The sequence below is a fragment of the Carassius gibelio genome, chromosome A14 (assembly GCF_023724105.1).
Source record: "Carassius gibelio isolate Cgi1373 ecotype wild population from Czech Republic chromosome A14, carGib1.2-hapl.c, whole genome shotgun sequence".
Taxonomy (NCBI): Eukaryota; Metazoa; Chordata; class Actinopteri; order Cypriniformes; family Cyprinidae; genus Carassius; species Carassius gibelio.
Window position 1 is genome coordinate 4389873 of NC_068384.1, and position 144179 is coordinate 4534051.

Genomic DNA, 144179 nt, shown 5'->3' on the forward strand with positions numbered 1-144179 from the left:
ATTTTGTTCATGAAGCGTCATTTATTTGTTGTTTACCTTTAGCACCTTTGCCACCTTTTCCTTTTGGAGGCATTTTCTATCTCCTCGTGTCGGACGTGTTTCCACTGAAGCTTCTTCTAGCACAGAAGAGCTAACGTTAGCAACAGATCTCCACGCGGTTAGACTGAAAATTACACAGCAGGTTTTTTTTTTTTTTTTTTTTTTTTTTGCCTATAGTTTTACAGTATACGTTATTTTAGGCTGTGTTATGTGCTAAAGGATGCACGCAATGCAACTATTTAACCAATGCAAAGAAACTATCTTTGTCTTTGACTACACTTTGTTGAAACAACTTTGCATATATGACAAGAAAGGACGCTCTTAAGTACATTCATTGAAGAGGCATGAAGAATTTTAGTTTTCGCTCGAGTAACAATCGATTTGTTAATTATTTATTTATGGTGATGGACAATATATGGGTTAATGTAATTTAATTACAACAAATTAATTTAATTACAATTAATTAAAAATGTATAAATGTTTGCGCAAATGTGCCCAGCAATGATGCTCGTGAACAACACAACACCGCAGACCCATGACCACCTGCTTTTGTGGAAGGAGCGTCGATCTTATCACATTTAAAATCATTAAAATGTTCCTCAAGTTGTCGGTTTTACGCATTTTTGTTTTAAATTACGCATGACTCATTTGAATTAAGTAATTAATTCGTCTTTAAGCAGCTAATGCTCGGAACGAATCAGATTTCCGTTGGCTGAGAAGCAGCTGTTACCATAGTAACATAAAGACAACACAGCCGCCGCCTTCTGCTCGTGACACATCGAGTGGCAACGACGCATTATCTTAAAAAAGGCCTTATTTAAACTCGTTTTGGTCAATAAGGCATGATGACCTACAGGTAACAAATATTTTTTTAACATGTTTACTTTCCAAAAAGTTTGTTTCACCTGCATGACAAACAGTTTAGAAGTTGATTTATTGAAGGCTCATATAATAACTCTTTGTTTACATATATGGTGTTTCCTTTAGACAGACCATTTCTTATCCAGAAGATAAGTTGGCCATAATCATATCCAGCTCTTAATGGGACGAATGAAATATTTCTGCCAGCATCAAGGGAACATGTTTGGTGATTTGATAGTGTCATGGAGAAATATGATAAAGTCCTGACTCTTGGCAGAGGAGGAGCAGGTGTGGTGATGTTAATGAAACATGTCGAGACAAAGAAATTATGTGCAGTCAAGAGAATCCATGTGGACAGTTCCCGAAAAACAAAGAGCAAAGATGCTGTGTTGCAAGAGGCAGATATTCTCAAGAGCTTGAAGCATCCTCATATTATAACATGGATTGACACTTTCTTTGACACGGCTAATGAGCATATTTACATTGTTATGGATTATTGTGATGGTGGGACGCTGGATGACCACATTAAAGAGCAGAAGAGCGGGGAATACTTTGCAGAATGCAAAATTATGGACTGGTTTGTGCAAGTAGTCATGGCCGTCAGTTATATCCACTCTGAAAAGATCCTTCACAGAGATATCAAGCCTTCCAATGTGCTGTTGACCAAGAGAGGTGTGATAAAGCTCGGGGATTTTGGAATATCAAAGATTATGAACCACACGCTCGATATGGCCTCCACCTGTGTAGGAACCCCCAGTTATCTGAGTCCTGAACTCTGCCAGGACGTCCCGTACAGCACCAAATCTGACATGTGGGCTGTTGGCTGCCTGCTGTATGAGCTCTGTGCCCTCAAACCAGCATTTGAAGCTAAAAATCTCCTGAGTCTGTTTTACAAGATCATTAAAGGAGAGTATGTCAAGATCCCAGAGAGGTATTCAGAAGACATTCATACATTAACCGAGAAAATGCTGTCCTTGGTTCCCGAGAATAGACCGAGTGCGACCAGCATACTTAGCCTGACATATATGCAAGAACATCTGGGAAACTTCATCACGCATCAGGAGAAAGAACTTACAAAGGTGATTGCTGAATCCAGACCTCAAACAAAAGAAGATCTTAATCTAGAAATGGCATCGGTGGAAAGCAGAACAGATAGCGACAAGACGCTGCAAGCAGAGACATCATGCAGTGCTGAGGAGGAAGTGGCCCTCGAAGGAGCAGAGTCTGATTATTCAGAGGACTTTGACGAACATGATAGCTGTGCATCCTCAGAGGATGCTTCGAGGGCAGACGTGTCCTCCAGTCTTGCCAATGTGGTTGAAGAGGCATTTGAGGAATCTAATGGTAAGAGTGTGATGCAACCGTAATAACATTTTCCATTGTTTTATCAATATTATTATTATTATTAGTTGTAACTCCAGGGCAACGGGCGTAGGCTGATGGTGATCTAAGAGTGATTTCATATGTTTCCTGCCTTTTTCAGCGTCTTTGAGAAATCTCTACATGTGTTTTTCTTGACTTTTGACAGTTGTGTTTGAAGACGAAGACATCTCTGACTATCCAGATGACTTTGAAGAAGCTGATGATGACGATGACCTGGCTGAGGTGGTCAGCTTCGCCAGAGATGCCATGAACTGTGTTTCAGAGAATGACCTGTTTGATGTGGAACTGGAGCTCAAGGATGAAGACGGTTTCTCGGTCACAATGAAAATGTTAAAAGAGAGATACATGGGTAAACATGCAAATGTAACATTTTACTACTATTACTATTTTACTTTTTTCACTTGATATGTTGGTCCCATATGATGAATTTAACAATGTGCTTCAAATTTAGTGTTAAATTTACAAGGTTGCAATGGTCTGGTGATTTGGAGAATATGATTTGTGTCATTACTGTTTTAGAGCATTTTAAATATATATATACACACATACACACACACACACACACACACATACATAGCCTTTGTCTTGCATCATCTAGTACATCTGCAAACACCGTTTGCCAGCACATCTGGTTCTCCGAGTGTCTCAGTAAATGCTTCTCTGCTTTCTGGGTTTATAGAGGATGTTGGAGCCTCAGTTTATGAGGAAATCAGTGGGCACTTTCTAAATGGCCTCACGCCAGAAGACCTGCTGCCACAATTCCAGCACATGATCGGGACAGACCATCTGGAGACCTGCTACCTCATTTTCAACCTTGACCAAGAGACCACATGCTGAATCATGTCTGTTCAATTTAGAGAAAGTCATTCTCTAATGATGAGTCACTCTTTAATGATGAACCCCAGAAAAGTATGGAATTGTATGAAGCATACTGTGTATTTTAAATACAGAATTTTGTAATATATGTAATCATATATGAATTACAATTAATATTTTGAAATAGTGAGGACTTATATATATTTGACATCAAGAAAATGGGACGTTTGAAACTCCTTTGAAAGTGTTACCTTGTATAACCAGAAGGTGGCACTCTATAGTAAGAAAATGTGTGGTGTTAAAATACCAGTCCAGAAAATGAGCACATCAGTCTCCCATTTCCACACTTATAGTAACATCACAAGGACTGAAGTATAAAACGGCTGCCTTTTAAATGTACTATATTTTAAACATTAAAATTAATTATATCAGTGGCACCCAGTCGACTACTTTTTCAAGCGAATCAAACCATTTTTCTGCCTAAAGCTGAGAAATGATCTTTTAACACAGCCGTTAAACAATGCTTGTAAATGTGAAAGCCGTGAGGAACATCATGTGAACATTTCCTGCTGTGATTTCACTCCACTATTGCAATGTAAAACAGAAGACATTAGCTGAATTTGTAAATTGATGGGCCACAGCTGCAGTTGTTTTCCACTTAAGGCGTTTTCCCTTAAACTTGTCCAGATTATTCCAACAGAGAATTAGAGACAGATAAACTGCCATGTGTAACTGTATGAATGAGCCTGCATTATATATCATTTCAGAATGTTCACGATCTTCCTCTAGACGAAAGTGTGTTATCAAGCCAGCATTAACATGTGAAAGCTGCATCAAATTTTCTTTTTTGCCAGTATAAAATGACATAGATGTCCTCACATATAATGTGGTTTTGGCTGTAGATCCTTGTTCATCAAAAAACAAGGCCATGCTGATGTCAAAACGAGTGCGTTTTTATAGATTGGAGTGGAATGAACAGATGTAGAAGTAAGATCCAACTTACAAACTTAACCTTTTCACTTGTATCTTCAGGGCTTCGTACTATAGTTTGATGCATTACTGATTGATTGCTGTGTGAGAGCTCCACCCTTCAGCTCAAATGTGCTTTATTCTTGCTTTTTTTGTTTGCAAATTATTCAAAAATGAGGCTAGGGTCCTAATTAAGAGACTTTATTTGTGTTTGAGTCTGAGTTTTTGACATGCACCATTAGTAAAAATAAATACAAATTTAGAAAAATGATAAGCTGATCTTTATTCACTTGCTGTCTTGATGTTTTCCTTGGTGTGTCCTAATTATATTTTACTTCAATGATGAATTTAACAACTTGGTTGAATTAAAATGTAGTGTTTATTTTCAAATTAAATTTGTACATGTTGCTGCCAAGGTTGCAGTGGTCTAAATTAATATTTGGAGAGGATTTATAGACTATTGTTTTTATTGTTTTAAAGGGTTCAAAAAATTATTAGAATAAATTGTATATATAAATATTTAATGGGAATAGAAAATAGTATTTTTTTACTTTTTAAATTACAATAAAACAGATTTCTGTAATTTAAACAGTATTTTACTGTAATATGTACACTGTACAATTTGCGGCAATCTCTTTACATGGTATATATATATATATATATATATATATATATATATATATATATATATATATATATATATATATACATGTAAATGTCAGGTTTTAATATGCAATTGGCTTTGTTTGCCTCTTATTGCTGAAAAAAAAAGCAAATAATTTTTCTTCCTATAGGCAAGGATTTTTGTCTGGAGGACTGCCCCATTCTTTGGCAAACATTCAGAAAAGTCATCTTTAACAGTCATGATATTCCAAAGAGAAAGGAAGTGCTCCAGAGAGGATGAGAGGAAACTCAGGCAAACATGTTTCCCCTGACCTTTAATAGACAGCACATGTCTGGCCTACATCGGTGTGAGATTTCTCTGCTAGATAGAATAGATTAGCATACTGCTCCTCACAGATGAGTTCCATTGAAAGCTGGATGTATAAATTCCTCATTTTCTTATCAGTAAATATTTTAATTGGAAAACATTTGTTCCTCCAGTACTGTAAATCAAACCCACTTGACTAGATTCATTCAAGACCATAGGAAGGAAGTAAAGAAACATGCATGATAGATAGTGAAGCTAACAGCATCAAAGTTTTGTCCCTCTTCCAAGCAGCAGAATACTACAAACAATAATAACCTCCAGGATGACTGATTTTTGGCAGAGCACGAAAATATTGATGTGCCATTGTTTCCGGCGAAACAGCCTCACTGGAGACCAGTGAGTATTAGAGAAGTGAGGTGGAAGATGGTGACAGTAGCCTGCACTCTACCCTGCTCCGGATGCATCTCCAGAGACAGCACAGATCACAAACCCCATCTCCCTGTGAAAAACAGCCCTATTCTAACCCAAGACCACAGGGACTAAAAGCAGCACTGAAAATGACATCTAACTCATCAGCTACGACTGTGTATGAAAGCAAATTGCTTTATCCAGCGGGAGAGTAAAAGCCATATGTACAGGAAAGGTTGATGGCACTTTACCTGATCTCACCATCTTGAGCTGACGCTAGGATAAAAATAACTAGGACAACAGCTGTCTGAGCGGCTTATGTCAGGATTGTACAACATGAATCAAACCATGAAACTATGAAACTGCGCAGCAGAGATTCATACTACAGTTCAGCTGTTAAATATATGAGCTTATAGGTGTTACTACTTTGAATAACCATATGCTCCAGTTAAATGTTAGTCAGTTATTTAGAAAATATCAGCTCATTACAACAGAAGCCTGTTTAGTTTAGGCCTTAGATTTCAAGAAATGAAAAAGATATGCAGTTGTGTCAGTTATTTTAAGACTTGTTATGACGTTAAAATATGAATTTTTGTTCTCCACAATGTGATTTTAAATTTCAAACATCTGACTTTGTTTCATATAATTGCGACTTAACTCACACAAGGAATTTTTTATTTCCTTTGTGTGATTTTATCTTACAGTGTGGCCTTAAATTTTGCACTTGCAATGTTTATTCCCATAACTGTGACTTTATAACTCACAATGTGACTTTGCATGGCACAATATGACTTTATATTTTGGAACTCATTATGTGAGTTTATATCTTTCAATTATAATTTCGTCCGAAATCTTGCAGTTGCAATGCTTTTCCTCATAAGTGCTATTTTGTAAATCAGTTTAATTTTATATCTCTCAAATGTGATCTTATCTCACAATTTGACTTTAAAGTATTTCATTTCAAAGTTTAAACAATTAAATTAGAACGTTTCTCATACTTGAGTTTTTATAACTAATAATGTGCCTTTATTTATGACTTCATATCTCCACAATATAACTTTAAATCTTGCAATTGTGACATTGTTTCTTATAACATAGATTTTATAACTCACAAAGTGACTTGCAGTATGACTTTCTGTCTCCCAGTTGTGATTTTATACTCCACAATATCTTTTTAAATTTCAGAAATGGGACAATATAACTCAGTTATATAATGGGACATTATAACTCAGTATATGACTGAGTCATATCATTTTCTCTCAATGACATTGGGGTGAAATATTGCAAAGCAAATTCACAACTGTGACTTTGTTTCTTATCATTTGAATTTAAAACTAATTGATCTTATTTTATACTTCATCTAGGCTAACCTTAAGTTTTTTTTTGTGACTCTTTAAATAATGCACCTTGTTTCACATTATCAGAATGTAAAGTGGGAAGTTTACTAAGTACTGTAAAAAGTGACTAGAGAACAGTGCACACGCTTTCCCTCACCCTGCATGACACATCACTAACGATGAGACCTGGTCGAAAGCAATTACATGTTAGAAAGAGGTGTCACGGAACATAAATTCACTTTATTACCCGACATAAAGGAGACCTTGAGGTGTGAGTCTTTGTTCGATCTCCGCTCAGTCTTAGGGTTGCGGTGGGGCACTTTAAGAAGAGCTATTGTAGATGTCCTTGTAAACGATCAGTGTCAACAGAGGGCACTTTATGGAGTTTGTAGTGTGCTCCTGAGCGGATTATCCCATGATGAGAGGTGACGGGGTCTTTACGCCCTTCAGACGTTAGCCGAAACTGGCAGAATATAATTTCCAACTTTATAAACTGAATTTAGAGTGCAAAGCTCTGAGAGTGACACCTTTACCACATGATGGATTCTGTGGATATTATCACAGAAATGTGTTATTTCTGGTCTCACTGATATTATTTTGTCCTTGAGTGACAGTTATCTCGAAGATAAAAGTCTTTAAAGGACCCCTAGTTAAGATTACAGGATGCTAGAGTTGGGTCCGAGTCCACCTTTGTCGAGTACGAGTCAATACCAAGTCCACAAACATCGAGTCCAAGTCCGAGTCCGAGTCCAAAAGGGGCCGAGTTGGACTCAAGTCCGAGTTCTTAAAGGCCGAGTCCGAGTCGAGTCCGCCCGAGTCCAGAAAGTAATTAAATTAAAAAAGATTATAAATTGGTATTGTACATTTTTACATTCTATTAATATTTTAACCTTTCAACCCATTAAACCAATGGCAATATAAAAATGTAATAAAAAAATACCACTGTTACATCTAGTCATTGCCATTGAACATTTTTATTTTATGTCAACAGAACTAGTTTCCTATCAAAAAAGGTTTCAAAGGTTTTATTGTATTACAAGTGCATGAAAATACAAATGAACCTATTTTATTATTGTATCACACTATATTGTCCTCCAGTTAAAGCTGACATTTCAGTTATTTAATGCCTCTCCCCCACATTTGACAGAGGTAAAGTGCAGCCAATGAGGAGATCCTTAATGATGACATTATGAATTTCTTGTTGTCTCGGAGAACTTGCATCATAAAGTTGCATTGCTTGTTTGGTCAGTTCTGGTCTTGCAAATCCTGCAATGCTGAGCTGTGCAGCATCTGTTGATTGCTGCTGCTGTCTTTGGTAGTCGGTTGCATCGGTTTTCGGATCACCAGTACACTGAACCGAAAACCGTTTCTTTCGGAGGCGTCCGATTTGAGAACCGATGAACTGATGATACTGCGCATGCGTGTAATTTTTCAAGTATTTTGTTAAACATCGGAAAGTGTGAAAAAAAAAATATATATATATATATATATATATATTTTTTTTTTTTTAAGATAGGGGCTACATGTTTCTAATCTGTATATTGTAGATTATGTATGGACCAAAGGGGTTTTCAGGGAAGTTGGACAATGATTAAGACTCTAAAGACTCCATGTTTAATATGAATAAGGGATGATTTATGAAATATCTGTACTGTATTTATAGTTAATGATGACAGATCCACAAACTGAGTTTGTAGTAAACAGAACATGAACACGAGTAGAGCAGCTGATGATACTGAACTGCAGCACGTGCCGGTGTCCTGACATTTTATCCTACCCTGTCAGATTTTCCTACCCGGGTTTTGAGCGATTCTCGTTCTCGAGTCAAGAACCGGTTGTATCAGTTTTCAGATCATCAGTAAACTGAACCAAAAACCGTTTCTTTCGGACGCGTCCGATTCGAGAACCGAGGAGCTGATGATACTGCGCATTCGTGATTCAGCATGAAGCCGACTGACTCACAGCGCGTCTGAACCGAACTGATTCTTTTGGTGATTGATTCTGAACTGATTTTGTGCTAATGTAATGAGTGCGGGTAAACCGAGGGCTTGAATGAAGGGCAATCTGACGAAACGTAAGTTCATTTAATATCAAAAACATCGCAATGGATTATGTATCCGGTGAACTCTTTTTTTTTTTTCAACCGGTTTATTGAATCAAACCGTCCGAAAGAACCGGTTCGCGGAAAAGAATCGAACTTCCCATCACTAATCCACACTGATATCCAGTGAGTGGTGCGTGTGTTTCGTCTGCAAGCATGAGACTTCTGCCTGCCGGTGTGGTGCAGTAAAATGACAGAAGGGGAGACATTCATTAATTAATCATTTCAATTTTATGCTGGTTTTGTTACACATGACGTGGACTCGTCTGTACTCGGAATATTTTCCGAGTCCAAAATGTTCAAGTCCGTGTCAAGTCCGAGTACAAATTCACCCGAGTGCGTGACAAGTCCGAGTTCATTCAAAATTGGACTCGAGTCCGAGTCCAAGTTCGAGTACCCCAACTCTACAGGATGCAACGGACAGCAAGATCAATTTTTCCCATCAGATCCTTTAATCCAGTTTATTGGAGGTCCAGTAACACTAAGCACAATATTGTGATATTAAAGGGGATTGGTCCCATTCTGCTATTGCTGTTACTGGTCTGTAATCTTCCTGTGAAGGTATCTGACACGAGCTGGATCCATATCTTACAATAAATGGTGCAGACAATTTGGACCACTCAAAAGAGGAGTGTTTGATGTGCTGGAACAGTAATAGGCCTAAAGCGGTTTTGTGATCCCTCAGGCACCTCGTCAACATTAGGATCTCCTTGGTGTTTGTTTTTGATTCACTCATAATTCATAAGCTCGCTGACATTTGAAGCCAGTAGGTGGCGATTTTTATTTTATTTTTTTATTCACACTACACATTCATAGATATGGAACATACTTCTTTAAACATCTGCAAAGTTTGTTTTACAGCTAATTGATTTCAAATGCAAATATTGCCTTTATGAAATAATCAATCACTGAATCAATTAATTTAGAAACTAAACTAGATGCATCTGAAATTGCATACTTACTAAGTACTATAAGAATGTACTTAGACACCATTAAATGTTCTATATAGTATTAATTAAACAAAATTTGGATACACCATGTTGTTATTAACATGTGATCTCCAGTTTTCAGCTGAAGCTTAAGCCAAAGTGCTTGTTATATTTAATATTGGACAAAGGCAAGCAGATCTAAAGACAAATTTTGTCCTTCCAGTGGCTATTCTTCAAGTCCTAAACCATATTCTCCACAGGCCACTTTACATTTCATTTTACAGCGGTATGAAAACCCACTTTTTTTCTCAGTGGGTGGTGGAGGTCTTTGGAAGCGTTCTCACTGGGGGAATCCCGGACGAGTGGAGACAGCAGAGAAATTGAAGATAAGTCTTGTCTAAATGGAAGATCTGTACAAGGACCTTGATGAACAACTGTGCTTTCCTTTCTAAGATTTCTATCTAGGAATGTGCTGTGCATTCACCAACGACTGCAAAATGAGCAGAAACCGGCAATACATGAATACTTCTTTTCATATATGAACATTTGTAAGAATATGCTTCCAGCTAACTAAACTATGTTCTAAGGATGTTTTGCTAACGTTCCCACTAAGTTATGATAATGTTGTGTTTGAATCTCCTCAGATTGTTCAAAAATGTATTTATTTATTTGGTTTGTGAACATTTTGCAAATATTGAATTGCATAAAATTTGCTAATATTATGGGAAGATTACTTATGACTTTTTTAGAACCATCTGAAAGTGGTAATGTTTAAAAAACACATCAAACTGTATTTACACAACACTGTTTTCAACTAAAAAAAGGAAAACTTTTTATGCATTCTGGCCATTTACACAACCGTGGCATTTTGAGGGCCTGGAAACACAAACTCTTGAAAATTATACCATTATTATAATTGTCTAAACTACAAAACCGCAAAATTGTGAAAAACAGTGAAAACGTCTGCATGCACATTACGTGCTCAGTCTATAGATGTAGCGTGTATTGTTTCTTTACAAAGTGACATCGCCATCTACTGGCCTGGCATGCATAATACAGCATTTTTATTCACCTCTGTGGATCCATGTGAACAGCGATCATTTTGACACCATTGTCGTCTCTACATGGAACTTTAAAAAAATGCAAAGGACAAACTTTTCTGTTTAGTACATCACTGTTGTGTAAATGTACCCAAAGATGTTTCAGAAAATTGTCCCATGAATAGATATCACACAAGATTGAACCAAGACCCAATAACCAGATAAGACCACATAACTTTAAGCTAATACTAAAAAAATTGTTATGAGTTGAACATTATGAATAGCTTTACTAGAACGTTAGCCAAAGTTCTGAGAATGTCACATGTTAGCTGGGATTTATAGTACATAACATTACAGAAAAAAAGCTAAATAAAATTAATTACTTCCAGTTTAATTTGCCATTATCAAAAATAAAAGAGTAATGATGGCAAACATCTTCAGTGTGCCAGAGAGTGAATGCTCATAATCTTTTCAGCCCTTTTTTCATAATTATGCCCAAGGGGAAGGCAGATAGACACTTTTAACAAATTACCTGTCACCCATGCAAGCATCTTTATACTTTTTAATCTCAACATCCTTAATCTAAACTCCTTTAAAAGCCATTTCAGTTGAAGCAAAATATGCTTCAGATGCTCTCTCAGTATGACTGTCTGTGATTTACCCAGCCTGCAATAGTGTGATGCGATCTGTGGTGCAAATGATCTAATTAGTCAAATATCTTGACTACTCAGACCCAAGTCTGCATGTCTTGCTCCTTATGGTGGAAGCTTGTCAGTTGGAGAGTTGTTTGCTTCGGCTAATTGTGAATGCGTGAAGGGTTCTTGTCCTTTTCAGGAGAGCAGAGGCCGACAGCAGGAGGCTGGGAAATAAGCTGCCCTTGTTTGGTAAAAAGAACAACTCACCTCCAGGGCTCGAGGTCACGTCAGCCTCGTTTTCACCACTCTTTCTCCTTCAAATAGTCTTTTATCTTTCCATTGCCACAGGAAGGAGATGAATCACAGTGGATGAGGAGATTTCAAATGGGGTTAAGGAAGAATGATGGCTTGGTATGAACATCTAAAGGAGATGCAATATTGAGAGTGAAAATATGGTATGTAAATTATGGAACTGATTAATAGATATGAAACTGATCAAATCAAATTGCAATGAATTCGAGATTAGAAGCCGATTTAAGATCTATGTACAGATAATTTAATGAAGTACAGAGATAATCCAGAGATAAAAACCAGTGGCAAGAGTCCAAAAACCAAAAACAGATAAGTACATTTAAAATAGGAATTTGCACATTTATATAGAATACACATTAATGTAGTTTTTATTTATTTAATTTATGAATAAATAAAATTCATACATTAATGTGAATAAATATTATCAATTACAATTAGATTTTAATATATTTTATACATATAAACTTTTATATATATTTAAGAAACATTTCTTATTACAGTTGTGCTGCTTAATATATTATTTGTGATATTATATCTGTGATATTATTTAGGATTCTTCAAGAAATAGAAAGTAAAAAAAAAAAAAGATTTATTTAAAAATTTTCTGGTGATAAAAACTATAGTTAATGAAGTGTTTACTGACAGTTTTGGTTAATTTCTTCCTAAAAATATTACTCACCCCAAATTTTTAAATGTACGTATGATAATATATATTTTTAAATAATAAGAAAAACCATGTTCATTCTACATAGCAAACCTCTGTGGGTTTGAAACATAAGGTTCACACATGAACTTAAGGTGCATTGAGAAGAATAAAATGAGTTTAGACAAGTGTAACAGTCAATGTATCTAATGTGGATTATTCCCAGGTCACTAGCCATTTCTGATCTCAGCTCTATTTTTTATATTTCACACACATAACCGTACATTCAACATGGCATATTTTGCTTGCAGGGAGCCAAAGACTTCATGAGATATTTGCCTCAAGAATGGTTTTTTTCTTGCATCTATGAAACTTATAATAAATGCATTTATCATGTTTAATCATAAATGCATCAATTCTCATAGAGGATTCAAGACAGATATCAGTCTCTCAAAGCATCTGAGTCGTGATCTCCTTTATGAGGAGTGGTGTATCTTCACAACACAAATTTGATCCATTTCAGAGCAAAGTATATGAAAACTTGGCTTGAGTCAGATACACAGTACATCAGAGAGTTCTGAAGCACACAAACAGCTAAGCCAATTTAATATCTTTGTTTCTGAATTGATCTCTTTGCATGTGGTCGCCAACATTGTTTTCAATATTTTTCAAAAATCCAACTGAAAACGTAACAATACAGCAGGGGTCTTCAACGGGGGTCCACAGCAGTACTGCAGGGGGGCCTAGGAATGATTGTTTGAGCTCAGTTTTACAAAAATCTGTTTTAAACAAAAATACAACATTAAGTAAACTCTAACTAAAGTTAAGAAGATTTTTCTTGCACATTAAGACATCAAGTAAAATAAAACCTGTACAAGAATAAGGTTCGGCATCTGTAAGCTGGTGTTTATTTGGGCTCTGTGTTTTCATATGTCATGTGATTCCCACCTTCCTTTATGAAACAAAAATATATTGCAGTATATTGGAAAATATCATGTAATATATTAGGCATATATTCTTATATATATTTCTTTCTTTCCAATATACTGCAATATATTGAAAGCGGCAATCATTTGTATATTTTGCAATATATTATATAATATATGTATCATCAATATATTATTAAATGTATTAAAATATATAAAATATTAGAAAATAAAAAGGGAAAATAATATATTACAATATATCACAATATATTTTAGGAAATATATTGGTAAATATATTTTCCTTTCGTAAGGGTCAGTTGGGTTTCATTCTCATTGGTTCATTAATTTGATTATGGTCAGATGCTGCACATTTTCTCGTTAGTAGTTTGTATTTATAGTCTTTATTTTGCCTTGCATCTTTGTGTTCCCTTGTCATCTTTGATGCTGTGGTCCACTGTTATGAGTGTCATGTCCATACCATGCCTTATTTAAGTTTAAGTCATGTTTATTTTCAAGTAATTGTTTTGTTTGTACACTTTTTCAGTGGAACAGTTACAGCATCAATAAAGATTATTATAATGGCTTGGCAATGTGAGCATTGTAACACTATGTAAACATTACTATGGCATGATATGGATAAACACACACACACACACACAAATTGAGTCAATACCTTTTTGTGTTTCATCTGTTTTGTCTGGCTCAGGAAAAATGGCCCATCACTCAATGTAAGTTGCCATTCTAAGAGCTGTCAGTCAGAGAATCTGCAGAAATGGATGGATTGTAAAACATACATTTGTTTTACATACAAGCATGTACAATTACACTGGAAATGCTCACTGTGTTTGAGGATGGAGTGATGCAGTTTGACTCATGCAGCAAATGAGCATGACACGGAGCCCTAATAAGAAAGTCAAATTTAGACTTCACTGTAGTGCAACATTATGAAGCAGACTTGCCTCTTATCAAAAAATGTTCCATGATATTCATGCCCTCAAGGAGCTAGCTTTTCCTCCCAAATGCTGCATATGTCATCTTAAAGGAATAGTTAACCCCAAAAATGTTGCTGAAATTTACTCACACTTAGGCCATCCAATATGTAGATGAGTTCATTGGAACATATTTTGAGAAATAACATATTTACGGTGTACATTTTAGGACATCCTCAGACCTCAGTCATCAAATGAAAAGGCGTCATGCCTCAGACTAAAAGGCTTCAGTCATCGGACAAAACGGCATCGCGTCTCTGACTGAAAAGCTTCAGGTCTCAGGAAAAACGACGTCAGGTGTCAGGTCTCATACAATTAACGTTAACGTCAGACGAAACAGACTCAGAAAAAAAGTCATCAGACAAAACAGACTCGGACAAAGTGTCATCAGACGAAACGGACTCAGACAAAAAGTCATCAAACAAAAAGGACTCAGACAAAAAGTAATCAAACGAAAAGGACTCAGGTGGAGAATCGCGTTGCCCCGCCCCATGTGACGTCACACGCACGCCGTTCACAGGAAGTGGTAATGGTTGATTGATGGCAAAAGGAGGTAAGCAGCGTCTGATATTTTATATTTTAACAGTTTTATTCAAATGTTACACTAATTAAGTTATATAGGGAAGAGAACATGCTTTTCGAGAGTCTTGTGTGCACGTTTAAAAAGTTAGTTAGCCATATTGCAACTAGCCAGCTTTTATTTTGGCCTAGTAAAATTACCCTTACGAAAAAAACATGATTTTACTATATAAAAAAAAAACCACACACACTCACAAAATTAAATCATGGTATCCACAGATTAACCATGGTTTTGCTACTCACCATAGTTTAACCATGGTGTTTGTGGTAAAACTGTGGGTATACAAATGGTACATTAATCATTACACTAAAAAAACATGTTACTACACTTTTACTATAATAAAACCATGGTCACTTTACGTCTTGGTAAAGCAAATTCTTTCAAGTTATTAGATTGAAATCTTGGTCTAATTATAACATACCTGTATGAGTCTAACACCAGTTGTTGAATTAAATGATTTTGTAAATACAATGGTTCTGTCTTATAATTAAATATATATTTGTTTGTTTCAGTCAATCAAGTTATCGCTGACATTTTCTGGGTAAGCGTGGCTATGCTGAGCAGGACGATTACCTGGATTCACTACCCATTTAGATTTCCAGGCAACAAATAAGCTCCTCCATGCCAGAGAATTACTGTTCGTTCAATCAAAACCTGCATGTCATCCTGGACTGTACAGAAATCTGCTGTGAAAGCCCTACATCACTGAAACTCCACTCTGAAGTTATAAGTGCACTACCACATTCAAAGGTCTGGTTGGGGTAGCTCTGTGTGGTGCAGTGGAGATGTGGTTATGACAGACAAGGGGTTCACTATTGAATATATGCTCTCCAGTATTGGTGCTACACGGATCATTCCATCTTTCAAATGTGCCAAGCAGTTCAGCAAACAGGACTGTGAAAAAACACAGGACCACTGCACGCCTCAGACTTCTGGTGGAAAGAGTGATTCGAAGGGTCAAGGAAATACACATCTGGGATTCTGTTGTGCCACTCACCTTGTCAGGAAGAATTAATCAGATCTGGCATAATTGCTGTTTTATGGTTTATTATCAGGGACCAATGTTTCTTGAGCAGTGAATGTATATTATTACAATAGTAGTGTTACAGTGTTAACATTTGAGAGTAGTTTTTTATTTATTACATTTTTTTACCTTTTCAGTTAGTTGCAATGCATACCTACCACCATTAAATGTGTTTTTCCTTTTTTTATTGTAATGTCAAATTTTATATTTTGTATAATGAAATTATTTAAATAAAATGTCCCTGAAAATAATTTCACAGACACAATGAAATAGTTGACAATGAAAAGTATTTTTATAATAACTCATGAAAAAAATCTTCTTTGTTATATCACACAATGTATCAAATGTAAATATACGCAAGTAGTAAAAGAATATGCATATCATATACATTACAGAAGATTTCATACAAAAAGTATTCACCTTGGTATGTACATTTATCTAATAGCAAGTACAATATATTTATTGTTATAATTTGTGATGTATCTAATATGTTATCAAAGATCTACTACAAAATATGCTACATACTACTCAACTACATAAAGTATATATTTACTATGAATGTAAAAATAAATCTTAGGTTCATACTATAATATGAACAGAATCTGTCCATTCATACCACTGAAAGATACACATCCAGATAAACGTTATAACAGTACTTTCATTGATGTTATGAAGGCATCATCTCGCCAGATCATCTGTATTATGAAATCTGATTGTGTGTCAGTCACAAAGTCACACCAGTGTAGACCAGTCACTGCAGTCTGACCTTGTACCTGCCAGTAGTACTTATGGGTCTCTTTAAGTTTGGCTAGTCCTCTTTGAATTTTCATAAATGGAACCTGAGCAATGTTTTCAGCAGAGGTGCTTTTTACCTCCACTAGTCCAAACGAATGTTTCAGATGGATCATGCACTCGTCCGTCTGGCCAAATTTAAAATTACAGCCAAACTGAAAACCAAGCACAGGTAGTGGGGGGAAATTAAGATCAGGAACACCTGCAGCTATACGGGGACACTGGAATGAAAGTGGACTGCCAAGAGGTACAACTCTACTTTTGACATGCCCTCAAGTATTTGCGGCAGCAAAGGCTTGGGATTAATCTGACGTAGTTTTGCACCAGAAGCCAAGACATCAGCATCTGGAAGGGGACCTAAAGAAATGAACACAAATGATGAGTCATGAAGACATTAAGCTATAGCTGTGCGCACACACACACACACAGAGTTGTGAATTACCTGTGTAAGCCTTTTAATTGGGTAGACTTGGTTCCATTCTTCCCAACTGATTCTGGTTTCAGGACACAAAGTTCACTCGCTGCCTCTGGATGAACTCCCTTAATATAAAATGAATACAGTAATAGTTAAAGATTGTTTACTGATCTTGGGTGGTTTTCATTTATATATTTGTTACTTAATCTGCACTCTTGTTCATTATTAGTATATGATGTTTAAATGTTTACATATACTTTCTTTGAGTTAATAGTTTTCTTACCAATGCAGAAAAAAGAAAAATACAAGCCTGTGCTCTTGGACGATGCCATCTCTGTGGCTCACTTGATTTTATTCATCTTCTTAGATGTGTTTCACTGCAAGATAAAAGCATTAGATGCTGTAAACATTTTTTTTCCATTTGTATAAGGATATTGTATAACATCAGTGAAGAAGTACATTATCGATTAAACTTAACGGTAACACTTCCTATGAAGCCCGTATTTAAAACAAATTATAAGAGAATTCTTATGGCATTATGATGAATGCATAATGTATTAGAAAAAAAAACTTTGTAATATGTCATATCATCTCATGAGTAATCATAACAACAGTTTTAATGTGTTATAATGTTTACTTATTTGTGGTTATAGCATTTAAGATTATGATTTATAATACGCAATGAATATAATGCATCCACTTAACTTACAATAGAATCTTTCCCTTAGATATAATACAAGTCTCATATCTTGGCATTGTTGTTTTGTTACTTTACTCAAAGCAGGCAAATACCACTATACATAATTACAACAATAATAATGAAAATAAAAATATTATTTTTCCTTAAACAACCAACATATCAAATATCTGATTAGATGAATGTGTAATATGGCACTTTTGATTTTAACAATATTTATTGTAATATCAATAAGATAGTAAGATACTGTATATATTTTAAATAAATAATGTCACGATATAAGACTTATAAACCATTATAAAGTTAAATAAGTATAAGTTTTATACGTATAATTGTTATAATTATTTATGAGATGAAACAACAGTTTTTCTATATTTAATGCATTGTGGTTTTATTATAGTAAAAGTGTAGTAACATTGTTTTTTTAGTGTAATGATTAACGTACCATTTGTATAACCACAGTTTTACTACAAACACCATGGTTAAACTATGGTGAGTAGCAAAACCATGGTTAATCTGTGGATACCATGATTTAACTATATCGACCATGTGTTTTATTTATTTATTTATTTATTTATTTATTTGTGGTTTTTGATAGTAAAATCATGTTTTTTTTCGTAAGGGTAATTTTACTACTTGGCCAAAATAAAAGCTGGCTAGTTGCAATATGGCTAACTAACTTCTTAAACGTGCACACAAGACTCTCGAAAAGCATGTTCTCTTCCCTATATAACTTAATTAGTGTAACATTTGAATAAAATATAAAATATCAGACGCTGCTTACCTCCTTTTGCCATCAATCAACCATTACTACTTCCTGTGAACGGCGTGCGTGTGACGTCACATGGGGCGGGGCAACGCGATTCTCCACCTGAGTCCTTTTCGTTTGATGACTTTTTGTCTGAGTCCGTTTTGTCTGATGACACTTTGTCCGAGTCCGTTTTGTCTGATGACTTTTTTTCTGAGTCTGTTTCGTCTGATGTTAACGTTAATTGTATGACACCTGACGTCGTTTTTCCTGAGACCTGAAGCTTTTCAGTCAGAGACGCGATGCCGTTTTGTCCGATGACTGAAGCCTTTTAGTCTGAGGCATGACGGCCTTTTCATTTGATGACTGAGGTCTGAGGATGTCCTAAAATGTACACCGTACATATTCTTTGAAAACATAACTTGTTCATCAGAGGATCCTCTGCAGTGAATGGGTGCCATCAGGATGAGAGTCCAAACAGCAGCTATAAACAATAATCCACAAGTAATCCACATGACTCCAGTCCATCAGTCAATGTCTTATGGAGTGAAAAACTGAATGTTTGTAGAAAACAAATAACAAATTAAATGAGGCTTTTTAATTTTAACCATTGGTTCTCACCAAAATATTAGTAAATCCAAAATGCTTCATCCAGTGAAAAAGTCCATCCCCCGTGTCCCTCTCACATCAAAATCCACCAACATTATGGATAAAGGACTTGTATTTTAGCTGGAAACAACGAATGGAAGTTAAACCATTTTTAAATTATGGATTTATTTCTTACAAACCTGCAGTTTTACACGTCACAAGATGTTATTTAATGGACTTTAATGGACTGATGTGGATGTGATGTGGATTACTTGTGATGCTTTTAAGTTTGTTTGGACTCTCATTCTGATGGCACCCATTCACTGGAGAGGATCCATTGGTAAGCAAGTGATGAAAAGACCCTTCAATATTTTTGTAAATGCATCTATGAATCTATAAAATACTTGTCCTGGTCTAAATTTAATAATCTCCTCATGATACTTCTAGATGAAATTTCTAGCCGAATCCCACTGAGGTGTGGCATTTCATGTGCAGTACTTGAGAAGAAATGGCAAGCACACTGAAGGGCATCAAAATACCACAAAAAATCTTTTGTAAACTCTTACCCAGAATGACGTAAAACTCCTCTGAGACAATGGTCAAAGCAGACTCCGGAGAGAAAGATGGCGCAGCACACCGACAAAACAGACTGGTTCAGAGTCACTGAAGCCTGAGAAAGACAAAAACATCCTGCTCATCTGTGTCCTTGGAGGAGAAGACACGTGCTCTGGAGTCTCAGAGGAAGGACAGCAGCAGCCTCCAGCTGTGTGCAGGCATTAGCACAGCCACAAGTACCTACGCTTGATCAGTGACTCAATGTTACACAACTCTTCAATAGTATTCACGGATAATGTGGCTAGACAAGCACAGAGGACAAACACACCTGCTAGAACTCAACACTGCTGATTGCTACAGTTGTAAATGGTGTTTACAGTTCACTCAACAGGAGCACATTTACACATTTAGGAGAAGGCTTTAAACACTGTGAGCACACATCAATATTTTGTGCTCTTAATTAGCAAGCTCTGCTAATTGCCTTGAGAACTGATAAGGAAATGTGGGCGTTGCACACCAGAATGGTGCCAGGATGCTGGAGGCAGCTTTGTGATGTCAGCTGGGAAGGAAGAAAGAAAAGCTGGTTCAGAGAGTTGTAAAATTTTTTATAAGCTTAGTCATTTTCTTACTAATATATATATTTGGGGGAGTCGTGGCCTAGTGGTTAGAGAGTTTGACTCCTAACAATATGGTTGTGGGTTCAAATCTCGGGCCGGCAATACCACAATACCGGCATCATTACCCCCAACTGCTCCCCGGGCACCGCAGCATGAATGATGCCCACTACTCCGGGTGTGTGTTCACAGTGTGTGTGTGCATTTTGGATGGGTTAAATGCAGAGCACGAATTCTGAGTATGGGTATCTTATCAATGTCTGCTCTGAAAGGAGAGATTTTAGTTTTAAACTTTTTTTTTTTACATCCTGATCATATTATTCCTTAGCTTTTTTCCCCCTTCTTCTCGATATTATTAGCCTAACTAAGCTGTCGTTTACAGTTACTGAAACATTATAAATGTGTGTTTTTTTTTTTACAAACCACACTCTGACATCCATTATACAATTCTAACAATTATAGCTATATCACGTTGGCTCTAAAATACACTAAATCTGAGAAAATGACATCATCTGGTAAAAAAAAAAAGGTAGAAAAACAGAATGAAAGCCTATTAATGACAACACTGCAAACTTTTAATAGCAAAATGGTCCTAGGATTAAAAATTTATGTTTTAATGGCCTTCAATTGGGACATTGGGGACAAAGTTCCTGAGTGTAACTATTTTCTGTACCAAGTGTAAAACAGATTTATTAAAGGAAATAAGGGTGAAATATTACAATAATAATAATAAAAAAAACACACAGTGTTAACACAGGTAAAATAATCAGTTAAAGTCTATAAGGAAGCAATATGCAGCTACTCATGTGATATTGTTCAGATATATTATAGTGAGGAGACTTTAATTGGGAGTAAGGCATGGTGAGCCTGCTGCTAAAATATAAAATGGATCAAATATGTGCAACCTTCTTCAAGAAATTCTGTAGAACACTTTTGTGACTGCATGGGATGGAGGAACATAAAAAACATTACAAATTGAATTTGCAATTTCCCCATTCAGGATTGTCTAACCCAACCAAAGCTCTTACTCAAATGAAACAGGCACTAATCATCAGAGAACAACTGTAAACACTCATGTCTAAATGGCCTGGAAAATAGGGCATAGTAATAAGCTTCAAGCCTTTCAAGCTGCTTTCTCCAGAATCCTGTGACAGCTTTCAAAGTGGAAGTCTAGAAGCATACGAGTCAAGGTTGCTCATCTCGCTTATTATGAGCGCCTGAACTAATTAGGTAAACACTGTGCCCTGAATAAATCTGTAGTTAATCTTTCTTTATCCTCATGAAAGACTGATTCAATTAAATATCAAAGGGTTAGACAAAACTAGAGAGGACACAGGAAAATCATTCCCAGATGAAGGAAGAGGTATTTTTGAAGAGGTGTTTACGCAGAACATGCGCTACTAGATCAAAGATCTCAGGTGCTCGATTTCATTCATTAATCGACTGACATTCAAATGATCATCGCTCTTACCCAAGAGATCACATCTCAAAGGCTTAAGCTTTCTGCATCCATCTCTACGGCATATACTTCCTCCCACTGCTTTCAAGAATTGTTTTTGGATAATTCAGTTAAACAGTGATGTCTACATTAACATTATAATCATAATAACTGATATTATTACAGAAGGATGTAGCACTCTGATCATCTGGTGAATAATAGAGGCATGACAGAGAATTAAATTATCTTCAAGCCATTATCTGTATGCCTGTCAAACGGCTCTGGACTAACAATATAGCTAGACAGAAAAAAATGAAATAAAAATAAATAAAAGAAATTGCAGTTTTAGTCTTTTTTTGTTTGTTTTAGTTTTGCGCCGTTTTTCAGTCTAAAAATCCCTGATACTGTAATTACTTCTCCCATACCGCTTTTCCCAGTATGCAAAAAATCTAAATTGTCAGTAATTCTGTTTTATAAAAATTTTGGTGAATTTGCAGTGCCATCATGTCCACGTCTAAGTTTAAAGTCCCCTTGAAATCCAAATTAAAGTTTTTGGGTGTTAGTATCAATACATTAGTCTTAAGATTATCTATAAGGCTGTGTGCTCCTAAACAGTGACAAAGTTAGTATTTGGAAGATATAAGCATTACATGCTTGCAGTTCGGTACTTCCGTCAAAGCGGCTCAACTTTCATTTGATGTCACATCATACTTCACCTTCTCATCAAATCTTCTGCCCAATCAAATGCTCTCAAGAATCCGAAGCACCCGCCACCTGACTCCAGTTGCAGTCCACTCTTTGTGAATCTCCCCCGCATTTTTGAATGGGTTTTGTTTCACAGTCCTCTCCAGGGTGGGGTTATCACTATTGCTTGTACACGTTATTTCTACCACATCTTTTCCTTCTCTTCGCCTATGTATTAAAATGTATTATAGTTGTGTGAACAGCCAGCCTCTTTTGCAATGACCTTTTGTGTCTTGCCCTCCTTGTGCAAGGTGTCAATGGTCGTCTTTTGGACAACTGTCAAGTCAGCAGTCTTCCCCATGATTGTGTAGCCTACAGAACTAGACTGAGAGATCATTTAAAGGCTTTGCAGGTGTTTTGAGTTAATAAGCTGATTAGAGTGTGACAGCAGGTGTCTTCAATATTAAACCTTTTCACAATATTAACATTTTCTGAGATACTGAATTTGAGATTTTCCTTAGGTGTCAGTTATAAACATCAACATTAAAAGAAAAAAATATTTGAAATATATCAGTCTTTGTGTAATGAATGAATATAATATACAAGTTTCACTTTTTGAATGGAATTAGTGAAATAAATCAACTTTGTAATGATATTCTAATTATATGACCAGCATCTGTATATGAATATTTACATTTTGTACTATTTTATGAATTAAATTGTATTTTGCTTGAATTTCCTGCTAGGTGAAAATACTTTTCATGTAAGCTATAAACACAAACATTCTAATATTCATATATTCTATATTAAACACTAATATTCAAATATATATCAGGATCAGAAACAGAAACAGGTTTATTGCCAAGTATGCTTGCGCATACAAGGAATTTGTTTTAGTGACATAGACTTCCAGTACACAGAGACAACAACACACAGGCAAAAAAACAAACAAAAACAAAACTAAAAAAATTAGGCAAATAAATAAGTGTATAAACAATTGTGCTATAAATGATAATGGAATAGGATTGAATAAGACGCAGGGATGTACTAGGATTGAGGGGTTACAAATAAATATAAGGATATTGCACATTTGTTTTTGCATAAGCATTTTTTTTACACATCTTTCACCTTCCCACACACACACACACACACACACACACACACACACACACACACACATATATATATATATATATATATATATATATATATATATATATATATATATATATATATATACTACAATATAGAACTGTTATCTGTAAAATTCAGTTACTAAATATTCCAGCTGGCTCAGCCTGCATGCCTTATTATAAATTTTTCCTTTTTTGCTTAATCCTCAAGTTCTTTTCGGGGTCTAAGAAACCCCAAGGCCATTTTAATAACTCTAAAAAACCTACATAATAGTGAAGAATCAAGTTAATACTAAAAGACTTTTCTTAAGCTTATGAGAAATTAATATATACATTTTAACTTGAAATCATGTTTGAAATGTTCACCATGCAAAATGTTACGTTACTTGATGTCTGATGTCTCAGAGTCTCCAAAAATACAGTAAAACATAAATATGTTTAGGTTTTTTTTCTACAATTTGGTCAAAAAAGTATACTCTAAACAATGTTGTATTAATACCATTTCCAAAAGTGCATGCCTAGTTCATAATATGAGAGATGGTTTGATACAACAGATTTTTGTTTTTCAGTTATACTCTTCAATTTCAATTAGCTTATTAGGGTTTAGCTTATTTTGCTACTCGTCCTTGTGATGGAGATCTCGCAGTTATTGGACAGAAGACCTCAGAATTATTTTGAATGTGTAGAATCCCAGGGGGATTAGAATTTAGAACACGACTGTTACAATCTCTTTTTGTTTCAGGTGAAAGTATTTTGGGTATGAATAACAAGACAGGAAGTATTGTTTCTTCTCAGCTGGATCTAACAGATCGATACAAACAGAATGTTGCAGAGTCACATATAAGTACAGCCGAGGCTGCCTAAACTGAATGGGCACAGAGGGTCTCACACTGAGAGAGGCCAGAGAAAGCAATCACTCACCCTTAGCTGATATCAACTGTAATCCAATTCCAGTATCAATCAGTCAAGAGATCTATGACCACACACTTGAGCAGGTGACCAGTTCCTAGCGCATAGGTCCTGTACCTCCAGAGGTGTGCTGAGATCTTGCAGAAACGCTGGGCCATCACTCTCTGTCAGACACTAACATAAAGCCCTGAGGCTCAGGGGTACATGGACGGCTGTGTGATTGATGGCTCCTTGTGAGATTAATCTTGATTGAGTCCAGGAAAGTAATGATCTACTGCCTGTTAGATCCCCACTGTGCAGATTTTAGCGTGCCGCTACATCAGTCAGTTGGCTGGGTGCCATGCCTCCAGCCCAGTGTGCTATTTCTAAAAGACAGGTGGTACTCCTCTGATGCTCCTCCTTACCTCCAAATAACAAACATTTTCTTGTGCATGCTGATTGGAAAAATATAACATTAATATATTCTGAGAAAGTGTGATCAATAATATATAAATTGAAAAAAATAGGTCATCTGGCAACTGTATTAAAAAAGGCTGTCCATTTTTAATATTCACTGCAGTAAAGCTGCAAATAGCTTTGTCTTGATTTCATGTGAACAGTGATGCATGCTAATGCTAATGACTATTTAATAGGGTGACCAGTTGTCCCTGTTTTCCAGAGATGGTCCCCATTTTCAGTGGTCTGTCTCCAGCTGGAGACGTTCTTGCAAATGTCTTCACTTTTTACTGTGTATTCAAAACATCCTGCCATATGCTATCGCTAAAAAGAACATTATATCTTCACATACAGTTTGTAATTTCAATCTCAGAAGTTTTTTTTATTTTTTTGTGGGGTTAGCTACAAATGACCAGCATGCATCCAGTGTTATTATTAATTAATAGATGACGGATGGATGGATAAATAAATGACTTTATTCAAGTATATACTCAGCAATAGATTTTCAAACATTTCAAACTAGAATTACATTATTTTCTGGATTTTAATTTGGCTATTAATCTTGCCATCAATATTAACACTGATGTTGCTCATTCTGCTGTTTTATCTTTCATTGTATTGACAATAATAAATGATGACAGAAGTTTCATTCTTAGGTGAACTGCTCCTTTAAGCACATTTTTTGCATATCTGATTTAATTCTTTCCTTAAACTTCTCTCATATTGTGTAGCAGCTGGTAATATGGATGGTGTGGGAGCTGTTGAAGGTGCTACAGTTATCAGTGGAGCAGATGGGACTAAAGTGGGCTGTTTTGGGGATGTTATGAAGATGTCAGAGAGTCATCAGGTAGATGCAGCTGCCGCAGGACAGGTGTTCATGAGCCATCAGCCAGAGCCTGATGGGTTTTACTGATCATTACATTCAGCCTGTAAAGTCCACCACACCTCTGAATAATGCTACAAGCATAACACCTTTATGTAATGAATAATCAGTGTTGGGCAGTAACGCGTTATTAGTAATATATGAATGTATGTATGTTTCTCAAAATTGATTCTGATTAATTTAGATTGCTTTCATTTATTTATTTCAAAATGTTTTGTGTTATGTTGTCCATTGTGGATAGTTTTCATACTTAAGCAGTGAAAGGAAAGGCTCAACACAACAGCTTTTATGATGCAGAAGCCACTTTTTTTTTATTCTGAATATATTATTCAGGTGTTTTGTTATTTATTTCAGAAATCCTTGTGATATACAAAATTCAGTTTGTGCTGGTCTGACTTAATCAAAATAGTGTTTAAAAATTACTTTCTGTTTTACTTTGTGTTTGTATAGACCATAACGAATAAAAGCACATTAATGGGAACATTAAAGAAATAACTAAAAAGTTACTTTTAAGGGTAATGCATATTTCTTAGTTACTAGCACAACACTGGTGTTGTCATAACATTCACCTTGGAGATTGACATTTTTTCTTTTTTGAGACCCCAGGAGCCCAAATTCATACCCAGAACAATAAAACCCACAGAAGAGGTGGGAAGGAGGAATCTTTATATTACCAAACTGCAGGGAGAGGAAGAGTAGATATAAGTCATGATCTGCAAGATTAACCACAATCTGATCCTGATGTGATCCGACCACCTCAGAGAAAACCAGTGTTGAGCTGCTGCAAGAGCTTTTGAAGCACAGCAGCTGTGGTCAAAGAGTTCTCGTGTCGTGTGTTCGGAGCGGGATCGCGAATCATTTGTGTCAGTTCGGGAGTTCGGAGCGGGATCACGAATCATTTGAGTCAGTTTGGGGATCGCGAATCATTTGAATCAGTTCGGGAGTTCGGAGCGGGTTCGCGAATCATTTGAGTCAGTTCGGGAGTTCGGAGCGGGATCGCGAATCATTTGAGTCAGTTTGGGGATCGCGAATCATTTTAACCAGTTCGGGAGTTCGGAGCAGGTTGGCGAATCATTTGAATCAATTCGGAGCGGGTTCGCGAATCATTTCAATCAGTTTGGGAGTTCGTTAGCTGGTTCGAGAATCATTTGAGTCAGTTTGGAAGTTTGGACCAGGTTGGTGAATCATTTAAGTCAGTTCGGGAGTTCGTAGCGGTTCGCGAATCATTTGAATCAGTTCTGGAGTTCAAAGTGGGTTCGCGAATTATTTGAGTCAGTTCGGAGTTCGGAGCGTGAATCATTTGAGTCAGTTCGGGAGTTCGGAGCTGAATCATGGGATGTATGTATGTATCTATGTATGTTTCTCGAAATTGATTCTGAATAATTCAGATTGCTTTCATTTATTTATTTCAAAATGTTTTGTGTTATGTTGTCCATTGTTGATAGTTTTCATACTTAAGCTGTGAAAGGAACATTTTAAGGGCTCAACACAACAGCTTTATGATGCAGGAGCCACTTTAGTTTTTGATTCTGAATATCAGGTGTTTTGTTATTTATTTTGGAAATCCTTGTGATACACAATATTCAGTTTGTGCTGGTCTGACTTAATCAAAATAGGGTTTAAAAATTACTTTCTGTTTACTTTCTGTTTGTATAGACCATAACGCATTAAAAGTGCATTAATGGGAACATTAAAGAAAGTTCTTTAAAAAAGTAACTAAAAAGTTACTTTTAACAGCAATGCATTACTTTTTGGTGTAAGTAATCATAAAAGTAATTGAGTTACTTTTTGAATTAAGTAACTAGTAACTGTAACTAGTTACTATTTCTTAGTAACTAGCACAACACTGTGAATAATGCTGCCCGATTTCAACAGAGACTTTAGAGAGTGCAGGGCCAGGTGAGCTGGATTGTGCAACATGCTAACACTATACTGGAGTGCTTTTCTTTATCTGAGGTATTTAAATATCATTTCAGGGTCACAGAAAGATCTTTTGATGTAATTTTAAGTGTGATATTAATTTATCATGACAAAGTGCCACTGTGACATATAAGAGCGATGCTTAAACACTTTCAGGCAGAACTAGTTAATCAGCTGTTTTACATCATATTAAGAGACAAGGTGACAAATGTATATAACACGTTTTTCTGGGTCCTCTAATTACTTGTGTAATTAAGATGGCAATTAGAGGGTGTTTAACTGCAGACTAGGTGATGAAGCTAAGTGGGAATTAATGTTATATTTAGCTACTGGCCAATCTGGTACAAGACTCATTGAAGGGCTTGATTGACAAGTATCGCAGAGATTTAGATGTAAGAGCAACCTCAGATTTACAACTCTCATGAAATTATTATCTGGTTCAAAGTGCTCTCTACATTTTCCATTAGTCCATGTCTGCTTCTACATCTCTCTATACAGACATAGAGAACAGCATCACTGTAGAATACATTATGTATGGAGTCTGAGTCTGACAGAACGTCTGATTAGCGGTGTGTGAAGCAAAGTTTTCAAAGTTTTTGATGCAAACGACCCCCAGCTATAACATTTTGCTTCTGCCTGCTTGTTGGAATAGCTATTATTAAACTTCATCTTTCTTCCTGCATTCACCCCTGACAAATAACGTGTTAATTTTGATAACCAAAAAATAATTAGCAAACTTTAAAATGCCCCCCATCTCCTCCAAATATACTTTTAATATTGTTATAAAAAATACACTGGGGTTGCATTCTTACAGCAGTTTGGAAACCATACATTAGGAAAAAATTGGGAATTTGACGTTCACATCAGGTAGGATCTACTGGAAATGAATACTTTTACTCACTTACATTTCAAAGGCAAATGTTCATTACATTTTCAAGATGATGTGCAAGGTGTTGTAAAAACTTTTGTAATCAACGACATCCACTTCGTGGATTCAGTGATATTCATTGCATTTGGACACAACAATGATCATTTGCCCTTTTGATGAGACATCTCATCAGTCAACACAAGAAAGCAATGCATTTTATTCATAGCCATCTCTGAAGATCATTTTATCAACACTTTACACACCTCTGCATACTCTATGCTGCAAGGGTTAGCCAGGTTTTGCATCTCTCAGAAAACATAATTTTACTTCCAGACTAAACAAGACATCTTTGACTATTCAAAGAAAAGGAATAAAGCCTACACACACAAAAAAAGTAATGCCTCAATGAACACTGCAAGATTAACCTGAGATCTATCCCTCGATCAATGTGAAGCTAAGCCTGCGCTGCTTACAGTCAGCTTAACAAATCACATATTCATCACCACGATCTGGCACATGCCACAAGCTTTCATTCCCACATCTGAATCTTTTCATTGATGCATTCACTGTCGAAGATACTGAATATTTCAATCTGGAGTCTTTTTAAGCAATTTAAGGTCTTGTGTTGTGGAGAAGAGCAGGCAGTGGGATGAGCTCTTCAAGTTGGGTCTGATTTCCACGCTCACACATGGAGTCTGTGATAAGAGTCATTACCGCAGAGAGCTGTAATCACTGCCTCCACTGTGTGGGACTGAACTGAGAGCAGTGATGAGATACTGAGGCACAGTCACATGACCTCAAGCAGCAGCTTTAGTTAAAAGGTAAATTTCACTTCTCTGAAACCCTTAGAGTAACTGTCATATTCACCAGAACAAGCCATTATAAAAGTACTCTCTTCTGAATATAAAATCATTCATAAACATATAGCCTTATGTTGTCCTGCTTTATTGCCCACATCATATGACCTTGTATTGGCCCAAAAAAGTATTTGTTAACTAAAGTCTCTCTTACTGCATGGATTACATTGCATTCAATTACAAAGTACCGGAATCAAAAAGCATAAACAAATGATGCTAGAAATGTTCTCACAGCAAACTTCAATAATTTGACATTTACTGTAAAGCTTGGCATCGAGCTTTGTTTCAAGATGAACTTCAGGCAGTGTCAATACATTTTGGACGTCCCTTCACAGTGGTGAAACTGAACTTTTTGAAGAGGCTCTCACAAGTGGATACATTCGCAAACAGTGTTTTTTGCATCGTAGCGTTGACTGTGAAAATAGAGATATTTCAAAATGATGATTGCCTGTTATGTGCTGTTCACTTCGACAGCATTGTTAAAGATTTACCTTGTATGTGTATAGTCGTCATATAACATTTCTGCAAAGATGACACAATATTTACTCACAACTGCAAAAGACGATGACACGCACCTTTTAGACCATAAATGGTACGTTGATTTTGAATGCAACCAGGACACACCAGGAATGATATTTTGCTAGTTTCAGAGGAATAGCATGAGGAGTTTATCAAGTCTGGTCACTCGTTATCACCTCATTGAGTATTTATGACATTTTATGCATGCGCAGTAAAATGTGTCAGTGTGGACAAGGAACTTGGAAAACGTTAATGAGGACGGAGAGTGTTTTGAAATGAAAATGCTTTTTCAAATGTTTCTGGAATAATGCTTGTTCACATTCCAAATGTATCTGAAATAATATAGTAGCCTCAGATTTATGAAGTTAGTTCTCCTTAAATTCACACTTAAATTAAGTAAAATACGGGGAACAATATATGATGTCACATATTTAAGCTTTTGATTTGAATAAATGTAACAATTAAAAAATAAAAAATAAAAAGTACTCAAAGTCTAGCTTTAGTGCGACTACACTTCATTTGACGAAGAGAACGTATCAAAATACTTTTTGAATCTGTCCCAGTACTCACACTTAATGTCTTTTTACTTTACCACTTGTCTACATACATGATGTATTCCTTGTATTTGTCTCAAGTATTCAAGTGGACAGAAAGGTTTTAACAGAGCTTTATTTACACTTTTTGATGTTTAATTCTTTGCACATCAAAAAAAAAAAAAAATAGACAAAAATAACCTGTTATGAACGTAATAGAGGACACGATTTAGTAACTGTGGTGCTTCTAATTAACTGATACATTTTATAAAGTTTTCCTTAATGTCCTTCTCTTTTGGGGCACATGATTCCTTAACATAATTAATGATGGGATATGCTTAGCCTCAAGTACTGTTCCTAAGCAGTTATAGAGTATGGGTGCATTAAAGGAACTGTTTATATTTTCTGACCTTGAACAGTCTTAAACTACTTCCAGTTGCATACATGCACTCTCAAGTCGACAAGACCGTAAACGTGTGGGTAATGGGACAAACCTTTAATCTTGAAATTGTACAATGGATTTGTGGTCTTTCTATTGCCTTTCAAGGTTAAAACACAAGACTACAATTGAATTTACTTAAGCAGATATATCTGATGTTTTGAGGAATATCCATGGTTAATTCCATGGTTTCCATGGTAACCAAGACCTGCTGACAGTAAGACGAAAGTCCATCTTCCACAATGCATATATAGTATTTTGAAACTTAAAATACTAATGAAATACCTTTTTGAAAGCAAGTTTATTATTATTAATTTGTTGCTTTTTGCAATGGTATGTAAACATCCTTACTGCTTATAACTGCAAAAGCTTGTTACGCTGACCTTTTTGTCATACATCCTGAGTGTGGAACCCTCCCTTGTGCCAGATATAGCAGCTGAGGAACATAAGCAATGCCCTATTTCATGACTGTGGGCACTGAGTGCCCTGCCAGTGCAGCAGGGCTCCTCCTAAGCGCTTTTGCTCAAAACCTTATGGGTATATTCAGTTGGCATTACTAACCTCCTCCTACAACACAATGTTCTGGAAAACAGGACAATGATGGAACAAAACAAACATTTCGGATCAGACTTTTATTTGGACTCACATAAATAACAATAGTTCATATATATACTTTTTTGTATATTATACAATTTTTATATAATATATATTTCCTCCTATGATTTACATTCTTTTTTGCTAAGTTATATCTATTGAAACAGGAGCATTATGTTGATGAACACACGGCTGCTTGAGCACATAATAAAGACAGAAATATCAAAGAAGAGGATTCGGTTCTTTCATTCCAACAGAAATGTAATTACTTCATCAGTCATAAATGTAAAGAAAAGCACAGCTAACTGGAAACCTGATATGTCATTATATATTTCCTGGAGATTTCTCTTAAAAATGTTTATATAAAACAGCAGAGAATATCACATGAAATACTTCAAGCTGGGCCGATCGTCATGCACTTGAACAAATAGATCATGTCGATCAAACTAGATCAGAGATTGACTCATGAGTTCTGCTTTCAAGCTCCTCACTCTTACTTCTTAAAAGCCTGAAAATGAGCATGAATATAGTGACCTGAAAAAAGAAAACCTCAAAACAATTCCTCGAGATTTGTCTATGGATATTACTATTGTTTAATGGAAATGTTGAATACTTTCTGCAATACATCTTACTCTTTTTAGCATGCAAAGTTGCACTCAAGACTGTCCGAATGTGAGACCAAGACACATGCCAGCTACAACAGGACTGACAACAGTGTGACTGAATGAACTGAAACAGAAAGACAGTGCAATAGTGGACATCTCAGGGTTTGTTCATACAGGAAACACACTGACAATGATTTGACATTGCTGTGTCACACTTCACCCATACTATTGAACTTTTAGCAGAGTAGAACTCATTAAAAAAAGCTCCATCAGTCTAAAAAGTGTCTCATTATGGCATTCATATAAGTATTTATTGCCCAAGACCAAGACAAATTGGATCAAAGACCAAAATTATCATGTGGAAATAGTATTGAGACTCAAGAACTTTGTGCAATTGGCCAGAAATCATTATAAATGCTAACAAACTAAGTTCATTATTGCTCTACAGTACTACACGATCAATGTATCCTTCAGTCATGAGTAAAGGTTCATGGTGGAAAAACAGTCTGACATCTGTGATAGCATGTGGCTTGACACTAGCTTCAATTACATTGACCGATGGTGAAATGAAGGATGCAGGAAAAACAGTCAGGGTAAACCCAACCTGATCTTCTCAGAAAACATAACTATTTTACGAGCTGGAGATAAGTGTAAAGGTCCTAACCTCTCCAGATGTAACAGGAGGATTCACATACTTACTGTGCTTGCAAAGAGAATATAATGGTCAAATGCTCTGTGCTTTCAATCAGAAAGATATAAAAGGAACCAAAACAAATCATGTACATTCAGCAGAGCAAAGAGGAAACCCCACCGATACAAAGCAAAACCAGTGGCGTCAGTAGTACGAATACTTCCCAATCTGGATATTTACATTGAACCGGATGGATACAAACCACGCTTTGGAGAAGTATCTCAGGTTCAGCATGCTATTGCAAAGATCTCTTGCTACACACTTGATTTATTTTTATTTTTTTTGCCTGCATTAGTACAAGTGATTGTCTTCATCCCAAGACTGGGTGTCCTTATTTTAGCCCTGAACGTCACACTGCAGAAGATCATGTAAGTTTCAATACAGCTGTTAAGAAAGTAAAACTACTACACTGTGTTTGCTTTGGAACCACATTTGAATTATAAACTGATGTTATAATATTTCAAATAATTTTCAATGGATGGAACTTATAAATATGGACTATAGTCTTGAATTACAGTCATTGATGGAGTTTCATTGGACGAACACCTCCATGGGATTTTGTGATACATTATATATCAACTATTAAAGATACATGTTAAAAACACCTGGAGAACTTGTGCCTCATGCTGTTCACAAAAAACTAAAACAGAAACTGAGATAGTGAGAACAAATCACAGAGGAAATACATATCATGCCATCATCTTCAGACTTATTTTAAACCAAAGAATCATCTTTTCTCCCTGAATATGAAAACTGTGTTATAGACCCATCAGATAATAAATGTAACCCTTATTAGAAACACTAAATTGTCATCCTAACATAATCCATTATATTCGGTCCAAAAAGAAGTCCAACCCTGTCCCAAGTTAGCAAGACTTTTTTTTAACACACAGGGGCAACAAATTCAACTCTAAAAGTGCTTTTAGGGATACATTAAAACTGACAAAAAAGCAAATGTTTAGTCATAAATAATTTACAATTTCCCCCATTTCAGCTGTTTAAATCTGAGAGCTCTTAATCCACTCGCTAAACACGCAGAACTATCAGAAACAACTAAAGATTAAACTTCACCCCAGTTATAAAACCAGGAAAAAAAGAAGGGTAAGGGAACAACTCCTATGAAGCCTCAGTGGCAGCTTTTCACTCCGGACACATAGGGCGAATCCTGTTGGCGGCAGATGCCTTCTTGCTGCTCGCTACAGTCCACGAAGTCAGGCACGGGCAGCCCTGACATGATCATCAATGACTTGTTCCAGATCATGAAGGTGGGAGCCACTGGAAGCAGGAAGGAAACGTCAAAAGTGTAAATGTGCTGCGAGTTCATGGCGTCGTAGAAGGACAGGGCGTTGTTGTCGTAGTCCAGCAGCACCCCGACCCTGCGCAGCTGTAGCGACGCCTCCACGATCGACTCCTTGTTGTTGTACCGCACCAGGAAGTTGTTGTTGCAGCGTGTGAAAACCCAAGACGAGGAGTTTTTACCGCTCCATTCGTTTTTAGGTGCAGACTTGTAAGCCACACCAAGAGCGTACCTGAAATAGATTAGAAATGTCGCCATTGGAAAGCAGGTGAGATAAGACATGACCAAAGGACTAAAAACTGTTTTAACAACTTATTAGTTCATTATATAAAACGTTTTAGTTAAAAACTCAATTGAAGTTAGCAGTCAGTGATCAGTAGCAATGTCTCAAACCAAAATGACCCCAAAATAATGACAAGTCACGAATATGACCAAATAATAACAACAACACAAAAATGGTTAAATTTATAATAAAACAAGAATAATGTAAAACACACACACACACACACACACACACACACACTGTTCTCTTTTAACTATTATACACTTCTGACAATTGCCTATTAACATAACAGATCCAAGTCTGAAAATCTGAAATCTCTTACCATGTGGAGGCTCCCAGTAAAACCTCCCAATAATGGCAGCCACTGTCAATGAAGACGTTGCCAGCGGCACCGTATGATCCGGTTCCGCTGAAGCGTTCTGGAGTGTGACTCTTCTTCAGGGAACTTTCATCCTTCTCCATGGTCAGACAATCATTGGAGAGGCGCAGCTTCTTGTGGGCTGTTTTGGGGTCCAGTTTGAAAGGCTGACCTGAGGAGCAAAGAGGACAGAGATGGGTGAGATACATCAGGGACATGTAATAAGAGCCGGTGGGGAATGAGTTTGGTAACCCTCACTGGTTTGTTGGAATTTGTGCAATTTGTTAAATGTCAGATTGTGCACATCTGGTTAATTAGGAGATGAGTGGTTGTGATAAAAGGCACAGTGTGTATTTGTGTAATAGTTAAAGACAGAGAGAAGTCTGCTAAATTTATGATTTGAGTTACATTTTGCCACCTTGGAATTACAAGGGTCTGTCTGCATTCTGAGCAGTTTTGAGATATTGAGCTTCAAAGTTGTTGCATTCAATATAGTGATATGGGGAACAAGTCTCTTTCATATATCAGTCCCAAAATGTAAAAAAAAAAAACTTCACATAATGTAGATAAGTTGTCGCAGAATAAGAATATGTGAATAACTCAATTTTGACAAAAATTGCAGATAGAACCTTATAATTCCAAGGTGAAGATTTCTTGAAAAGCAGAAGTGACCCCACAGACCTGACATTTAACTCTGGCACGTCTAAATCTTTCCATCCCCAGCTTAATGACTGACAATACAGGAAAACAATCAGCTGCGCTCCGTCCCTGCCCACAAACCAATCATCTCAATCCAGAGTGAGGTTTACTGTGCCCAGATATGAAAGGTTCTGGCAATGTACTGCTGGAAACCAATTCCATTAACACGCTCTTGTCTTTGAACTGCTTATCGCTGCGAGCGCAGCCGTTCTCAACACTCGTGCAGTCATGCCATTTTACAAGCATGTGTTTTGAGGGCACTGGGAAAAGCGATGCAGATGTACACACACACACACCAGGCTAAAAGCGAGAATCCCATGAAATGCTTATTGCCCGCTGGTATAAATCTGATGAACCGTTTAAGACAAAAAGGAGTAAAATGGCATGTCTGTGCAGTGCAGGTGTCAGAATAAAGGTCTTTATTGTGCCATTTTCATAAAAAAAAGGAACTTAAAATCCATACATTTATACACTTAACTACAAGAAATATATATATATATATATATATATATATATATATATATATATATATATATATATATATATATACAGGTGCTGGTCATATAATTAGAATATCATCAAAAAGTTTATTTATTTCACTAATTCCATTCAAAAAGTGAAACTTGTACATTATATTCATTCATTACACACAGACTGATATATTTCAAATGTTTATTTCTTTTAATTTTCATGATTATAACTGACAACTAAGGAAAATCCCAAATTCAGTATCTCAGAAAATTTGAATATTACTCAAGACCAATACAAAGAAAGGATTTTTATAAATCTTGGCCAACTGAAAATTATGAACATGAACAGTATGAGCATGTAAAACACTCAATACTTAGGGCTCCTTTTGCCTGAATTACTGCAGCAATGCAGTGTGGCATGGAGTCGATCAGTCTGTTGCACTGCTCAGGTGTTATGAGAGCCCAGGTTGCTCTGATAGTGGCTCTCAGCTCTTCTGCATTGTTGGGTCTGACATATCGCATCTTCCTCTTCACAATACACCATAGATTTTCTATGGGGTTAAGGTCAGGCGAGTTTGCTGGCAAATTAAGAACAGGGAACCATGGTACTTAAACCAGGTACTGGTAGCTTTGGCACTGTGTGCAGGTGCCAAGCCCTGTTGGAAAATGAAAGTTGGTCAGATGTTTTTTGTTTCACAAAACCCATACAAAAATGTGGGGGAGATTCACAAAGAGTGGACTGCAGCTGGAGTCAGTGCTTCAAGAATAATTTAGAATATCTAAATTATAGTCATATAATTAGAATACCATCAAAAAGTTGATTTATTTCACCTTTTTGATGATATTCTAATTATATGACCAGCATCTGTATATATATATCTCAGAACACACACACACAATCTAGGGTATGTTTTTCTTTAAGATGTGCAGTGAGGTCACACGGATTGCTTGGAACTGTTCTTGGATTGGGTTGCTTTAGTGTTCATTCTGCAGGAGAGCGCCGACCGCTGACAGCTTGAGTGATGTCTACACTGTGCAGGATGAGTAAATATTATTCTGAGATCTTTTAACAACAAGTAAACATGGCTGCCCTTGGGGCTGCTTGTCATGTGATTTTGCTCATATTGGCTTTATGTGCGGTCACCAGCCATGACAGTGCTGATTAAACAGGAGAGACCTCCTATAGGAACACAGTGTGACTCTACACATACACAACAGACATGCTTATTTAGTGCTGCTGTCATTCAAAATTCTACCTTCACAGGGCAAAGTAAATGTGACATTAAACCTAGTAAGCCAGAAAAACTTGAGCTGTCACATATTATGTCTCATTATGAATAAAGCAATTATAAAAATGTAAAATTTTTCTTAAAATATCCAGCAAATGAGGCTCAAACCTACATCACAAAGTAATTACAGTTCTATATGCTGTGAACTACAAACCTTTGGCTGTAAACTGTAGGTATTTATACACCTTTAGTCTAAGTTTAATCTACCTTTTGGAGCTCTAGAATTATGGTAAAAGTTTTGTGGGCAAAATAATTTATTTTCAGTAGTGTAGCATTGTTTGAAGCACAGCTCACAAAGAAGGGATTTTCAAACCAAGCTCTCTGCTGGTCAGTGTGGTGAATTTTTGACCAACTAGAATTGTTGCAAATTCTGTGTGAAAATACTTTGCCCTCACATGAAATTCACAATTGCATGGATTCCCACGGAAAATACAATCTTTTATGCTTAGAAGGTCACAAGACATTTGAACACTGAATGGAATGACAGTCAAAATGGAGCAATTATCCATCAATGTCAAGCTGCTTAATACAGAGGCCTCAGAAGTTATCTGGCCATTTCATTTAAACAACACAAATGGAATAATGGCACCGAATTCATACATTTGGACTTGCATTGAATTATTTTTAGATTTTAGGGTGAAGTCAGTTCTGACTTTTAATTCCTCACATTAACTATGAACATGTTGAACTAAAGTTTGTCAGGCAGTAGAGAGTTGCAAATACTCTTTGTCTTTTTTTTTGAAAACTATTTCTATTTATGCTGTAGAATCTAAAAAAATTGTGCTTTGATACCCATCTTTAAAATAAACAAAGAAACTGTAGCTTAATTGTCCCAATACTATTTTGGGCCACTTTATAATCAATAAAGATATTTATTCTGTTTCAGCTGGGTGATACCATATTTAAAGACGAATGATGAACAATACAAAAAAATAATAAAAAAAATCATCAGAATGGCTGGAGACCAAAGGAGGCGCATGCTCAAATAAAGATCAATCAATGTTGATTAATGATATACTATGATTAACAATGCAGCCAAAGCAGAAGAGAGAACACAAGAAGAAAGATGATCCATTTGAGGAATAAAAGATAGATCAGTGGGAATGAAAGGCAGTGATTTGGCTTGATGTGTACGGATGACTGTCTAGACTTGAGTTTATGCTCAGACCCCTGCTGCCGTCTCTATTGTGGATCTCAGCAATGCCTTTTGAACGTATTATATCATCTAAAGTTCAGCTGGAGAAACCAAACTTTGATTTCAGCACAACCTACAAAGAGCCATTTGATGTCTTCTTCTTTGATATGTATATATATATATATATATATATATATATATATATATATATATATACATACAAAAAGTACACTATCATCAGCTAGCTTAAATCTTCTTAATGTGACTTAAACTCATGAAGATATTAAGATATTATAAACATTAACATAATTATTTTCTGTAAAGCTGCTTTGAAACAATGTGTTTGGTGAGATGTGCTACTTGATATTTCTTATATAAGATTCAAGACATACCCCAAACCCCACAGCTCATTTGTCTCATTAATTTTAGGTAATTACATCAAACATGAAGGATGTGGCATTTGAGGCTAAAAGTGAAATGTATGGGGGCCAAAGAGCCAAAGAGCCAAAGAGCCAAAGAGAGGGCCTGTGACACAATCGCTTCTACATCTTCTCTGCCTTTGCAGATTATAGGTACTGTAGGTTTACCAATCTGAGCATCTATTTTCCTCCAATCAAAAAATAAAAATAAATAGAAAATAAAAAAAATGATATGCCTTAACTTTGTCTCTTTTCTTATTATCCTCCTGTCCTAGCTTTTTACTATTTTGAATGATAACTGAAACCTTGTACAACTGGCACGTGTTTATTTCCATCTAATGATACATTGCTTATTGTATTCCTCAACTGTAAGTCGCTTTGGATAAAAGCATTTGCTAAATGGATAAATGTAAATGTAAATATATAGTCACCACTCAAAGGTTAATGAGAAATTAATCGTAGATGATAAAGCGAGAGCTCTAGGATTCGACCGGGGGTAGAGCATGCTCTCACTCTGGATTCCTGAATCAAACAGGAAGTGATTATGTAAAAGTCTCTAAATAGCATTTCTCTCGAGACGGGGGAAGTGTCTGGACTTTCACGGTCGAGTAGACATGGCAAATATGTGTTTGCTGGAGAAAAAGTAAAACAGAGAATTGGCCCAAAACCAGCTTCCTGTTTTATATGCTCAGATGGGCAGAAACCACAGCTGTGGCAATTGACATTGCATTGTTTGACTATGCAAGGGTTAAAATGTCCTCTCTGATGAATACTATATAAAGCAGCCTTAGATTCCCTACACTGAATGCTGATGCTACTGTTGCTCAAAGAGAGAAAGTTATAGATATTTTATTCCTATAGCTATGTTTCCCAAAGCACTAAGAAAAACAGTAATGTTTAATCTCTACATACTTTTTCCCAATAGCAGCATTGCAACACATACACTACTGTTCAAAGGTTTGGATTTAGTATAGCCTTGTCTGAAATAATAAACAAAAAGTATTAATTACTTATATTATTCATCAAGGACACATTAAATTGATCAGAAGTGACATTAAAGACATTGAGAATGTAACAAAAGATTTATATTTTCTATTCAAAGAATTATGAGAAAAAAAAAAGTATTTTCACAAAACAATGAAGCAGCACAACTGTTTTAAATAATGAAAATAAATATTATTTGAGCAGCAAATCATCGTATTAGAATGATTTCTGAAGGATCATGAGTAACGCGGCAAAAAAATCAGCTTTATCATCACAGGAATAAAATACATTAGAATAGAAAACAGAAACAGTTATTTAAAATTATAATAATAGTTCACAATATTAGATTTTTAAATAATATTATAATCTTATATGCAACATTACAGGTAATTACTAGTCCTTCTCTCTTGGTGTCTTAAAAAACAACAAAAACTTTTGCAAGAGTTTACAAATTGAGTCTACATATAAGTAAACTTACAGCAACATACTGTATTTACACTCAATACATTTTTGTAGGACAGGCTTTCACAGCACAATACAGCTAAAACACTGGAGCTCTGTGTGTCTGGGAGAAAATTGCATTTAATGGCACTGCTGTCCAAAAACAGCATTATTACCGTAACAAAAAAGACAGGTGGGGGCGAGTGATGGAAAGTGAGAGAGATACTACTGCCGTATTCTCACAGAAGCTCGAAGAAGCATGGGAAAGCACAGGAAACAGACTGTGACAGACAAATGAGCGAGAGAGGAACGCTTGCCGTTTCCTCCAGAGATCCCTGTATTTCTCTCTCAAACTCCTCCACAAGGCCGCAGAGAGACTCTGATGCAATAACCCATTTGAATGCTGTCAGCTGGTGCGCTTTATCTTGATTGAGACAGCTTAGGTGAGGGACCCGGGCTTCCCCAGACCTCTCCATCTCTCTCTCTCCCACACACACAGCGATTTGACACCAAACCAACTGATGGTTCTCATTATTTGCATGCTCAGATGCCTGTCACAGATGGAACGCAGAAGTTATTGAGCAGTAGAGTATGACAGAGCTGCTGCATTTACACTGATGTATGAGCACCATATCTACTAGGACTCTGGATATTAGACCTAAGAGGTGCAGACTGGTGCGTTTGGCTTGATTTATCATTCGGATAATCTGATGATAATTTGAGATTATTCACACCAAACCCTACATTTCCCTACCAATATCCAATAATAGTTGGGGTTCATGGCATATTTTCCGTTTACAAATATTTCTGAGTGAATTAGTGTAAAACAAATCTTTATTTTGGGAGTAAATAGAGTGCTGCAGCCAGGACGAGTCCTTAAACCTGGAAACAGTTAGCAATTTTGTACTTTTAATTCTGCTGTCCTGAAGTCAGTATTTTTTTTAAATTTGGTTAAGTGCCTGAAACATGGTCTGTGGTTAAAACAAGCTCAAGATATGTTCAGTTTTGTTTTGCAACATAAAAAAAAACACTAATAATACCACATTGGTGATTTTGTTTAAGCTTTTACTGTACATGTCTTGAAAAAGATAACTGCTAACAAGTGACTTAATTAAAAAAAAACTTAATGTGCATATATGTGTGCAAAATTTTTATTACATTTATGATGGTCACAAGGAATTTTTTTTTCTAAATTAGCCTCTGAAGGTATTTACATTAATGCATTTGTCAGTTGAATTAAGCACAGTAATTCCACTGGGAATCTAACTTCTGTACTGCTTGATCTTCATGAAAGCACATGTGAAATATGCTATTTTCTAATATTTATTCTTATTGCAATATGTAAAAGTTTACTATTTTGTTTGTTTTCAAGTGTGGATTTTAGTAAATTGTATATATATAAAAAAACAGGGTCAATTTGACCTGCAACATAAAAATTGTACCCAGAATTCAAACAATTCAAATGGCAAATGCATGTAGGCTTCAAAACTCACAACATTATCTTGATGAACAAAATGTGTAAGAAAGAATTCAAAGGCTAGTGGAAAAATCCTCCTGGCTTCTACTTGTGGGAGCCAGGGTGATGCAAACTTCTGGAATATATAATCTCTGCAGCACTCTATATCATTGAAGGGAATGTTGAGTAAATGTTGTGTAAAATAAATGTTCATTTTGGGAATATACTGCATACTGCTGTCAAGATGCTGGCATCAGCTATTGGAAAAACCATATCGATTGATGACTACCATAAGGTTTATAGATCCTTAGCACAGCTCATGAGGACTGGACTTACTGTTGGTTTTGAGGCGAGCAGGTTCGCTGTTTCTGCTGCCTGCCTGGTTGATAGCCTTGACGAAGAAAATGTAACGGGTGCCGCTCTGCAGGCCGTGGACTGTGTAGTGATTCTGCTTGATATTGGGCACGATCATCCAGCTATCTACAGAGTTATACAGACCTGCAAGGTAAGAGAGACAGAGCACAACATTAATCACAGATTCAGCGTAGTTTCAATCATTCTTAGGCAGGACTGTGACAGTACACATTAACAGTGCAATAAACACAGTGTGATTTAAAAAAGAATGAAGTTCATTATTCAAGGCATGTCTATTTCTGTTTGATGTGAAAACACATATAGCACACGTTCGTAGAGAGACTCGGGTGTTTGCCTCAAGCAAACAGATGCCCCCCAATCCAGATTCTCATGTTGCACCATTTGCCCAGAATGTCCTTAGGAAACATCAGCACTGCCATTAAAACCACAGGCATTGCCACTCAAAGTCTGACAAATGAGTGCTATACAAATGCAGACCAGCACTTCTACGTGCATGGATACAGTACAAACCTACATAAAAATTAAAAAAACAATTATTATGAATCATAAATAATTATATTAATATGTATTACAATACATACACAATATATTATTATTATTTATATTATTATTTTATCATTACTACTACTAATGCATATATATTACAATATTATATCTCAATTATAATTTTATTATATCAGCTATTGGCCTCCGAACAGCTATCTCGATCTCCAGATATAATTAATGCAAATATATTTCCAACTTCCAAAAGATCTGTTTAATAGTAAAATAATCAATAGAGATGATGTTGATGATGATGATAATATCATACTTTTTTGAGTATTCACGTTATTTATATTTTATATCAGTTATATAAATATGAAATTATATCATCCACTGGCTATTCCTCATCTCTACATATAAATAATACATTTATTATTAAAATTTCCAAAAGATATGATGTTGAAAAACAACCAAATAAATAAAATAAAATAACCAATTGAAAATCAATCAATCAATCCATCCATCCATCCATCCATCCATCATCCAAACGGTTTGTTCTATGTAATGACTGCCAGGGCCTATAATATTAATAATAATAATAATAAAGTGTACAAAGTGTGCTATATTGATACCAATTTTGGCCAACTGCCATCCTGCTCTCTAGATTGGTAATAGCCATGTAAAGAAAAATAAATAAATAAATAATAATAATAAAAAATAATAATAACCCCCTATCATTCAACCATTTTCAGACTGCACAAAACATCCCTTTCTCATGGACATCTGCATCATTCAGATGAGCACAAAACACTTCTTATACAGTAAATGTAATTCCATATCATATCTGATGACTGGATGAAAAAACAAAGCTTATAAAGAATTAACTATTCTCATCCAACATCTGCATGTCTAATATATTTTCATGAGTAAGAAAGTCATTTGATCCACGTCCATATCAAAAAATGTTGTTTGATGAATGGAATTAGCATAGCAGACTACAACATGCTGCTTACATTGTAGATTCTCTGCTGTTGCCTGACATTCAGAACAGAGAGACTTCAAAGAGGGGCAGATGAAGTTAAGTGTCACTGGCTAAAAAGAAGGCAGGGTGAATAGGGATCCTGGATGGTGCATAAGTGAGTGTGTGTGTGTGTGTTGGCAGATGAAAGGGAGCTAAAACACACAACCGGAACGGGGCTGCTCCCAATACTGTTGGCAAATCCAAACTATCCTTTGATGCTTCTATTGTGTGTGTCTGTGTGTGTATGTTTCAAGGACTGTGCATGATTTTAGATGTCATCAATACCAATAGGACACATAGCAAGAATAATTAATCCTGGTATGTTAAGAGTATGGACAGTATGTGCATGTGTTATGATTCCACATAAATGAATTTTCCTACAGCAGCAAAAACATACGGTTACATTCACTGAAATAATGTCTCACTTCTGATAAGTGGCCACTGTGGACTGTGTCTTCATTTCACGTTCACATTCTTGGGCAGCTCTCCAAAGCCCAGCTTATGAATATCTTAAGGTACGAAGACCTTGGCTTTGGCAGTAACCACTAAAAAGCAAAATGCTGCATCATGATCCACCTTCTTACGATGGCCAAAGCCATCATGCAAACATAACATGACACTTAATCAATGCCTAGCTGACCTGTCCTGTGATTATCTGCTCAAAGATGGTGTTTTGAAATTCACTTCAGATACAGGATGAGAAATATCTACTATCAAAGCTGAGGATAAATCATAGAAGCAGGACAGGAACACTGACCTAGTAAGCATGTCGCAGATGTCTGTGAGAGAGTGCATCTTCTAGAAAACTACTTTCAATGTTGTAGTCCAACTTTAAGCATGGTATTTAAGAAATATGGCATGAGAGGCTGTGCTATATTGTATTTACACTATATTGCTCAAAAGTTTGAAAATGTTAAAAATGTTTTTGAAGGAATATAAAACAATAGAAAGCAAAAGGGCTGGGTATCGAGTTTGATACTTTTTAGGCACTGATGGAATTGCCTCGATACCATAGAGTATCAAAAAATGGTACCAAATTTCAGTATCTAAGGGGTTAATATTATCAACGTCAGCGGGCCACTAAGCATGCAGCGACTGAGAAGGGAACGAGACGCTGTGGACAGCATACACCTCAAATACTGAAGCCTTAAGGCATTTCCACACTGAGCGCGATATGAAAAAGCGAGGCAAAACGGTGGTTTCACACCAAACGTGAAACGATTGTTTGTCTTCTGCTAATTCACACCTCACACTAGGTGGTGCCGACCAACAGTACAGTTTTCCTCAGATATGTATCTCGTAAATGGATTTAACGTCATCCTCTGCTCAATATAAAGCATTAAATTAGGATAAACAAGGTTCTACGCTAAAAACAAACCATATATAATGCTTACAAAAATAGGCTACATTCTAAAATATAATTAGAAGTACAATTAGCATAAATCTACACTTGAAAATATATTTAACTATTAATGTTTTTACTTATTCACTTAAAACAATCATTGAATGCTTGTAATAACTTCCGATCTATAGTTGATTTTGATTAATAAGCAGACACATTCTGCTCTATGTGTTTAATAACCTCATGTCCAACAAAAATCTAATCAATAAATAATTTCTCTCCACTTTCAACCTATCAACGTCAGAATGCTGCGTTTGCCCTGTGCCTCGACATATGTCCGCCCTGCGATTGAAGGACAGCTCAACAGACACGTCTACAGGGTCATCGAGAGCATGAGAAGAGGGCGAGAGTGGGGACCACCTCGATGAATTATGAACGCCATGGCTGTCATGTTGTCCATGCGAATGAGAACATGCTTGTGACAGACTTAAAGTGAAGAAACATTTAAGAGACAGGTGAACTGCTCTGAGCACCAGGCAGATCCAGGCAGGTCATCAGTACCTTTTGACAGGAAACCATTGCACAAGGCTGTGCTCCACCAGAGGGCCAGCTTTTCTTTCCCCCCCCGCTTCTATTTGAGACGGCTAGAAATAGTTGCTAGTGTCTACATTCCCTTCAGCTATGACTATATTCAAAATATAGCACTTCCTCGAGTTCCTACAGTTTTTTTTACCCCAAAAAGTTACTAGACAATAAAAATGGTAATATAATACTAATATACAAAAAGATAAAAAGGTATTATTTCATTAGTATTATTGCTACTGTTATATCATGCACAGCTAGAACACATCCAGGACCAGAACCATTTGTTCAATATCTGGGTAAAAACTGATAAACCTTAACAGTAGATTTACATCCATTCTAAATCATAAACCTTATGAAAACAGCTGAATGTCATTCCAACATTGGACAGGGAAGATTTAGCTTTGTATAACAGTAGAACGAACAAACTATGTAGAAACTAAAACAGTTTGAGTCTGCCTTCTTAACATAGTAGTTTGACCTCAAATATAGAGGTTTAAGATATTTTTGTAAATCAACATTTGTCCTTACAATATTTTTTTAGATTATTTTTTTATGTGTCTGGAGTGCAGTTTCTTCATTAAAACCAATTCACATGAGCTTCAAAATTATTAACACGTATCACTGAAAATAAATAAGATCAAATAAATAATATAAAATGAACACAGAAAAAGACTAAATATAAACAGAACATAAGGACAGGACCAAGCAATTTTGGAGGAAAAAAAACTTTTCTCAAAATATCTTTTGTGTTCCACAGAAAAAAAAAGAGAATATCCCTTTAATTCTGAATAAATGATATTAAATACAATAGCTGACACAAACACAATTTCACCGTTCTCAGCGTGGGTTTGTCTACATATAAGATTTGTTGGCGTTTTCAAGGTTGCACAGCACATTGAGCTAGTGTTTTGTTTGGACACACATTATCAAATGAACAAGAGTTATGTTGGAAAACAGACACACAGAGTCAGATGATCACAATAGGGTCTCTTGTTAGAATGGTCTGACCTCACTCATGTTTGCACAACTGTCAGCTATACAGTTGTGTTCGAACGTGTTTGCTGGCCCCTGTAACATCCACGGCTCTCCCGTTTTCCATAAACTGCCCATGAGTCACAGCACATGTCCCTGAGCGAGAGGTGCGCACGTCAGATTAGGTGATGTGGCCCGTTTCCTCTGCAAGTACAGCAGCATTTGCATACTGTTTGCTGCAGGTTAGCATGCCAGTCTGGAGGCTTGTATCACTATCAATCAATGTCACAATGAGAGCAGAGCAAAGAGCATTAGCTCGTGTCAGATCTAATCAGGGCTGATGCCAGGCCAGTGCCCTCACTTACACAGAGACGATGATAAAGTCTGCAGACAAACTGGATCTACTCTTTCAACAGAACCTCGAAAGACTCTGCCCACGAACTACAGACTAAAGAAGTTTCCTGCTTTAAATTCCATTTCACAGCTAATTTATTCTATTAGCTTGAGTTTTGGTTGGTGCATATGAATTCTGGGCATGATTAATTGATACAAAAGGTGGGTTTTCCAGTCATGGCAGCTGTGCAATTACACATATTGGACTTGAGAGCACTGCAGGGGAAATGTATAGATTTTCACATAGAATATGACTGTTATTTTATATGTCAAAAGCTTGGTATTGGCATGCAATCTGACGGATCGCAATAAATGACCATCATGAAAAAGATCCTGCATGTTATCCAGCCTGAGCCCTCGAAACTATGCTTTTGCTATGAGAGGCTTGCAAAATGTAATACACTTTTGCTAAAGGGAACATAAAACAAGCCATCAATTTCACTGGCCAGAAAATATGATAAATGATAAAATGCAAGAAAAACAAAAACAATACACAGACATTATTCCATTAAAAATGCCTTGAAACTAAAAGTAATTGAGCTTTCTCATAGAAGGAAATCCATCTACAGCTGATAGATCCTGACTGTGGGCCGGTGTATTTTTTTGGAGCCACTTTCTCTGCATTGTACCAATGCACCAGCAAAGACTCACATTTCATCTCACGGGAGTGAAGCATACGCATCTAAGAATTGCAGCGTTTAGGCATCCGCATTCACAGAGCAGTGCTGTAAAAAGGTCTGGGAAGAAAGCATTGCTCTCCATTTCTGTGTCGGTTTGTTTGTATCCTCTAAGGAGCCTGCGGTAGCTCTGTAGATATTTCGGGGCATCTAAACTATCAGCGGTTGAAATGAATATACCGTGTTTGTTAACAAAGCAGGCTGAAAGGAAACTGAGGAGCAGGTCTGTGAGAGAGAGAGTGAGAGAAAAATTCAGTTTCTGTACTGTCCCAGCCCAAACAAGTTATGTATGTCAGAGTGTTTTACTGGCCTTTAAGCAATTAAGCCTTAAGAGCGCTTTCACTCCACAGCTCCATAAAAGCCAGACTTAAGTGCACCTACAAAACAAAAGCTATAGTAAGGGCTAAAAAATGCTATGATTCCTTTGGAAAATGTTTATGGGGGTTTGGCAGTAGTTAGGGTGCTACAAAATAATGCAAAATTATTAAACAAAATGCTAAATGAAAATATTAAATTGAAAATAAAATGATATATGCAACTGTTCAAAAGTTTGGGGTCAGTATGATAAAAAAAAAGAAAAGAAAAAAATGTAAAAAAGGAGAAATTTAAACAGGACAGCTGTTTTCAACAATGATAATAGTAATGGTTGCTAAAAATTTGGCTTTGTAAGATTCATGACATAATATATTAAAATAAAAAAACATGCAAACTGCTGTAATATTTCACAATATTACTGTTTTTATTGTATTTCTGAATACATAAATGCAGCCTAGGTGAACATAAGAGATTTAAAAAAGAGTGTGTATTATATTATAAAAATATTAATAAAATAATAATACAAGTAAAAATAAATGCAAATGCAAATACAATTAATTAAATTAAAATAAACAGAAAAAAGTCACAATCACATCAACGCGTCCTATTTGCTTTATTTTTGATAAAGGTTACAAATCTAAAGGCTATGTTGATATATATATATATATATATATATATATATATATATATATAGATCAAATATATATAAAATGTTGTACTGGGTCACCACTTAACATCTAATGTAAAGTTCTTGAACAGAAGCAAAACCAGCTGAAAAGCATTTAAGTATAAGATATATATGAAGGTTTCATGGAATAGAGTGCGATAGCAAGCTATGTAAGTTGTGTATTTAGACTCACTGATGAAGTTGGTCTGGCCAGTGTAGATGGTGTACTGAAGCTCATAGGAGGTGACGCTGAATTCATCTTCAGAGGTCCAGTGCACTGTTATGGTGTCATGAGACGCTGTGCACAGCTCTTCACGTATAGACGGAGGGTTGGGTGCTGGAAAAGAAGACAATCGTCAAGACAGGATATATTGATTCAATTCTGAAAAAGGGATGTTTGATGTTATTCTGTCCATTTGCCAGATACACCATGTATTCTTTAACTTTGCACTACATTCGCAGAAAGATGGTTTCAGTTTTCTCACTGGTTTTACCTGTCAAATAATCCAGTCCTTCTAGAATTTTCTTTTCTCTGGAGAAATCAAGTGCAAAATTGTCAAAAGCCTCGTTCAGATTGACATCTGGGATGAGGACCTGGGAGGAGGCGGTGGCCATGGCAACTCTGGGTGGAAAGAGGGGCACTGGCAATTAATTTATAAATGTTTCTATTTACAAGAGTCTATTTACAGAATACAAGACTGTATGTGATTTCCCCCACAGTGACAGAAAAGATAAACTGCATCTGGCAGCGCTCAAACCCAGAGAAATGTGTGTGGCACATAAATTTCAAATAATACTGAATAATGTACAGTCAGTAAGGATGCCATGAGAGCAGAATTTCAGTAGTTTCTACCAAAACCACGGAAATGTCGGTTTTTAATAAAAATTCTGATGCCACAGCAAAACTCAAAACAAAAATGCTACTGATCAGAATACTTTAAGTAATTATAAATACACTTAAACAATAATATATTAAATTACAAATTAATTTATTAATAAAAAATTTACAGATTAATATACAATTAAATATTCATTATATTTTAGAATTATAACACGCAGTCCTTAATTATTGCTCTATTACACTCAAAATAATTTGAGCATTTTTTAAAGATTTATGCAATTTAATTAAAAGTACAATTCCATCAAAGTGAATTAAATGTAATAATCCTAACTTATTTTAATTGAATTATCCTTAATCAATTACTCAGTTAAAATACATAAGGATTATTAAATTCAACTTTTAATTAAATTATGTAAAACTTTAACAATTCTTATTTTTTTGTGTATTTAGTATTATATTTATACAAATATATAAAGCATTTAAACATATAATATTATATATAATTATTTATTAAATTGTTATTTAATTAAGTAAACATTGTTTTTAGAATTTAGAAGTTTTTAAGTAAACAGTCAGTAATTTTTTAAAATAAAAATATAAAATAGTTTTACATATAATTATTTATTAAATTGTTATTTAATTCATAAAACACAATTTTAGGTAGAAGTTTTTAGGTAAAAAAATCAATAATAAAGAAAGAAATACAATTAAAGCAGTGAGTAGATTTTTTTAAAATAAAAATATATAAAATATTTATATAAAATGATAAAATTATTTTATTTAAAACATTGTTTTTATATAAACGTTTTCAAGTAAACACACAGATCCATTCAGTTTACATTTACATAAGACAAACTGACTGTGTTTACATTAATTGCTTGCCAATACAGGCTTATAATAGCACCAGAAAAGTCACAGCTTGGTCATTGTGTCACCAATGCAAAAATATTTGCCAGCGATGCACATTAACCCTTTGTAGACGATTAACGCATATACAGTACACGTTATGAGGCATTTTCTCCTGATAACCCCGAAAAAAACTTAAATTACACTTTCAGTTTAGATCGTACAGATAAGAGCAATACATCAATCGAATCTGGAAAGCGTCTACTTTTTTGTGTACAGACATAATAACAACAAAGCTTTGTGCATTTATAAAATAAAGATAACAAACTAGGTGTGCTATCTGCAGCCTTTGTCTGCGCAGATCTTCATTTACAAATATGTCATTAAAATGAACTGTAACTCAGAGAATACTCAACGAAGAGACATTAGAGAGATATATATGGAATGCTTAACATGTCTACTTTTAAAGTGCTGCCGAAAACAAATATTCTGTGATAAAGTAATCCATATGAAAACAACGTGATGTCTGTTTTTCATGTCTCCCTTCATTATCTTCTAATGTGACCACGCCCCTGCGCTGAACGCTCTATTCAGATTTTAATATTTCAAACTGAAGCGCGCGGCTTGAGTACACCCACACAACAGAAGACAATGCAGCCAGACTGTTCTTTAAGTTTTTTTTTTATTTTACTGTTTGCTTCGCGATGAGAGGAATAAGACATAATTCACCTAAAAACGATGTGATGTGGATTACCTCAGGCTTTGAGATTTGGATTTCCTCAGAATAAAAGAATGAAGCGCTTTATTCAGCAGAGATCATTAGCATGACTAAGTCTCTTTTTATTTATTTATATACTTGTACTAGATTTCACATAACATGTAAACATTTTACTTGTTAGACTTTTTCCAAACTATAATTCCTGACTAAATTTATATTCAAGTGAAACATTATGAAGTTTCAATAACAATATACAATACTACTGTGGCAGTGTGGAGAGTCGTTTAAAGTTGAATTCACGCTGACAGCGGCAAGAAGTGCAGGCAGAGGCAGTGACGGTGTGTGTGTGTGTGTGTGTGATCTCACCTCTCTGCCACATTCCTGGCCGTCTGGAGGAAGCGGGCGTGGTCGTTCTCCTTCAGACTGTGCTCAGCCTGTGTGATGAGGGCACTCGAGCGCTCCAGACACTGTCTGCAGTTCGCAATCTGCTGGGCCAGCTTCCTCAACTTCATCACCTTAACCCACATACATGGCTTTTATAATATATTCACATTTTTATACGAGAGATGTATGCATGGAACTGTTATAAAAACTTTCTGTGCTATTAATATGATAAATGTTTACATGCTTCAAGATGTTAAGAAAAACAATGCGCCCTAATGGAGCATTTTCTCAAAAACTCATCACCCCTTGGTTCTTCATCACAGCCAAATGAGCCCTTTGCTTTGTTTGCTTTCTGTGTAATTACAGCAGAGAAACAAAGTGTCGGATTTAGATTTTCAGTTAAGTTAAAAAGCACATTTAAAGACTCATATACTGTAGATGCTGGATTAGCATGAGCCATTAAAAACTTTGCCTTTTAAATTTGATGTCAGTAAATAAGTTGTGAGCCAAATCAATTACACAGTCTCAGAGATGCTAACAAGAAATGTTTGATGCACAGAAAACATTTTCCTATATTAGCAATGTTGAAAACAGCCGTGCAGTTTAATATTTTGTGAAAACTGATGTATTTTTTTAAAAGATTTTTTGATGAATAGAAAGTTAAAAAGCATCACATTTATTTTAAACAGAATTTTTTTTTAGTCTTTGCTGTCACTTTTGATTTGTTTAATACTTCCTTGCTAAATAAAAAGTATAATTTTTTAATTATATATATATATATAATGTAATGACTCTGTGTCCTAAATGCATTAAAAAAATTATTAAAATGAGATTATACAAAAAATAAGCATTACTACATTCCTGCTTAAATATCAGACATACTGGTTCGAATTTACAGAAGAAAAAAAAATAGCAATCTTAAATACTGTTACCTTAATATAAAATACTCACAGCATGAAATAAGATTTTGCTCATACCACCCACAATACCTCAACACAGATTTTCTATGAATTGAGCTTTCCTTCAAATAACCCCATGTTTCATGTGCGTACACATTATTTTTCTTTTGCGAGGGAATGAGACATTTGCTATGCTTCTTCAATAAGCCAGTAAGTCATTTAAGCAGGATCTAGCCTATGCCATAGTGTAGTTCAATAGAGAAATGGGACATCTGACTGGAAGGAATGATTGGAAGCATTCAGATAAAACAAGAAAGGAGACAAAAATGTTGCTTGGTTTTGTAGAGGATTGCATTAGATCAAATTTAAATCTGACACCATTTCTTAAAGACAGCTTCAAATGATTTGCTTTGATCAGACGGTTTACTGCTTAAAGGTTTCAGAATTTCAGGATGGCATTAAAGAAATTAGACCGCCTCAGAAAAATAAACAGAAAATCATTCCAGATCAGCCTGAACAGCCAAAGCCTCAGATCAAATCTTGCAGACACTTTGCGCCTGGGTTTATGATCCCAAAAGCTTCCTTAATGCTAGAGATACAGGCACTTTGTGCTGGAGCTGCATTACTGATGTTTGCAAAAGGCCAGACATAATCTCACGTTGCAGGCTGTGCATGTCGACTCGGAGCTGCTGTGTTAGAGTACATCACTGAAGGCCTTATGTAGACACTTCTGATGGACATTACTGCATTTGTCTCAGTCTTTCACATCACATCACCCAACAACAGAGAACCACAGGCTTGTCTCGGGGCTCAAATCCCCACTTGATAAGAGTGTGAGTTCAGGCTGTCAAAGTTAAAGAGCCTGTGTGCTGAACACTCACTCTCAAACACAAAATGCTCCGACAGATGAACTGGAGCAGAAAATCTGACTCTTCAGTTCTGGTAATGTTTGAGGAGTGTCAAAATATAAAACATGGAACAATGTATGATCTTTCTTTGTACAACTGACAGCTCGGATCCTACAATCTGACTGGATCGTCCATGTTCAAAGCAAAAGTCGCTGCATTACTTGACTGCTGTAAACTGCTTACATTTGAAGTCACATTCAAAGTTGTTACATTTATTACTCATTAAAAATAAATAACAATTTAAATACATATGCTGCCATTCAAAATTTTGGCATCAATATGATTTTTTTTTGTTTTTGATAGAAACCTCTTATGCTCAATTAGGCTACACTTATTTGAATAAGAACACAGTAAAAACTGCATTATTTAAATGACGTGTTTTCTATTTCTGTGATGGCAAAGCTGTGTCACTTCTTTATCCTTCAGAAATCCTTATAATATGCTGATTTGCTGCTTAAGAAATATACTGAAACAGTACTTCTGAATGGTACTGTAATAAAAAGTTTATTAGATATATGTAAATAATTTAATTTAATTAAATATTAAATATAGGTATATTTTATCATTATTGGCAGTACAGTACAGAACAAAAACACCCCTTATCCACAATAAAATTCACTATTACGCGATCTGATCAGTTTCCTCTCTAGGAAACTCGCGCTGCATCCTCTAGTGTAGGGGTTCTCAAATTGGGGTCCGCTACTTATAGGTAATGGGTTTGCGAAATAATTTTATTTCTGTATGACAGAGCAAGATGCTGCGTGCCCTCTTCATGCCTAGGGCTTGCCTGTTTCCACATCTCCTTCAGATAACCAAGTTGGTACCGTGTTTGGCGAAGCTACATGGCCAAAGTTCAGTTCAACCAGCCAAGCTTCCTGTTATGCTTTCAACAATCTTGTTCAAGTGCTATATGTATACTTCACTGCACCCTCACTTACAAACCCTTTGACCTGACGAAATCTCTAAAGCCACATTTGACATCCTCACAGCCACATTATTACTCATCTGCACCAGCTTAACCTTAAAGTTAGCTCAGAACAGATTAAATAGGGGAATTTATATCTCACAAAGGGAAAATATGCTTTGATTGCCCAGCTTTTGCTCCATCCTGTTATCTGGAGTAACTGGGGTAGCGAAATGATCTGAAAGATGTGTTAGAAATGCCAACTCCGTATTTGTGTGTCATGTGACATATTGTCAAGAATCAACTTCAAAAAGCTTTCTCTAAATAAGTGAAGGACTGAGCTCTAAAAATCTATTTCTCTCCCATCTGTGTGTCTTAAAGGAACAGTTCTCCAAAAATGAAAAGTTTGTAATCAATACAGTATTTACTGACTCCCATGTTGTTCCAAACCTTTATAGCTTTTGTTCTTCTGTAGAACATAAAGTAACTGTATGGACCGACGGACAGACACACACACACACACACACACACACACACACACACACACACACACACACACACCCCCCCTCTTGGATGACTTGGGGGTAAGTAAATGTAAGTCAATTATTAAATTAAATTCTTTTTAGGTGACAATGAAAGAAGCGAAAAAGTTTTAACTTCCACCTTGATATTATACTCTGAACTTTAAATAGTTTATAAAATTGAAAAGCAAATCGAAAACTTTCCTAAATGTGTATCAAGTGCTTGATACAAGTCTGATTTAAAATTACAATTCGGGCCGCCTAATCCGTCTCGGTGGTGAAAATAGAGAGAAACTGTACCTTGGACTCTTTGATCTTGACAGCAATGACCTGTTTCCTCTGGCGAATTATCTCCACCAATTCATCACACTCCTCTACCAGCTTGGCTTCATGCATGGCTGTGTTCACCTGCAGATAAGAGCAAAGAGTTTAATAAAAAAAACTAAAAAATACAATAGCACTTAAGCAGTCTGCTGGGATAACTAAGTTAGTCCAGCCTCTCTGCTTCAGTTCATGCAAAATCCATGAGAATATCAACATTGTGTCCTGTCTGGAGTGATGTGGACCATATCATTACAGAAAGGAGAGACATTTCAGACTGTAAGTCCATTTGTTCCTTAGATCACCCTCTGTATTCCTGTACCACACTCATTGATCCACTTAAGCTGTTAATCAAGCACACACACACATTAACACTCATGAATTTAAATAGACAATTAATGTACATCTTGCTTTAATAGGGTTAAATCTCATTAAGAAAGCACAGAAGCCAAGGACAGCACAAACCCAATATTTAATTGAATTTCAGGCTAAGCAACTTTTGTTGTCAAGCGGTATCCACTCACACAGAAGAATCCTGCTCAATATCAGACAAACCCTAAGGATTAAACCTTTTTTGTGAATGCCTATAAAATAAACAGTGAATCCATATGGCTTGAGCATGGTCTATAATTGCTTTCAATGCAAAGTCAATAAATGTATGATAATTACAGAGAAGTATTTTACTGTAAAATTGAGACGGAGAGCAGTGATTTTAGATCTATTTCCATTTTTCATTCCATAAAGAATAAAAGAACGTACTGTTAACCAATCAACTGTTTTTAAAGTAGCATTTTCACAGTCTTTTACAGTTAAAATTACAACAATTTCTATGGTTTAGGCATCATTATAATCTGAATAATGCAAACTTGTTTAACCAGGCATTTTACACAAAGTTGAAAATGTATTATCTTTTTGATGATTTGCTGTCAATCCTATAATGCTCAGCACAATCCTACCACTCCTACCACTTCTACCATAGAGAGTAGAATAAATTGAGCCAGCAGACATAAATCAGTCCCTCTAGAAAAACGTGGATTTTTGTTGTGATCGTTGCGGGAAAAAATCCTTGATTTTGTGGCAGGTTTTCTTAAAATATGCGATGGAATATGCGGCATATTATTGCAATTTTATGCAATGAAATTGCGGGAATTTACAAAAACTGCGGTTTGATGAAAAAGAGAAAAAAAGGTGATCCCCCCAACACCCTGTTCTCACTAGGCTACTACCTTACCGTAAAGAGTCATTACTTATGACTTACTATGATAAGCAAGCATACTAAATCACATAATATTTAAGTTCTCATTCTGTTTTATTTCAATTCAGACCTTAATTAACACATGGCTCAAACTTACAAAACATTGAGTCAAACAAGTTCTCTAGCTTTACAAAAGGAATATCCAAACTCTTCTGTAAAAATGAATAAATAAAATATTTAAAAAAATTCTGTTTTACAGGAATTGCAAAGTGCAACATCTTACTGCAACGTAAAATATTTTACATACTACTAATATACTTACAACTGTAAGGTTTTGGTACTATTCTGTAACAAAAAAGTGCAATCTTACAACTGTAGAGGTGCATCAACTTCTGAATGAAACTACAACAGTTCACTGTAAAAGGAAAACTAACTTCGTAGCCTCTAACACTGGCCTATCATTCGCCATCCTCATCCTCATCCCTCTCTCAAAATAATTTGCCCCCCATGGCATGTAACACACCGGGTAACTGCTTCGCGCGGTCTTTTGCGCTTATTTTTGTTGGCAGATGAGAATGACGCGGGCTTCACAGATGATGTTCACATCACGTAATTTACGTCACTTCATAAGGTTCACATTGGGAAATAATGGCGATTTACTTGTGTGAAGTAAACGCAACATTTTTCAACTTTCTGCTAAGATATATGTGACTTTTTTTGCAACTAAAATACAGGGAGTATGAAATCATGCTACCCCCGCATATTTTGCTTCCTGAAATCGGCAATTTATGCGGCCAAAGTGCGGCGTATTTGAAAAAATGCGACCCCCGCATAAATATGCGGCTTTTGGCTGATTATGCATTGAATCAGGCGATCGCATAATCGCGTTTTTCTGGAGGGACTGATAAATGGTAAGTCTTTAGGAAAGCAAACTTCTCTCTCACTATCTACCACCATCTCAGAGCACTTTGGCTCAGTGGACGAGTGCAATGATGGATGACCCCTGCTGTTAATCTGTTCCTAATTACACCTCTTAACACATCATCCTTCCAGGGATTAAATACATTCCCATAGCTTTCCTAGGGACTATAAAGAACTCTTCTGGGGTTGGTATGAATGTGATGTGTGACCCTATTTTACTGTAGCGCCCACACCCTACCGGTCTAACCTAAGTCAGCAATGACCCTGAAGGCTGACTCACTTGGCACTTTGGCAGATTCATGCTGACACCTTTAAAATGTGGTGCTGTGCACAGACGTTTTGTCCACACAATAGGCCGTTTGGATTGGATTAATGTTTATTGGACACTTAAAACATGAACAGGTGATTTAGTCTGCACTCCCTTACAAACACTCAGCTGAATCTTTAAAAGAGTTAAACATGGATTTTATATAAAAAACTTTTTATAGTTAAAGCTGGTAACTGAAATGTTGTAGTTTTTAGGTGCCAAAATCTAAGTTTGCAAAATAGTTTCAAAGGAGCAAGTCAGGGTATTCAAAACTACATTTACAATACATAAAAGTAATGAAATGTTTATGCAGTTTCTAGCTTGCTCCATAGGGACAATTTTCAATGAAACTTAGTGCCTTTGCGACGCAGGGCATATAATAAACTAGACTTGCATTTCCCGAAGGAATAACCAGTGATTGAAATAAGAAAAAGAAAGAAATAGTATTGAAGTATTATGATGGTTCAAAAAGTCATAAATATGGACAAAGAAAGCTTAATATGATAAAATGGATAGTAATACACTATACTAAAGGAAAAATAGATATAAGAAAGAAGACCAGTTACAATTTCAGTATACAAATATTACAATAATGTTCCTGTAGCTCAAGTGGTAGAGCATTTCATTAGCAAGCGCAAGGTTTGGGGTTTGAATCCAAGGGAACACATGTTAGGAAAATATTGTTAGCTTGAATGCAATGTAAGTCGCTGCTAAATGCATTAATTTAAATTTATCTCCTTAGATGGATATTGAACATTCTAGATCAGAGGTAAACAATCTGGCTTCTGGAGGGCCACTGTCCAGTAAAATTTAGAAAATTTTATATAAAATTATATATATATATATATATATATATATATATATATATATATATATATATATATATATATATATATATATATATATATTTAATGCAACTGACGCAGGGGCAGAGCTAGGTTTGACCACCCCCAGAATTGCATTTACAAAACTAGATGCAGACCGTCTTTACGACCACATCAAATGGGATACTTTTCAGACATGCACTCCAACTTCACCTCAGCACCAGGTGCTAGTCAGAAAAGTTGCAGGTGAGGAGGGACCTTCAGTAGAAGAACCACAGTGAACTGCGGTCAGATGAGATGATGTCAGGCCATGTGTCAGTAAAAATTAATTTTCCTGTCTTGTCAGCCGTTATACTCTTCTCATAGCGCGAGCTCTTAAATTGCAAGCACAAATGCAGTGGCGCGTGCAGTATAATTTCAGATTAAAGTGCAAATGAAACTACAACTATGAAATGTCGTAGTTATTTATCATCAGTTAAGTCATGAAATTTCCAAAAAGTCGATTAAAGCTGTCCTCAAACTCCGTCAACTAATATCTGATTTAATTCGTCAGCTCATTAGTACAGACTTTAAGTTAAGGTCAGAAAAGTTAAAGATTTGTGAGAAAATACTATGCGTGTCAGATCTGCATCATCTTCAGCAGCAGCAGCAGCTCTTAAAACCACCAAAATAACTTAATAACCCAACTCCGGTGATGTCTGGTAATCAAAGAAAAAAAGAGGAAATCAATAATGATATTCAATTATACTATATTCAACTATAGTCACATTAAATATTACATTTATTGTAATGGGTTTAAGTGAAGATTTTTGAAGTTAAATTGTTAACTTTTAAAGTCTACTAAATGTAAAAATTGATAGCTCTCAGTTATACTGTAATGTTGAATGGCATTAAATTTAAATTTTATATATATATATTAGGGCCGGGACTTTAACGCGTTAATTGAGATTAATTAATTACACAAAAAAAAATTCCCGCATTTTTAATAACTTATTTTTGCACCGCGGAACGTTTCTCACTGGATGAGTTTCGGCGGACCGATTATACAGAAGCACCATCTAGCGTTCGGATATCACTGCAGCACATCGAGCCTCAAGGATCACCTCAATGCAAAACATATAGCAGCTAGCGTGGACTTTACACTTTATGTTGAACTATGTATTATTTTGTTGGTGCAACAGTTTATGTTGAACTCTTTATTGTTTTGGCCAAGGTTATTGAGAGTTGGACTTAGTATGTTATGGCCTCTGAAGCAACAGAGAGATGTTTTCTAATAGTCAGTGTTTCCAGTGTTCTGAATGTAATTGACAGTATTGTGTTTTACTTAAAAAAAAAAAAAAAAAAAAAAAAAAACACTTTACAGAAGGTTCCAGCACCTATAAGCTTCCTGAATTGCACTGGTCTGCTAGACTTGGTTGAACAAAAATAAACAATATTTTGTTGCTTAAGCTTATGTATTCAGTCATTATTCAATGGTATACTATAAATCCATGTGAAAAAAATTACTTCTCACTGTTCTCAGGTCAAATATTTATATGCGATTAAAATGCGATTAATTTCGATTAATTAATTACAAAGCCTCTAATTAATTAGATTAAATTTTTTAATCAAGTCCTGGCCCTAATATATATATATATATATATATATATATATATATATATATATATATATATATATATATATATATATATATATATATATATATATATATATAGCATTATATTGTATTCAAGTATATAATACTGCATAAACTTAGTATTATTATAGTATATATTTTAAAATATATTAAAGAATTATATTATATAATATAAATTGTAAGTTTGAAAAAAATAATGATAGACAAGTCCCAGGAAGGAACACTAACAGGGCGTGCTGGCCTCAAATGCCTAAACTCCACCCCACGCAATGTGCTATGCAGTGTTGAGTGAACCAATGAAAGTGAATTGTGATAGTTAGAAGACTAAATACTAATACTAATATGTTTTTATCATGTATAATTCTACCAGAACTAGTAATATAAACTATATAAATAAAAAATCTATTTATATATTGCACATTTAATAGAAACAGACTCAAAAAATTAGCAATTTATTTTTCAGATTAAGCCCATATGCTAGTGTGCGCTGCATGTAATGACTGCGAGAGACTCATTATTGACAAGGCTCATCAGTTCCTGACCTTTAGCTCTTCATATTGCCACATCTTTAATCTGCTAATCCACAGGGCGGGAAAGACACTGGAAGCTATAAAAAGGTTGTTAATGAGCTCCAGTGGTTCGCTTTGGGTACATAAACAATCTAAGTGCTGTTGAACAGATGCCACTGAACAGAAGTCTGTTTTTTGTGGCAGCTCTGATTACTGTGTATCTTGCCCGTATGCTGACAGATGGGGCAGGTCTGAGTGCTCTAAGAGCACGGCTGTACAAGACGCTCCTATGGGGCCTGCCTCATTGCTGAAGAGTCCAAGTGGCCCTGTTAAAAATGGATGAGGGAGAGGCATATGCATCACAGCATGGCAGCCCTCACCACATTGCTGCACACATGTCCACTCGGTGGAACAGCAACACAACAAAGCAGCCCTTTGCACGCAGGGCTAATAACCCACAGTGGCCCAGAGAGCGAACCTGGAATGTCAAAGAAGGGAGTGATGGACTCCAGGCCTCAAATCACCAAAGGTAAAAATGGAAATTCCCAACTGAAAGTGCAAAGTTCATGCACTTGTGAGTTATTTATACATGGGTTCTCTCAGGACATTTCCTCCACTGTTAGTAGTGACACTTTTGTCTAATTGAATCTAGTGAAAACTTTGCTATGGACACTATTTTTCACATAACGCTTACAAAGACCCCTGTAAACATCGCTGCAGATGTTCTTCTGAAGCTACACGAATGCCGAAGGATCTTTTTGATGTGTATTTTCATCTGGAAGATGCCATTTGTGAAGAGTTTGCATCTGCAATACATTGCATTCATTCATTGTCGAATGTTAGCATGATATTCAAGCAGATATTTCACTATAGAGGGTGTGAATCTGCTTTTAGACATTTATCAAATATTTGCAAATGGGACCCTTAAAATAGAAAGTGATGCATTCCAGATGATGCAATCGTTGACAAACATGTTAATGGCTCATACCCAGCTATATAGTACGGAGGAAAGAGAATATTAATGGTATGAGTTCAAGTTTTACACTCGTTTTAACATCTAAGTGTGAAAGACACAATAACAACTAATAACCGCTGCTTAACTTGAATGAACCACATCAAACCCCAGACTAATCCAGCCTTACTCCCATACATGTGCTGGCCTGAAAAATGATTGACAGGCTGAAAGCACCCCAAAGTCCTCTGTAAACTGGTCTTTAGAGCACATTTATGTTCTAGCGATAACATCCGAGGCATAATAGTAAGTACCACAGAAGAAAATTTAGATTATTCCCCTTTTTGAGTCTAAATTGGGCCACATAAATGAACATACAATGGACACAATACCAGACCAAGACCAAGAAGACCAACAATACAGAGGGTTTAAAGAGAGCCATTAACAATTCCTCACTTGCCTGACTTCTTTCTCCCGTAAACACAAAAGAAGATATTTTGAATAATGTTTAATTATTATTATTTTTTTTCATTTAATATAAGTCAATGGCGAAAAAACAAAACAAAACAAAACAGAACAGAACAAATAAAATACAAATACAATAAAATGGCATTACACTGGACTGAAACAACGGTTAATAAATAACATTTTTAATGTTTGGTTAAATTCCTAATTTTTGTTCTAATCTCCAAATCAGAAATGTGAAATCTGTATTTTTGTTTTATTTACTTAAACCATTCTATTATTTTGTTTGTTTTTTTGATTCACTCTTTTAACAGGGATGACAGGTCTGAACTTCTACTGACCCTCCCACCTTACTTCAAGCACATAAATGCACTTTATCATGATTACAAGTATGAAAATCAAAATACTGTCATCTAACTGGCTGCTTGAGGATAAAACCTGATGCACATTTTTCGTTCTTGACAGTTTTGTGCTTACAGTGGAGGACCAAAGTTTTTGGGTCAAACCTTCAGCATTTAATCTCGAAGACAATTAATTTGCAATTTGCAATTGTAATTAAGTGTCCCTGAAATCTGGCTTACTTATCATTATCACACCTCATGCATCTGGTCCTCAATAATTTACTGTGGCTTTCAAATAAACATGACATAGAGGGCCTGACCGTAAAGAGGCGTTCGGTGACTGACAAGCTGTTCAGTGAACATTCTTACACATTTCCGATTTGAATAATTGATCTAGATTTTAATAATGAAGGAGAAAATGGAATGGAATGCAGTTAAAAATGTATTTATTTATTTTGGATTGGTTTAACCATTTTAAATCACCTTGAGGGTGTTCAACTCAATATAATATATGTAGCTGGGGATTTACTGCAGAAAGCTGTTTTTAAATGCTTTAAAATGAATGGCCTTCACCACACTGACTCTCTCAGCTGAGGAGTGAGCTACATTCATAGAGTGCTCAGAGCAGCTGGTGGTATGCAGAAGTTTTCTATGTGCAGTTCAGCTGAGGTTAAAGACGTGCTACGCATGTAATCCCCTCAGGGTTCAACAAGACGGATTCAGCTAATGAAGTAACAATGCCTTGTCACCTGCTTTTTTCCCTCAAACAGCAAGGACAACCATCCTGACAGAGTCATTAAAAAGGATGCTCGCATGTGTATTTCCCTTGTGCCTGATGTCTTAGTGCTGATCTTGAGTCATATTTGGAGTAACCACAACTCGCTCAGCCGATGTTCAAGGTGACATTATGCAAAGGCCTAAATATATCCCTGGAGACTTGTTTGTCGTGCCTTTAATAAGCTCTGATTTAAAGATAAAAGGCTACTAACGGACTTTCAAAAGGACTGTTTACCGTGTGTGCATAAATATGTCACATCACTACCAAGCTGTGCTAGTCTCTTTTATTCACAAGAACAGCATTTACCAATCTGCATTCTTATTGATACACTCGTGGAGGCTTTTCTAGCCTTTGGTTCAGCAGAAAATGAATGTCAATGTAGAACTCGAGCCAATACAAGCCATGCAAAAGCTGCCTATACAGCTTATAGGCAGCTTACATGCCTAAAAAAAAACAAAAACAAAAAACACCTTCATTGGCACTTGAGGAAGGCACAAAGGTCTAAAAACATTCATGCACATATCAATATAACTGCAACAATTATATGCAAACTAGAAATATCAAATATACATTATTCTTTACATTTTTTAATTGCATCCCTGGAACAGCCTTGAAACTCTAACAAACATTTGTAGCTCAAAAGGGGCAACAGACATTGAATGCAACCTAATTTGTTTGAGGAAAACATCTGAACATGGATTTGAAAGTATATTATGAGGAAGTTTGACGATGAAGAATATAATGATACATTTGCTCGGACTCACCTCCACCTGTTGACAAATCTGGATGAGTTTGGCCATCTGGTTCTCTAGCTCACTGTTCCTCTTCACCAGATTGGTTAAGTTATTCTCCAAGGTCTGCTGTTGGAATGGCAGAGACATGGCATTTAGACAGAATTAATCACTCTTATTCTGCCTGACATAGACAAGCTTTTTTCCATTCATCCCATCAAGATATTATAAACACAAAACTAAAACAAAACAAAAGTCACAATACAGATTTTTCGGGGGACACCAAATCAGCATATTAGAATGATTTTTGAAGGATAATGTCACAATGAAGTCTTAAGTAATGAATGGCATCACAATTACATTTGAAAATAAACTAAAATAGAAAACAACTGTTTTCAACTGTAATGATATATTTGTTTTGATCAAATAAATCAATGGAAGTGAACAACCCAATTAGAATATATGAATTTTGTGCCATTAAAATGATTAAAACAACAACATATAGGTTTGGAACAATTATTTTTGGTTGAACTTCCCCCTTCAATATAAATACACTCCAAAACAAAGACGGCTACATTTGGAATTTAAAACTATCACATAATACATCTGCTTTCAAGGGACTAAAACGTATTTTAACTTATTGACTTATTTGAGGGCAGCAGACTATTTTTCCCACTGATCCTGATCTGTTTTTTGTTTTTTTTCATGAATTAAAGAAAAACACTGCGGATGATAATGTTAGTGTAGGTGCGCATGGATAAATGATACAGAGTCCACAGAGATCCCACAAAGACGGATTAGATTCAAAACAAGCAACTAACAGCAAATTAGTTCCACATCACAACCACTAATCGTCACTAACGAGAAACTGTGTGCGCTGGGCTGAGACTTTAACACTGGGGGGAGGGTGTCCTAATTCATGAGCTCTAGTGTACACTTTGCACAAACTAAATTAAAGTTTAATAAATGGTTTAAGGTCAGAAATTGTTAGTTTAGGTCACTGTGAGACAAACCGCTTACATTTTGTAGCTCATGTAAAAGGGATGATGTACTGTCCTATTTTATTGAGTAAGGGAGTTTAACACTACATACAAAATATATATGAGGATGTTGCATTTCACTGGATCACAATTGGGAGAGCCAGAGAAATGCGTAATTAGTTAAAAGAGTCGACATGCTTCACTAAAATACAAGTTTGAAAGATAAAGAGGGAAATCGTAGCGACAACGTAAAGAGAGCCGTCCCATCATGCTACATGAGCAGCTGTACGAAGTGATGACCCGCACAGCGGGAGACAGGAGAGAAAGATATGAACATGGTGCTGAGATGAACAGCTGATTTTAATGACATGAGAGGAAACAAAAAAGAAGCCCGAGCGGACTGAAAAGCATGCAGAAACGATGGGAACAACAACATCAGCATACAAAAGCGAGAACAGAGCCTTTATGTTCTCTTGTTTTGTGTTGTTGGCTATTCATGCATATGTGATGCAGCCTGACCCTGTCCACCTGCACGTCCCGCACCCCCCGTCTATGGCCTGAAATGCTGTCTTGCACACATCCAGTACGTAGATTGTAAAAGGGAGCCGGTGACTCACCGCGACGCTTGTCTTTGATGCCTCCATTACCGCTTCAGAAACTCTGGCAGGGCTCACTTGAAAAGCCTATGAACACACACACATACACACAGCCTTACTGGTCTGGCCCACTGATGGACGCAAGTATTATTGCCCCTGCTCTGTCCGGCGACTGGTTTACAGCCTCTTGCATGCTTTATCCCTCCTGCTCTGCTGGGTAAATGGGCTGGAAGCACCTCCGAACAGGTGAGGGTGTCTATGAAAGACTGCTTACTCTCCATGCCCTGATAGCTTGCTTTACTCGGGGGCTTCTTGCATCAGGCACGCTTGTTTGGGGTGTCAGCATTTTAAAATTCAAGCTCACCCAGCAAGGACAGATGGGGGTCATTAATTAAAGACTGAACAGTCAAGGATGATTTATAGATCAAAACCAAGTATCACCTCCCAGGAGACAGAAGACAAGCTGCCGGGGGTGAACGAGCTTTGAGCCCAATTGAGTGAGGAAGAGAGAGAGAGAAAGAGAGAGAGAGAGAGACTGATAATGAGAGGAAGGAAGGAAGGAAGGAAGGAAGGAAGGCAATGAATGACAGAAGGAAGGAAAGAAAGGAAGGAATAAAAGTCAGAAATAATGAAGGAATGAAGGAAGGAAGGAAGGAAGGAATGAAGGAACAAGGAAGGAAATAGAAGTAAATGAAAGAAAGAAAGAGAAGGAAGGAATTAGTGAGAAATAAAAAGAAAAGTATGGACGGCAGGAAGGAACGGTGAAAAAAATGGTAATGAAAGAAGAAAGAAAGAAAGAAAGAAAGAAAAGGAAAAAATAAACAGAAGGAAGGGAAAGAAAAAGAAAGGTATAAGGAAGAAAGGGAAAAAAATAATAACAGACAAACAAAGGACCTGACAAAAGAACAAACAAAGAGGAAAAAGGAAAGGAAAAGAAAGGGAAGGAGGGATGCTGAGAGAGAGAGAGAGAGATAGAGAGAGAGAGAGTGGAGTGGCCTCAGAACAGCGGACCTGGTGCGGTTTGGGCTGAACAAGTCTGAAGTACACGCTCATTAAAGCAGACACTAGACTTCAAAGACAAAGACACAGCCATGCAAGAGGAAGAGCAGAGAGAGAGAGAGAGAGACAGAGAGAGAGAGAGAGAGAGAGAGAGAGAGAGAGAGACAGAGAGAAACACATAAAAACTCTGCTCTATCTAATATGAAACAAACAGAGTGCTGCAGTACACAAAGTGACACTGTGGCATGACAAAGGAATAAAGCAAAGAGTGAGTGAGAGTGAATGATATGAAGGACTAACAATCTAGGCTGTGTTTCGGGTGAATTTATTACAGTTGAATTACATCTGCATATACTACTTATATTAGCAAACGCTTCACAAAAATAAATCAAATAACAGCTTGGATGTATCAAAAGAATCAAACTTGGTTGGAAAGCTCTTGTCCAAATGATTCACAGTTTGACTAGACCTTGTTATCAGATAAGAGATTAGCCCAGATACAGGGGGAAGGCGAGATGTACAAGATATTTGTTGAGTTGAGTTTGATGCTCACAAAGTAGGCGTTACACGCTTTAACAGGCGTGCGCCGCATCCATTAAGTTCTGGGTCAGAGCTACAACAACAACAAATCCTGAAAAAGATTTCCATCCCGAGGCGAGAAAACAGACTTCAAAGTGGGTGTGTTTAATTATTCTGTGATCCTCTCCACTTGTGTTTTTTCAGGGAACACGATGCGGAAACACAGCAACCACGCTAACAACGGGCGGTTGAGTGCGTGCATGTGTCAGCAACCAGAGCCTGCTGGGAAATGTCGCTTGCACCAGATAATATTCCAAACCAGCACTCTCCAGAGACTCGCAAACTCGGTCTAATGAGAAGCCACTGCTGTTTCTTACCAGCCTCCGTTCTTCTAATTAATTAGACAGTCATTTAATTCTGTCTACATTACCCTTGTTTGAAGCTTGTCTGGGGAGTGACATTAAGCTTTTAACACAGTGGAATGCACCCCCTTCTCTCCATCAAAAAGAAAAATAAATAAATCCCACAATGCTGTGTTTAAAGCTTTGACTCAGTCATGCCTATACTTCTAATACACATGAAAATGTACTGTTGAGGTTAGAAGGGGTAGGTGTTTTTTTCTGATCTTTCTAATCCTGAGTTTATATCTCACAATTCTGACTGTTTTCATAACTCTGAGTTAAAAAAAAAACAAATCACACAATTCAGACTTTTTTCTCGAAATCCTAAATTAAAATCTCGCAATTCTGACTTTTTTTTTTACATTTCCAAAAACCACTTAACATTGTAAAATATTTGGCTGACTTGTGTACTTTCATTATCCCAAATGTTTAAATACAGATAAATAAGCAATTTTAACTAGTGACATGGACCGTGTCGATAGTATCATTGTGTCGCCTGCCAATGACATCATAACCCCTCGAATTCTGGTTTTGTTTTGTAGAAAACATATGGAAACGCCAAAGACCTTTTGATATGTTGTGTGTTTTAATGGATCGGTGTCAACCGCACAGAGTAGCATTATAACAGAACTTTCAAATGTATCTAGTATTATAAAACAGCGCTGCTTTTTCCTCACATATGCACGACATACTGTATGCACGACTGAGGCATAATAAAAGCACCGCTGCGTTCAGCGGCTTTGTTTCACCTCGACGTCTTACAGCTTTCATCTCGCAATTCTGTCTTTTTTCATAATTCGGAGTTATCATCTTCCAATTATTATTTTTTCTTGTAATCCTGAGTTAACATCTCGCAGTTCTGACTTTTTTTTCCATAATTCTGAGTTAACATCTTGCAACATCGGCTTTTTCTCTTGTAATCCTGAGTAGCATCTAACAATTCTGACTTTTTTATTGTAATTTGAAGTTCACATTTTGCAATTATTACTTGTTTTTCTCAGAAATACAAGTTCATATCTCACAAATGCAGGTTTTCAACTAGTAATGGTGAGTTTAATTCTCACTTTTTTCATGCAATTCTGAGTTTACATCTTGCAATTCAGCTTTTATCAGCAAAAAGTCCGAATTGTGAGATATAAACTCAAAATTGTGAGATAAGTTGCAATTACCTTTCTAATTTTTATTTCATGGCTGTCTGAAATAAACTTCCATACTTCCCTAACCTCACATTATCTATCCGTCTACGTATTTCACCGGGAACAGATCATCAGCCTGAAGACCACAGACAGGAAGACATGAAACTCCACTGACTAATCAGCTTGAAGGTAAAAGGACGAGTGTCAGAGGAATTTGCTTGATCTCATGGGAAAGACAAATCCCTTGAGGGAAAATGTGCTTCATGCAAAACAACTTAATAGGAATGTGTTTGAGTTAATTACAGCCACGGAGGACATTAAACAGAGCCACCTCCGCTTGTCAGAGTCTGCAGGAACAGGGACACTTCAGCTTCTACCAGACATTAGTGAGGTTAATTCATTATATTTAATTTATAAACAATATCAAGGTTGAGCAGGATTAAAAAATATTCATTAAACATGACAAACAAGGCTCCGCAAAAAAGGGCAGTTTTATTTTTTGTGTTTACTAGCGTCTATGGCAGTGTTAATTTTGACACGAAATTTTAATTTAGTTTTAGTCTTAGTCTTTTGACTATAATTCTTTTTAGTTTTAGTCAAGTTTTAGTCATCTGATTTGTTTTAATTTTAGTCTTATTTTAGTCGACTAAAATTGCTTGGTATTTTAGTCGACTAAAATAAGACTAAAATCAATAACAGATTTACTAGACAATTTTTTACAGCTGGTATAGGAAACAAACTTAACCAAAATATATAAAACACAAATTCAACTTTATTTCAACACAACTGTGTCTTTATTTCGATTCAAAAGCTTTTATGCAGCAACAAACACTGTCATGATAATGTAAACAATAACTAGCTGCCAATTGACCATCAATAAAAGAAAAATTTAGATGTTAGGTCCAGGACCTTAAAGCTTACAGCTGAGCTGAACAATAAGTGCATACATTTAAAGTAAATATTTAATAAGTTGGCAGCTAGGTGGATAAAAAAGTAACAAGATTTTATAAGGTATTCATTTGTCTAGCAATATTGTATGTTTTAAATACTACAATATTGCTAGATTTGTATGTATAATGATAGGATGTGAACATTCATGTTTCACATGACTAATATAGAAATATTTGTGATATTGTCAACAAGTAGAACATTATAAAATATACTAAACATTAGTATTAATCAAATGTATTTATCATGATATTACGTATTAGTATTGTGCTCGCATCTAATTGGAAGAATGGGCTATTTTACAGTACTTTTCAGTTCGTAATATTTAATGCTACAACATCTACGCACTGCACTATTCCAATTTTGCTTAGCTCAATAAACAAAAGAACATCGTTGTGAAATTACATTTGAGAAAATGTCCGGGTGGCTCGTCTGTAAATGTCTTTTCAAATTGGTTGTGTTCTTGCCACGAATGAGCGCTCTGCGTGCTTTACACTTTGTTTTGTTTTGTTCGTCGTTAAACGTGAAGTGAGCTGTGGACATTTTGTCGCTCTTTTAGACAGTAGGGACTTTAAGCAACAGCTGCGAATGGAATGGCTACAGCGACCGGAAGTTTGCCGTCACACCGCTGTAGCCAAGAACGTAAAAGTCACTAAACAACGGTAAAACAGAACAGCGCAACGCAGCATTAATTCATTTATTGAGATCCAAAAAAATATATAATTTAAAAAAGCAAGAGAAGGATTGCTTTTGGCGTTAAATGACAATCTTTTGTCAGAAGAGGAGTTTTTAATATTGTATGATGTAAATAAGTCTAAAAACATAACATTTATTTACCTAACCTCTCACGTTGTAGCGACTCTGGCAAATCAGCTATTCTCCCGTAGTAGACCGTTAAATTAGAACGTCAGAAAGTAGCAGTTAAATTCGCGCAGGCGCAATACAACGCCAGAATGGCGTTGCCGTTCCACCAGAGGCTGTTGCTTAAAGTCCCTATCACCTCTTCGAATGCCGACTTCCCGGAAGCTCATAAAAACTGAAAACCTTCGCTTCAATAAGTCAGGCTCTGATTGGTTCTCTTCTCTCATGCAGTCTGTTCTGTTTTGCCGGTTCTTTTGCTCATTCCTCGCATCTCTCCCGTCTGCTGATTTGATTTTCGTCACAGTCTATTTTCGTCTCGTCCTTTATTCGTTGACGATAATGTCAATCAATTTAGTCATAGTTTTAGTCTCCATCAGTGCCTTCTATTTTAGTTTTCGTTTCGTTTTCGTCGGCAAAAATATATTCGTGACGAAAATAATGACGAAAATATTTAGTCAACGAAATTAACACTGGTCTATGGAAAGGTGGGAAATATTGAACTTCCCTTGTAAAAAAGATTTTGGGCAGTCCTGAGTTGATGGATGTGTATGATGGGGACAGACTATAAATCCATCAGTCAGAGGATATCAGACAGGTTTGTTATTTTGAGAACACATTTTAGAACACATAATGTTTTCATTTGCCATGCATCTGTTTTGAAAAGACTTAAATGTCTGGTAGCGTGTGATCCTCAGTTGCTTAGTACACAATACCCAGGTTTTCTGTGTAACCATAAAACAAAACAAAAAAAGCAGTAAGTGTATGATACCTAGTGTTTAAAATTCGGTTTAGATTTTAAAAGTCGCACAGTTTACGCTAGACTTAGCTTTGTATGCTTTTTTAGGTAAAGACCATTTACGTAAAATGTCACGTTTTTTTTTTAAATAGCTACACTTGCCAGAAAACTGCCAGAAAGAGAAGCTTATGGTTTTTTTAGTAAATCCATTATCTCCTCTTAATGCGTGCCTGGAAGGCCGATATTGGCATCTGCTTGAAAGAGGAGCATGGATGTCACAGTTAATGGCCGATGTGGGACAGGAGCAAACTCTGGGTCACCACAGTAGAGGTCACAGCGAAAAAAAAGACATGCAAAGCTGATGAAACTACATGAAAACAATGCATGGCAGAGGCTGTTACACAAAAAAGCCTGAGCCCTTGAGAGGCTCTAGAGGTTTCAGATGCAAAACGGAGCTTGCAGATTATTTATAGCTGCAAAACTTCTGAGACTGTTTTGGAAAGATACGGTCTCCTCCATTTGACTTTGAACCCTACCCGAACCCAACCCTGCATGCTCCCTGTAATCATAAGCCGAAGACAACTTTCAGCCTGACATCAGTCGTTGACAGGCAGCGTAACAAACCGTTTATTCAGAAAATTAATTTGCAGAAACAAGCCTTGGCTCATCTTCCAATGAGTTAAGTGCGATCAATTTGGACAAGCAAGGGAACGCTGAAGACTGACTCACGTGGCAGGTTGGTTAAATGGCTTTACATTTCATTTGTTGAACACAATTAATTGCTGTAGATTTACACGGGATACGAATGACATGGTGATCCACTTTGCCAAGTAAGACATGTTCCCTGATCAACATCTTTTGTAGTCCAAAAATATAGACTAAACCCAATCCCTACCTTCAAAATGAACTCTACCCATAATTTATTCCTAAAATCAGTGTGAAATGATAGCTGATTAACAAGGGTGTAGAAGCACCTAACCCTGATCGTAAGCATAAAACAGATATTTCCTGAAAAGTTATCCCTCAAATCTGATTGGTTGATAGGAATGTTGTTCCAGGATCAACAAAGATGTTGATCCAGGAACATGTTGTCCTTGGTGAAATCACTTTCAGCGATTCAATTGATCTGAAATAATGTGCTTGCTAATGTCGAATTGAGTGTTTTGATTGGCCTTGGGGTTCAGACTGGTCTCATTCTTCAGTTTAAAATATCACATGCCTCCTGAAGCACAAAACATTTGGCTGTAGATTGGTAAAGTGTACACAAGCGTGCACAGGTGCCCAACTTATATCAGCACCCAGGAATGCTGTACACAGCCTCCAGACTCTCATTAGACTTTGAAAAGTGGTGTTATGAAGTCAAGGTGAAAGAGGGTGGGTACAGAGCAGAGGTGGAGAGAAAGACAGCACTGTTGTGTATTCAACCCCATAAATTATGCCTGTGCTTGGAGAACAAAAACAAATCTACAACTGGTGCTATTGTGCGTTTTGTTGTTTTAGCTGATGGCGTACACCCTGGAGATATCGTGGATGCTGTAAATCATTTGACAGGGCCTCGAATGAACTAAATGAATTGTTCTCATTTAAGTTCTCATTGAAACTCACATCAATTCACGACAGTTCTTTCTTTTCTTTCAGGGTAATTCAGTTAATGTTAGACAACACTTATAGCTATTATGTCTTTCAGGTCCAAGGTAAAAGGTTTGAGTGCTCCTCGACTCATGGAGAGTGATGTTTTCTGGCATATCTATCATATATATTCCCTCTCTTGAAACAGCAAAGCATTCACTAAACGCCTGAAAAGCAGCTGAAAAACGAGCTGAAACAGTGCTGTGCCTTGAATATTTCCATTCACTGTCATTCTTTGCAGAATAAAACACACATCCTTTCTATGTAAATTGGGCTTGTAATAGTTTTGCACCATATTCGGACAAAAAAAAATGGTTGAAATTTGTTTGGCACCTATCTGAATGATGGCTGTGGGAAGCTTAGAACTTGTTTGGTTCAGGCAAGTTTGAGATAGTCATTTAGTACTTCTTTGAACATGAATTGGTCGATATTAATTTGTTTTTTTTTCAGACACTTCCCATAATCCACCTCCCTTTGAAACCTTCATGTTTGTAAGTTCTGCAGAGTAGGATATGCCAAGGGGAACTCTCAAAACAAACATGTCCTTCTCAACTGGAAATCCATAAACCCATAGATTAGCAATACCCGGATAAATAACTCAAACGCAAAGCGAAAGAAAACATGATTTCCCTCTGTTCAGGCAGAGCACATGGGGAGGCGTGTGCAGGGACTTGCCATTTGAAACATTCAATTGTGGATGAATGGTGAGTCACGCTGTCGCCCTTCATCAAAAGACCTTCTGTCCTTCTCCTACATGTTCTTCTACATCTCTCTCACTGTCCTATGAGTGCTGAGAAAGAGCAACGATGCCAACGGCCAGAGCAAGATTGTGTCAAATGTTGGCAAACTGAATAGCAGCAGTTTTATCCTGGATCCAACTGTACTGAAATCCCTAACATTTCTTCTACGTCTTTTCTTATTAATTTGCATAGCATTAAGACTCCGCTCAAATATTTTGAAGTCCATTTCAGCAAATTTTGGGTGTTTATTTATTTATATATTTTTTATAATGTTTATAACTATGTTTATGTTTTATATGTTTATAATGATAGTTAAAAATTGATAGCCTGAATGCACTGTAAGTCGCTTTGGATAAAAGGGTCTGCTAAATGCATACATTTAATTATTAATTTAATTTTTTAATTTATAACTTTCATGTACTTTATATTATTTAGGCAATAAGCTTTACAAATAAGTAAGCAAATATAGCAATTACAATATTTAAAATAAAGTGCTAAAATAATAATATCAAAATAATAATACAAAATCTTAAAAAAAATAATAATAACAACATTAATAATACTTATAATAATAAAGAAAAAATTATATTTAGTGACTACAATGCTTATTTCTAATATGACATTAAGCGATAAATGACTCAAGAAACTGGAAATGTATAAACACATTATAATACATACTTTCAGTCCCTCAAATATATTTAACATACAATAAAAACATACATAAAAACAGTAGAAACAAAAAGTAGATTTCTAACTACAATGCTTATTTCTCAGTTGAAGAAACCATATATTTTATAAATAAATATTAACTTATGCATACTATATATAGCCAAAAATACGCTGTATGGGTCAAAATTGTAGATTTTTCTTTTATGCCAAAAATCATTAGGATATTAAGTAAAGATCATGTTCCATGAAGATATTTTATACATTTCCTACCATAAGTATTTCAAAACTTACATTTTATTTAGTAATATGCATTGCTAAGAACTTTATTTGGACAACGTCAATATATTCAATTTCAATCTCACTATCAGATAACATTTTTCATTCTTTCACAAAATTGTGATATACTGTATGAGTACTTTTATCTGCTTTCCAAAACAGGCATTTATTAGGATCTTTGACACTGAATATCTACTAATGTTGATGACATATAACACATTACAACTGTTCTTTATCGCACAACATCTTGCAAGCATTTCACATGCATGTGAGTCTTAAAATTGCAACCTTTCCAATTACAGTCTAGTGTTCTTCTTAATATAAAAAAACATTGCAAAATTACCACAGTAAATCAAGACAGTTCTGTGCATGACCATCCATATATCTACATCTGCTTCTGGCAGTCTGTTTGCTGCTGCCTCCCTCAAGGAAAAAAATACATCATTTCTAAAGGCACACTAGCAGATGAATAAAGAGCTTCACTAAAAATTGCACGGACATCTCTTGATTCATCACAGCGATCCTGACAAAAAGATTTAAGAAGCAGCCACATCTAACACACTAAATCTGACCTCAGCAACAATATAATCTTTAGCTGAACTGGAAGGTGACTTGAAACACTGCCGGTCATTGCAGTTGTGAGCTGTACTCAGTGGGCTGTAGAATACAGAACAACTTCACACAGACACAGTTTCTCTGAAGTGTAAACATGTTTTCAAAGGCAGATAAAAAGTGTGTTGATGCCAAGAGTGGCAAGTGCTGCTTTCTTTAAGGGTTCACAGCAAAGACACAACCTAGTTCTCAAACCACAGGAGACCGAGATGGGCATTTGAGTTGCACAACAGGGACGACTGCAGTCTCACAGCAGCAACAGACACAGAAACTACTGCATCACCGCTCCAAACTACAGTTCTCAGTGTCTAATTGGCTACATAAGAGTGAAGAATCCCTTTGATGGGCCTTTGAAACACTCTGGATGCCTCGATGACTCTAAACACTCAGTCTCTATGCCACACAGCGCTTCATGAGATATTCTGTCAGAAATGTGTGATCTGGGTTTTAAAAACACAATGACGACAGATGCCGAGTCATGAAAGCCTCTGCAGAACATCCAAACCAATAGATGTTTGTCTATAATAAATACTATTGAGAAATGCTTGAGCTGGATGAATCACTGAGTAACAATCTCAGTTCCAACAATCTGTAGGTTGACTTTGTGAAAATCATACGAACCATGGCTCTGTTCTGCTTTCAAAATGTTGCATCAGTCGAAGCTTGACATTTTGTTGATTATGGGTACTGTACACAATTTCAACAGGTCTTGAAAGCACTGTAGTTTTAATATTATTTATTATTTATTTAAGTTAAGCATATTTTTAGGTTGAAACAACACTTTAATTCTTCTAATCTTGAATTTTAAATTGTAATAACTAATCGCAGCAATCTTATTTTTTTTTTTTTTTACAGTGTAGATGAAATGTTATTAAACATTGCTTAAAGTAAACAATGAGCTGTTCAATATGCTAAATGTATGGGTATGTACATTTAACAACAAATGGTACAAAACAAATATTAATGGAACTTCTTACATCTTGTCTATGAGGCAGTGCAGAAAAACTGGATTACTCTCATTATAATCAATGAAGCTGTCTACACAGCAAACGTAAGATTGCTTGCTTGTTGTGTAACAAGAAAGGCAGCAAGAGCAAAAACGTGTGGCTAATGTTATCAGTGCTGCTCTGCCGCAGCAGAAAGACGGCTACTTGAAACAAACTAGCATGTATACAAACACAATGTCTTTGTGTCAAGATATCGCTTCAGTCCAGTACTGCTCCACGCGGGCCATACACATTTTTAATATGTTAATAATATGCATGCTAATAAGCAACTAGTTAATAGTGAGAATTGGTCCCTATACTAAAGTGTTACCAAGTGCACCTATTACCTTTAATAAAATGTTCTGCAACAAAATAAACAATCCACAATTCAATGTTCCATTTTGTCTGATTTTCACAAAGCAATGTTGTGAGAATGAATATACTGGTCAAATCTGCTCTCTGCAGCCCATGTTCAGCCCATTTCAGCCCACTTCATTAAACTACTGCTGTACATCACGCACTCCAAGTGTCTCAAGTGGACACTGGCCATTGAAAAATATATTTTAACATTATTATTATTATTAATTGTTATAATAAGTTTTTTTTTCTTTAATTTAAAAAGATGCTAAATGAACACATTGCATTTTATTTATGATAAATCATTTTGAATACATTTTAAATGGTTATTTAATAATTATTTAAAGCAGAAATGTTTTCAGTTTATTTATAGCTATTTACATCGAATCTTACAGGACAGAGCATGAGACAGCACAGACCAGACTCACATCCACACTCCCCTGAGCGCAGCAGCTTTAATGTGTCACGACACACAAGCATGTAAACTACCCACCGTGCAACAGTTTCAAACTAAGCGTCCCATTTTGTGATTGGAGCAGGGAGACCAGACAAAGTTACAAGCGACTGTATGTTGTTCAAAGAGTGTTGTGAAATGTTTTTCAGAAGAGATTTTTTGGACTTAATACAAGCAAGACCCATATTTTACTGGACGTTTAATACCAAATATATGGGTTATGCTTCATCTTTAGTATTTTATGTATAAGAAATTACACAGTATATGTATTCATGCAGTACACAAACCCATTTGAGTGATTTCTACATAGATCTCTTATCTTGTGCAAACTGTCCAAAGAAACAATTACTTTATGGACATAAGTCCTCAAACATAATCATGTTCTAGTATGGATATTTTTTTATTTGGGATTACAATTCAAAGACATTTTCATAAAACAACATATTAATCTTTGTATATTCCACAAATAGTTGCTTAAGAATTTAGAAAATTGTTTATGTATGTGTATATAGATCGATAGATAGATAGATATGAACACATTTTTTTCTATTTCTTTATTTATTTTTATTATCATACAACTGTTTGATCTAAATTTACAGGATTGTTTAAATCATAATTTCCAATAAGGTTTCACATTTCTTTTTTTTTTTTTTTTTTCATAGTTTCACCTTTCATACCAATAAATCAGTGGTTAGTCCCTGACGGGGGGTAAATACAAAATCCCAATTCTGATTTACTTGTGCTGAAAATGTCACCGTGTACCTTGCTTTTCCATACTGATAGGGAAAGCATTTTTGGATCACATTTTGATGCAGAATACATAATTACGTAGACAGCGCAAACTATTTTTACCTCCTCTGGCTCTAATCTTCTAGAATAATTAGCATGCATGGCACGAGGCTTAACGCTCAAGTCAAGATAAACAGACTGTATGATGGGAAATAAGCTCACTGCTGGGATTCTCCTCTGTGTGGCAGCATGGCAGATTTGTTGGACCCCGGGCTCTTTGACACTGGCACCAGGGACAGCTGATAGGTGACATTTTTAACAGTCCATTAAGGATGGCTCTGGGAATAAAGCATGCATGAGGTGTCTGCTCTTTAGAGTGGGTTGAATAGGCAAAGAAAAAAATCTCAGAAAACCTGAGAATGAGAATTCGGTCTGGGACCCATGATATTTCTCATTTTCCAGACTCTTTCAAAAGCATGAAATGAGTAAGACTTGAGAGCCAGGCATGCTCCACAGACAAACAGTGCTAACTTAATATTTCCTCACTGAAGATAGAAAGTCTTATTTAAGTTTATTTATAGCAGTCCATTGCATAATAGAATGGGATATTTAAGCACATATCTGAAATTGAATAGTCCCTTCTCTATGTTTAAACAACAGAAGTGTGGACCAAAATGGACAATAATTAAAAAAATTAAAATAAAAACAGATGGCACATCCTGCACTACGCTGATTTTTGTCCTTTAACTAAATAAATAAATGTTGTTGAAATAAAAGCTGTGCTTTCTATTAATCAAGAATCCTGAAAAACGTATCAAAGTTGATTGAATCTCTCTCTCTCTCTCGCTTTCTCTCTCTAAAATATATTAAAATAGAAAAAAATGTAATCGTATTAATATTTTACACATCTTTTCATTCACTCAGCATTTCAAACTTGTTTTAAAAACTTGTAAATAATTTTACTGATCCCAAAATGTCTTTTTTATTTTATTTTATATTTTTACTAATATAAAAACAGTAGTCTTTTATCATTATTTTGTTATATATATATATATATATATATATATATATATTAAAAAAGGATTATCCCTTCAATATGCACAACATACTGTTAAAGAACGATAAAGCAGGGATTTTGTGGGGTCATTAAGTACATTCCATTTTGTCCGATGTTCACAGTGACCCTGATTGCTCTGTGATAAGATCCAGGCTGTCTGTCCTCATCCTGACTCACTGGCAGAAGTAGATATAAACTGAAGGGGAAGAATAGCTGGAGAGGGATCTTTTCATAGTCAATGAGTGTTCCAGGGCAGAAGAAGGAGGTTTGGGATTCCTCAGGGGCCGAGAAATGAGGAGAGAGGTCTCAGAAACACTGTAAATGTGCTCATGTTCTCACACTCCCTGCTCTTCTTCTCTTCTAGGACAGGCAGCATTCCTGGCAGCTGGACAACATGCTTCAGTCACACAGGATGAGCTGGAATGTCCACGGCCTGTCCTGATGGAGAATGGCTGCAGGAAATCCCTACCTTGGACTGTTTTCTGACATTTCAACTCTTGGCGGAAAAGCACCAAGCATCCCTAGCAGAGATAACGGATGACCCAGGTCAACACAGCTTTCAACTGCTGGGATCAGAATAGCTCAGATGGAAGTGGATGTGGAGCAATAAATGATTTTGGATCTTTGAAAACATGGCCGGAAAAGATAAAGACAAAGCATTTTTGTTTACAACAGATCCAAGCAGAACAGAGTAAAGAATGTATTAGAAACCGGACCAGATCCTGAGAAATGATGACTGACAAAGATGGAGGAATCCAGATAAATGTCACCACATCAAAGTCCGAACAAAACCAACTCTCAGTGAGGAAAACCACAGTAAGGTCTGCAGTACAGAATCAGGGAGAAAAAAAATAAAAATGCCAAAATTAAAAAACAAATTCTAATTCGTATCACTTTCTTTTACACTAAAGGAGAAGTCCTGAATAATAAACAGGTCAGTCTTTCTATATACAATTAAAATGAATGGGGATTATGGCTCTCAAGCTTCTCAAAAACATGTTTCAGGTCTTTCAAAAACAGATCATAAACATGGTCCATATAACTCGAGCACTGAAAGGAGAATGTGCTTTTGTATTTTTCAGTAGCTACTTTTAACAATAGCTTTTCCAGTAACAAGCTAATAATTTAACATGTAGTGAGACAAAATGCTACACTGACATTTTTAATTTTTTTTACAGCCAAACCATCTGAGGCAAAAAGCCAATGTACTGGCCCAAAATATTGACTCTGTTCAGTTCATTTTATTAAATCGATTCATTTAGATAATTTTCATTCATTTGAGAAAATAAATACAAATTAATCAATTGCATTATGTCAAAAAATAAATGCAGTATTCTGACAGCCTTGTGAGAGAGACTGAATCACAGTCTGATTTGTGAATGAATGAAAAGAAAGATTTGTTTTACTTTTGTTTTATCATTATCTTTGTTATTATTATCAGTATTTTTTTAATCATTTAAATTTATTTTATGATACTTTTTCATCCTTTTTCAAGTTTGAAAAGAAGAAAAACTTGTGTACAGCCAAGTTTAATTCAGAAATTGCCAATATATTTTACAAAAAATTACAAATAAACAAGTGTTATTGAGTTATTGATATTTTAACAGTATTTTCTTTGTAATCTTACATTTTTTAAGTGTAGCCTCAGTTACAATTCAGTGTCATTTAATGTATAAGAGGAACCAGGAGATACATTAAAACCCCTCTTTTTGTTGAACAGAAGACTGTGAGTCATATGGGTTTAGAAAGACATGTGGATGAGTTCATTTTGGGGTGAACTAATTCTTTAAAGATGACATTCCAAAGCAAAACATCTAGCGCAAATAACTTCACAGGACTTTGGAGTACAGCACCACAGTAGGCCAAATGAAGGTAGAACATGAGTGCAAGAGACTACATGAATTACTAATACATAAATCCCATTTCAAAGAGGGGCAAGACTGAATGGAATAATCTCCTAAAACCAGAGCCAGTACAGTTTTTAATCCCACTCTCTGAGCATTACTGATGGAAGATGATATACTGTATGTGGTGCTTTGCACTTCACACCACAGCACAAAGCAGAGAACCACTACATTAGCTTCCTGCATTCAAGAAACTCCTGAACCTGGAGACCAAAGTGGAGAGAGAAGGAGAATGTGGTTCACATTGTAAGGCTGATGACTCCACTTCACTGCTTTTAAAAGCTTTTCAGCTCCCGTCTGCATTAATTGTGTATGGGGAGAGCAGGGTTCAAAGCAGGGTTCAATAACAAGCCTCTATATTCATCTCTGATAACTTGTCACTATATCTCTTCACAGCATGCCCCATGCATTACGCACATGTGGCAATATTTGCATGTAACCATGTGCCAGGTATGTGTACGCCTGTACAGGAAAGAGAAAAAAAGCCCCTAAGAATGTCTCTGAATGCCTCCATACAGAAACAACTCTCTCTCTTGCTTCACTCGGTTCTCACGCAGCTGCACTCGGTCTGGCACACCTCCATACAGATGGGAGAGAAAAAGAAAAGAGACATGTTCCAAAAGGCAATAATAGCAGCAAAACCATTAAAACACACTTTACTATAATACATTAAGTCCGGGAGTAACTGACTAAAAGGAGAAAAGTGTCTAATTTAACTGTATTTTTCAGTAGCATGACAGTAGCTCAGCAGCTTTTAAAACAGAATAGCTTTTCTAGTAACAAGCTTCTTTTTAAAACATGTAGAAGTGCAGTACGACAAAACACTACATTACTATTTGTTTTTTTATAAATTGAACATTCAGCTTTACAGTCACGCTATCTGGGCTAAAGTATTCACCAATTCTTTTTATATTCAGATTCTATATTATTTTTAATTATATATATATATATATATATATATATATATATATATATATATATATATATATATATATATATATATATATACTATTCTGAAATATATATTATTGTATATATTTGCTACAAAAAATTATATATATATATATATATATATATATATATATATATATATATATATATACTATTCTGAAATATATATTATTGTATATATTTGCTACAAAAAATTATATATATATATATATATATATATATATATATATATATATATATATATATATATATATATATTAGGGCTGGGCAAGTTAACGCGTTTTTATCGCGTTAACGCATTAATTAATTAACGCCGACAATTAGTTTATCGCGCGTTAACGTACTTTTTATTTTGAAAGTCCGTTGCTCACTGCGTTTCACTACACATAGCTAGACTGTAATAAAACAACCGAATACAGTAGGCTACTGGCTGCTTGGGATGAGCTACAGCGCAAAACAGAAAATCATGTCCAGAGCCGAATTCCATCTGGTTGGAATGACTTGTATAAGCGACTCCTTCTTTTGTCTAAGTTCAATTTGTTTTGTTCTAATTCTGCAGCACTCGCTGCACTGTGCTTAAATGGCCAACAACCTTTCTGCATTTGGCCAGGACGTTGTCAAACGCGCTGTTGTGCAGAGATACTATGACAGAACACTGGAGACTGTGCGCGTTGCAGAGGGCGTGTTCAAAAAGCAGATGTCTCGCAGCAGCTATAATATTTCTTGCGCTATCTGTGCTAAGTGTGCTGACTTTATTTGAAATGTCCCACTGATGTGCAACAGGAATAAAATGTTTAGCGCACGTTTCAGCAAAATGTCTCTCTTTATCATCTCAATACAAATTTACTTAATTTTTATTTTATTTTATTTTTTTATTCTTTTATTATGTGTTTTCTTTCGCTGTCATTCTGTTGTACTGCGGATCTTCTGTCACGAAAACAAATTCATCCTCATATGTGTAAACATACCTGGCAATAAAGCTCATTCTGATTCTGATTCTGATCTGAAAATGTGAATGACCTTGTGTGTCTAAGCAACTGGCTAGGTGCAGATGAGTAAGTAAATGTAAAGTTGGAAGAATGGATAGGCTAAATGAAGTTAATTTTGTCCACTCAACCTGCATCACTGAAAGATTTTTTTGTTGTTGTTGTTTTTTGGACTGAGATTCTCAGTCTCTTAAAGGAGATTGATGTTGTTGCTCGGAAGGGGGCAGTTAAAATGTTATGATTAAGGTTCTGGACATAATTTATATATATATATAAAATTACACAATACACTACTTTTGATTTCATTATTGAATTTTGCGCATGCTGCGATTAATCGTGATTAATCGCAGAAAATCATGCGATTAATCGCGATTAAAATATTTAATCGTTGCCCAGCACTAATATATATATATATATATATATATATATATATATATATATATATATATATATATATTATTTTTTGTAGCAAATATATACAATAATATATATTTCAGAATAGTTTTCTAATATGTATTGCAATATGTTTGCTGAAATCATATACTATTTAAATCAAATGCTACTGTTTTTAAAGTTTTTTTTTGTGGTTATTTTAAATTAATCATTTTTTTATTATTATATCAAATGTTACTGCTAATCACTCCACTCTACCATTTTTGGGTAGTTATTTCAAATTAGTTTGTAAACAGTTACAAATATTATATATGCAAAATATGAAAACTCAGCTTTGATTAAGTAACTGGCTTTTAGTAGTTATGTACCCCAACATTGACTATTACAATAAAATATTTTTGTTACTGAGGGTCACAGTCACTGTCCTCTGAATACGGGTGAAAGTCAGTTGTAAGCATACAATATCTGTAACTTTCATCACCCTAAATGAGTAGTATTTCCATAGTGCTTAAATTTATAAGCATGACATATCTCCTCTGAACACCTTGGGCTGAACGACAGGCAAAACCAGGCCAATGTGGCAGCAGTAGGGAAATCTGGCTGAGGCTGAGGTGCAAGGAAAGCCCAGTTCATATCAAGCACCTTTTCAGCTGAATTGTCCTTTTGGCTTTAAAAAAATCTTTTAGGAGCACTTTGAAAATGACCCCAGCATCCCATTGACAGCTCATTGAATGCAGCAGAATTGGGTGAGTTGGTGTCTCCTGAGCTGGGCTCATATATCTGTGAGAAGATAGACGGCTTCCCTAAGGAGCTTAGAGTAAGAGGCCCAACCGCCAAACGGGGTGGAACTTTAATCAAAGCTGCCTGCTGTGACTTGCAACTTTTCCGAAATAGAAATTAAGCCTTTAATCGCCACTTTTTTCATATTTTGTGTTTTGTCCCTGTAAAACCTAATCCCTGAGCGTTTGCGAGAGTGCTGTCATGCTTTGAAAGCCTCGCTGTCCGACATTACTCATGTAAGTCACGTTCAAACATGGGGTGTGATCAATAGGCAGATGGAAGAGGCAAGCTGAGTGCAATGGACAGTGACTGCCTAAACATAACATTTCTCTTGGCTCCTTTCTGCAGCTGTTTAGAAGTGAAGAGTGCGTGAAGAAGTGTTGATGAGGTTTTAAAAGAATGGCAACTCATTAGCTTCTTGAAGTATAGCACACAAAGTTGAACGGCATGACCTGCTCTTCAATCAATTAGCTGCCTGTAACAAAGCATCTGAGAGCGTCAACACTAGCTGGGTTTCCAAAAAGCATTTTAAAGTATTGAAGGTTAAGGAGAAAGGGTTAATGTGAATAATGGGAGATAGAAATGCATTTTGCAAATAAATTACTCAAAGTGCATCAAAAAAGCTTTGGTATGGCAAATCCTGACTAACCAGCTGACTGATCTTGTTCCACAGCATCTGAAATTTAGTTATATGGTCATTGAGAAATGCCAAAGCAAAGTCTGTCAAAGTATTTCTGTATAATTGCCTCCTAGAACTGTTAAACAACTGTGTTCCCAAACATTAGCATGCACCTCCGAAAAAAGCAATAACCGCATTAATTTAGTTTTGTCTGCTCATTTTGCAGTCATTTATCATATAGGAAAATTATTATATTCAGTGGCTTCTCCTACTTTTCTTAATAATGTATAGTATATGGTTTTGTTCTCTTTGACTTGTTGGATGGAAACGGTGCTTGTTCGCAAATGTTTTGGGCAATATTCCAGTTTTGCCCATAAGTTAAATTTGCAACTTTGGATGAAAACCTGGCTACTGAAAGCCCAATTTTCAAAAAGATTTTCATACACTACTGTTCAAAAGTTTGAGGTCATATTTATTTATTTATCTTTTTGAAAGAAGTCACCTATGCTTGTAAGGGCTGCATTTATGTGATAAAACTACGGAAGTTCTAAGCAGCCATGCATTTAAATTTTTTTCTTCTTGTTTTCTCGTTATAACGACTTAATTTTCTCATTATCTCGACATAACGAAAGTCATCTTCTCATTATAACGACTTAAATTTCTCGTTATCTCGACAAAACCAGTCTTTTTCTCGTTATAACGACTTCAATTTCTCTAAGAAGTTACAAAACTGCGCCAGCAGGTGGCACTATAGACCTGAATATAACTGGGGTGTTTTACACTATCCACTTTACTGTACGCGGACCTTCCTCGTGATCGCTATAATTTGTGCAGTCTTGTTCATTACTGACATTTAATGAATTCATAAATGTTAAATGCTTGAATCAATATGATTATTTTGTGTATTAAGTTCTTGCTAGATGCATGAGTTTCACCAACGCATTCTGTGTCATAAAATAACTGCTTATCAAAACAAAAGTTGACGTCACTGTATTCTGTTTGCAGCTATATCTTTATTTGTGCTTCTTTTAGGCACATTATTAGGTAGTTAATAAACGGAGATGTTCTGTTTATCTACAGTAGGACGGGATTTAACGATGTAGGCTATTTGTGATGTGCTTCTTTTCCTTATTATTAATCTTTATTGTTAACCAAATTGATGAGAAATGTTATGTATATGTAAAGTGCATAGGCTAATTTAATTCAGTTTTGTTCTATAATTGTATGTTGTAATCGTTTTCTTCTACACACACACACACACACACACATACACTACACGTACACGTACACATGAACGCTTTTTTCAAACAGAAGCTTGTAACGCACATGATATATCTGTCACAGCATATAATGACTACTTAAAAATACAAATTATATATAATTTTATTTCAAATAAAGGGAAAATTAAAAGTGAGTTTAATCCAAGCAGCTCTAAAAGTTCTAAAATAGTTCTGCATGATTGTAAAGGCGCTCCGCCTGTGTTCGCGGTGTGGCCATTTAAACATGCTAATAACAAAAACAAAACGTTTGGTGTACGGTCTCTGGAAAAATCAACAGTGATTGATCAGCCTTTATTTATGCACAGTATTGTAGATGTTATTACCTAGGCGAAGCAAATTTGCTGAAATATAGGCTACAGTAAGAGTGCCTGCATGGTTGTCCATCAGATGCCTGTCAAAGTTGAGTTCGTTACTATAGCAACAGTAAAACTGTCACGCCATAATAACGAGAAAACAAACTTTCGTTATATCGAGATAACGAGAAAATTAAGTCATTATAACGAGAAATCGACTTTCGTTATGTCGAGATAACGAGATAATTAAGTCGTAATAATGATAAAATAAGGAAAACAAATTATAATGCATGGCCGCTTAGAACATCCGTAAAAAACTGTAAAATTGTGTAGTAAAAACATATATATATATTTTTTTACTCCAGTCTTCAGTGTCACATGATCCTTCAGAGATCATTCTAATATACTGATTTGCTTTTGTTTGGAACATTTATTTGAAATAGGTTGTAAAAGTTAATTTTCACATTTGTTCTGTGTAATGCATCCTTGCTGAATAATAATCTTTCAAAAAAAAAAAAAAAAGTCACAGACTTGAAAGAAAATGTGGTTAGCTTAATGTAGCTTAATGTGGTTAAATGTTTGGAAAAGTAAGGTTCTGCTTAGTTGAAAGCAACATTAATCTCCATTATGTTTTTTTTTTTCTTTTAGCTATAAAAAAATAATTTCATTATAGGTAAAACTAAGCATAACTGTAAACACAACTATAATGCCTATTACTTTCCAATGACAACTACTTACAGGTATCACAAGCCCCCATTGTAAGACCTACATGATTAAATAATTAATTTAAATATCTAATAGCCACTCCCCCCATTTAATGTGTCCCTCTTCATTTATTAATAATTAACTGACATGCAGAAAGTTCTGTTCAAAACACACAAAATACATTTAAAAACTCTTTTTATTAAAATTAAATTAAATTAAATTACATTTTTTAATTATGTAAAATTTAAATTTAAATTAAATTAAATTAATTATTATTATTATTCACCAGAAAGGAAAAAAATGGATCATGATCATGTGCAAACCTATACCTTACTACAACTTTTTTTGCAGGAGAGTCTGTGGTTTGGCTTTAAAATAACTGTAATATGCAATTCTGCGATTGTTGACAAGGAAACAGAAAAGCTCATCTAAACATGTGGAACAGTTTGAATCATCATCATCATCCACCATGACGCTTACGTACAAACAAGGATTTCTCATTTTACTTGAGCCGGAAGAAGATTAAAATGTTGAAGCCCTGAGCCCTGATTGTGTCTCTGCTCTCTCTTTCTCTCTTCAGGTTGTGGATTGAGAGTTCAAAGTTAGACAGGTTCAAAGCTTCAGCAGGGGAACATTCAAATAAGCCTATGCAACGTAGATACAAACCCCAATCCAGACGTTTTGCATTAAAAGTGCATTAAAGTGCCTTTTAGACCTAGCATCTTATTTGATGTTTTTCTAAACGGGTTGAGTCAGGACTGTCACAGGTTCCGTGAGCAATGTGTACAATAAGCATCTACGGCACAAGAGGTAATTATGGATAGAACATTCCAGTGAGTAATTCAAAGCCTAGGTAATCCTCACAGTCCGTCGGGATCCTAGAGGAAATTAAATGTCGATCTGGATGCTGAACCTCTGCATACTGCCAGCCTCTTTTCTGTTTCCCTGCAAGAAGACCTTGTGACAAAAGAGGAGCAACTTTCTCAGGTATCGACTTTCAGAAACACACAATGAACGTCGTCAAGCACAATCGAGGCAATTTCAGCAGAGCTGCATTCGTTTTCTTCAAAACCTGATGAGGCAAGCGTCAATGATCAATGATGGAATTTCTTTTGTGCAAACTGGTGTGAACAAAGAGGTCAACCGGAATAGGAGATCACATGTGCCCTCTATGTGCTTGCTATTATAAAGCTGATGCATAAGTCAATGGTGGCCTATTCATGGGAGCGAGATTATGACAGTGTAAAGGCCTCATATTTACAAATCCACCCCATGAAAACTTAACAAGCACATAACGCTTGTGGTCTTCCCCTTTTCTTCACCTTCACAGGGATAATTGAGGTAATGAAAGGCTGATCTGGAGGAAACTTGCTCTGAAGTTATGATGCCATTATAACAACAAGGCACGGATGTAATTCTGGCCTTCTGGAGCTGCGAATGACTACTGACGTGCGCAAGTGTATTCACAGGTTGGGAGCTCTGTGTGAGCTTCTGTATCTTAGCACTTATTCAGCAATCAAGGTCTTTGTAGTAGGTCAGCACTGCGTTTCAGTGCCGAACAGAGAACGGCTTTAGGGACTGCAGACTCATCTAATATGATAATGAGTTCTGCTCAAAGGAACAGCTGGGCAGTTCTGGCTGCTACTATGCATGAAGCGCTCCACCATGAAAGCCAACACATATTGCACAGAATGAGTTAGGTTGATGCTAATGAAATGAAATTAGCTTGCAGAGAAAGAAAACAAAACACATTTGCATAAATGATGGTTACAATACGTGATGCATGAAAACAAAGATTTTTACCAAAGAGATAACCTTGAACTATTTCACTCAAAATCGGTCAAATAAAACCTTTCTATTGCTCACCTAGAGGAATCAGAGGTGTTTCTATAATAAAAGTGTTTATAACAGTGAAAACCACTGTGTAAGGCAAGACCTTGAAGCCAAAAACACTTTTTTAAAGCACTGGACAATTTTGAGATTTTGGACAATTTGGCTTTTTATAATGTGTTGTTTCTGATTAATGGAAAGAAAACAGAATAAGAGTCCAAACAGCTTATCACAATAATGCACAGAAAATCCACATGACTCCAATCCATAAATTAGCATCTTATGAAGTGAAAAGCTGCATGTTTTTAAAAAGCAAATAAGAAACAAAAGTGTTTTAACTTTAAACACTTCTGGCCAAAAATCCCAAAATAACACTTCCTTCAGCGAAAATTTCATCCCCTGTTGTCCTCTAACATCAGAATCCAGCCCCATGTTTGCCTAAAATAGTTTCAGACAGATTTCGCTCATAAATGTTCCTTGATCTGTGCGTATTTCTCTCTTGATTTAGATGAGATGACTTTTTTCACTGGAGAAAGCAATACTATGGATAGAGCAAATGTTATTTTTTTTGTGTGTCAACTATTCCTTTAATTAAACAATGCATTGCATATTTAAACATTACATAACAGAAAACTTGTAACACTAAAAAGATTGCAATTCTTCATGTAATCAATCATCTGGGAAAGCATGGTTATTTCTATTAGTTTTTAACCTGGGGTGTCTTGCCTTAAGAACCAAGTTTGGGACTCACCTTGAGCTTGTCGAAGCGTTCGCTAAGTGAGGTGACCTGATGCTCACGGTGCCGTCCCACCAGCTTGCAGAGAGCGCAGATCAGCTGGTCATCCACCACGCAATACATGTTCACCTTCTCGTTCTCATGCTCCAGGCAGGCCAGCCCACGCAGCTGAGCGTCCGCCACCGGCTCCACCAGACGATGGCTGGTGAAGGGCTTCTTATTGGGGTGCGTGGCCCGCAGGCAGCGGTCGCAGTACGACACCTCGCACGTCACACACGTCTTGACCGCCTCCCGCGGGGGCTCCTGATCGCAGAACTGGCATCCGACACGCTCGAGGGACATGGCGCTACTGGCGGGGCTGCCCCTCGTGCTCCCGCCGAGCGTGGCGCTGTAGGGTCGCGGCCGGCGACTCTCGTTGGGGGAGTTGGGCCCGCTGACGGAGGCCTTCTGGAAGCGGTCGATGATGTTCTGCAGCGTCACATTGCGCTTCAGACCCTCAAGGCCGCGCTGATTCAGCGTGATGACGTAGCGGCAGGTGGGGCACTGGAAGGCGGAGATGGACTCGAGAGGCTTGGTGCTGGAGCAGTGCGAGACCAGGATGCGGTGGGCGCAGTTGAAGCACAGGCTGTGGGCGCAGGGCAGCAGGAGGGGGTCCTCAAACAATTCCAGGCAGATCGGACACGTCAGCTCGGACTCCAGTGTTTCCATCTTCAATTGAACCGATCTAAAGGTGACATCAAATCCCACAGAAGCTGGTCAGTCACCTGTGCGGCGGATAGCTATGGGTTAGCGGCAAGCAACTTTAGTATGGCAAAAGCAGCAGAAAGAGAAATTCCGCTCAAAAAAATAAATAAAAATTCAGTTATCAAAGTATTTAAATCAGTTGAAATCATTTAAATCAGCATACTGCTTAAAAATAAATTCAAAACTACATTTATACTGAAAAATTAAACTGAAAATAAACTTTCATCATGAATTTCATTTTTTTAAAGATATGTTAGTCATAGAAATAAAAATAAAAAACACTAAAATTGAAACTTGATAAACTGAAGAAAAAACTACAGATTTTTTTGTTATTAATTAGTTATTTTTATTTAAATTCATATATTTTCATATATTATATTTTAGCCATAATAAATACTAACCTTAAATTCTGAAATAAATAAATACACTGAAACAGAAAAAGCTGAAATTAGAGAAAATAAACTTTTATCATGAAATGCAAAAAAAATAAAAAATAAATCACATTATAATATAGCCATAAAAAATAAATAATTTTACCCTAAATCCTAAACTGAGCAGAACATGTTTATGTTACATTATATTATATCATTATTATCTTTTTATTTTTGTTATCACTGTTTGGCTGTGTTTTGATGCTTGGGTAATACTGCATGCATAAAAATTATGCCAATAGAGTGAAATTGAACACTGAACTAAGCTAAATTTTTTATGACTAAAACTAAACTACCAAATAAATCAGACTAAAATAACCTTGATAACAACTGGAAAAAAAAGAGGAAATTTGACATTTTTGAGCGGAAAATCACTACAGTTGTAAGCAATATGGTTAATGACAGCACATACATTCAAAGCATTATCTTCGGCTCAATAGTGGCAGAGTGTGTAAGCTAATAGTTTTACAAGGAGAACATAAATGTCAAAACATGATCAAGGATTGCCTTTAAGTTGAATTGTCAAAGTGACAGATGGGGATTAAAGAAGACTTCACGTTCCATTCATACACATATGCTCTGGGCTAGATGAACGGCAAACACATGCACACGAGCGCGCGCGCGCGCGGGGGCACACACACACACACACACACACACACACACACACACACACACACACACACACACACACACACCTGTTGAGCTGTCAATGTCATCAAGCAGCATCTCCTCTGCCCATGAACTAAGACCCAATATGATGCATCACTTCACTTACAAAGGCTAAACCCCCTGAAGTAAAACCACTCCTGCACATTCATTTGAAATCATAAATTTGTGCCATATTGCTGCTGTTTTAATGGAGGGGCTTTAACAGATTACAATGTTTCTGCTTTGATGAATATGAATGGGCCCAAATCAGCATTGCACATCACTGAACACGGCACCTGTGCCTCCAGCTTGCATGCTAAAATGTGTTTGTCTTTTCAGCTAATGAACTGTACTTCACATGGTGTGATGATACATCGCCTGTTTGGTTAATAGTCATATAAACAAGGAAATCACACTATATAATTACATTTTATTACTACCTTTGATGTGCAAAATTAAATATTTATAACACTGATTAGAATTTGGGTTGTCTGAATAACTAGTGAGTCATAAAAAGCCCTGTATAATTATATATAATTCTAAAATATACTCATGTCAGGCGTGTTTCTGACACCATGTGTACACCAGACCAGATGTGAGCAGAGCAGTGCAGTCAAACATCAATCACTCCCAGTGTAATCAGTGAAGCTGTATACACTGGAACGACCTTCAGCTTTGATGTAAATAGACATGCATGTGTTCAGACAAACTTAAAAAAAAAGAAAGATAAAGAAAGAAAGACAATGCAAGAATCTGCAGGGAATATACACTCAACATATGAACAAGCTAAATACGGTATCTATAACTGTACAGCACAAAACTATCAGTTAGTAATCTTAGATCTGATGATTGCAGCATTAAAGTGGGGGGATTTAAAGCAATTTCCTGGAGTAGGTTCATGTGAGACTTTCAGCACTATTTTATTATTGTTCAATATTATTTTATTGAAAATGTATTCATTATTTATAATAAATATATAAAAAATAAAATAACACAAAATAACTAGTATTAATAAATAAATTGTTTTTTAATAATAATAATAATAATAACAAAACAAGTATTATTAATAAGATGCAATTAATATTATTATTGCTGATGTTGTTTATTATTTATTTATGCTTCAATTTTTTATTTCTTACTCTTGTCTAATCAGATCTCTCCTTCTATGGTCTGTGCGCAGCCATGTGACTTCATATTGATTGTGCTAAACCGCTCGGTGGCTTTTAATGATTTCATCTCTGATGTTACATACAGATCAATGCAGAACTCCAAGTGCAAGTAAAAGGCTATGATCACACTGCCTCAGTCTATCACATTTTGATCTAACAGTGACATGATGCATCTCTGTCCTATCATTCCCACATTAGGCTTCAGCTCCATCCTGTTAAATGGCTATTGACTGTGTCAGAATCTTCTAGACACTCTGCTTTACTGGAGCAGCAAGTTACTGCCATTTCTGACAAGGAACCTGAAGCACCTGACTGCTGCTTAAAATGATCTGACAGCTCCTGTGAGGAGCCAAAAGCTCTCAAAGTCTGCTGACATCCTGAGATTTTGTACTAAACCTTAAAACCTTAAACTCCACAGGCACTTACGACAGCAAGCCAAGAAAGGCATGTGATTACAGCAGCAGTGGACCAGGTGGAAACCGGAAGGAGTCAATCCTGAACAAATTAAATAATAATAATAAAAGCTTCTTTGATGGTGTAGTAGTCTTTCTAGGATAATCCTTGAAAGTTTGTGCTATATTCTAGTATATAAAACAACCATGATATATATATACATACTGAGATTTAGTTTATACTACATTTTTGATAATGTTGTATATAATCCAGCACCACTTGTTTGACACTCCAGCATAGAAGGTGGCTGCACTGCACCAATGCTGGTTGCCATCCTTCATAAAACAGAAAAAAAGAAGACAACACAAAAGACAACACAGTCCACAATTCAAAGGAGACGACAGATGAAAGTGATACTACCCTCTCCTGGATCAAGTTTGCCAGATTGGAAGTTTTTGGATTCCGTAAAAATAAAAAAAATAATATGGGCTGTTTGATACACCACTATGGAAGAAGTGGAGATCAACAGTGAGACAATTTATTTTTGTACACATTGGTTAAGTTATGAACTCTCATATATCATACCACTCACGTAAATCTCTCAGAATTTAATTGAGAGATTTACGTGAATGGTATGATTTGTGCTCATAAATTGTTAAAAACTGCAAATGCTCCAACCCAGTCAAATGAAAAGAAATCAAATAAAGAAGACTAATTTCATGGCAATTACAACTAAAAACATTAGAATGAGTGAACAGAACTGTTCTACAACAAACCATCTTAGAACTGGTTCCTTTTAAAGCACAGCTAGCTCCATTCACAACTGTCCAAACAGATAGGACTTACATTAGAAAAGAGCAAAAGCTTGCCAGGCAATCTGACATTTCTGCTAAAGTAGACACAGAGGGTGAGTGGTCAAATAAGTGACCATGACAGGCGTCAGTTTGAAAGTAGGACTGTTGGTAGGAATTGATAGGGCATTGCCTTCTCAAGAGACAGAATATAGGCACGTTGCACACAAAAAGTGTGCATAGAACAATATAAAACCTTTAGAATTTTTCACTTAGATTAGTATGCGTAAGCGTCCCAAAATAATGTGTACCTTCAACATGTTTTGTCTATGCCAAAAAAACATAAGAAGATTTGTTTTCAGTGGTCTTTCAAAATGTGATTTTTGGTAATCGAGTTTTCGGCTAATGACAGCTAATACAAGAATAATGACGATTCATAGCAATAGAGTGCAGACACAGAAGCTGTTGTGCATCTGTTCACCTGAAACCCTCTTGGCACAGATCTGCAGAGAACTACCATCGTTTGGCCAATAAATAACAGGTATTGTCAAGATTTTAATATGAAATCTTAAATAACAAAAGGAATATAGTACAGTAAGTCCCCGAACTCATTCTCTCAAATGGCTTAGGCATGCTGAGCATTTACAGCTGAGCTTATATCGTCTAAATTCCACAAACAGAAATGGCGAGACTTAGTGAAGGTCGCGATGAGGTCAGCGATGGACTCTACAGCTGGTATGATGTTTTAAATGCATATTTCGAGACACTTTAAATCATACAGAGAGATTCAGGAGAGTAAGCCAGAAGGTTTAGCACGTAAAAGTCTACTTTAAGTGTAACAGGCAGAAAAAGGATGTGATATATTGGGGAAGTGGAGAAGCAAACAGTTTACTCCTTTCAAAGAAAGACACCACATATAATCTGATTATGATGAAGTGCTCCATATGGAGGCTGATCGGAGTCTGCTTTTGCTCACGAACAGCCCCTCTCATACACAACACGCATGCACACGTTCTCAGAGACGAATCTAGTTTATTTGATCTGTTCTTGGCTTGATTAAGGCATCATTGTCCCCTTTGGTGTGGACTCGGAATCAGAAAAAGACAAAAAGCAGTCTCCATAAGAGATGACTCATATGGAAATGATTTAAAGTGCCCCTATTATGCCATTTTTTACGGTTCCCAATATTGTTTTGGGAGTCTCTTACCATAGGATTAAATGCATGAAATGTCAAAAACCTCTTTCGTTTTCTCAAAATATGCATTTAATAACGCTTCATTTTCCAGTGATTCTCAAATGATTCGTTTGAAGCAGTTCAAAGATTCAGTCTCTCTAACCCCTCGTTTCCATGAGCCTGCTATAATCTGAGCTATCATGGATGGCCTTGTCTGTTTTGATTGGTCTACGGCGTACAGCGGTGTCATAACGATTTGTCTATTTCAATAGTTCTGTATTTTGAACGCTCTATAGAAAATACAAGCATCTATTATTTATCACACTTATATGTTGTGATTCAGTGAAGCAGCTGGTCCAAATAAACAGGATACTGATTCATCTTTCAACAGCAAGCATTTTGTGAATCCTGCGTTGAGGATTCAACTCCTTGAGATTAGAAAGGCAGTCGTCTGTAGAATGATGTGTTTGTGAGCGGGGTCAGGTTGTTTGCGCCCGACCAACATAGAAAATAGGCGCGCATTAGGCAAATGTGTTACTCCATGATGAAGTGGGATTTGAATTACTAATGACTCGTCTAGGCTGTACAGTCAATTCTTTATTTTGGGAGACAATAACTTAATCATGTAATTTCAGCTTTACAACTTTGCAGATTGTTTACATTCACATACAGCTACATCACACACTGCATGGAAGGCAATATTGGAAATGGCATAATAGAGGCACTCTAACATAGTCACTTAGTGCTTAATAGCAGACACAAGTGTGCATACGCGTTCGCCTAAACACAAACCTAGCCGCCTTGATGCTAATATACTTGCTAATAAAACCCAAATGTAATACATCTCTCTTAAACAATCTTACGACAACCAACTCTAGAATACAAATACTAAGCAAAGCTAGTTTAAAAGATGGCAGTGGCATTTAATAGTCCTATATCTGGTCTCCTGGGACTCTACTTTTCTGTGCCTGTTAGGACAGAAGGAAAAAAGGAAAACCAACACTCGTGCGTCACTGAGAGGTATGGCATTTCTGGAACAATGACAATTAGCCTTGACTAAACAATAGGGACAGTTCACTTTTAAAAAGGCTCTAAGAATACAGCTCTTCCTTGAATTATATGCATACACTGATAAAGAGACAATGATTACTTCCCACATATATAGGGTCACTTAAAATGAAACTTTCCTGCTAATTCTAGATGGACTAATCTGCAAGGTTAGATGGTAAGACCTAAATGCTTTTTCCAACTTAGTGATTCTCTGACATGTTGGTGATATATTTTTCATTTGGATGCTATAAGTTGCACTGAGTAAATACAGCTGGAGAGAACAAAAATTGTGTCTGTCTTAATTTCAGGCTGCAAAGCATCAAAATGTGATTATTTTAAAGGTGGTGGTGGGGGATATTCTTTTCTATACCCAGTGTAAATACATACATATATACAGTCAGTCTTTTTTAATTTATTTATAAAAAGAACATACAAAAAAAAGCTGTCCTTGTCAGGTAGGCCATAGGAAAAATACGTTCATACAATGCAAACTCCATCTAAGTCAGAAATTCAGACGAGTAGGAAATTCAACATATCACATTCGTTCCATTCAAACACTTTTCCATTCCAGCAACATTTCATCTAGTGGTTGACTGACATGGATTTTTAAGTGTCTGATAACTAGAGAGCACAGTGGTCAATAAGATGCTTCTCCAATATACCACAATATAGCATTAAACAAATTATTCAGAGTAAATGTTTCCTCAAAATTTGCCAAAAATACTGGATTTCAATATGAGGTAAAACTGGTAGGATACCGTAATCCTTCATAAACCTGTCATAACCCTAACCCAACATCCAGATGGTATTATATAGGCCATTCCAGTCAGGACACAAGATAAGTCGCTGTGCTAGCGTTCCCTGGCAGACCTTTCTGGAATGAGGAAGTATGTTGTTTGATGTTTGTAAGTGGCTTACTATGGCACTGGGTGGGCCAGTGGGTCAGACTCCACCCTGCGGCCCAGACACTCTAATGGAGCCATTTATCTCCTGTCAACCGGTTCCCCACTGCCTCCTCTGCCGCTTGAGTAGCCAGACAGCTGGAGTCATGGGCAGAGAGGAAGTCTAGACCGGACACAGCACCACTGGAGCACTACCGCAGCCCCACACCTCACGGACGGCTGAAGACACATCGATTAAAAATGAGTGACTGGACCGGGGATTCCCACAGCTCTGCTGTTAGGACAGGTGCCAGGGAAGCCTTTCACAGTTTATCACCTCTGAATTTGTTGCGACTGACCTGCTGACAAGCCGAGCGGCAACCGATGTGAGCAGGAGGGGTGTTTAAGAAAGCCAGGATTCCCGAGGGTAGCATGTTGTACACTGGAGGATTCTTAAAAAGAACCATTCTTGTTCTAGATCTGAAGTTGATTTACGGTCCTCGGGAGTTTCAAAGTTTTAGATTTTACTTCCTTAGTTCTTCAGATCAGTGTATTGTACATTGATTTATTATTTCTGTAACGCACCAGTACATAAAGTTCTTTGTGAAAAAAAAAAAAAAAACTTTCTCATATGGCATTGAAATATGGGTGCTTGCTGAAGCTAATACTGTTGCTCGTACTTGCACTGTACAGCGTCTTGGTGTTGTCAGAGCCATCTTTACCATTTGGTTTCAGAGCAGACCTGTGTTTGCCTCTTTTGTTATTTACCCATTTACGTGCACAAATCTAAAATCATGAGTTTATTTCTCACGATACTGATTATGTGGTGGAAACTGGCTTCCATAGCACTCACTTAACAACCATCCAAATTACAATAAAATAACATCAAGCACGTCATAGAAATATGGCAAAAACTACTCAAACCATTTAAGCAACAGTACACCTAATAACCATCCAAAACGACCTAGTATCAAGGCAGTATGTTTTGCACGGTCAAGCACCCAGCACTTTACTAGAAAGAACAAAAGAAGAATAAATGTACACAGTGTATCATGAATAATTACAAATAAAAATAAAAAAACACCCTCATCAGCTGACATGACACAAACTCTTTAAGATCTGTCAATGCAGAATTCTACCATCACTCGATTGCTACGTAGCTGTGGGATGCATTTCTGAATAACTCAATCCCACGAGAGAGCTGGAGTGAATAAAAGCATGCAGGTGTGTTTCAACTGAAGTGTCTGGCACAGAATCCATGGCTCTTCAACACTGCAGGCTGCGAACATTCACAATCATCCTATCCACCTTCAGCTGCTAAATCTTGCAGCTGTATAAATATGACACACGTTCTGGAGAGCCCACACTGAGTAATAATCTGCTCACCCACAGCTAACTCTCTGAGACGAACAGGTGAGCCATTGTGAGAGTGCAGGCACCGAACATGTGTCTTCTGTACAGTAAAGCTGTCTACGTAATACATGACATGCTGATTTTCGGCAGTGATTAGCATTAACAAAAGGCATGAGTGAGACAGAAACAAGCTGCAGGAGTTAGTATGCAGTGAGCATTCCTCAAATATCAAATGAGAACAGAAGGTTGTGGATGTTAAATACAAATTACAGGATTATTTCACCGATGACTTCATGTGGAACTGAGACATGCCACTAATTAAATAAGCATTCTGAAGTACACAGCAATGCTAGAGCAGGGCCCAAAGGGTGAATATGCCTTTAACAGGTTGAAGAATTGCTTAAACAGGCGGTTTGTCCCATGTCCTGTGGGACAGCATTATAAATGCCTGTTTTTAGCTGCACCGCAGTGAGATTTCAGCTGTAAGTAGATAGCCTGGTTTCAACACAACCAAACCATGTAGCCACACAGGGAGTCAACACAAGGCTGCTTAGATGCCTATAGTAAGTGGTCAGTCTCTCAAACCATAAGTGCTACTTTATTTATTTTTAATGCCAAAGCTTGAAATAGAGGGCAGACTTGGATAATTGCAGTGGATCTGTTTTTATAAAGATACACAATAGATGTCTTATCACCAAGATCATAGATGGTCATTTACTTCATGTGTTTTCTCCACTTTTGAGAGGGATGTACACTACTGTTTATAAGTTTGGGGTCAGTAAGATGTTTTAATAGGTTTTAAAGAAGTCTCTTTTTCTCACCAAGGCGATCATTACAATTTAAAATATGAAAATTATAAACACCTAGTGTAAATCATGTTTCTTTTTTTAGGTATTTATCCCTTTAAGTAAACAGAATTGTTAAGAGGAATCTGAAACAAAGTTATTTGATTCTCTACAATCCCACTCACTAACTCTTTCCATCAAAACAAACATTTCCCAGAGGTGTGCTTTGTTGTATTTTCCGCAGATCATGTTGCACATCAAATGTGTCATATAAAAAGTAGTGGCAGTTTTCCACACCAAGAGTTCAGCTTCTGCTTCACTGGCCTCTGTTCATGTTCTCCACATCCGCTCTTGACACTGGGCTGGCTTAATCAAACATGTGGTTCTATTCATAGAATGTAAACAGTGCCGTGGTGGCTTAGTTTTGTGGGGATCAGAGCATTGACCACTGACTGGATATTCAACACTCTGGCATCTGCACAAACACGGATGGCCAACCTTCATGATCGAAGATCGCAGATCCAGGTCAGAGCACATCTGGTGCCCTACCACTGGAGAATAACAGGCTTGTGAAATGATGGAAAAGGCTTCCTTTGTCCCAGATATGGAAGTGGTGGGATCTCGATAAGAGAGGGAGGGGCAAACACCGTTGGAAGTGTGTCTGTGTTTCACAACATTCTGCAGTCGTACATAGAATAAAAAAAGGATTTTTTTTCTGAGGAAAGTCAGCCATTTGTATGCAGTCTTCCTGGAACACTGTGGTTCTGTGCTGCTTTTGAAAACAATGTTTTAGTGGTCAGTTTCTGGAACAATGGTTCAGAGCTGAACTGGCAATTTCAAGTGTTTAGAATTTTTTTTTTAGGAAATAATAATAATATATATATTTTTTTGTATTTCTGTTTGGCGCTGCTACTAGCACAAGTATTAGACAAAGTGTAAAGTGCAAAAAATGTTTTAAACAATTTGAAGCAGCACAACTGTTTCCAACGCTGATAATAATAAGAAATATTTTTGAACATCAAATCTGCATATTAGAATGATTTCTGAGACTGTGCCGAAAATTCAGCTTTGCAATCACTGGAATAAATTAATAAATTATATTTTTTACAATATATTGAAAATATAAATTTATATTGTAATATTATTTTACAATATTATTGTTACACCATAAATGTAAATTCAAATAATATAATTATTTTATTATTAAAATATATAGTCCAACAGTAGTTTATTCTTGTTAGTGAGATTAAATTACAGCAACCCTCAATGTGGCATGAAAAATGTGACATCTTTTTATTTCTTTTTTTTTTTTTTTTTTGTTCATAGGAAGCTTATGACTAGCTTATTTCCCTGAACAATCTTCTGCCCAGAATTGAGGTCAACACCTCAGTTTCACAACGACGTTTCTGTTTGTAAAATTAATTATTTACCACCTGTTGATGGAGCTGATGCCAAATAGACCAATCACAGCAGTGGTAATACTCTAGAAAGACTTGGAGAGGTGTCTAACACTAACTGAATACCTTCACGCTTTCTCTCTCTGCTTCACCAAAGCATGTCCATTATTGATGTGCATTTGCTCTGGTAAGAACAAAATGGGATAAAAATGCAGCACAAAACCTCATGAAACATTAAGCCCAGATCATAGAGAAACAGGCTACATAAAAAAGAGATGTTGAGAGTTGGTTACATTCATTGCCCTAGTGTTCCTGACATGAACTACTGGCCCATGTCTTCACTTCCAGTACCTTCAGGGAGGAAGAAATTGATTTGTAAACACTAAAGATAACGCCGAATTTCTCTGATGTTTCTAACCTGTGAAATTTTCTGTCATATCCTTTAATACTTCATCTATTTCATGCATTTTGGAGAACAAGATGCATTGAATCTCCAAACATTAGTAGGTCTGGTTCAGCATTGCAGTGAAGGTCCCCGCTGACATGCATTAAGAATTTGATCAATGGGAGTGTAAACATGCAAAAGCTGCGGCAAATCCTTTCGTTATGCGGCACTGTAAACACACTTGCACTCGCAAAAATTCATTTTCAGTCTCCTTTGATTTCTAGTTTGCTGACACAAGGGCGCAGAACGTGTGACACAAAATGTGAGAGGAACTGACGACCAAACTAATGCCGTACCTTTCTGCTATAAATATGCTAATTTCCCATAGCCTGAGTGAAATTCAGTCTGTGCCGCTCATAAATAGCAATCTGATGGGTTGCTGCGTTGAGTCTCAAATGTACTAATCTGCATTCCCATCTGACAATAATGAACAGCAGAATCTGCTACAGTATCATAGCTATCTCTGATCCTATCCAAACACTTATGATATTCAAAACAGCTGCTTCCACATTTTACCATATCTGGAGCTAATAATGGTTATCCATATTGGTATTATGTTTTTTCATCTTTAACTATTGTATTTTATTTATAAGATACCCCATGTGGCTCTTTAATAATAATAATAATAATAATATATATATATATATATATATATATATATATATATATTTTTTTTTTTTTTTTTTTTGTAGTAACAGAAATAATATGGTCTTTCTGAACCAATTTCAGTAAATTTTTAGTCCGATTATTTTCAGTATAAATAAAAATATGTCTGGAAAGTGCAGTTTTTGATTCAGTATTACACGACCAATCAAATGGACCGATTAGCTGTTGGCCTTTCACTCAGTTTCTATAAATATTTGCGGCTGAATGCTTATGTAACCTTTCAAACCCACCCAGCATTTTCTCAAGGCTCTAAACTAAAATGATTTCTGAGATCGCATGCTGGCCTTTCTCATTCAGAAACTTATAATAGAGAGAGGTCACTTAAAAAAAACCTAGTCAATGAATCCCAGCTGGTGAAATTTCCAATATAAACAATTCTACTGAAAATGTAAATTTCATATGTACTCTTTCCCAGAGTTTATAATGAATAATCCACACAGGCCAAGAAAGACAAGCAAAGCGCAGTATTTACCGGTAATGTAAGAAATATAACTGAGGAAAGATTTGAGATCAGTGTTTCCCTCCATCTCATCATCATGCAACAGAGGCTGGCACTGAACATGAACCCACTGTATTCGGATATCTCCGCTGGGAACGAGGAAATTAGAAAATTAATAGCTTTAATCAGTATTTGTTTCCTAAACTTAAGACACTTGTGGCCCTGTGGACCCTGTGAAAATAATTATTATACTAACATACAATTTAAACACTCATACTTAAAGTTGCCCACTAAAATGTCCAGCAGTATATATATATATATATATATATATATATATATATATATATATATATATATATATATATATATATATATTAGGTGAATTCTGCCACATTTCAAATGAAGTATTTTGTACATTGGTTTAAAAAAATAAAATAAAATAAAAAAATAAAATAATAATTATGTTGATTGAAATGACATATAAAAAAACAATAAAATGATTTATTCCTTTTTCTCGCTAAAAGGAATTTCACAGTTTACATATCCTAAATAGCATACATAAAATGACACATTATTTTCCCACTTTTTGCATAAATTGACCAAATTACAGCTTGATTAGAAATTCACACTTTAAATATATCGCTGATATTTACCTTTTTTATTTGTTTTTACACATAACATAAGCTTTCTCTTTGCAAAGCACATAAGTACAGATGTATTTTCACATAATAAATACTGAAATGGTAAATGATTATTTCACTTTTAGTTCAAATGTTCAAAATTTAAATTTAAAAAAGTCATTATTTATTTTCTATTTATTTTAATAGAAAAAACAGCAATATATTATATTAATATAACAATTTATGTTACAAGAAATTTCTATTTCAAATAAATGCTATCTTTTTTTAATTGTTATTCATTGAAGAAAAAAATATTTTATGGTCCAATTCTCGCAATTAACAAACCATTAACTATGATTTTGCTTCAATAAACTCCCAATTTGCTGCTTATTAATAGTTAGTAAGGTAGTTGTTAAATTTAGGTTTGGAGTAGGATTAGGAATGTAGAATATGGTCATGCAGAATATCTGCTTCATAAATACTAATAAACAACCTATATGTTAATAATAGACATGCTAATAAGCAACTAGGTAACAGTGAGAATTGGCCACTAAAATAAAGTGTTACCAATAAACTATTAAGCAGCACAACAGTTTTCAACTTGGATAATAAATAAGAAATGTTTCATTCAGCATATTAGTATAATTTCTGAATGATCATGTGGTACTGAAGACTGGAGTAATGCACCACAGGAATAAATTACATTTTAAAATATATTCAAATAGAAAATCGTTTTTTTGAATTGTAATAATATTTCACAATATTACCACTGCATTTTATATCAAATACATGCAGTTTTGGTGAGCACAAGAGAGCAAAAATAATAGCAAAATGATGAATGCATTGAAAACAAAACTTCCAAGACAGTTTTAATAGGAGCTCAAGACTGAAAAAGAAAAAAGAAATCATTTTTTAATTATAGTCGGTCTCTGGAACATAAGTGCCATAAGTTAAAGAAACACCAATTAACTAACAAAATGTAGGTTATATATCTTATTTTATATAGTAGCACCTCTAGAAGCCGTATGTTACAATGCAGCCTAGTCAATTAAATGAGTAAACTTAATTTAATAATGCAATTGAAAACATGATGCCATTTATATTGCAACTGATTAAAATAGTATACTGTAACATTTTAAATCCGAAATTTCTATATTTTTAAGTATTCATTTGTAACTGTAAAGTTGTTCATACGGTAATAATTTACATTTATGGTGGTGTCAATAGACAAGTAAATTAGTCAGTATTTTAAGTTTCAGTGTCAGTGCAAATGTAAATAAATTTATGTTTTGTTATGTTTGTGTACGTAAAATACAAATTCTCACGAGATCACGTTGTACAATGTGTGCCCCTGTTGGTGCACCTTAGATAACCTGCGCAATCACTCAGGTCAGCGTCCACACACACTCCCCACTGAAGCACCCATCTAAAAAACACTCTCTGCACAAGTACTGCTGCTTATTAATACATAAACGGCTGTTTGGAAGGTGTTACAAGGTTGCTAACCCATGCAGAATGGGATCAGATAGCGAGGAAAAAAGTGTAAAAGAAGTGCAAGACAGATGTGTCTGAGATGTTGGCGTGTTTCCAAAGACCCCCCAGAGATGTAGTACCCCTCTTGTATTCGGGTGTAGGAAACACTATTTATAAGCGGCTGAAATGTTTGGTATTTCCTCTGGGGATGGGGCAGGGAGAAGGCATTGTTTTCCTTGGCTGACTTTGATTGTCTTGCTGATTCTTTTTGTTGAAATGTCAAAGTCTTGCTGTTTTGTTTATGCATTTCGATTTGGGTTGAGAAGGCCATTACTTTAACCCAGCCCCCCACCTATCCCCCAATGCTGTCTATGTTTTTTGCCATAAACTCTGACTTTTCAATGTAGCACAATGGTCAAAAACATTACATTTTATGTCTGTTCAACCCCCTGTAGTCCTCAAATTTAACACTGCGGATTCACTATGGACTTTCAACATTGACAATCAAAAAGAGACCAAATGCCAGTGTAAGGATATTGGCAAGTTTGCAAGGATATTGGTTTTATGATGCTCCAAAAAGTCTAACTCTGAGTAACCAAACACTTAAAGGCACCAGTGGCACCTGCATCTGTATGGCTGTACTGTGCGTTTCATGAGCATTTCTGACTAACTAAGGCTGAGAAACATTTTCCCTGCGAATATATTTCAGCAGAATGGAAATATAACCTATTTGTGTCCCATATTTCTTTCAAATGAACCAGCGATGCCAATCATTTGTGAATTTGTGAACTGAACGAATGCATTTGGACTGCTCTCAAGCTCAAATCAAATAGCCTCCCCCTTGCATCTGGACTGAAATTATTGAGGGAATGAGGCAAAAATATCACCAAATTAAATTCTAAATCTATTACGGCACAATTAAACTAAATCTATTACGTCTGTTGTGAATAAAATGAAAATTAAATGAGAAGTGTTGATTGTGGCATTACATTTAGATCGGAGCATATTGCATCATATTTCTTTTTTATGTGTTTTTACAGTGTTGCGCATTATAATCAATCACACATGATTCTGTTGAGCTCATGAATGTAATGGCCAATCAGAAGTGCTGAGATGAGTCATCGCTGAAACACCAGAGTTTAGTTCATTGCATGCGTTTGTTAACTGAATTCTGCTGCAGATGTACATGCAATGTAAGTACAAGATTCATTTCACAGTGTAGGAAGCTTCAGTGAAAATAATGTGAGTGGTTTAATTAAGAGTGCTTAAACTCATGCTAATAGTCAGTGATAATGTGATCATGTAAATTTGCTTGCTTTCGGTATATGAATTATTTGCTATTTAAACAAAATAGTGAAATAATTATTAAATTGCAATGTTTTTACTGTGATCATGTTAAATATAAATTAAGTCATATTAAAATATTTTCTGACATGACACCCATACCTGGTACTAAAGACGTATTTATGATGTGCAGTTAACAGATTTCACTAACATTAGGCTACGTTTAGCCTTACACTCTAGAGATTGTTCACCGCTTTTGTTGCATTATCTAAAAACATAATGTTCTTTGCTTTAAGTTGTGAGCACACTACTGGTCAAATGGTAAGGGTCAGTAGGAATGATTAAAATTTCAGTAAAAACAGTAATATTGTGAAATATTACAATTTTAAATGTTACTTTCTATTTTAATATATTTGAAAATTGGATTTATTTCTGTGATGGCAAAGTTGAATTTTCAGTCTACACTGTCTACACAACTCCATGAAAAATCAATAGTATGCTGATTTGCTGCTCTAGAAACATTTATTATCATTATTACCAATCTCAGAAACATTTGTGCCGTTTCATATTTTTATGGAAACCATGATAACATTTTATCAGGACTCTTTGATGTATAGAAAGTTACAAAGAACAGCATTTATTTGAAACAGAAATCTTTTGCTGTGGTCTTTATTGCCACTTTTGATCAATTTAAATGTATCCTTGTTGAATACATGTCTTATCTTCTTTTTAAATAATAAAATAAAATCACACTGACCCCAAACTTTTGATCAGTTCAAGGTTCAAAGGTGTAAGTACATTAGCATATGTCAGATAAATTTTTTTATGTATCAACACCTATTTAGTATAACATTACAACATTAAGGCTACAGCTGGAAAAATGTTTCATGTTTAATTCAGCAACTATGTTGTTTTTGATATAAGAAGCATTAACATTACTTGATTTAAACATTTTAAATGCTATTATGAAAGTGTATAACATATGGCTTATTTTACACAAAACTTTCTGTGTTAGTTGTGAAGTGTTTTCCACCCGAAACACAGTACATCAAATACATCAGATCATCAGTACATCAGATAATCAGACATCAAACAGTCAGCTTGTGAAAAATATGCTTTTACATAATAAGCTATAGATAACATTCCATGACTAGAAACACAAACATGTAGCTCGTTTGTATTCATAATTCATGGATTATGCATCACATAAATTGCAGAGCGTTTTTCAGTCATGCACCACAATCCTGCTCTGCCTTAAGTTGGGCTGCTACTGAGCCGATGGAGAGCGTAGGAGTCCCCGTTCTCTGTGTTCACATGATGGTGAAGTGAGTAAGTGTGAGTGAGTTAACTCTTCATCCCTTCTCTTCCTCCTACCTGCTCTCCAAACCTCTGCCTGTATTCCTAACAAAGGACTGTAAATCCACGGAGCTCAGCTTAAATGTGCAGAGCTCCTTCTGCTGAGAGTCAAAGTAAACATGCGAAAGGTGAGGAGGAGTTATGCACGAGGACGGTTTTATACGCTCATAAATGAGTCAAGAGCAGATGACGTGTATGCTGAAATATGATTTGCTGGCGCTAGTAAGGTCTCTGGAGTGTGTGTCAGAGTCTGTACAGCATTTGGGTGTCGTTACTAATTCAAAGTCAACATGGAATCAAAATGTACTTAATACATGTTTCTGGTCTTTCCTAAAAGCATACGATATTCTTAAAAAGTTTGTTTTCATAATCTTTCTTCACGATCGAATAACTTTCACTTTATTTTCTTCTAAATATTTTGATAAATCTGTATAAAACATCACATTATAGACATTAATGCACAGCCAATGCCAATTCATGTTGACTAAGGTTGGAAAGTGATAACAATCATAATCATAATGCTAAGCCATGCTCCACCCTGCTTCACCGGCCCTGGAGCACGAGGTTCTGGGGTGAGGGTGGATGACGCCACTGCCTGACCCTCATGCCAGGTGAGATCACAGGATCCAGGCAGACACACGCATATGTACACGTGTGGCAGCTGGCTCTTAACAGCCACTGCGGGAGCATCTCTCAGCTGCAGCAGGAAACTCCTGACCTCTCGCCTGCCTCCACCTCTCCGGCAGCACAGCTCATTATTCCCATATGATCACCTCTGCCTCCACCAACATAGAGACGGAGCAGCTGTGGCTCATTTTGATGCGCTGTATAGTGTTTTTTTTTGCATCTCAAGTAAATATACCTTGATTTAAGGATAATTAGTTAGATATGTATTAGTACTGGAAAACAAGACAAAAATATTCGGGAAGATACAACTTTTTTGCAATAAGATTTTTTTTTTATGCTCCTTTTCACGGCCTTATTTTGTGGAAGGGCAAAGAGCTGAAGACCTGCAGAAACCTTGGCAGAGAACAACATCTGGTCAACCGAAGATCTAATTGTTTTTGCTCCTATCTGACAACAGATTATGTCTCAAAGGCCATGTTTAAATGCATTTCAGAGGTTTTCCTTAGAATGAGCAACGGAATTGTAATAAAGTCCACAAATTCAGTCTGTCACTACTAATTAGAACAGCTTTTCAGATGGTTTAAACCTTCCCAGAGGGTTTACAATCTCATGATTTGAAATGGATGTGCTAGTGGTTTGGGTCTCAACAGAGAGTTGTCTGGCACTGAACAGACCAGAGCCCTTTTCCAGCTGAGCTGCTGTTTGCTGGAGGAAGTGGCAAAGCTGCAGTGGAACAGCCTGTACAATTAGATGAAGTCCAAAAAAAAAAGGGCCTGAAAAAACAAACAAACAAACAAACAAACAAAACTGATTGGATACCTGCTGCTCTCATGTAAATCAGTGTCTTATTTTTCTATTTGTTGTGCATGAGAATCAACAATCAGCTTTCAGGCGGGCGATGCATTGTTTCTCTTGATTGTGATTACTGTGTATATAATATGACAATCTGTGCATTAAAAGAAGAAAAAAGTAAACTTTAACTACTGTGTTCAAGTTTGGGGTCTGTTTTCTATTTGAATACATTTGAAAACGTTATTTATTCCTGTGATGACAAAGCTGATTTTTTAGGGGCCGTTATTCCAGTCTTTAGGGTCACATGATCCTTCAGAAATCAATCTAACATGTGGATGGCAATAAAACTTTTTGTGGAAACGGTGATAATTTTATTTCAAAGATTCTCTGATGTATAGAAAGTTCAAAAGGGCTTCATTTAACCAACTTGAAATGTAAATCTTGAAACATTGTAAATGTCATTACTGTCCCATTTGATCAAATAAATGTGTCCTTTTAAATAAAATCTGAATAAATCTGTTCAAAAACGAAATAAATAAATAAATGTCCCGGAACTTTTGTACTGTTGTGTACCGTGACAGTGGTGGTGCATATAAATAAAACTGATTAAGCATAATTTCGCATTAAATATAATTTTAAAGATGTCCAGAAAACATGATTTATCTAAACTGGAGTTGTACTTATATATGTGTTGCATAACATTTTTTGAAGCTACTTAACATCAACAACCATTTTCAAGCCATTTTAGAGCAAAATCATATCAGCAGAAGGCATCTATATTGCCTAGCCTTACTCCTTAAATATCGGAGACTTGTTTCTGAAAGAACAAGAGCTGGTCTGTCCAAAACATGCTGTCTACAGCGCAAATTAAAAAGCAGATTGTTGTGTTGATACTCATTCATAAAATATGACATAATCTTAATGCGCTGTGCTTGAGCTGACTATGAATCACACAAATAAAGCACAGGTCAACATCAGGATCATCCAGATATCCGCGTGTCTCATGAACACACAGTATGGCACTGAGAAATAACCAAGGATTTGAACAGGATCTTCACGACCTGAATAAAACATGTGACTGGGAGCATGTGATCAATATGCAACATCTTCATTAAGTACTGTACACAGTGACCTTACACCACAACGCACTGAGATCGAAGCATCACCTCCATAAGCAGACATGAACAGCGCGGTGTCTATTAGGGACTGTGCAAAATGTACCCTTCACACTCAGAGCCAGTCCAATCCAGACGAAATCCCCAGCTGGCCCCTCTAGAGGCTCTCAGAAGAGCTCTATGTGAGCTGAATTTGAGGCCATATGATGTAGCTGTAGTGTATTCTTCCCTGCCTTGATAATTCCCACCAATACGGTTAATATAGTTAATGCACTGCTTGACCTGTGTTTGTTTTTGAATGCATTTGGTGACGACAATCCAAAATAAGGCTTATTACGTATAGGTTTTTTGCAACACATTTTTTACCTCCTCTCATTCAATTCAAAGCAGGTGAAATATGATTTCAGCAGTGGCTGAATAGCGGTGCAGGAAACTGTATAGCTGACCACATTGAATAAAAAAAGATAATTTCACCAACAGGGATAAATAATTCGGGGAGAGATGAACAAGTATAGACATCTACAGTACTGGACAAAAAGGTTTATGCACAATAGACTAAAAATATCGGTTACGATTTCTATTTACAGTGGTTCTAACAAAGTTCCTCATGGAATGCTGACAACAATGTAAACTCGTAAAATAAAGCCACACCAGCTTCCAGTGATGAGAGGTTAACCTGACACAATTCTGATTTAGGAATTGCAATGCATTGTAAGCACTTTGCATCAAAGTGTAAAGCATCATGTATCATTATGGTTATGAATAGGGTTGGGCAATATAAACTGACAGTAAAGACGCATTATGACAAATATTTCTATATTAAATTAATTTCAAAGACATAGGACAGTTTCCTTTTTCAACATTCATAATAATAATAAATGTTTCTTGGGCAGCAAATCACCATGTCACACACCAAGGACTGCAAAAGTGTGTGTGGGGTTACTCTTGAGTTATGGTACAAATATGAAAAAAAAAATATATATATAAGCCATTTTCTCATATGTAGGCACGATGAATCATTAAATTTTTTTTAATTAAATTTTTTTTTTCTGTCCTCCCGCAAGTGCAATTACTATTATGGAATTAAATGACAAAATGCAATTTTGTGTTTGCCCTTAGACCACACAAAAGCCATCATACTTATGTCCATGTCCTAAATACAAAAACTATGGCGAGGGCAAAAAAGCCCATTTTAGCCTTCTGTTACCATCTAATTACGCTTTTATTCGTGTGTAATTTCGCATGAGAGAATGTGTCATCATGTCATGAGCCACAGGAGAGTAAAAAGAGGTGCCTTCATAACAAGTGAACTCTCATGCTTTCAGTTTGTTTTGCTTAGAGTCGCAGTGGAATAAAAGTCATCCATCCCTATTTTAGCAGGCAGTAATCTAAGTCTGCATGAAAGAACATTGTAGTGTACATGCCACTAAAGATCCCTTATATTCTAGTCATAAATGTTGAATGGTTTAGCCAACAGTAGTGCTATTTCAACAAATCAGATCAATCTGCCACATAATCTTTTAAAATTGACAGCTGTTAAATGACATTTTAATAACCTTCAGCTGGGGTCTGTCTACAGGGTGCTCTGCATGCCAGTGGAACAAACTAACCCCCGAATACCTGCTTTCTGTTAAGGGATTCTGACAGCCTTTGATAAAAACATGACAAAGAATCACACTTACAATAGACTTTATATTGTATAACGACGTGTAAACAACCACTAACAAATCAAAACCAGCTGACGTATGAAAACAATTCAAGTGGAGTCCTGAGATCAAAACCGCTGCTGATGGATTTATGGTCTCATTCGAAAAAGAAGTAACATGAGTTTCCTATGATCAAAAACGTGACTAATGCTACTAAAAACAACTACAACTGCCACCAACATTCCTTTAGAGTGAAAACATGTTCTCAAACTTGTTAATAGCAGGTGAGCTTTTTTGTCGGAAATTATTAAAATTGATGCCAAGTACAGACTAAAATGACTAAAATGTACGCATAGCGGCTAATCTCGATTAGGGTGTTCCTATACGTTCTTTAAACTCAGGTAGGGCCTATCGTTTATCCTATTTTTAAAGAAAACAATGTTTAAATATATTTGAAAAGAAAAAAAACATCAACAATACATTTTTTTTTCTTTTTTTTTAAATCTGCGAACTATTTTTTAACTAGCTATTGCATGTTGAACTATTCTTTCTCTGAATTAATTTTTATGTAGATTTATTTTAAAATACTTTACATTTTGTGGCCCCTTGAAGGTTTGCTGAGGCCCCCTAGTGGGTCCTGGACCCCAAGTTAAGAACCACATATCTGACCTCATGAACGGTTTCAAAAGAGTTAAATGAATAAAAATAGAAACTTTTCAATATGATCTCATTCTGCAAGTGAAAGACGAGATTATTTAAAAGCCATTGTACTGAAGTGCATTCTAAATGAAACACTCAGTGTTTCAGGGATATTCAAAATACATACTATGTTTTGTCTCTATGGAAGCAATATGCGCAAATGTTCAGTGTATGAGAGCAAGCTATGTAACACTAATCATCCATTTATCTCTATCCAGACATACCCAATAACAGCTTCGAAACGCGGTGCAGAAGAGAACAGGCACACCGACTCTACAGCACTGTTTCTCAATATCTAGCGTGCTCACTACCTAGACAGCATTTGAAGCGCGTACGGTGCCCCAAAACACTATCTAGTTAAGCACTTCATGAGGTTTTGCAGAACAGCCCCGGTTTACAGAATTATTCAAACTTCTCCGCTTTTAGTTTACTTCAGGATGTGTTAAACTACCTTGAATCTGACAGCCGAACTGTTCCTCACTTTAAATAAAACACAGCACAGATACATACGACCACATACTCACATACCAGCTTTAAATGTCGGACATTCTTTTCTTCTGTCATCTTGAGAGAAACCAAAAGGGGAAACAAAAGAAACGCCGATGTTAGAAACAAGCGAGAGTGTCTCGGCGCGCAATCCTCCGCGACGCAGTGTGTCTCGAGAACGCAACTTTAGAGGAATGCGCGCGATGTGCGCGCAGACAGACAATCGCAGGAAAGCGGCTCCTCCCACCGGCTACACACGCGCAAAGAGCCTCCCGAATGATGGCTATAGGCGGCTATGGTCTCCTTTCAGTCAGGTTCTCGTTATTGGCAGCGTCATTAATCACCAGACAGCACTCCTGCGTCTCTACGGCCAGCAATATCAACCATAATAGGAATTATGGATGTTATTGTCTGTGGTCCTGCGAGGAGCAACCGTGACCCATTTATTACACCTGGCATATAACGGTGTATAAAATCAGGAGGAGATGATATAATATAGCTTATTATATAGGAGAATCACATACAGATAAATGGTATGCAGAATTACCAATGCGCAGCTGTATGAGAGCAAATACAATCAAGATAGATTTGCATTTCTCAGTTAGAGGTTTACAACAAACAGCTACATTTAAGTAATGCATTTTTTTTAAACAAAACAATTAATCATTAAAAGACACAAAAGATAGCATATAGAAATATCAAACATTCTTTGACCCGCAAAACTAATACTTGCATAACTTTATATAAATGATGTATCTTTATTTCACATTTCACATTTGACAAGTTGCCCCTGACCTGAATTATACATGAGCAACAATTAGTTCTGGTTCTTAAATCTGACTAGCTAAGCTCGCCTGTACAAGACGGACTACCTTATTACATTTTGAAAAGCGTATAAATCCCAACAAATGAACTGCATGCATCACAAGAATGTATTAAATACACTGCCAGCAGTTGGAGATTATTAGCAGTAGACACAGAACTGTCACATGGTATTAGCTGTTCAAGTATGAGCAGACCCCCTGTCGAGAGGATCCCACTGAGATAAGACTAGCATTCTGTCCTATCATGGCCTCTCAACTCATGTCTGGAGTGTTGTGCACAAACAATCAAAACATAAAAAAATATATCAAAACACTAATTACTAATTGCTTCCTGGGTTGTTAGTACAGGAATACAGTGCAGTTACAGTCTCACGGCATTGCTGATAAAACTATTTACACTGTTAGAGTTCAGAAATCAAGGGCACTTGCTATTGACTGCCAAGTATGATTAACCCTGGTCAGTGAGAGCTTTAGGTGCAGCAGGTCCCACGGTTAACTAAACAAACAACACTTTAGAATACTGTAGTGAACTCATTTAATGATATTATTTGGAAAAAGCTGTAGGTAAATAAATATGCCATGAACCATAGTGAACCATTTCACAGTGATTTCTGTTTGAAAGGCTTTATGCCAGGGCTGCCCGCTCCTGTTGCTGGAGATCTGCATTTGTGCAAAGTTCAGCTCCTACTGTAATCAAATAAACCTGAACCAGCTAATTAAGATCTTCTCGAACACTTGATAATTAGAGGCAGGTGTGTTGGAACATGACTGGAACTGAATTCTTCTGAAATGCAGCTCTCCGAGAGCAGAATTGGGCAGCTTTAGGCTTCAACTGTTTTCTGGAACTTTTCACCTGCGCCCATGAGGTTATAGTTTGGCTGACTATAGTATACAGATATCTCCTGCTGGTAAATGCCATAATTACACCATTCTGAGAGCAAAAAGCATGTTTCTTCAACAAATAGCCATGCATGCTGACTATTTCAGTTTATATATATATATGCTGACTATTTCAGTTTATATATATATATATATATATATATATATATATATATATATATATATATATATATATATATATATATATATATATATATATATATATATATATATATATATATAAACTGAAATAGTCAGCATGCATGGCTATTTGTCAAAGAAACATATATTATATTATATTATATTATATTATATTTGAGTCTACAGTAATATGTCTAAAATGTCATTGGACACATTTATATTGTGTGGGTTAAGTTGTCATAATGGGATTAAACAAAATGTTTTTTCAACAAAATGTAAGCAGTGAAACAACAAATTAATTATGAAACAAAACAAACATGAAGCATCAAACATATAAAAGGTGGCATATAGAAATATCAAACACTTTTCTGGCCAACGAAAACGAATAATTCGTATTATTCAAACTTAATATTCAAAATTTATATAATTTCATTTCTCTTCTGCCAGATCCATTTTTTTAACTTAATGAACTTACATTTTTCTGTCAGCTGATGCATGTATACTGCATATTCCATGAAAACAAACAGCTGATGGCATCACAGAATGAGATAATACTGTTTGTTCTTGCCACCTAAGATGAATGCTTTACTAAAGCAGACCCAGTCGATATGCAAACTGACTGTGGTTTAGTAAACTGAGAGGCCCAGTGAGGCCTGATATACACTTCTAGTGGCCATGTAGATGAAGACAGACAACTCTGTGTTTCCTGAACGCTTGCTGCCACATGACACACCCATCACAAGATGAAAACCTGTCCGGCTTGTAAACCTCATTCCACTTTTGAGGGGACATGATACGTCCGAAGACATTACAGCTACAAAAAAAGGAGTGTCTGCGGCCATCTGACGAAACACAAAGACACTTTCTGCAAGAGCTTCCTCCAGAGGCTTTCAAGTCCAAACCCTCAGTGGTTTGGATGAGGGAAAAATGATTATAATGTGCAGAATAAATCAATTTGTATTTTCAGGAGTGTGGTTATTTCTGAGAGGATGCACTCATTTTATGATGAATTCATTCATTCCACTCAAACAGTCTATTGCCGCCTGCATGCCTTGAATGCTTCTGAGACATTCCTGCCGTTCTATTTTTAATTTTATTTCAGAGGGTGAGACATTACAAGCTGCTGATCAACAGTTTGAGAAGACCGGGTGAAAGAATGAGGGTAAAACTCTAGCTGACAGGAAGCACAATGACATAAAGGCAGCTTACATAACAGATCATCATCAACACATCAGAGTGAAGATCCAGGGGAAACGCATCACTCGCAGCACCTTTTTTACTCAATCTGTTGACTGTCTGAGGTGGGCGACATGCTGCGTGACAAGCTGCCTCCACACACCCTCACGTGTCGGAAACAGTAGATGGCTTTCACGTTAGATGTTAATGAAACTTTCAAACACACTCAATGGATGGATGCTCCACAATATTTAAATTGGATGCACGGTTGGGTGACAATAAGCCAATCAAAAGCAAGCCTCTAAGAGGAAACAACAAAAAGTAAAAACATTAAGTGATCCACGGGAAAAAAAACACAGTTCTGATTGGTTTATAAACTTCCATTGACTTTCATTTGAGTCTGGACTGAACCACAACATGTGTGCAAAACCACCGACAGAACTTTCCCACTCTTCCCAAAGCGTGAGAGTTCCTGTTTTAGAATAGTTTCACCATGTCTCTGATTAGCACTGTATAGCTTGAACCACCAGTTGGGACAGCCATGATCACCCACAATTTCCGTTGGTCTGTTTTCTGTTTCTTGTCTGAATAAAAGTCATTATAGAAGCAACATCAACATCACTGGAACCATTTGAAAGCTCAGACAGGTTCAGTGTGTAAAATTATAATGCAATGTCTCAGTTTACCAGTAATTAATAATAATGCTTAAAAAAACTGATATATGTATATATTTACTTACCATTGTCATTCAGAAATTGCTAGTAGTTGTAGAAGAACTGCTAGAAGCACATTGAATTAAAGGCAGTGTATGGGATATGGTTCAGAAACATTTTTCATCCCGACAGCAATCACTAAGTTAAGTGGTTTAAATATATTCATATTTATTTATATTATCTGAGGAGGATGATAGGACTATAAAATGTTTGTCCAATCATGTCCCTTTTTCCCAGGCCTATGATAGGCTGTGTTACCTGCCTGTCAATATATGTATTTGCATATCTCCACACTCCCTGTTCATGCAGACATGATACGTCTTCAGCATGTTCTGTTATGACATTGCACACCGAGTGTGTTATTATTGTAATATTACGCGCTTTGTACTGTAATGTTTTCCCACCGGTGAATGAGACATGAGGCAATCTGACAGCACTGTTAGCCTCTGGTTGTGCACGTTCATGTGTTTTGGAGGAGGCATGGCTTTGCAGAGTTATTTCAGGGAGGGAGGGATCTTATGCTTTCAAAGCTAGCTTACTCTCAGAAATCACCTCCCCTGACCTTTAAAGATGCAGTCTGTGAATTCTGAGAAATGCTGTTGATATTTGAATATTATATATACAGTACAGACCAAAAGTTTGCACACACCTTCTCATTCAAAGAGTTTTCTTTATTTTCATGACTATGAAAATTGTAGAGTCACACTGAAGGCATCAAGGGCTATTTGACCAAGAAGAAGAGTGATGGGGTGCTGCGCCAGATGACCTGGCCTCCACAGTCACCGGACCTGAACCCAATCCAGATGGTTTAGGGGTGAGCTTGACCACAGACTGAAGGCAAAAGGGCCAACAAGTGCTAAGCATCTCTCGGGGAACTCCTTCAAGACTGTTGGAAGACCATTTCAGGTGACTACCTCTTGAAGCTCATCAAGAGAATGCCAAGAGTGTGCAAAGCAGTCATCAAAGCAAAAGGTGGCTACTTTGAAGAACCTAGAATACGACATATTTTCAGTTGTTTCACACTTTTTTGTTATGTATATAATTCCATATATAATTCCACATGTGATAATTCATAGTTTTGATGCCTTCAGTGTGACTCTACAATTTTCATAGTCATGAAAATAAAGAAAACTCTTTGAATGAGAAGGTGTGCCCAAACTTTTGGTCTGTACTGTATACATAATACAAACACACACACACTACCTTTTAAAAGTTTGGGATTTATTTGATCAAAAATACAGAAAAAAACAGTAATCTTGCAAAATGTTTTAACAATATAAAATAATGGTTTCTATTTTTAATATCTTTTAAAATAGAATGTATTTCTAGGATGCAAAGCTGAATTTGCATCAGCCATTACTCCAGTATAAAGTGTCACATGATCCATGTTCGAATGATTTCTGAAGGATCATGTGACACCGAAGACTAAAAATTCAGCTTTGCATCACTGGAATAAATTAGATGTTAATGTATATTAAAACAGAAAAATATTACTTCACATTGTAATAATATTTCACCACAATATAATTTTTTTCGGAAATTCAGAGTCTGGAAAAAAGTTTTTGATAAACAAATAGTTAAGCATTAAAAGCATAAAACAAATACTATATTTGGCTGGAACGTATCTTTCTATTTTCCATATTTTATGTCTTGGCCAGGCTGCAGAACTAGAAATGACGGGCTATATTATCACTGTTATTTTTATTGTTACTTTCAGTCGAACAAAGACACATTGCTTCTGACAGAAATGTGGAGCTCTAGACTCCATCACTATCATACACAGATGCTTTCACACTGACTAACCAAATAAAACTGCCACAAATGTCAGTTCTACCCTTCCCCCGTCCCTAGAGGAATTCTTCAGCCTTCTTAACCTCATTCACATTCTTCTGACTCGCACCCTAACTTTAACATTTGCACTGTATTTATTAAATATTCTTATGAAACAAAACAAATGATCAGTGAATGAGATGCAACTGGGTGTACACATTTTTATAAAGATATTTAAAATCTAGCAAGTCATATTCACATTTATGTAAAACTGTAATATTGTGAAATAATATTGAAACAATTTACACACAAATCTGCTCATTGTTGAACGAAAAACTTTTATTCAGCAAGGCTGTCACTTTTGATCAATTTATAAGGTTACAAAATATTTTTATTTCAAAGAAATGCTGTTCTTTTAAATTTTCCATTCATCAAATAAGACTTGAAAAAAAACAAAAACAAATAAAAATAATAAAATAAACAGTACAACTTTTATAAACAATGTAGTTTAATTGTAAACCTCTTTTACAGTATTACTGTATTTGTAATCAAATAAATATAAATGCAATATACAGTATGTGTGTGTGTGTGTGAAATCATTTATGATGGAAAATGAACACACATGTTGTAAATAAAATTGATGAAGTTCATAAACTCATGGTTATGATTAGCATCTGCTGGTGGAAAACAACGGTATTCAGTGATTTGTTTATAATATTCAGCCCATTCCTAATCATACTTCAAAGTATCTCTATCTAATATAAGACTAACTTTACCTAGGTGATATATTCATATGAAAACCATTTCGAGAACAACGTTCAGTTCAATATTCAATACATCACAGCACCCTCACGGACCCTCTTTATTAGCCTGTATAATCTCATATTAAGTTCTCTCAGTAGAATGAGACTGGAGGCATTACATTTTAAGAATCGGCCATACGAATGGGAAAAGGACCTTAATTAAAAGTGGGTAATTGCAATATTGCCTTTGCTTTAAAAGTAATTTACAGATAGCAATAAAAAATAAAAAAGCCAATAAAGCAGCAGGAACACCGCTAATGATTATCAAATAAATTAATTAGGTATATACAGCTTGTGTCTGTCACTAGTACCACGTTCATTAGCGATTGCTGAAGGCATTTAATGATCTGAAGACTGGCTAGGCAACATACACCATTAATTAATTCAAGAAAAAACTAAATTACAGCCAAAGACAAATGCAGGACCAGAAAAAGACTGTTGTTTAAACCCCAGAGAAACGCTCTGCATGAGCGACTAGCTTCACATGTGGCCTTGAACTGTGTCTGTTGTTAGCTGTCAGGAGGAATAGGATCACAGGCGGCTTTAAATGGCGCAACAAGTCATGCTAAGGGCTATCTCAGCGCCGGCTGTTAGAGAGCAGATGATTGCAGAAGGATTGCAGTGATTTGTTTTATGGGGATGGAAAAGCTTGCTTGATTTCACGGCCTGGGGAAGGCAGAGTGTATTTCAAGTTGTAAAATAAGTAATGACTGGCCCGCTGCACTTAAACATGTATTACATTTCCAACTCACACAGATCCAGGTGATCTCAGAACCTATTAAAGCAAGTTGGCAGTATGTCTCATAACGTGTGTATAAAGGCATTACGTTGCGGTCATCTTGGCAGTGTCCGAAAGCTGAAAAATGCTGCCTCTGCAGGACTAAACACATCCGAATGCTAACGACCAATCAGGAATGACGTCAAGTCTTGATTATATGCTTCAGACAAATTTAGGCTGTTTTAGGTAAGTAAAACATTAGCTGGGTTTCCATCACCCTGCTTTTATGCACATTTTGAAGTATCGCATCAGAATCAAGTGATGGAAAAAAGTTTTTACACTCGCTTGGTGGTTTTTGACTTGTGCGAAAAAGGGATAATGCGAATAAAGCGAGACGGAAATGCATTTTGCTAATAAATTTCTCCAAGTGCATCAAAAAAGTCATGTGTAAATCGTGACTTACCAGCGGACCGATCTTGTTCCATAGCATCTGAATGTTGTTATATGGTCATTCAGAAATGGAAATTAGAAAATTAGAAAATTCTATCATCAAAGTATTTCTGTATAATTGCCTCCCAGAACTGTTAAACGACTGGGTTCCCAAACAGCAGCATCCACCTCCGAAAGTAATAACTGCATTAATTTAGTTTCGTCTGCTCGTTTTGAAGTGCAAGTCATTTATTATATAGGAAAATTATTATATTCAGTAGCTTCTCCTACTTTTCTTAGTGATGTATAGTGCCAGTTTATCAGGAAGTGACAAATTTGTTCTGTTTGACTCGTCCGGTGGAAACGGTGCTTGTTCGCAAATGTTTTGTGCAATATTCAAATTTTGTGCATTAAAGTTACATTTTCAACTTTGGATGGAAACCCAGCTATTTTTACACATAATTTTAGCTGTACATATTGTACATACAATATAGGTTGGTATGTTTTTTTTTTATTATTATTCTAAAATAAATCTTATGTTCACAAAGACTGCATTTATTTGATCAAATACAATACAGTACAAATTTAAACATTATGAAATATTATATTACTGTTTAATTTGATCAAGTACTACAATTTTAATATATTGTATGTAATTTATTCCAGTGGTGTTCAATTTTTCAAAAATGTTGAGCTGCTTAATATTTTTGTGGAAACCAGTACTTTTTTTTGTTCTTATTTGATGAATAGAAAGTTCAAAAGAACAGTATTTATTTGTGACATTGCAAATGTCTTTACCGACACTTCAATTTAGTGGGTCCTTGCTGAACAAAAAATTTAATTTCTTATATATATATATATATATATATATATATATATATATATATATATATATTTCATATAAGAAATTAGTTTGTCAATTCTTCTATTATGCTATGCAAAATATTTTATCTGTTTTTGTCACAAGTTATATAACAACTAAAATGTATAGCTGTCCACTCATACATACTAAATAATATCTGCAGAGAATTAATTTGACTTCAGACAGAAGCTCCCCAGCATCTAATGTTTCAGACTGAATGACAGCATAACCAACATTCAGATCAAAAACACAGAGGACAGTCTGTTTGCAATGTCCCTTAGAAGGGTTTCGTTTAATCTGAATCAGTTTATGAATCACAAATCAATAATGAACAAGCACCTCTTTTAATTTTAAAATCCTCCTGTTCATCAAGACTAGGTTAAATGGTAATGAATGCTTCCAGAGTAACTATTTAAAGCATTAAAATTGCATCATGGTTTAGAATAGCACTGCTCTGGGGTCTCATTTATAAATGTTGCGTTCGCACAAAATAGGCATAGAAATTGCATACGCAATTTTTTTTCACATATCTCGATTTATAACAAATAAACTTGCCGACATTATAAACCATGCGTACAAACTTTTTTCATGGAGTGAGAAAATTAATGAAGTAAACAACGACTTTAAACTCCGTTTTCATGTCGATATACACAATTACATGAAATATTCCACTGGCATTAAAAGAGATTAACACTGAAATTACATAATTTTACAAACAATATAATTGAATAATTTCAGTAACAACAAATAATTTTCTGTCTCTGTGTTAAACAAGGTGTCACATGCATGGGAATTCTCATGTAAATGATATGGAGATGAGGTTATGCATAGTAAAACAAGGCGTTGTAAGCTCCATATATGGTGATTTCCGGGAGGAGTCGAGTGGAGATGCACGTACTGTACGCACAATCTTCCCCTGACTGGGATTTATAAAGAGATTTATGAAGAGATTTATAAAGAGGTTCTGGTGTGTGCATGGTTTTATAAATCTGAAAACTTTTGGGTCTCTAGCTTTTAAAAATCTAAATCTAGCTTTTGTGCCTATGTAAAATTTTTGGATGAAATCTACGGAGATTTTTTATAAATGAGACCCCAGGTCATTTAAGATTGAATTCTCCTTAAACATGTTAGTCTATCTTATCTTCTTAAAGCCAAATCTATAAACTAATCTCATGCACCTCTGCTCTCATTATAAACTGCCAGACCCCACACAAGACATTAGGAGGCATGATGCAGTCTCACCATGCTGTGAATGGAAACAGCCAGTGAAGATTCAGTGGGATTTGCTGTTGGTGAGGCATGTGAGAGGAATTCTCACTCGTGGACCATTTAAAATGACAGATCATTAACAGAGTAAACCAGAGCAGCTTCAAAGTAATGCCTTGTCCTACTGCTGACCTTGACGCACTAATAATCAGCATCCCTCCCAGACATGAATCAACCCGAAGCAGTCTGGATGAGTTAAATGCTAATTCTGGTTTTATTGGTTAATGGTAAGAGGCTATTTGAACTTACTTGCGTTTGTAATTGAGTCAAGACAGCAGGGCCTGATATAAATCAGAACTAGTAAACATGGTACAGACTAATCTCATTACGTACCCTCCTCCCGTGTTTCAAAGCAGATCACAGATGAGCACATGACAATGGTTAAAACTCATTTACTTACTTAGTTGCTTACTTAGTTAAACTACATACTGTATTATACATCCACACACAATTTGAAGGTCTCACGTGACCTTTCTTATTAGTTTCAATGTTGCAGACAGTTGTGCTGAGAGAGAGAGAGAGAAAAGCTAATTATTTTAGATACCATAATTTACATTCAAATTTGTAAAAAAAAAGAAAAAAATGCACACAAGGCAACTATTACCTAAACTTATTATATGTATAAAAACATGTATAAAACTAAATCATGGATAATGAATAGTGACAATATATATCATAATGTAGTCCATCAACATGAAAGTTTAGACATGTTTAATTTAGTATTACTGTACAGATAATACCACATCAAATATGTTAAGCCCAGAAGGCCAAAGATTTGAGAATCCATATTTATTGATTATTATTAATACATTAAAAATTACATGTAATCACATACACATTTAAAACTTTTTAAATGCATGTCTCAAGGGACAGAGTGCAAGCATATCGGTCTAATATAATTATGTATTTTTATCTAAACATATATAATTAAATGTTTCCATTCTGGTGTCATGTTGACCTGTGCATGGGTGAGAAGGACCAAGTCCGAGCAAACATATAAAAAGAAAGAAATGTTAAGTATGTCAGTGCAATATTTGTTTTCTTGTTTCCACAGCAACAAAGTGTGCCAAAAGGAGGGTAAACAATCCTCCATTATGTGTCCCAAGATATGAAATGATCCAGCAGGAGAAAACAAACAACTAATGAGGGTATAAACGAGCAAAACTAGCAGAGGTTACCTTTTTCCTTGAGCTTGTAAATGTTTCTATTCATCCATTAAAGGACAGCAAATCACAAAAAGAATAAATGAAGTTTTTACATTCACCTTTCTTCTCCTGTTGAATCACCTCAATCAATACCGAGCAATTGCTTTTAGTTATGTGATCAAAGCTGATGGGTTTGCTGACTATTTATGTATTGACAGCTACTTCATTATATAAATTATTTTTTACACCAATCAATCAATCAATCAAAAAAAAGATATACTGTATTTTTTTAAAGAAGCAATTTTTACCTTATTTTGCAACTTTATTTACTTCATTTAAGGTCTAAATGTTATTTCTTGCAATTGCAAGTTTATATCTCACAGTTCTGATTTCTTCCAATTCTTCCTATTTTATATTCCGCAATTCCTAATATTTATTTTCTTTTAGACATTGTTTATTGAGTGGCAGAAACAGGTTTCCATAGTGGCTGCTTGCTATAAATGTCAGTCAGGCGGTTTCTTCCTGTCTAAGCATGCGGTTCACAGCCAGAATAAGCTGCAATGTGTGACAGGACCCTGGGCTCCTACTGCTTTTTATAGTACTGATTTTGGACATATATGAATTCAGTGCACTGGAAACTCCAGCAGATTTGTGTATATCATAACAGTGTATGTCATTTCATATAGACACACCGGCCAGCAGCAAAACCCGCCCATTCCTAAACTGATGAGATTGGAAACCGCAATGACTTGGTTTTTTATCAATTCTAAAAATGCAGCAGACAACTGGAGGCATTTGTTTCTCCGGGGGAAAACAAGAAACTAAAACGGAGTGAGTGGAGCATGAAAGCAGCACATGTACTTGGAATAAAACAGCAGAATAAACAGACGGAGGAAGAGTGCTGGCCTTGTGCTGTGAAAGCAGAAGCGATGGAAAGAACAAGTCCTCTAAACACTCGAGTCAATCAAAAAAGCCACTGCTGGTGTACAGTGACATCATTACTCATGAGGCTGCACTTCCAGGCGATGACATTAACAGACACTACTGCACACCATTTAACTTTAGCATTAATCCGCCTCATTTGATATTCATAAGTCTGGCTCAGACTCTTCTGGATGAGTGGTGTTTGGGTCGGATACCTCACTTATGTGAAATACAAGTGCTTCAGATTGAGCTCCAAAACACTTTTACATCTGCTGGTCATACGGTGATTCAGCCTCACCTAAATTGTCTTCACACTTAACAATTAAAGGGATAATTCAAACCAAAATTTAAATGATTCATTATTTACTGAACCCTCATGTTGTTTCCAAGCATGCAGGTACTTGTTCCATGGAACATAAAAGAAGGAACTGAAGAATATTTAGATAATTTCCATTCATTTGCATGAAAAAAAATATTAATCTAAAATTATATTCATTATATTTAAAGGGGGGGTGAAATGCTATTTAATGCATACTGAGTTTTTTACACTGTTAAAGAGCTGGATTCCCATGCTAAACATGGACAAAGTTTCAAAAATTAAGTTGTACGTTTGAAGGAGTATTTCTGTTCCAAAAATACTCCTTTCGGTTTGTCACAAGTTTCGGAAAGTTTTTTTCGAGTATGGCTCTGTGTGACGTTAGATGGAGTGGAATTTCCTTATATGGGTCCTGAGGACACTTCTGCCGGAAGAGCGCACGCTCCCGTATAGCACAGCAGTGAGAGCACAACAGACTTCACTGATCAGAGCGATTCACTGATCAGAGCGAGAGCGTCGCGAAATGTCACAAAAGGAGTGTGTTTTTGGTTGCCAGGGCAAGACAACCCTGCACAGATTACCAAAGAAAAAAACAGCATTAAGGGACCAGTGGACGGAGTTTATTTTTACAGAGCATTAACGGAGTTGTGCAAGTGTTTGTGTTTGTTCCCTGCATTTCTAAAATGCTTGTTTTACAAACAAAGCCCAGTTTGACGACGGATTTGCGTATCGTTTATTTCTTAAGGATGATGCAATCCCAATGAAAAAGGGTCACGATTGTGTGTTGGAACCACAGGCGGTGAGTAACACTGCTTAAAATATCTCTGCCTCCTTGTTAGTGCGTCCGCCTCCCATCGGAGACCCGGGTTCGAGCCCCGCTCGGAGCGAGTCCTTGCTGATGCTGCTCTCGTTCAGTTTCAGCCTTCACAGCTGTCACAGCTTCCAGACGCTCTCAACGCAACTGGCGCTCGTGATTCTTTAGCTCCGCCCACACGTCACGCCTCCAGGCGCTCGTGTTTTTCTGGGAAAAATCGGTACAGACTATCTTTCTCTTATGAATATAATAAAACTAAATACTTTTTGGAGTTATGAAGGATGCAGTACTACTCTATAGGTACTCAAGATTAACAGGATATTGAGTGAAAACGAGCATTTCACCCCCCCTTTAATTTAAATTAATTCTTAAATTCGAACAATTGGAGAAATTTTCAGATGTTTTCCATACAACATAAAAAAATATATATTAAAAAAGTAAATAAAATGGCATGTCATTGGTTCTAATTTCAATTATTATATCAAAGTAAAAAGTAATAAAAAAAATTAATAAACACTGGTACTGATTTAAATTCATTATTAAATAAGAATAATTGAAGAATTTTCAGATATTTTCCATCCAATTACATTAAAATCAATAAAATATAATACAAATAAAATAAAAGTATATGGTCCCATATCATGATTACAGTTTATTTTTTTTTAAGTAACATTCGACATTAATTAAATTTTTTTATTTTTTTATCGATAGTATGAGGGCAAAGAAAACCATTTGAATTACAGTTACATTTAGTCATTAGCAGATGCTTTTATCCAAAACAACGACAAAACGACAAAAGAAGCAGAAAATTATTATAAATAATTAGTAATTTTTAGGACGAATCATTCCTTTACAGCGTCTGCGAAAATGCACAGTTTCTGGATGAATATTCTGTGCCTCCAGACCGTTAACAGAAACCCAGACTGAAACCAGCCATTCCTAGCCGCAAAGACCATCTTCCTCTCATAACTCCAGACAAAAGATACTTTATTAAGCTTACATAATGATTACTCAATGATAAAATAATACAGCAGGGAAGAATGAGCATTGTTCTAGGGCTAAATTTAATTACAGCCAGTGGTGCTCATGCTAATGAGCAATTCACTGCTTTAGCTCCTCTGTAACTAGGTAAAGCAACAGTGGCCAGTGGGCATGTTCTCTGGGGATGAGTCAAGAGATGATTAAGTAAAAGTCAGAGTACACAAAGAGAATCTTTCTTGAGCTTTAACAAGAAAGAATCAAGACTCATTACATCTGTCTGTTTCCAAAGTCAACAGAACCTGGCACAAATCCTAACTTGTTAAATCGTTCTCTTACAGCCAAGGGCGAAGGAATGACCTGAAAAATGTGGAGGGACACATTATAAACCTTATCAACCTGGCTCATGAATATTAAGTAGCTCAATGTAATGTTTGCCCAATAGTCCCAACTTAATACCTAAAAACAAGGAAGCCCTTATATGATTACTGGTTAGTTAATGGGTTTTTGGTTTGACTGTGGATGCTTTTGCTTGGTCTTAAAACCTAAATTAAAATTAAAACTAACACTTTAATTAAAACTAAATAAAAAATGCTATGATAAAAGGTCTAGGCAACCACAGCTGGTGTTTATTTAATTGTTTTTTTTTTATTTTGTTTTTTTACCATAAACACCACAGATTTGTTAAAATGTACTTTTATATTTGTTGTAGTATTAATCATGACGTTTCAGCATTTTCTTTTCATTGTGTAACACAAACCTGTTTCTATCCATACAATGGAAGTCAGTGGTGTCCAAAACAAGACTGGACCTCATTGACCCCACTTGAAATTATACATAAACTTGTATGTTCAAACTCAAAGTCCTACAACAACAAACTAAAACTCTATTAGGTGTGCATGTAAACACAAAAACTGATGCTCGGTTAGAGAGTTGTTGTGCTTCCTTATCTCTCTCCCCTATTTCTGGAAAACCCAAACAGATAAACATGTTCATTGTATACAAAAATGAACATCACTGAAATTCATGTTACTTCACGTCTGCGAGGCATACTCTGTTTGCAAGCTGTGAGGTAGGAGATATCTTGGCCCTGTTCGTTTGAACAGATATGATATTCATAGTCTGGAGGAGTGCCATTAGACACAGAAAGCCCGTATTTGTGCTGCAAAAAACCAATTCCATTCCAATTCATTTAAGCAATGATGTCTCTCTATTTATTTTGTGTTGGAAAAAAAAACACGCTCTCACAGTCAAGGCATACAAGCATTTGCATTGCCTCATGGTATTATTATTCAGCTAATTAAAACTGCCAAGCTTCAGACATTCTGTGCAGGAAGAGAAGCAGAAGAACAGATACAACAGTATTGCTTTGGCTGATTGAAGAAAACAGACCAAACTGGGAATGTTGTTACCATTAAATGCTGCTACACAACAACCCCCCCACCCCATCCCCCCAAAAATAATACAAATAAAAAATGCTATTGACAGATGAATATCCATTTGATATGCACAACATGCTCTGAAAAACATACAACTCTTGACCACCGATTCTGCCGCTGCTCAAAATTTACACTCAGAAACATGGCTGCTGACATCTGAAAATATGTAAGGTTTTACAATGAGCCAATTAGACAGCAAATACTATGGATAAGTGTGTCAATTCATTCATTTCTGAAGCTCCAGTGTTAACGGCTGCTACTATCAGGCTGATTGCAATCGAGCCCTTAGGATGGGCTGCAGCAATCCATCACTTTGACGTTTTGGGAGCAAAGTATAAAAGTTTAATGAAGGTTGGAGTGACTCTTTTGACATCTTGTGTTGGTACAAATGTCAGAAGTCCAAACTCAGCACTGGCGCTGTGACAAAGTGAGACAAAGTGATAGTTTGGCCCAATGGTCACTGGGTCAGAAAGTTACCAAAATCATTTGTGTTGGGTTTATTTTTCCCTCTTTTCCATGAGCGGGTGACAAAGCTATCAAACGTTGGATCAGAAAGAGCATACCCCGGGCCATACATTGCACTTTGATGAAATTTAACACAGTGTTCCACTTCTGCAAAATTGCTTTGGAGGAGACGGGGCTCCTCTCACCCTTTTAGGGACAGCTTTTCAAAGAGGCCTGAGAGTTACACATGAAGCCCTTTGAAGGCTGGTTCTCTCACACCATCTTACAAGCATGTTTTATGTAACTTTGAAATTGAAATTTGCTTATAGTATTGGCTAGAATTTCAATTTCAGAATTCAAATTCTGGAGAGCTACAATGCAAGCATATTCATTTTCAAAGCATATCATAAATTCTTGTTGAATTCTAACCTGCAAATGTATGATGTAAACGATTATGTAAACCAACAGAGGATCTTACAGATTGTGTGGCTCAGGAAAGTGAAGTAGATTGTAAATGTTAGCATTCTGATTTGATATTATTTGTGCATGCATATTCCCACACTTTTATCACTGCACTATAAGACTGAGGGCATTGTGAAGTGTTGGTTTGCTTTATTCCCAACTGAGAAACCTGAATGCAAACCGCAGTGTCTGATGAGCCTGGATGAAAAAAGCAGCTTCACTACAATGATCAGCTAAATGCTGAGAGGACAAGACATGCGGTAATCTCTCAACAGCTACAAACGAGCACACATTCTAGGCTCACATTCACAATTCATCACAAAGAACTTCCTGACAGCACCCAGCCACTCACAATTGTGCTGTAGAAAAATGCATTAGCTGGTGCTTTTGGTTACTCGGAGTACTCTCAGAACATGGGACCGGGAGGAGTGCTTTCCCCGAATCCCTGACAGCTCTAGAGGTTCGGAGAAAAACACTCCTGCAAAGGGATCATTAGGCAGGAGAGGAAGGTACCTGCACAGCCAGATGACAAATGTCTGTAAGGGGAGAGCAGAAGGAACCATTGGAGATAGCGTTTATCAGTTGAGTCAGTCAGAAAATCCTTAATGCACTTTTAAATCACTGCTTTTTAACTGCAATTTGCAACAGATCGAGAATCATTACTTTCTGACATCAAGCAAAGCTTACTGCAGGATTGGAATACAGAGGATGGTTCATGTAAAGCCATTATCCTCAACTCTTATTTTTTTTAGAGGAACGCCTGAGATCAATGGTAGGTTATCAAATGTAGCAAACATGGAGTCTCCTCTGCTCATTGGGATTCAATGGGACTGCACAGGGACTTCCTGAATGATCTCTCTTTTGAATGCTAATATTGGTTTTAGCCTGATGCATTTATTGTGACATCCTGGAATAAACAGCTGTGTAAAACAGACAGCTGGGGCAGTTAAAGGGGGGGGGGGTGAAATGCTCGTTTTCACTCAATATCCTGTTAATCTTGAGTACCTATAGAGTAGTACTGCATCCTTCATAACTCCAAAAAGTCTTAGTTTTATTATATTTATAAGAGAAAGATAGTCTGTACCGATTTTTCCTGGAAAAACACGAGCGGCTGGAGGCGTGACGTGTGGGCGGAGCTAAAGAATCACGAGCGCCAGTAGGCTTTTGCGTTGAGAGCGTTTGGAAGCTGTGACATTACTGTGAGGAAAATAACATCCATGTTTTGTTTTTTTTGGTAATCTGTGCAGGGTTGTCTTGCCCTGGCAACCAAAAACACTTATTTTGTGACATTTCGCGACGCTCTCGCTCTGATCAGTGAATCGCTCTGATCAGTGAATGTCTCTGCTCTCATTGCTCTGCTATACGGGAGCGCACGCTCTTCCGGGAGAAGTGCCCCTAGGACCCATATAAGGAAATTCCGCTCCATCTAACGTCACACAGAGCCATACTCGAAAAAAAACTTTCCGAAACTTGTGACAAACCGGAAGGAGTATTTTTGGAACAAAAATACTCTTTCAAACGTACAACTTAATTTTTGAAACTTTGTCCATGTTTAGCATGGGAATCCAACTCTTTAACAGTGTAAAAAACTCCGTATGCATGAATTAGCATTTCACCCCCCCCTTTAAAGCATCTGCATCAGATACTACAATGTACAAGCAGAAAGCACAGGTTTGAATGTGACCCTTTGCGCCCTAATGTTCATCTGCTACTGCTCACCTACACTGCTGTTCAAAGTAATTAACAATTTTATCCAGAAAGGATGCATTAAATTGATCAAAAGTTACCATACAATACATCTGTATTACAATTTTGTTCTATTTCAAATAAATGCTGTTCTTCATAACTTTCTATTAATTTATGAATTCTGATTTAACACTGATAAAAAATTTAAAAAATTAAAGAAATGTGTCTTGAGGAGCAAATCAGCTTATTAGACTGATATCTTAAGACTCATGTGAATGGAGTAATGATGCTGAAAAAATCAGATAAATCTATCCTTGGTGAGCATAAGCGATTTCTTTCAAAAACATTAATAAATATTAGCAAACTCAAACTTTTGAACATAAGTGTATCAAGCTTGCAGGTGGTCTGAAAATCAATAGGTCAATAGGTCAAACTTTTTTACATGGAAATTACAAAGAAACGTATGCGGTTATATTCAAATCGGAATGATCAGTATGTTTAACAACCACTCAGCTCTGTTAAATTAAAAGTGCAACTCCACGTCTGTCTACAACCATAATGACACAAAATTGTTTTTAAAGTAATTAAAAAAATAAAAATATATATTGGGGTGACCCTGAATAGTCGACGAAACGATGCTTTGATGCAGTCGAATATTATATCGAAGATGCATTTGGTTTTGAGTCGAGCGCTTCATTGTAGTACTACGGTGATATCTCTTCAGCGCACAGTGCGAGCAGATCAAACTGCAGAATGCAGAATATTAATAACTATGACTGGGACCGTTATATACATAATATTATAACGAGAAGACCGTTATACTAAAATGGTATGAATTTTTCTGAGTTTAGCTGCCGTGTTTCTGCACATTGTTTCATGAAGAACGCTTCCACAAAAGGAGTTCGCATTCAGAGCCCCGCGGATATGTTCATTTGCATTTGGGTCCTTTTTGCAAATAGCCTATAAGTCTTAATATTAACGTTATGTTGTATAAATTACGAAGCGTATTCCATATGAAATTATGAGTTGAATCCCATTGATTAAAAACTTGCAATCAAATGCGTCACTCTACTGGTCATCTTCAGCGTGCGCAGCTCAAAACAGAAATGCAGAACATTAACTGCTAACGTTTTAGGATAACGTTATAATGAGAGCACTATTTTGCCCCACCCCCAAACATATGATTCAACTATCAGTCAAATATCGACAAGATTCGAAAATTCCGATCTGACTATGAAAATCCTTAATCGGGGACACCTCTAAAATATATTGATTGCTTGTTAATAGTTGTCCATATTCCTGGAAAATGTGTTAAAATTTATAAGAGAATTCATTTCACTGACACGTCAATTATGTCCTACTATGATTCCCTGCCCCTTCTTTACTGTCCTCGCTCAATAAAAAGTGTAAAAAAAGCTTGAAAACATAACAAAATTGTTGTTTGTTTTTTTCAAGTTTTGTTTCTGATGAGTCACTCCAAATGGCAAATGCTCGTCGGTGACGAAGAAGAATCAAAGAGCTGTACAAGTCTGAAAAGCAACAAAACATTCATCAAGGTTCAAACTACACCACAGAGAGCCATTCAAATTTAAGATAACATTGATCCCTATAACAAATAGCCTTCTTTACTTAATCAAATTTATGTTTGCCGTTCATCATGATAAAGAGGGGCTTATTTGCTATTGGATATTGGGCTAATAGAGCCATCTGCAAAATGAAATGTTGCTTTATACATCTTGTAATACATGAATGTACACTTCAATAATCCGTGGGGCTCTTAAAGCACAATGAGAAGCATAACAGTTGTGTTGTAAAGACATGAAGCAGCTCCTGTCGCAAACACACACACATATACTTGCGAATAGTGATCTAAGCGGCTGTCAGGAGCCAGAGGGAAAGCCCCACTTGGAGAGCCCAGCAGTGTTATCTCTCGCTGGGGTAGAGATCTGGGAGGTCTGACTTCCTGTCAAGGTACAGAGCTAAAGAGACACATTCAGCAGTAATGTGCGCCGAGACCTGACCAGACCTGTGCAGATAAGAAGCACGATGTAAGATTCTTATACAGGCAAGAGGCCCGTTTACGTGTTGTCCAAATCTGCACGGCCGTCTCTGTTTGCTGCTCCCACTGTGGATGAAAGAGCAGGTAAAAATAACACAGAGAGCAAGCCTGCACCTGTGGGTCCCAGCCTACTTAGCACTGATCAGCAGAGCCGGGACACGCAGCTCTGGGCAGGGGCTGGAGCTCGAGGAAAAGACAGGATGAAAGAGGAAGAGAGCGAGTGAGTTTAATTAGAGTGGGAGCCACGCTGAGTCTCAGAGAGCGAATCAGACCATACACGTCAATCGTCTCACACCTGCGCTAGAGGACGCTCCAGCATGGCTGCTGCCAAAGCTGAAGAAATCCCCATCAGCCTTGGGCAAATCAGATGGGCCTGAGAAAAAGGAAGAAAATAATACTCATCGTACCATGGTACAGTGTATAAAATTCCATCTCATTAATATTAAAGCAAAACAGACTCACAAACGTTAAAATTCCGGCTGACAATTGTTGTCATGTTATGGTTGATAACCTTTAAATTAAAAACTAAACTATTTTGTATGAATAAATAAAACAGTTAAAACTAAAATGGATTTTAAATGCTAATAAGTGAATTCAGTGATCATTTTAAACTTTCAAAAAAATGTACTTGCACACTTTTCGGAAGTAAGTTTTTATAAGTGCTCATGACTGAAGAACTTGAATTAGTGTATATTCAACTGTTGTTAGTTTCGCTGTTAGGTACAGTATGTACCATGACAGTTCAGAAATGAAATGTCCGGTGAGTGCCACTAAAAGGTTAATCGTCGCATTTGGAATGAATTTAACACACAACTGAATGAATGAATCCGCATTTTTCAATGCTATCTTTTGTAGGTAATTTATCAGGCAATTACATAAATTAATTTGCACTTTGTGTATCGTACCTACTGTAGATTGTGTAATTAATTTGAATAAACATTTTTATTTGATTGACAGCCCTAGTTAAAAGGAATAACATTTGTGGCTGGTTTACTTCCTCTAGTGTTAATTTCACCTGGATTTTTGCAGTTTTGCAAAATTGTAGGCACAGTCAGTTAATATTTCCACATAGCTTGGGTTGCAAAAGAACCATGATAAGATCGTGGACTGTGGTCCTGTCTGAGGAAAGCATAAAACAAAATTACTAAAGCTAAACTTGAATTAAAATTAAAACTGAAAAGGTAAAAATAAAATCTAATTGAAAATTAAATACTCCAGTATCTTAATAATACTAAAAAGGCACTTAACTCTTTTATATTTATATATTGCAAATTTGTTTGAAAGGAAATTACATTTACTGTGGCTGGAGTCTGCAAAGCACTAAAAAGTGCATATATAAGCAGCTACAAAAAAAAAAAATCCACAATCTACACAGGCTTATTAACAGACAAAATACAAAATGTCTAGCTCAGCTGTAACTAACAGCAATGAGGTCAGCTTTGTGCATTACGTCCATTTGCAAATAGCTGCCAGTGTGTGTAGGATAACAAATTAAGCTTTTATCAGAGGAGAAAAAAAGAGAGCCGGACACCTTTTTGTCAGAGCAAGAAAAGAATCAAGCCAACAACACCCTTACACTGAGTATTTTATGTCCACACAGGTGATTCTACAAGAGTTTTGTGTTGTGTAATGAGAAAAGCAGTGAATATTAGCTGACCATTAGAGAAAGCTGCAATTGTCCAAAATGTCCATAGGGAGAAATGTATGATAGAAATAATATACTGCGGCTACAGATGATTCATCATGAGTATTTCAAAGGAAATGATAAAAACAGTTTCTGCAGAGAGAACAAATTATTTAATTGATGTATCATTAAACCTTAATTATTTTCCATTTGTTTTGCATTGGTTTGTAATACGTACACAAATCAGAAAAACAAGTAAAATAATATTGTTTCTGGAAATGATGGGAGGCATTTTCATTTCTGAGCCAATAGTGAATAGAAAACATTTCTCTTTTATGTTTATTCACCCTGTCTAGACTCTTAAATGGCATCTGATTATGAATCCGGTTGCAAGATTAATACAGTCCAGTGTGCTGTTTATTGATGCAGAGCAGAGCTCAGGATGTAGAGCTTATATAATGAAGAACAACAGGACAAGAGATGGCCTCGTCTGTGGCGTCTGAGGCTGTGCGGACACGGATCGTCCAGCCAGCATGCTGAGTGCTCCAGCCTTCATTTATCACTTTGGGTGAGAGGTCAGCTTCGCCCCGGTTTCACAGCCTTTCAATAGGACTTTTATTACCAGAGACTGCTCTCGAAGCGTGGCCCGCATAACCAACAGCACATCACCAAACAATCTACAGATGGAAAGCTGGTGGGAATCGCTTGAATTCAGCTCTGTGTTTACGAGCACGCCTCCCTTTCTAAAGCTCCATCCGGAAAAAAAATTCTTAGGGGGAAGATCAATGCCTGAGGAAAACAACAGGCGCATTTGGACATTCTGATGTCCGCCCGCTGTTCTAGATTAGAGGAGAAATCGAGTTATCTCTATTTGTATCTGCTCAATCTTTCCCTGCTTTCGAGATCACACGGAAGACAGATGGAGCAGGTATTCGGTTTGAGCACCATAATGACTTCATACAGGCAGAAAGCGCTGTTCCCTGATGTTTCAAATCCCTTCCCCATGGAGAATTAATGATTCGGATTCTCTCTGCAACAGATACTGAAGGCCTACTTTTAAAATGGCTGAGCATTGTAGCAGTAAAAAAATAAATAAATAAAAGCAAACTAAAGACTAATTTTATATATGATGTGCTGACACAAAGTACAAATGATTTGCTGTGGTCAGTTTGTTGCATCCTATTTTGATAGCAACATGGACAACCATCATGTCCAGTGAAGACAGTGTCACATTTAAACAAGAACTGTTACCATGCTATTCTTCAAGTGCTAAAAGAATGGTTAATCAAATCAAACCTCACAGCACACAGAGATGACAACAGTTTTTTTGTTTTACAGTGATGGACCCATTCCAGCTAACCCTAACCCTTAAGGAGAGGGTAACAACTGACTCAACAAAAGACCAATAAAAAAGGGTCAACAGGGTCTTATCCACATTAAACTTTGCCAGCTTACTCAAGCAATACAGGCGCTGCTGGCCTTTCTTGCAAAGCAAGAACACAAACACAAACACAAACGAGTCAAAACACAACTTATCATCAATAATTGATCCTATGTACTTATACTCTGTACAACCTCTCAACCTGTCATTTCCTGACAATTTATACTAGTTTTTTCAGTGTTATTGACATTGCGCCTGAAATCAATACGCATGTCCTTGGTCTTAGAGACATTCAGTTCAAGAAAGGCATCCCGACACCATGTAGCAAAGTGATCAATGACCGAACCATGTGAAGTTTCCTCATTGTTCAATGAGCTGACAATAACTGTATCATCAGCAAACTTCACAAAGTATCGGTCTTCAATCACAGACCAACAGTCGTTAGTGTACAGAATATAGAAAAGGGGTGAAAGAACACACCCCTGTGGTGAACTAGTTGATGTAAGGGCCAAGTCAGAGAGATGGCCATTTACTCTCACTCGTTGGGATCTATTTGTGAGGAAATCTAATATCCAGCCCACAAGGTTGGCCTCCAGTTTGAACTGATGTAAGAGCTTCTCAACCAGCAGGTGGGGCTGAATGGTGTTATAAAGGCTGACGAGAAATCAAATCCACAAACAGTAGTCTGGCTAACATATTTCCATTGCCCTCAAGGTGATTAAGAATGAGGTTGAGTACCATTACAATTGCATCCTGGACCCCTCTGTTTAGTCTATATGCAAACTGAAGTGAGTCAATTCGTCACAGATGACAGTTCTCTTTTGATCAGCTTTTCAAAACGTTTCATTAAAAGTGACTTTAGGGCTATGGGTCTGTGATCATTTAAAGTCTTAGGGTGGCTATTCTTTGCAACAGGAGCTATAATTGACTGTTTCCATAAGTCAGGGACCTTCTGTTCGCACATAGATTGATTAAAAATATAAGAAAAAATAGGGCCTAGCTGTTCCACACAACAAGAAAGAACAAGGCTGCCAATATTGTCTGGGCCCGGACTTGTTTGGGCTTTGCAATATTAAAGGGGTTCACAACACTTTGTGCAGAGAAACATACAGATGATTGGGGGTGGGACAGTATTATTATTTTTTTAGTATTGGTATTATTTTTATTGAACAATAGGGGAGAACATTTAATGGTTCATGACTGCCTGGGGGAAGGAACTTTTCTTGTGCCTGCTAGTCCTGGTGTTCGGTGATCTGTAGTGCCAGCCAGACCGTACAATTTCAAAAAGGAGATGGCTTGGATGTGAGGGATTTAAAGTGATTTTCTGAGCCCCTTCTCTCACTCTAGATACATGCAGTTTTTGAAGGGTGGGTAGGGGGCACCAATAATCCTTCGGGCAGTCCTCTGTAGTTTTCTGATATCTGATTTTGTAGCTGAGCCAAACCTGACAGTTATTGAAGTGCATAGGACAGACTCAGTGGCGGCTGAGTAGAACTGTGTGAGCAGCTCCTGTGGCAGGTTGAACTTCCACAGCTGGCGAATGAAGAACACTCGCTGTTGGGCCTTTTCTCCTGAAGTCCATGATCAATTCCACTGTTTTGAGCGTGTTCAGCTTCAAGCTGTTATGACTGCACCAGACAACCAGCATCTCAACCTTGCTTCTATACACAGACACATCACCGTCCTGGATGAGGCTGGTTACTGGATTCGCATCTAACTGCCAAATCATGTGTGGTTTATTTTCGATTTATTGTGCGGTACTTCCCACACCTGCGTGCCGTCAAACAGGTATTCTTTGATTCTCAAGGTGAATACAAGTTTTCATGGGGTATTCAAATGCACCATTATAAACAGAGCTGGTAAACCTTATAGTGCAAGGTCGTGGCTATAAAAAAAAAAAAAAAAAGTATTATCCGCATTAAAAAAATACAACAACATAACCCAGATTTTTTTTTTTTTTTTTTGGCAAAACGATAAATGAGCACAAGAAAAGCTTTAATATCACGACCACAAAACAATTTCCACTTCTAGTCATGAATATCCCATTAGCTTTCAATGGCATATTCACACAACAGCCACTTCAAAGCATGATGGTTTCCATAATCCAGGTATCAAATGACTTGAGAAAATATCTTTGCCTCTTGTTGCCAGATAAAAAAAGACCAAAGAAAGTGTTGCCTTTTTGATGATGAAATCATGGGAAACACCAACAAAGACATATCTGTAAACAGCCACGAATGAAAGCGAAGGCTTGAAGACAAACGGCTGGTTCAAATAAACACAACACACACGTTTGTCTGTGTACGCTCCCGCTTAATCACGTTAATGAACCTTCGTTCACAAGCTGACATTTGTCTTCATTAGCATTTATGATTCATGTGATTATGACTATGACGGATAGGTCTGACCTGATACTACACTCTCTGCATCTCAGACAAAAGAGAAATATCAAGGGAAAACTCTGTCATGTGATTAATCTAGTATGGCCATCCTCTGATGACCATACATTTGAATGGAAACACAAGGCTATAAATACAGGCAGGTGTGGTAAAGTGAACGGTCAGCACTTAAGGGAACCCATGACGCAACGGTTCTCTTCTGATGAGGAAGTGAAGCGTGATGATCAGAGTGAATCTGTCAGCAGCTATGAAGTTATCCCAAAATACGCTACCTGCCATATTTCAGTGGTACAGTATACATGTAATAAAGGCAAAGGGGAATGGAGGTTATAGAGCTGTTCAGGTTGTAGTCCTAAAACCCAGAGGAAACTTAGCATTTTAAGTCATGAGCTCTCTCTGAGGATTTTCCTATGGCTTTTTTTTATTTATGAATAAAATAAGTGTGGATCCTATTACTTGAAGAAACATTTTGTTCTAAATTAAACATTAAACTCATGGATGTCCAATTCATGAAGCATTAAACTCACATACAGTACTTGTGGTAGTTGTTGGCTTTATGCAGCAAATCCTCAGTGATTAAATAATAAAAAAATGTTTTTTAAATTCTTGAAAGTCATGGCAAATTTAACAAAATATGCCTCTATCTGAAGTACATGACAAGTTTAAAAAGTTTGGGGTCAGTAAGAATTTTTTATGTTTTTAAAAAACATTTATATCCCAACAAGGCTCCATTTATTTGATCTAAAATACAGTAAAACAATACGTTCATATGTTTTAAAAATTAATTTATTCCTGTCATGCTAAGCTGAATCTTCAGCGTCATAACTCCAGTCTTCAGTGTCACATGATCCTTCAGAAATCAGTCTAATATGCCGATTTTCTGCTCAAAAGCATTTCTTATTAATGCCAATGTTGAAAACATATAATAAATTACTGACCCCAAATGGTGGTGTTTATATAGTGAAAACAACATACAGACTCCAACACACTCAGTTGAGTTTGATTAATCTGTTAGCTAATGCACTGAAATGGAGGTATTTACATGATATTACATCAGTCAATCTAAGATTTTTCTGAGGGGGGATGGATAACAAAGCTAAACTGTGGCTGCTGCTACACAACGCTCAGCATTAGCCCAGGAGGCAGCCAAATGGAAATTGCACAGAGATAAATGGCAGTTGTAAGTTAATGAATTATGAATGTTGCTGACATTGGTTTGCGTGTAGGGGACATGAAGGCACAAGACAGGTACTGTAAATACCCCCTGTATGCGATTAAACTGCCCTCTTTGATTTAACTCTCATCAGACTTCCTGCAGGCCAAGCTGTATTTCTCAGATGCAAAGGAAAGAAATGAAGTGTCACCATATCCCTGCATCAAATAAATGAAATGAAATGCTGCCTTCAATATTATCCAGGGCCTACTTTAGGCAGAAGGCTCATTTTCATGTTTATGACTTTAGTCAAGTGCTCCATTTCATTTGCAATTACCATTTCAGTGAAAAGTGCTTCAGAAAGTCAAGCTATTTATTTATTTCAGAATCGTCTGAAAAAAAAATTACCTTCATAATAAAGCATTCAGACTATTGCAAAGAACTCTAAACGGTTTTAAAAAGTTCCAGAAAGTCAATTGAACTATTTTAAGAGTTTGGGAAAGTCAATCTTAACTTAAATCACAATATTGTGTAAGGCTGCGCTTTGGCAAGAATCTGGCAATTATATTATTAGTGGTAACTATGAGCTAGGTTTGCTAATTCTAACGTTAGCCGTATGCCCTTGAGCTACTTTTTCCCAAAGCTCCCAAACTGTTACTACTTCATTTAGAGAAGCTATCGATAACAGCTGTCAATCATGACATCAAACCTTATTTTTATTCATTCAAAAAAACTAAATCAACAAACAAATAACTAAATAAAAACTCATTAGGCAAAACAAACACTTGAACAAAAGCCCGATAAGAATTATCTAACATGACAAAAATTTGATTAACATGCTCAGGTGTGTTTGATGAGGGTTAGAGCTAGACTCTGCAGAAAAGTGGATCTCGAGCCAGATTCGAGTATCCCTGGTTTACATGATACTTCAGTCAGCCACCAGGGGGCGATGGAAACGTTTTGGCTTCACTTTCAGGATGTGTGTGTCACACCTGGATTAAACCCAAGACGAAGCCACAGTCACAAATCTTGGATGTAAACAAATAATTTACCTATTAAATAATTTACACTGTAATTCTGTATCGCCAAACTATCACTATACGCAAGTGTATCAATATTTTATAACACCCTAAATTATCAAGGTGACATTATACAGCCTTGGTGAGCATAAGATACTTGCTTTGTAACGATTCGTATTGTAAAAAGCGCTATACAAATAAACTTGAACATTACTTGTTAATGCATTGCAACAATACCAATATTTCAAAAGTCTGTTCAGTACCAGTGCTAGAAGTGATGAATGTCTTATGGGGGAATCGATTATCAATAATGATCAATACAAAGTGCTTAATCAAATGCAGCAAATATGTGATAAGATCATAGAAAATCACTTTAATTGAAATGTAAACAAACTAGTTTATCTGGCTGACTGTTTAATGCAAATTGACTTTATTATATATAGTGCATAAAAAAAAATTTGTTCTCCCCAATCCAAGGCTGCAACTGATCTGTTTAAATAAAACTGAGAAATGAAAGTTATTTTCACACAAATATTTTTCTCTTGCATATACAACTTAGGTGTTTTACCCTGAAAAAAGAAACTGTGAAAATGGCAGGAGAGTGAGAGTCAATCAGAACTCAGGAATGATCTCACCACGCATTATCTGCCGGTCTCCACACAACACACACTGTATTTCTCTATTTGTGGGAACTTTTGCAGCTCTGACCTCACTGATTATTTGTTCAGAACTGATAGTAGTTACCTGCAGATATTTCTATCTTTACCTTGATGAAGGAGGCTGTTAGAAAGTTGCAAAACAAGAGGTTTTATTAACCTAACTTTAAAAACAAACTTTGGGCCATAAGGACATGGGCAAGTCTTTAGACTTTTAGGACATTCTCATAAAACTTCTAAGGCACCCAGCTTCCTATTAAGGTTGACGTGTCCTGTCAAGGTGGTCACTACATCTGGGTAATTGTGTGTGAAGGGCAAGCTAATTGAACTTTGTGATGCTGGGCTATGACAGCATTAAAACCTCAGAGTATTACACCTTAATAAGGTTCAGAGAGTTCCTGGCTGGGTCCAGTGCACTTTTAATTACATGCACCTCAGTCGGTGGTGCTACAAAACCCAGGAGGAGACACTTTTCCGTTCAGAAAGCCTCAGGGCACTTGGAGGAGATGAACAAGCATCCTGATCTGAACTAGCAACTCACTGTGCATTACGCAGCTTTTCTTCAAAGTCAACTTAGCATAAATTCCTTTCATCTCAGTTGTTGTATAGGTCATCAGTGCATGGTTAAATTATTTATATACAACATATTATATATATATATATATATATATAAAATATGTTTTATCATATCATTATATATTACTGTAAATAATTTGGAAGTAAGATTTGCAAATGTTGTTGAAGGAGTATCTTATGCTCACCAAGGATGTATTTATTTGATGAGAATGATGGTAAAACAGAAATGCTGTGAAGCTGTACAGTATGCATGTGTTTATTATTTGTTGAAAAGATTAAAAACACTAAATTGCTCTGTTCTTTTTGATATGCTTAAATTATATATATAATATTTTTTTGCAATACAGATGCAACCATTCCAAAATCGATGAACAATGGTTTTTATTCATGAATCTTGTGTTGCTCCACACATACAGTACAAGAACTCTACTCTGCCAGTTATGCTCTGTCTGCTGGAGGTCTCTGTTAACACAAACATTGACAGCAAGAGCTGAATTATTCAGGACGTGAATATTTCATGATCAGACTGAGCTCTGGGGGGGCCACGGATGCCTTTGATATGTCTATTAAGTAATTCATTAATACAAATAAAATGTTAGTATAGACCTCTTCATTGAGTCTATCCTCTGACAGCAGATAAAGACACAATTATTGCCTTTAACATCCCAGGTGAGCCGCAGCATTAAATCAGAGACACTGAATATAATTTATATTAATCATAACACTCCCTGAATACACACACACACACACACACACACAAACTAGTTTCTCTTTTTCTGTAACGCTTTTTTAAGGTGTCTTTTTACACGTTGCATGTACTTGCTATTATAATAACAATTAATTATGTATAATTACATGCAAGTAACCCTAAATCAAACCCAAATCCTAACCCTAAATATATAGTAAGTACATGTAGTTGATTAGTATTACTCAGTACTTATATGTGTAATTAGACTGTAACAAGGACACCTTAAAATAAAGTGTAACCATTTTTTTTCAAAACAAATCAAAAATATGAGTAACAAAATCATAATGAGACTTCACATTTTGTGACAGGTTAAGTTTCATTGAGAAAACAGCTAAATAATCGTACTGTTATAAGGATAAAATATATTATTAAAAAAATTATGTAAAGTATTGTTTGTGTTGTCAGGTAACAAGCTAAATGATCATCCTGCTAATCTAGCGATAACCTACTTACGGTACGCCACAGTCACTTCTACATAGAATTTTATACTCTCAGCATTTTTACCATATTGTATTATATCAACACATTAATATTTAAGAATAACTTAATGTGGTGCTCAATCAACAAGCTATCATTTGTTAATAATCATGTTTAACAGCAGAATTTGCTAGTGAAAAACTACATTATCCATGATTCTGCAGAGAATAGCCACCAATCAGAGAACTGTCATCATGGAATTGTTGCTCTCTATTTTACTAAAACCGGCTTGTACTCGTGTCTTTTTTGTCAGATTTTTTAATTATTTTTTGCTTCAAAATCAAAAGTTTGTAATGTTATGATTCACCTCACAGCTGGTTGGTTTGGTTCATGGCTTGTATTTCTTTAAAAACGAAAAACCCCTTTTGGAAAAATTGCTGAAAAAGGGTGGCAACTGATGCACTCTATGGCACAAGTTTGGAGGCGTGGCCATCTGTCAGTCTGACCAATTGGAGAAAGGGGGAGTGTTCCAGAAACCAGAGACCCGTTTCAAAACAGTCATTATTTTCATTCAGTAACACTAGCGGCTCAAAATTATACACTTCATCTTTATAACCTACATTTATCTCTGCCATATTACAGTTACAAACAAGCCCAAAGCAACAAACACAAAAAACAAAAAACAAAATGACAATAGTATATGCATATCAACTGGATTTACAGATGTGCCAGCAGGAAATGTGGATTGCTTCAGTGGCATCAGAAAGTTTTCTTTTTTGTTTTCATAGTGGGTGTTCACCACATGATAAGAGTGAGTCCCACTGTTTGAAAAAGTTACTTTTTTCCTTGTCTCATCCCAAAACTACATAAGAGTTATGCTACAGTTTTGGAAACCATACTGTATATTAACAATGCCTTTCAAAGCAGTATCATCATGTTCCCACACAATACGCCATAAATAGATTTGTATTATGTAATTCTTTGAAGACCTTGGCTCTGTGGCGGATGATGGGTGTTTTGTGGTTCTCCCTATGATTAAACGCAGACCACCTGCTCAAATATAAACGCTCTGTGGCATCAGATGGATACCCGTCTGCTTCAATGTCTGTGGTCTGTCTTTCAGGTGAAAGACACAATACAGCTGTAAACGGAGATGCGAGACTCCCGATGGCATACGGCTCATGTTCTGTCACCAAACAGAAGACAAAAGCTAGCGGGTGAACATCTATCAGTTAGCTCCGCTCCGCATTTGGGGGCCCTCAAAAGAGCACAAAATAATATCTTCTTTGTGCAGTATGAAGTCAGAGCATACTGCAAAATACTGGGTGTTTTCCCACCCCGTTAAAAGACTCTGAGTCATAGAGAACATCTTTGTTGGAGCTTGTGAACAAGCAAAGAAAAGTTTGAGCAGAATGAATGGCTCCCAGTGTGAGACTGTAGCCATCTCTCCCTCATTTTGTCCAGGCCTAGCTCCCACCACACACTAAATAAAACTAAAAACACCTCTTTTTCCCATATACACCACCTTTATGGCTCCACGAGGAGAGAAAGGTCAGTGAAAATGGAGAGCAGTAAATTCAATTTGCATGCAATTGCTTTGGAAAATGCAATTCTGTTGAAGTCTGGATCTCACCGGTTGCAGTGAACCAAATAACAGAAGAAAAAAATGCAATGTTCTGTGGCTACTCATAATGGCTGAAGTGTCTTTTATGTAATCCATAGCATTGCACAAAACCAGGCTGTTTTGCAACGTATAACCCCCTTTTGTTAAAAATATTCTAATTACAAATCTGCACCATAATGTTGAGACCTGTTACTCACAAATCAAGAGCCATAATTACATGATACCTTTATCTATTCATCATCCACATACACAATTCTATGCAGGATCCTTTTAACCATAGCATAATATTAGAATTTCATCCATAATGATGTATAAGCGGTACCAGAGAAAATAACTAAGTAAAACTATGCCGCTTTGGTACCCAAGAAGACACTGACCCATGCATTACACAATATATGAATACTGAACTGAAAATGAATTACCAATGGCTTAAATGTAATTTAGAGAGTAGCTGTCTGGATTAGACTTAAAAAAATGGTAACAGGTTAAAGAGATGCAAGGCAGTGCCATGCAAGGCATGATAAATCCATTGTTGAGCTTTAAAACACAATTCTTGGAGACAATTACTTGATAATAAATTATACAATTTGACGTCTAACTGTCCAATTTCAGTTCAGTAAAAGCTGTCAAAAAACATAAACCATCCAAAATGAAACAGTTGGTGATATCTGAGTCACTCCCAAATACAAAGCAGCGGTCGAGTCAAATACGCCTCACAGGAGCGGTTCCTCTTGATCTTATTAATTGGATCACTCAGAGAGGAGAGGGTAAATGCATCTGTCCTGAGAACAATAATCCCTTCAATAAAGATGAGCTGGAACGTGTAAAAACCCTGTTTCTGAGGCAGTTTGTCTCAGGCAAAATCTGCTTAAAGGGATCAAAAGTATCTCAGGAGAACTCAAATGATGAAGCTGCCAAGAGCTGCCAGAGACACATCATGTTTTTAACTTAGACAAGTTCTGTGAGTGAATAAATCACACATTATATGGATTGATTAGCTGAGTTTTGTGAGCATACACATTGTGCAGTTCGACTGCATATATCAATGCTATTGGAACAGTTTGGCCAATCAAATTGGAGGACTGGGACTAATTATCATGACCAAAAACATCTTTCTTGATGCAGCTGTGGTTTATTTCATTAGGCTCTTTTGATAAACTGTTGGTCTACAGCCAGGACAGCGATCCCTTTAATACAAAATCAGTGACATATAGCTTTTTTATGCTGGTTTGTGTAAGCTTTCTCAGTACAGTGATGTAAGTGTGGGTGCTGGAGTGTGCATCCACACTGCCATCTAGTGCATCTGAGTGGCTCATAATGCACGTGGGTATACTTGTGCATACTTGTTTAATTCTAGAGCAGTTAATTTTCATTTAATAGACATTTACAGACCCAGAATGACTTGCATTATTGTCATTACATGCACAGTTCCTTTGGAGCAAGTGTGTAATTAGATAACTGAACTTCATCTATCTATCTGTCTATCTGTATATCTGTCTGTCTGTCTGTCTTAATTATAACCCACTGTTTTACTGTATTGTTCTTGTAAAGGAAAAAGTGCAAAAGCTTTTCTGAGAAGACGATTGGTCATTAACATTTTTATGGT

General features: G+C 36.2%; 3 protein-coding genes and 1 long non-coding RNA gene across 9 annotated transcripts in view; 1 reads left to right on the forward strand and 3 right to left on the reverse strand.

Moving 5' to 3' along the window:
• The window catches only part of LOC128027304 (peptidyl-prolyl cis-trans isomerase NIMA-interacting 4), a 5360-nt gene extending 5161 nt beyond the window's left edge, over window positions 1-199 (reverse strand). Inside the window, exon 1 of the mRNA XM_052614768.1 lies at window positions 37-199. Coding sequence (XP_052470728.1) covers window positions 37-73 — 37 coding nt within the window. The 5' untranslated portion in view covers window positions 74-199. The remainder of the gene's footprint in view (window positions 1-36) is intronic.
• Window positions 200-330: 131 nt separating this feature from the next.
• Window positions 331-4317, forward strand: LOC128027303 (serine/threonine-protein kinase Nek1). The gene is made up of 4 exons (XM_052614767.1): window positions 331-895; window positions 1027-2244; window positions 2429-2632; window positions 2963-4317. The coding sequence occupies exons 2-4, from the start codon at window positions 1143-1145 to the stop codon at window positions 3118-3120; spliced, it is 1464 nt and encodes a 487-aa protein (XP_052470727.1). The 5' UTR covers window positions 331-895; window positions 1027-1142; the 3' UTR covers window positions 3121-4317.
• Window positions 4318-16193: 11876 nt separating this feature from the next.
• On the reverse strand, window positions 16194-18848 carry LOC128027021 (uncharacterized). Of its 2 annotated transcripts, XR_008186589.1 has the most exons (4): window positions 18612-18848; window positions 17414-17507; window positions 17158-17255; window positions 16194-17072 (listed from the first exon to the last, which is right to left on the reverse strand). It is a non-coding gene; the product is annotated as an uncharacterized LOC128027021 (long non-coding RNA). The 2 variants fall into 2 exon arrangements; XR_008186590.1 differs by lacking the exon at window positions 17414-17507 and having other exon boundaries at window positions 18612-18823.
• Window positions 18849-31567: 12719 nt separating this feature from the next.
• On the reverse strand, window positions 31568-111359 carry LOC128027306 (probable E3 ubiquitin-protein ligase MID2). 5 transcript variants are annotated; one of them, XM_052614771.1, is made up of 11 exons: window positions 111171-111359; window positions 88680-89388; window positions 65100-65165; window positions 63536-63628; window positions 54823-54930; window positions 51273-51421; window positions 48996-49123; window positions 48695-48838; window positions 42008-42169; window positions 34743-34950; window positions 31568-34369 (listed from the first exon to the last, which is right to left on the reverse strand). In XM_052614771.1, the coding sequence occupies exons 2-11, from the start codon at window positions 89370-89372 to the stop codon at window positions 33967-33969; spliced, it is 2154 nt and encodes a 717-aa protein (XP_052470731.1). In that variant the 5' UTR covers window positions 89373-89388; window positions 111171-111359; the 3' UTR covers window positions 31568-33966. The 5 variants fall into 5 exon arrangements, with proteins under 5 accessions (XP_052470731.1, XP_052470729.1, XP_052470730.1 ...); XM_052614769.1 differs by having other exon boundaries at window positions 63536-63631; XM_052614770.1 differs by having other exon boundaries at window positions 63536-63631; window positions 88680-89428.
• Window positions 111360-144179: the final 32820 nt, after the last annotated feature.

What these genes read in the sequence shown, in the direction of transcription:
- LOC128027303 (XM_052614767.1), top strand. Translation starts at nt 1,143, where the DNA reads ATGGAGAAATATGATAAAGTCCTGACTCTTGGCAGAGGAGGAGCAGGT. An exon ending in GGCATTTGAGGAATCTAATG is followed by an intron (nt 2,245 to 2,428) that starts GTAAGAGTGTGA and finishes GACTTTTGACAG; the next exon opens with TTGTGTTTGAAGACGAAGAC. An exon ending in GTTAAAAGAGAGATACATGG is followed by an intron (nt 2,633 to 2,962) that starts GTAAACATGCAA and finishes CTGGGTTTATAG; the next exon opens with AGGATGTTGGAGCCTCAGTT.
- LOC128027306 (XM_052614769.1), bottom strand. Translation starts at nt 89,372, where the DNA reads ATGGAAACACTGGAGTCCGAGCTGACGTGTCCGATCTGCCTGGAATTG. An exon ending in AACGCTTCGACAAGCTCAAG is followed by an intron (nt 65,166 to 88,679) that starts GTGAGTCCCAAA and finishes GTGTGTTCATAG; the next exon opens with GCTTTTCAAGTGAGCCCTGC. An exon ending in TGGCCAGACCAACTTCATCA is followed by an intron (nt 42,170 to 48,694) that starts GTGAGTCTAAAT and finishes CTTACCTTGCAG; the next exon opens with GTCTGTATAACTCTGTAGAT.